We start from the raw sequence: 144179 nt of genomic DNA on the forward strand, positions 1-144179 counted from the left end.
GTCTCTCCCTTTTTTCCCCACCATCTTTCTTGCCTTCCCTTGTCTCAGCCGTGCAAATAGTCTCATTTGCAAACCTAAAAAAACAAGTGTGTGGATGAGGGGTGGGGGCTGAAGAGATGAACTACCAGCCAAAGAAGTTGTCCCCCCTTATAGCACATACACGTCCTCCGCCCTGCACCCTATCGTCTCGTTATCCTCCCCAGCTCATTTGAATAAATTAGCACCCCTTGGTGTATTTTGTGCATGCGCATGTGCTCGCATGCAAAAACACACACACGTGCACGCACATTCACACTCATGCAAACACTTAGCAATGCAAGCGCGGTACGGTAGGATGGCAGCCAGAATTCTATGTCCTGTGCTTTCCCGTCATGCAGACACATGGTCACGTACGCACACATCCTCTGATGTGCTGATACACTTTAACGCATCTGCTACAACAATCACGCATGCTCGGTTTAAGGCAAATACACTCCATTGGTTGGCAGCTTCCTATTAATGTACTGCAGCATGGTGGTGTGTGATTCATATTAGCCTAATGCAGAGGCTTGTTCACACAAAAAATGCATGCAGATCCAGTTATCCTGCTTTAGCACGCCCGTTAACTTTGACCATATTCTGAACTGCCTCTTAATGTAAACTGTAGTTTTGGTATTTTTAGATTCTATTTTCACTCTTCTAAAGGATAACTCCTTCAACTGACCCATCAACAAATGACCAAATGCAGCTTTTCCCTGATCCTCAAAACATAATTTAACCCCATCATTTGTTTTCCTGCAGTTCTGCTCATTTTGATCCCTGTGACCTTGCATCAGGCTTAAGCAGCAATACCATGTACCCCTTTCCCTTCTTAATTCTAGCCTTTCTAAGGTTTCATTGGGCTGAGGGGCTGTGCATTAATACTGGATACATTAACGCTAATATGATCCTAGCATGTAGTCAGGGCCTGAGGGGAGCTGTGATTGTCTGAACATTAACATTAACATCGACATTAACTCATCTGCCTCACTCTCTGTCTGCACCTTGCCCCTCCCTCAGCCTTCTCTGTTTCTCTTCCACCCTCCTCGCCCAAACTCTCTTCTTCTCTTTCTCTTAATACACTTGCTTCCCATTTTCTTCCCTATCTCCGGGCAGCGATGGAGGAGTGATGGAGATGAGTCACATTCTGCTGTGGTTTTTAGCGGTGTGGTGGCAGCCTGTCCTGGATCCTGTCCACAGTGACAGCCACTAGAGCTGTCAGGGAGCTGCTTGCTTTTTCTCTGGCCTGGCTGGCCCGCCTCAGCCTGTCAGTCTCCATGATGATCACTGGCTGACATACAGTATAACCTGCTTGGTGTTGTCAGGCCAGCTCACATCAGCCCCTTAACTAGCTTGCCACACTGCCTTTTGAAGTCCTGGCGGAGACTTGAAATGTTAGGATAGGGCAGATGGGTGAGACGTGTGTGCAAAAAGCTTAGTTGAAGTGTTAATGTGTTAGGTGCTGGTTTAGGACAGCAGGAGTATTGAGGCTCAGAATACATGATCCAGAGGCAGATCATGTTTTCTGAGGGCTGTCGGATTTCTCAACAAGCGAGCCCATCTCACTCACAGTGCACTCTAGGCTGTAAATGTTCAACTAGCGAAATGCATAAAGCTGAAAATGTACTCACATAAGGACATATCGGGATACACAGAATATGAAATAAAAGTGCCACTGTGCACTCTCAACAAAAATTCCTTCTTGTTGTGTGGTGTTTGTGTGTTCATATTTGTGGGTCTGTGTGTGAGAGAGAGACAGGTTGCGTGGGTGTGTGTTTCCACCTGTTACATAACAGAGAGTGGAGGCACAGTGTGCTTCCTTGCCTGCCACACTACAGCGGCTCTTCAGTGGGAGGGAGAGAGGCCACAGCTTTCCTCAGCTTCCACAAGTAGCACTGCTTTTGGTTAAGACACTCAGAACATCACATTGCACCACCGAGAGACACAGAAAGAGTGATGGCAGAGGTTAGAAGGGAGTTCTTCACGTCAAGTAGAAGGTGATTGATGTTAGATGAGTAGGACAACTGAGTGGACTCAAGTGGGGCCTCTGTGGTTGGTCTGAAATGGGTAAACAACAGTAAGCCAAGCTTGTGCTGACTAGTCAGGTGATGAAGTAAATCTTGTATGAGAATGCATATTGGTAGAATTTTTTAAGTATTAAATACATAATGGCCTAAAATTATTTCGAACATTTTTTTAAAGAATATCAACTAAAGAATGTGGTTCAAAACATGAATAACACTTATCAGTAAATCAGTCAGTGCATGTGACACTACATCAGCAGAGGATCCATTTAGTTGGACAACCAAATTTCTGACGCTGTATGTTTAGGTTGTGCTGAGCTTCAGTGTAAATTTATGCAAAACATGATTTTGTAACTGCAAAATGTCTTACACTGCTTTATCCTTTTTCATATCTGCTGGTGAAAGTAGTGTGAAGTCATAGTGTGCTGAACAATGGTAATCGTATTTTTGAAATGGGCTGCATTTATATAACATTTTTTAGCTTTCTTTGGAGCAAAAGATTGAGGGGCAGTGGTTGTGTTCAGTGTCTTTCCCAATGACACGTACTTTAACACACAGTGTGGAGGAGCCATGGATTGAACCAGCCACCTTCCCACGACCAGTGCAACCTCCTGAGACACAGTTGCTCAACTTGGTTATGGCATATGTATAACAATTCTGTTTTACTTGTGATTTTAATATGACAGAATACAACCCTGTTTTACAAAAAGTGTAGCTAAAATGTTAATTAAAAGTAGAAGTTAATCATTTACAAATCATTTAAACCCCGTGTTCAACTGAAAATTGGAAAGAGGTGACATCAAATGTTGAAACTAAGAACTTTCCTTTTTCTAAAAAACAGTTTTTGAATTTGAAGGTATCGATGTCTCATGAATAGTGAGGTTAAATCCAGAGTCTTTCACAAATACAGATGGTGAGGGGCACAATGCTCTGTGAATCACTGCCTGGGTAAATAGTTGAACAATTTAAGAACAACACATGTTAATATAAAATGGGAATGAATGCTGGCACTTCATCATTTCCATTACTTATCATAAAAATATTCAGATAATCCAGAGAAGTCACTGAATGCAAGCAGCAAGGCCAAAAACCAGTACTAAATGGACAAGAATTTTAGGCCTGTCAGAGACATAGAGACAGTGAAACAGTTTTGTATTTCTACAGTTATAATCTGTACCTTAAGACTAATTACTGCAATAACTTAAAGTTACTTTTGTGCAGTTTTTTGATGGCCAAAAAGTTGGTGTCTTTATAGTGTCTATGTTTGGTCAAATACAAAAGGAAATGAGATAAGATCTCAGAGTTAAAGATTTCACTTTACTTCAGTTAAACAAACAGTATTTAATACACATATAAACCATCACCTCTGTGATTCCATGTGGCTGGTTGATTTTCTCTGGGTCCTCTGGAATACCACAGTTTAAATACATGTGTATCTTTAAACTGCTATTTTATTGTTACAGTGTTACAGGGAAAAAGTAACAATAAATCACACACACACACACACACACACACACACACACACACACACACACACACACACACACACACACACACACACACACAAACATGGTATAGATAATAATCTCATGTGTAAAGGTGCCATGAATGTAGAGTGTTATATAAATGCTATTCATCCATCCAGGTTAAGACAATGCTAAACAAATTGGCTTCTTAATAAAAGAATCAGACAGCTGAACCGCTCTGACTGTAGCTGTTCAGCTGAAAACTGCTAAAAATATGAAAAGAAAATACCACAGAGGCCCCAAACTGTTGAGCAACCGAAGCCCTACATCAAGCAAGAATGTGAAAACATTTCACTTTCATAACTGCGTCAGATGGTCTCCTCAGTTAGAGATTGTTGTTGAAAGAAGAGGTGATGCAACACAGTGGTAAACATTCCCCGGTCACAACTTTTTTCACAACTTTTTTTTGCTACCATGCCATTTAAATGACTTGGTAAATACACCAGCTTAATAGCTGTAGTTAAGATGAAAGTATTGGACCCCTCTTTCAGAAACACCTGTTGTCATAAACCAGTAACACCAACTTCAAGTGCAGCTCCTCAGTGTGTCTGAGTGTTACAGTGAGAGAAAGGCGCATGTACACAGATTTGTTTTTTAATGAGATATCCATCAACGCTGTGGTGAGGTGTGGTGTAGAATAATATCAGTCTGCTGTTCAGTATCAAATGTGACTTCAGCGCCACCACTGTTGGTAGCTACATGCAGGTGCGCAGCGCACATCATTCCCACTTTCCTCTAGTAGGATATGGAGGCTGCAGCTTCTCTGTTCTCTTTTTCCTCCTCCGGGTGTGGAATTTGCGCTTGCCAATGGAGTTTTCTGTTTCCCCAATGCCACAACTGATCCTGTGGAGAATTTACTTTTACTTTCTAAGTGCACCAGTGTAACGACAAAAAAAGCGATTCATGGAAATTCTTAGGCTGATTTGCATGGGAAATCACGAGCATTTTCATTTCTATTTGAAGTCCCTTGCCTGAAAACCAAATTTGAATGACTTGTATGTCGGGGAATTTTGAAATTTGCACTTGGAGCTCCATCCCATCACCGGATTAAAGAATCTATTCAGTGCGCGTAATACAGCGGTGCCAGTGGTTTTCGTTTGGTCCCCATTTAGTACTTATGGCTCACCTCTCCACCACGGCGCATCATTAGGATACCGGGGGTGGGGCAACGGCAGCCTGTCCCGGTGAGGGGAGGAGAATACAGGGAACAGAGGCGGTACTTTCTCCGCTGCCTCTTTCTCGGCGCTGGAGAGTGTGGGACCAGGGCTGGAGAGACCGCCGGGGAGCATCAGCAGAACCAGTCCAGCACGGAGCCTCGCCTGGCCGACCGCTGCGCCGTGCACTCTTCTTGGGGACTGCACAAAATTCCTGTGAAATATAACTGCTTTTAATGGCATGTGGCTTGTAACTTTACTTCTGCTGTATTCTTTGCAAGAAGGTAGGCTTGAATTGTGTCTCTTCAAGTGTTGCTCATCTGCATGTTGCCCCCTTACCAGTGCAATGCTGAAGTTGTCTGTGCATGTTTGTTACGTTGTCCGGGTGATGAATTGTGCTGGACTAAACGAATTAACGTCTAAAACGAATGACTCAAACTCCAAAATTGCCGTTAGAGGAAGAATTGTAACTTTTTTTTATGTTTGGCGAAGATGCTTTCCTGAGCAGCCATGATTTTTGGAAGAGAACATGATGGCTGATTCATCGCACGTCCTCACTGTGATTATCTGATGATATTATTAAAATGATAAAAAAAATTTTGGTTCAATCGGAGAATAAAATCAACATGCCCTGCCGTCGGATGACAGTAAAGAAAAAGCACAAAGATCTCTGAAGTGAACACTGCCTTTCGTTGAGATGAGAAAGATAACGGCATTTGCATTTTGCATGATGAATATGTGGAGGTGTCGTGAATATGGAGGCTGTTGAATAGGAGGAGAGGCTGATAAGGATCTGCAGGCGCGCGCACGGATAAAGGGGCGACCTCGAGCGCTGCTGCTGGACACAGTTGTAGACTGTTTACTCGCAAAAGTCCAAGGAGGCAGAGGAGTTTAATATATTTACTGACTTTTTTTTTGCTGTCCCGTCGAAGCACAAATAAGATGATAGGGTGTGAGTTTGTGTGCGCGAGAATGCGCACACAAGGAGCTTAGGTGACATGGGAGCGGGGAAGAAGCGGGTCCCTAGAGGTTAAAGAATCTTTTTTCTCAGTTTTTCTTTTTGAATGAACACTGAACTATTGCATAAACATCGTTGTGTGCTGATTGGATGCGGGTGCGAGGCAACAAGGGTCAATACGTTTTATGATAGACGTGTGAACTGGGTATTGACCACTGGCCTTTAATTTGCAGATAATTTGCCCCAGTTGGATAATTAAAATACGATGCCATATCTTACCGTTTATTTTCTTTGGCAAAATATAGGAGTGTCAGCGTGTGCAGGCTCGGTTGTTATCACCCCTGGTCTAATTATTCATCCACCATTTTCTGTGGCACCAGATTTCACTGATTGGCTTCGCTCTAAATACTGCAGATACGAAGTAATGATTCATTTTTCCCTTTAAATTTAAAAAAAAAATCTTCTGTTGTTTGTCTACTAATTTCCAAACACTTCATGAAAGCCACACAATGAAATAATGTGTTTAGTGTTTATAGTAAATGTTCTTTCGTTCCTTTACGCACAGGTCTGTAACCGAATACACGTGATTCTAAACCATTTTAATCTCACAAATTAGAGAGAAGTTGCAAAAATGTCTTTATAACTGTGGGCAGTGCGCCTGTTTCATGCTCATGCCAGTCGCCATGATTGGCCTTGGCAGTGCCCTCTTTCAGGCTGCAGCTGCGGCGAGGGCTTCTGTGCTGTTTTTGTTATATGTAATTGGATTACAGGGTCTATTTCGATTATACAGACTGTACATCGCCCTGTCCCGTGACTGAACGAGATGTGAGTGTGTGCCTGTGTGTATGGTGGAGGGGAGGGGAGGAAGGGTTGGGGGCTGCAAACAGCCACTGGAGCGGAAAGAGTGCTTGAGATGGGAGAGATGTAGATAACGCGGTGGAAAACAAACTTCAATTTTTCCGTTGTTTTTCCTACGCCATGTTCCCATCGTTTTGCACGATCCAACAGTGATTTGTTGTTTTATGGGGTCGCTGAGTGTTTTATATATGTTTGATTTTTATAAAATAAGGGAAAGGGTAGGTCTATTATCATACATGCATATGCATTAGTACTGCGTATTTTGCTGGTTCGGCCGCGCCTCCTAGAATGACACACAATTTGTCTTTTTTATTTTTTATAAACATGATTATGAGGATTCGCTATGTGTTATGATATTTTGCGAGATGTTTAACTTTATCGTTTCTTTCTTTCATTAATTAAACATTCATTCAGTCACTCTTGGCTGTTGGTTTGGCGTCCCCCCCCCAGCACACCTGCACCCATGAGTGCGGAGAGCAGGGGGAGAGAACAGGGATAGACAGATAGATAGATGGATGGATGGATGGATGGGGGGACAGAGGCAGAAGAGGGAGGGGGAGTACAGCCATTCTTCTTTGTCATGATTTGGGAGGCTGCTTGTCATTTTATGGAAATAAGATTGAGACAAACACAGCTGAGGGCTGTGGGGGAATCTTCTGTCAGGCCTGACAGGCCATAATATGGCCCGGGAAACTGGAAAAGGGAAGCCATATTGCAATTAATACATTTAAAAAGAACTGTTAGAAATGGGGCACACGGTACAGAGTGGAATTCGAGGAATTTCGATCAGTATTTATACAATTTTCAAGGAAAACGCCATGTAGTGATCGACATGGACGCGGACTAAGCTCTTGCTATAATTATTTCATCAATTAACATCTTTCCGGTTTTATCCAGTTTTGGTCGACAGGCCTCCTGCAACACACACGTAAAATTAACCGTCTGCATCATGCTGTTCCTCCCACATAGCTACAAAACACGTTGACTTATATATTATTTCAGAACTTTATTTAAACGTGTGTGTTTCTCTTTCTTAACCTTGAGACTCGAATGCAGTGTGTCCCTATCTGCTTTGTGTCTGAGCGCTGTGATATTAAATGATGCCACACTTTTACTGTCTTTACATTCTGACTTGGTGTACGACATATAAAGAGTGTTTCGACACAAGTTAAGTATGGAGAGTAGTTTGGGTATCTCCTCTGGGTATCTGCTAGAGGATCACCTGTCAGTGTTCTCGCCTTCCTTTGGGACACCTTCATATTCTTGAGAGCGGCCTGACCCGCTGATGTGCGCACACCGCGGGGCTGTGTGCAAATTTGGAAACAAAACAGTCACCGACTACTGGAGAAGTGCTTGGAGGGGGAGCCCTGTAATTGCGGTATGAGTCAGACTCTGGTGGCTTCTCGGCTACACCCGCACGATGGACTCGGATGTATTGTTTCTGGACTGGAAAACTTAGCGGCTGATAGAAGTAAGATGCCATCTCTGGAGTTGTTTATTCTGTTTTAATTTATCGATTGATTTCTTCACACACACACACACACACACACACACACACACACACACACACACACACACACACACACACACACACACACACACACACACACACATATATATTACTCCAGAATCGTGGTAATGAAGGACATTCAAAGGTGACCTTCTCCTTTGGCACCCCTTCTGTTTTTTTTAAACCCCTCTAAACACAACATCAGAGGTTATTGCAGTCCGGCCCGACTGGATTTAATTATATGGCTGGAATTCACTTTCCAGTCTATCTGCGACGCACATGTCAAATATCACTTAAATTCTTCCAAGTCACACTTGAGAGCTCCGCGTCTAATTTTCCCGGCTCTGCCTACACAACTTTAAAGTGTTGTCGGAGACACACGGCTCAACAGTTTAAAGCTGTAGGACTGCGTGTCATATTTGGCTGGTTCACTGTCAAATGTCGCTCTGCTCACGTCCATCCGAACGAGCCATTCGGCCTCATATTCAGTCTGAACATTGTGCCATTTTGTGTACTTTGAAACACATGAACCTCGTCGACAAGTTGGTGCGAGGTCATAGTTTCAGCATTACCTGGGGTCTGGACTCCAATCCAAATGATTTCGGTGATCTTTGCTTTCTGTTAAGGATGATGAGGGTATTTTTTAAGTAAACAAGTCACACAGAGATCGACTTTGACGGCTTACACAGGTTGCTCAAAGTCGTGTCCGGTAGCCCGTTTCTCCCACAGAAAGCCATGTCTCATGTCTTAGGACATAAGTAAGCCCCAACCCCAAAATAGCAGTGAAACTACCACAGTCCATAGTAACAATCAACTCTCTTTCACTCCGCCTCTCTCTTGTGTTCTGCTTACTGACAACTTATGGTCCTGTGTCTGAGGGAGAGGAGAAAAAAACACATCACCACAACTCTGACACTCGCTTCAACAGCGGAAATCATCTTTTTGAAGTGTGAGATGTGAATTTTCAAACACCGAAATGGCTGCCTAATATTTCACTGACACTGCATAAGTTGTATGCAGGGCCTTTAACCCCCCACCCCCACCCTGCACCTCAGCGCGCGCGCGCGCGCGCACACACACACACACACACACACACACACACACACACACCACCTATATTCAATCCAGAATTTTTCTTTCTTTTATTAACTGCAATGTTTAATGAAACTATATGAGACACTGTTAATTTTCTGACTGCACACAAAACTATACTGACACATTGCCATGCAGCAATAATCTAAACGAGAGATATCTTAATCTAAACGAGACCCTCCTCTCCATCAAACACGATCGTGTCTTTTATGTTTTGCTTTTTGCATGCATTATCACTGCAAAGACTTGCTTTGGCTATTATTTGACCTGAATGGGTTTTGTGGGCCGTTATCTGTAGTGCTGCATGGATCGCAATATTGAAAATCTACTTGCAATTAAGAATGTATTTATGTGACTCTGCGTGTGTCTGTTTTATGGGGAGAAAGAGTTAAAGAGGGAGGGAGAAGGAGGAATTTATAGCCCTGTTTCTCTGTGCACGTGATGGTATGAATGTGTGTGTCTGAATAAATGTAGACGAGACAGAAAAGGCTGCATTATGCATAGCGGTTCACCATAGGCAATATTCTGGCTTCTCCAGCATACATATTCATACACCAGTTTTATATCAACTGCAAAAGCATGGAAGGAATGTGCAAAATGTATTTAAGTCTATTGCTGAGATGGACTGGAGTAAAAAAGAACCATCAAAAGAGATACATGGACAAAAAGAAAAGTAAGAATTTAAAAAGGGGGCAAAAGGAGAGAACAAATGAGGAAAATATTGAAGGGTTCATCCAGCAGGAAAGATTTTTCACCCAAAATCACTTTGACCTTCTTCATTGTAATCAGTGCATCGAGGCTTGAAGAAGAAAATCAAAATACTGTTCATGAATGAATGAGTGCTGCTTCCTGGCTCCTTATTCCTCTGCTTGGGAAAAAGAAAAAGAGAGCCTGGGGCAGTGAAAGGACTCAGATAACATCTGAGGTTAGATGTTACTCAAATAAAGAGGAAAAGCAAGATTGTTGCACCCCATGTTTTTATATGTCACTTTACACAAATTATTAACAGTTTGTTATAATATTTGATAGAAAGATATTCTTCTTTAGTTTTCCAGTAGTTGTCTGCATTTCATTGACATTTCATTGAAGCTTTGAATTGGAAGTTAGTATATAGTATGTCATGGATCGTGCAGTATAATGCAGCTAACTGCTATTTGTTTAGATCACATTAATTCCTGTAATTCCTGTCCAATTTGAACATCTCACCTGTCAGATATCCTAAAGAGGTCAAGTCTCCAGGGAAGACTTTACTATTGCCCAACAGCAAACAAGAGCTCTTCGCCATATGTCTAATGTATCTGTGTGATACCCATGACCAGTACAGAGTTACTTTTGATAAGTTTAAAGCAGACGCTTCATTTTGGCAGCTATTATGTGTATGTTTTTACTGTTCTGTACTAAGCTTTAAACCATTACTGCCATAAGACCCTTGGTTGCCACTATCATCTTGATGGTCTTTTCTGCTGGAGGCTGTCATTTTTGCAGTGAAGGCCTGGGCTTGCTTTCATGTGTTTTTGCACGTGCGCATGAATGTGTGTGAACTCAGTGACCTGGATTTATACCATAGAATAAAACAATTAGCCCGTTCATCCCATGCTACTAATTTTAAGAGGTTTCCCTCTAAATTTAAGTGAGTTGTTTAAAAAAAATTAAGCCACCTTTGTTGATTCATCATGATTTTGATTTTTTAAGGTTGGTTTATACTTGAACAGGATATCTTGTATCAAAGCTTCACTGCCTAGGGTTCAGGAAGCTCATAAGTGTTCATATACCAAATCTCAGAAGTTGGGAAGTTAATAAATGTCTTGAAAAGGAATAAATGCCTCTAAAGGGCTTCATTTCATGTGTTCATTTATTCATGCAGCACCTTTTTTGGAAATATTTACCTCTTTGACCCTTTAGAAATGATTCAAATACAGCAATCAAAGAAAACCACCACTATATGAGAGTATACCTGTTGGCAGTTTGGGTATCTATCTATCTATCTATCTATCTATCTATCTATCTATCTATCTATCTATCTATCTATCTATCTATCTATCTATCTATCTATCTATCTATCTATCTATCTATCTATCTATCTATCTATCTATCTATCTATCTATCTATCTATCTATCTATCTATCTATCTTTAGCTTCCCCAGATTAATTAAGTAATTAATAAGTAAAATTAATATACTGAACAGAAGGAAAGGTTATAGATTCCAACTCATATTGTATTCTATATCACCATCTTTGTGAAAGTCCAGCAAAGTTTTGGTGCTTAAAATAAAATAACCAATATTTGAAAGCAAAAGTAAATGGCAATAATATTAATAAAAACAACAACAACAAAACTAAAGAGCAAGAAAAAAATGAAATGAAATGAAGCAGGACACAAACTGTTTGTCTCCTTTGATTTTTTGTGATACGCACCAGTGCCACTGCTCTTATCTGGCATTGTTGCTTTCTTTCAGTCAGGACTGTTCTCTCTTGGTGCCCACTGCTGCCAATACCAAGTTATTGCAATGCCAAATGACACTTAGAATTATTATATTTAAAGCAACTTGAATACTAGAGTTTTTCCTGACTGCCACCAAGCTGTAATTTGTTGGTGTAGAGGTGAAGCTCAGTGAAACAGCTCTACTACAGGAGTCATAGGAGTTTAGAGACTTTATACAAACAGTGTTGACAAGGTTAGGCGTGGCATTTCAAAATGGAGGAATAGTCTTCTAGTCATTTAGATCTATTTTAGCCTTTACAAAAACTGTTTTACATGGCAGTCAATGTTCCAGCATCTTTTATTTGTTCTACACCTCATTTTTAGATCCAAATTCATTCACTCATCCTAATCTTTTCCATTTAGTGGCCAGCCTCATATGGCCTCTGTCTACAAGGCCACAAACCTAGAGTTATCTTTCACTGTTGATTTTTTTTTTTTGCAGGTACTATACAATGAATCTCACATTTGAGGATGTGTGAGTTTCTTGATTCTCAGAACAAGTTGTACTTGCTCTCTTGCTTTGCTGTGCATCAGAGCCTCACACTTCTTTTTCTTGGCTTTGGTTAGAGCCAGTTTTTTCTTTTCTGTGAAAGTAGAAATACACACTGTTGTATAAAATATTCAGTTTTCTTGCAATTTCCTGCATGGAATAGCCTTCATGTGTTCAAACAGATATATTCTGATAAGTTTAAGAAGAAAGCTATTTTTTAGGTGATATAAATTAGCCCAACAGTCTTTGCATTTTAGGGATTTTTGTATTAAATATTTAAACAGCAGTGACATTCCTAAGGACACTGCCTTTTAAATGAGAATATAAATATTTTGTAAACATTTCATGTGCACTGAAACTGGCTTGTTATCAGGAGTTTGGGAGACAGATCAAACCTTTGTTGTGAGTTTTTCATGGATAGTAGATTGTCCTGCTTAGTAAGCACCTGTTGTTGAAAAGTGGTGCTCTGTGGGGAGGAACTTTATAGCATGGGTTTCCATGGCTGAGTAGCTCCTGTAGAGATAATGTAAAGGTTCTTCAGTACTTTTGTCCACATAGTGTCCATATGCAACACATACTGTCAAACATTTCCACTAAAATCACTTCATCCCTGCAGCTATGAACTCAAATGCTGTTTGAGTTCATTTGGTAAGACTTTAAGATTAAAGACAACTATGCTACAATTGTGAAGTGCGAGGCGTGTAAGTAGAAAAGCACTGACACGCAAAGCAGGCTATGGTAAACTTAATGTGAGCTGAAGGACAACATTAATCTTATGATGGCAATAGTGAACAATTGCGTAATTATGAATACTTTTTAACCAATACTTAGTACTTTATCATGAAAATATTTTACTTCCAAATAGTGTCACCTGCTAATAGTTTTCTCCTTATTTTCCAAGTATGGCAGCACTTCTGTGTTTATCCCCAGAAATACATAGTGGTGCTCTCCGTGGTGCTGAAAGTGCAGATCAGTAAGCCTAGCAGCCTGTGAAAGTGATTGACATGGATTCAAACGGTAGCATGGATTGAACTTGACCTAAATTCAGATTTTTGAAGAGAGGATCTGCTCCAACAATGACTATCTCCTCTCTGCCGTGCTTGTACACACATACATTTACAGTCACACGCTCTGCACATGCACAAGTGATCGTAGATTTCTGCTGTTGGTTGAATTTGGCATCAAGAGCGGAGGCAGTCATTTAACATTAACCTTTCTCTATCCCTTTCACCTTACCACACACTGAGATGCACGCTCGGTCACTCAGTTGCATCCGAACACCTTTGCACCTGAGAACCTTTCCCCCAACCAGCCACCCATATCCTGTCTACAATATTGCGCTCCTGCCTGGCTCCCTTCCGCTTCACACCCACACACGCATGGAAAAGAGGGAAGTCGGACATCAGCCTCCCACAGCAGTGCGATTACAGAGTGGATAGACTATGTGTGTGTTAAATGTGAAAGGAGATTATGTGGGTTTAACTCTCTGTGTCTGGCATACAGATTTCAATCACGTAACATCGCCTTTCTTTAATGTGGCAGGAAAAGACAAGGTTTATGTCTTTTGAGGGGTATCTGGAGAGGGAAAAGGAATGATGGGAAACAGAAAGAAAAGGAGGAGTTATCGCTCAGATAAGAGAAAGGAAGGCAGGTAGATGCATTAGGTGGCAGGCAGCAGACAATTGAGAGTGAAAATCACCTTACGTCAGTTCAGGCTAATCCCTGCATTTTACTTTTGAGCCTTTTCTCATGTGACCCATCCTATTTATGTCATGTTATTAATGTCATTACATGTTACTATTTATACTAGACAGAAAAGATACAAAAATAGCCTTTATAACATCCCTTCCTTTTTTTTTCTTACCATGCATTCAGATGTTAAAAAAGCAGCTAGTCAGCCTTTGTGTTTCATTTTATAGCTGGCTGCTAATGATATCCATTGATATAGAGGATCTGTAAAAATTAGAGCCTAAGTGACATTGGATAGTGTCTTTATATCTCCATTGATAGCTAACACCCTATTTTCTCCCAGCACACAGAGAATTAAAGAGACAGGGCTAATCCAGGCATTGTTGACAAAATCCAGGAAAAGGGATTAATTAAGTATCATTGTCTGAGAAGAAAATACTCTGGCTTGGGGCATAGCGTCTTCCCCTGGCCTCCAGCCAAGCCGAGCTCAGCACTTCTATACACTCCTCTACACCCCTCTTCCCAGTTCCAACAAACACACAGAGAAACAGAGATCTTAAAGGATGCCTCATTGCTTTATAGCTGACGAGGGCGTTGTGCGAAAGAGGATATTTGGTGGTCTGCTTCCCCTTAGGAAAACTTAACTCTTCATCTGTGCCACAAAAGTATTGATATACAGCAAATTACTATGCTACCCAGCATAAATGCACACACATACACATATGCAGCACTTAGCTTTCACACCACAAATGTTTATACATTTTTCCCTCCAGAAAAGATAACAGTGGTGGCGGGGTCATCTTATGTAACCCATTTTTTTTCCTGTTGAGAGGCATGTTTCTAAAGGACTACCTGTTTACACATATTCGATTATAGATCTCAGAGGATTTCGTATTGGATGAGATTTATGTCTGCCTTTTGGCAGACAGTGAGGAAGTTTTTTGAGTTAAGGTGACCTAGGAGCCTGTAGATGCTTTCTTATAGGTTGAATGCAAATGCATGTAGGTTTATGTTTAATGTTTGACTGTATCACACTGATTTAGTTAACAGACCTGTAAAATATTGTAAATACATCTCTAGAATGCATTAGGCCTGAAAGAGTAACATGGATGTTCACGATGCACCTCTATCTATCTATCTATCTATCTATCTATCTATCTATCTATCTATCTATCTATCTATCTATCTATCTATCTATCTATCTATCTATCTATCTATCTATCTATCTATCTATCTATCTATCTATCTATCTATCTATCTATCTATCTATCTATCTGCTTAGTTTTTCATAATAATTGTAATTATAATTTTTTAAAGTCAAAGTTTAAGTTGCAAAGTGAACAAGTACAATTAATATACTATATATTTCATTATTAATGCACTGGCTGTCTGTTGCAGTTTATCATGCTATGCAACTTTATTCAGTCTCCTTGGTCCTTGATTGTGCACATTCTATATTGGGCGTGAATGTTGTCTCTATATCTGACACATATCAGCTATTTAACTCTGTCTCCCCTTCTCTCATCCTAACAGTCAACAGTGAGGATGTTGTCTCTACGCGGCTGTACTTTGTGAACGCCTCCCTGCAGCGGGTGACCTTCTCCAGCTCGGTGGGGGTGTCCCTGCCCTGCCCCGCGGGTGGCGCCCCCCATGCCGTCCTGCGCTGGTACCTGGCTGCCGGAGACGACATTTACGACGTGCCCCATATCCGCCACGTGCATGCCAACGGCACCCTCCAGCTCTACCCTTTCTCCCCCTCCGCCTATAACAGCATTATCCATGACAACGAATACTTCTGCACTGCTGAGAACCAAGCGGGCAAGATTCGAAGCCCCAGCATCCACATCAAAGCAGGTGAGGGCTTAAAACTGAATGGCCAGAAGGACACTTTAATTCAGGAATGTTACTATGTTTCTTACTTACCAAACCAGCAGACTATTACCTTTTTTCTTCTTTATATGTATTTAGAATATATTATTGATGTCAGTGTTATTGTATTTAAGGTCAGTTTTAAATGTACATTAAAAGTACTGGTCCACCTACATGTTACACATACAGCAGCTGCTCATGGAAAGTCATGCTACGAAGCTCCCAGTGTGCAGTTTTTGTACTGATGTTAATGCCAAAGAAGGTTTGGAGCTCTGCAGTTACTGAGTCAGTGGAGTGGTATCAGCTTTTACACACTATGGAACCTCAACACTTGGCAAACCTGATCTGTAACTTTACATGACCTTCGACCTCATGGCCAAGTGGCAGCTGTTTCTAAATGCTTCCACTTTGTGAAAATATCACTTTGTAGAATCATGCGATATCTAGGAGGGAAGAAATTTCACAAACTGACTTGTTGTAATGGTGACATGTTATTATAGTACCACATTTCAATTCAGTGAGCTCCTATTCAAAGATTAAGAGGTGCAACTTTTGTCATATCATGTATGTTCAGGGCAGGTGAACTAACTAACCTTACCTTTTCATGCTTTTCTGGCCCGGTAGTTGTTGCCGTTATTAAAACTAACATGGAGATAGAAGTATTTTGTGTCCACTGTTATGACCATGTTATGACCATCATAACAAAAAGACTTTTTCGTTCATTTCTAGACTGACTTTTTTTTTTAGCTTTACTATAGAAAGCCACTACTGGACTCTTTCAGTGATTGGATACATTTTCTGTAACAAAAAAAAAGAGAGGTAGCAAAACTTTTTCAGGTGAGGTACTTCAAGTTTTGAAAAACAAATTCTTGTGCCACCAAACTGGTCGAGTGCAGTGCGTTGGAATATGACAAGAAAACTGATCTTCATGTTTTAAATTTGTTGAGGGCCCATTGGAGACCACTAAGGTTATCAATAAAATAATATTATGTGGACATTCTGAAAATTTTCACTTCACTAAATACTCACCAAAAAATGTCCAAGTGCCAAGCTGGAGGCAGTTTTTTTTGGCACACATTGAAGTGATCACAAAAACAACATAGCCACAGCCAGCATCTGAAAATATGGTCACACAAACAGCCCACAGTCATATTGTCATTTTAAACCAAAAACTTTTCTCGGTGGGGCTTAAGTAGCTCCGAGTGCCCTGACACACATGCAGGCACAGAGACAGTTGGTTTGGTGACCTGTCCACACTCCCTGCCAAGGTCAAAGCTGGAGAGAGGTGCTGAACACACCGAGGAAAGGTGTTACTGATCTTTTAACACTTGCACGGTGACACACACACACACACACACACACACACACACACACACACACACACACACACACACACACACACCACAAAAAGTAAAAAACACATGCACATGACCTCATGTGATACACACTTTATACAATAGATATGCACGTTTGCATGTTAATGCGCATGTACACAAACACGGACCCACACATGCACGCGCACACACAAACAAACACATACCAACATGCACACCAGCCTGCGAATAGCTCGTGCCAGCAAGCCTCCTGTCTCCCAGTCTCTCCATCTGTCCATGAACTGGAAAGTCCCCTAACTACACACACACACAGGCTAACACAGACACACACACACACACACACACTGAAACACAGGCTCAGCCATTTTCCTCAAGCTGGCTCATGGTGTTTAGTCGCCAGCTCTTTGTAAGGGTGTTTGGCAGGAAAGATTTTGGAGTGAGCTAGACACATGAAAAGATGTGAAAAGAAATCCTGAAAAAAAAGTAGATTTTTAGGTCATGCTAATAGCCAGTGAGGCATTTTGACTGTGTTTATCAATTCTACCTGAAGAGAGAGTCAGCAGTTCCTTAGCACACACGTATACCAACAAAATCATTCTCCAAAATGCTGCTGGATCATCTTCCTCGCGACCACTAACACAAACACTCTCATATGTGGTCCCCAGAGGATGACAGTCCCTTCAGCGTGAGAGTGACCTTACAGCCAGTCTCTGTGCTGGGATGACCTTCCCTCCCAAATAATTACAACAATTAATCAATTAAATGCTGAGGCAACCACAACTCCACAGCTCCATAACCAGAGCTCACATGCATGTGTGTGCCTCATTACCCCTAGAGTTGTACACAACACACAGGCTCGGTTACACTCACACAAAATCCTGTAGTTGCCATGGGCGACAGAGGCGTGAGCGCTAGGGTGTGGCATGCCCTGTCTCAGGTGGTGCAGGAGAATGATGACAGCTGACAGCTCACAGTGTGACACCCCCCCCCCCCCCCCCTAAAAAAATTCTCTCCCACTTCCCCCTGCGTCATTCTCCCCCTCTCTCTCTCGCTTCACATCTTCACATCTCCCTTTCTCTCTTTATCCCTCCCCCTCTTTCTCACCCTTTTCTTTGCATGCTGATTGTGGTCCAATAATAGCTCAAGCACCTGTCTGGATAGCTCTACATTTATGAAAATCAGTATGTGGGCTGCTTGTTTTCCTGTATATGTTTTTGTTTGGGTATCTCATTTTGAAAAATCTAGTTTTCTCTGTGCATTTTTCACTCGAGTGTAACGCCAGTCTATTGCACGCAACTATTTTTGGTAAAACAGTTTGATACATTCTCATATCCAGAGGCAACTGAAAGGCTATTGATATACGTATGTTTAAACTGGAGTGTGCATGGCAACTTGAGTTTCATCTTCAGTTTGATCTGTACTTACTGGAGGGTTAGGCGCTTAACCCAGCGGTCGTAGGGGGAGATGCAGGGTACACCCTACCCAAGACAGAGAGATGCACATCCACACCGACAACCAATTTAGAATCACCAGTTAACTAAACAAAAATTTCAATATTATATTATAAATGGTATAATTTGTTGAATTCAACTCTGACCAAAAAAGAAAACCTTTTTTCATGACTGTACTGTATATCTATCTGTCTATCCGCCTAGCATTACCTTAGCTTCAGTTCAAAACTTAAAAATATCAAGGGACTTTCTCATAAAGCAAATTTAGCATTTTTCTCTGTCTGTTAATAAACAAAAGACCCAAAGGACATTTGAAGGATAGAAATTTAAAACAAAATTGCAAAAAAACATCTGAGAGTTTTGTTTTTTGCTCACATAACACATCTTTACAAAAACTTGGTATAATGATTTGGGTAGACCTGTTCGGTGAGCCCCACCCTATCTCCCCTTTGTTCCACCTAAAACACACAAACCTACGTAGGACAGGGCCAAGGCAGCAGGTGTTTAGATCTATTTCTTCTATCTGCCCTCCTCATATCTGTCTGAACCTGAACCTGATAGACTGCTTTTTTTCATCCTTTTCAATTCAATAATGCAACCCACATCCATTCATTTCTCTTGTATTTCATTATACTTCCCCGTTTCTATCCTTTCCCTTTGCTGTGTTTTTAATGCTCGCTTTATGAATAAGTAAATGCAGTATTTGGTTTCTCCGTCGTTAATTATTGAAGCGACAGTGATACAGGACTTGCCTCCCAGTGCGCCCAGTCGCCCAGACCCATGTTTTAACTTGTATCTAGGCAACCAGGCTGCATATAGTCAGGCATCAGTAACATCCTAATGATTCTGCTGCGCATGCGATGAGGGGGAGTGCAATTTACACACAAATCAGTTGGGGTACCATTTGCATCATGTCACAAGGCTTAAGAGGATGAATATGTAATGGTTTTTTTCCTCTCTGTCTTTCATATTTTCTAAGAGAAACGTGTGATAAATGACAATGCTATCACAACAGCTGCCTCTTAGTGGGGTCGGTTACATAGATGGGTCCAAGGGCATGTCGCCATACATGGCTTGATTGACAGATTTTAATGGGGTAACGAGTGGTTAAACAACACTTTCTTAAAAGGAATCAAGTGTAGGGCAAGGTGGGATCACTGACAGGAAGTACAAACCCGAGGTGACCTTGACTGGTTTAGCACCTCTGCTGTATTAAAATGTGACCACTGTCATCATCACGCCAAACATTTACAATCTGCCAAGCCGATTTTAAACACTCTATGAGAGGCTCAGTGGGCATTGGGGATTTTACTTGCTATTGACGAGAGGCAGCAGGGTCAGTCAGAGAGTAAATAAATGATTGAAAGAATTGGCTCGGCCACAACAGCCGAGGCCACTCTGTCGATCCAGGGTATCGATCTGAGGTAGATGGCTTCAGTGAAAAGCAAGGGCTGTTTAAATGAAAAACTGAGATTAGGACCTGATTGGAATTAATTGTGTTTTAGTTTTGATTTATTTACAAATTAAGCTTCAATTCACATTAGCCACCCGTGAGTTAGGTGACCAAGTGAGAAACAATAACCAGGCATAATTAAGGTCCAAAGTGGCATGGTAGTGCCATAATTGTCAGTGTCAAGGCTCAATAGCCAATATGCATCATCTGTTTTTGGCAGGATCATATATATGTCAAAAAGTGACATTTCCATGGTGTTGACACAGTCTGCCCCAGTCTTAACTCCTTAACAAGGCCCAAGGATTAGATGAACATGGATAAAGTAGGCTAGTGTGAAAGAAATAGACATGGTGAGACAAAGAATCAGGAAATTAAACATCGAACTTTAAGGTGAAAGACTCCCCACCGTTTGGACAAGGACACTGGCTTTGGTTCCAATGGGTTCCAGTGACAGTGGCGGCTGGCATAAAGCATTATTAATGACCAAGGAAACTGGCCTTCAGGCTAGGCGTTAATTATATCACTGGAGAGCTGGGGGAGAGCGAACACATAGGAGTGCAGGGCCACTCCCTCTGTTGTGTGTATGTGTGTTTTACATTGTTAAGTCATTACTGCCCTCATTTCTAAAGAGAGCCCGCATTGATAGATTGCTGGAAACACTCCCTAATATCAGCCTTTCTGAGACCCTTTCTGACTTCTGTAACTTTGTTTTTCTGTTCGTCTTATTCAAGTCAAATTGTGTCCAATGTGAATTGTCTGTGTTGAAAAATCTGGCAACATACCTTTAAACAAATGAGATGAAGATAGCAGCCAAGGCCACACAGTTCAGTTTATAAAACAGCTCTGTTTATTCGCTCGAGCTAGCATGTCCTTGAACTACCTGTCTGTCCTTCTTACCAGAATAATCCATTAATTTAATTTCACTTAATTTATTTAATGAAAATTTATGCTCTGATTCAGCATTTCACATTTTTCACCAATCAGGCTATTGCTACAGGCTAGTGTTTTCATCATTAAGCCTGTCTTAATCGCCACCATCCTTTCTGTACACTGGCACAGATTCACAGTTTAGTGCTCTGCATGCCATGTGCAGAGGGTGTGTTTTTGATGCCCTGGCGCCTGCATGTGACAGTTCCATCGGCTCTGTGCAACCCTCCACTCTTTGCCGTCTCATAGCATCTGTGGCGTTGTTCTTTAAAAGGCCAGCAGCAACTCGCTACGTATCCCCTTCAACACAGCTCCGAGTCGGTCCTCCTTACAATTGCCCCGTGATTTTTAAAGCTGTGGCTGAACAGTGAAAAACATGCTTAATGTGGCTGAACAGAGCACCAGACAAGGTTATTTACTCACCCTGCTTTAAGTATTTGTCGAACAGGACAGATGTCAGCTGTGAATTGTCAACATGTGAAAAAAGTATTTGAAAAAAATATTTGTGTTTTTTCGTTGTTGTTTGTTTTAGATGTATTACTATTTTTTATACCACTGCTTAAAATCAGGACTATCACTATATCCGAATGCCAATTCTTGATAATAATGACTAAAAAAATGATCCTTTAAGTTCAGTTAATGAATTCTGATTCTATAGAGAGCAACTATAAAGAATAATAGAGAATAAAGAATATTATAATAAAGAATTTCCACACATTTAAGATATATTTTAGGTTGTAATTTCCAATACCTAAAAGTATTCACCACCAGCATTGTTAGCTCAGTGTTCCACATTCCTTGTTACTTTTCTTAAAATGTATTCATTACCTTAATTAATCTCCAAAATAAGTAATTTGTTATATTATTTGTCGCGCATAATTACCTACAGTTCTATAAACTGAGGCAAAACAATATCCTAGTAAGGACAATCATACAATCTTACTTTTAGTGTTTACATTCAAAGTTGAAAACCATCTGAAAGCGACGTCCCCATGTTCATCACAGCAATTCTCCTGCAGGAACATGAACAGGTAAAAATACAGACTCCTGGATGTAGTTTGTACTTTTACTACTACATTCTTATTTTTTGGGCAATAAAAACCAACGCAATGCCTGAATCTCTACTTCTAAAGATGTAGACTTTGCCACCCTTTTCCTAAAAACTAAAATTCACCAGCTGGGCCAACGTCCTCATTTTAGGTTTGACAGCGTTTTAGTAGGTAAAGGTGAATGCTTGGACATGAATTGAGCTGCGGTTTGGGGAAGGCCTTGACTGGCGATGGCTCCCGGGCCTGGCAGATCCCCGTGCACTAAATAGAAGTGAAGAAGTTAAAGAATTGAAAACAAAGAGGGAGGGTGGGGCACGTAAACGAGAATAAACAGCTTGTAGAACTGGGGGAACCTAGATGACAACCGGAAGGAGCGTGTTTAGAGGTCCCACTCCTGAAATTCCGATACTCCAATTAGATGTGAGAAACATTGCAGTTAACTAAAATAAAAGTAAAAACTAGACTTTTGAAGACAAATGCAAATTAACTGAAATGATATTGTGAATTTGGAAAACCAAAATAGAAGTGAGTTTTAGTATCTGTTAGTCTGCTAAAAAAAATATTATTACAACATTCCCAATGAGACATTGATGGATGTGTTTATTGAAACTCTGGATGTTTACAAGATTACGAGGTAATGCTTTCAAAAACTTAAGTGTTTTTATTTTAATATTGATACTTATTTTCCTAAATCTTACCTCTGACATAAGCCCTTTATAAGATAATAATTAAAGAGACTAAACTAAATTAAACTAAACATCCATCCATCCATTTGCTTCCACTTATCCTTTTCAGGGTCGCGGGGGCTGCCGGAGCCTATCCCAGCTGTCATAGGGCTAAACATATTTTAAAAAATTACTTTGAATGAAATTAAATGGAATTAAAAATGAAAATAAAAATGAAAATAAGAATAAAAAACTAATTAGGAAATTAAAAAAACAACAACTATGGTTACTCTGGATTTCAGTACAAGTGCAGGAAGAAAAAGTCCTGTTTGGTGTTTTTATTGTTTCTGTTGATGCATCCTGTAGAGAACTGAAAGAACCTTTATAACAACATAATTGCAAATGTAATGTAATTACTGAATTTAATGCAATACAGTAACATGTTATTGAAAAGTGTAATGTGATTACAGTAGCACGTTACTGTGTAACATGTTACACTAAATACCAGTATGTACGGTAGACAGTAAAGAGAAACACAACAAATGATATTACAAATATATTTAATTTTATGAATTTAGTTCCTTAATTTAAAAGGAAGAATAAATGTTTTCAATGAAAATGTAACAGATTATTATCAGATTATCTTTACCTTGTGTTCTTACATTGTAATTACATATTGCCTTTACGTGTCTGAACTCTATTATAGAGTATCCCAATCTTTTTATGATTTGGCTGTATGGTAGCCCTCCTGTGGTACTTTGCTTGACTAAACATTATAAAGACTTTTGTGGGCTGTTGACAGCCTTTGTGGACTAAATTGTATATAAAAAGCTATTTGAGAGATGTAGATTTGATTAAATTAAAGCATAAAAGTAAACTATACCTCTCATATCACAGTTTGTGCAGACTCCCAATTTATGATATCAGCATTCATCTGTCATTTTTAAATATCAGTATTAATATCAGATTGAGGTTTATTAAACTGAAGTGTCCACTGTCACTCTCACCCAGTGTACATCTAGTGACTAATATCAACTCTTTTCTTCACATACCAGTGTTCAGGGAGCCCTACACAGTCCGTGTGGCCGACCAGCGCTCCATGCGGGGTAATGTTGCCGTGTTCAAGTGCCTCATCCCCTCAGCTGTCCAGGAGTATGTCAGCGTTGTTTCCTGGGAGAAAGACACCGTCGCCATTGTCCCTGGTAGGAGATTCAGCCACTCATAATCAATGATTCATCAAAAAGCCCAAACTAAGACTGCAGACAAAAGCTTCAGGTTCATTTTCCAAGTTCATGCTCACTCTGTTTGTGTCTGTGGTTAATAATGGAAAGCAAATGATCTAATCTCATTCCACTACATAAATGGAATATTTGCAGGTGGAGAAATAAGAATTTTCTCTGTTATTGCAAATGAAGTCCAAGCTTTAAATCCAGGGATGTTTTTTTGTTTGTTTGTTTGTTTGTTTGTTTTTTTAAATGTGGTTTGCTTTCAGAACGTAATGGACTTTCTTGTGATTGTTGATTTCTCTTTATCAATAATAATCAATCTATTTGTGTTTATTTGTGTTGCTGGTACTGGTCCCAGTGAGAGAAGATGACAGAATGCCTCATTCATTCAAAAATAAGGCTGATGAAATGGCCTTTGCCTGACACATTCCTGGCTGCTCAGTCACTGTCACTGCTGTGGTTCAGAGCTGTGTTCTGTGGATAAATCAGACATTAGCAGACATGTGCTATTTGTGTTTGTGTGAGAGAGAGAAAGTGAGAAAGCAAGAGAGAGAGAGAGAGAGAGAAAGAGGAGGACCGAGGGGTGTGTGTGGACTGGGGTGTGTGTGTGTGTCTAATTTGATGTTATCACAGTCACCTAAAAGAGAGCAGCAACACCTCTAGGGCTCTCTTATGTCTGGTGTTGTTCACTCTGTTTCATCTGATCCTCTAAACAAATCATTCACTGTCTAACTGAAGAGTGAAAATATCAGTATGGGCCTCCTGCGTGCTGCTACGCTTGTGCATTGGCACTCGTGTGTATCTACAGTATGTGTTCAGGCTTGTGTTGCAGTGTTAACATTTGCTCCATGGAGCAATGGCAAATTGCAGGGTGTCAGATGAGACTGTTTAGGTCAGATGATACGCATTGTTCTCTGCCCCTTATCTTGCTCTCTGATACAGACTGCCTGTTTCATCTCTCAACACTGTGTGTGAGTGTGTCTATAAAGGTGTCTGTGTATTTGTGTGCCTCTCTATATTGCTCTGTCCTTCACACAGGAGCACTCATTGATCCAGCACAACTATAGTAAGTGTGTGTGTGTGTGGCCTGAGGGGGGTTTCCAGTCTGGATCGATAAAGCTTGCTGGTGGATTCCCCTCTCTCTTGTCACGGATCCCTCAGTGTGAGAGTGGTGAGACCGGGCCAGTCTGTTTGACTCATAGCTCTGTGTGTGTGTTTGTGTGCGTGTGTGTGTGTGTATGTGTATTTGCTAAAGCCACTGTATCATGGCTGTGTGCAAGAGCTCAGTGGGAGTATGTTATTGATCGCGTGATGGACGCCTTTGGTAAAGCATGCACATATAGACAAGCAAAAGTATGCACACACACACACACACACACACACACACACACACACACACACACACACACACACACACACACACACACACACACACATTTGAATGAGCAGCTCTTTGAGCTTTCAGCTGTGACCAGTTCATGTTATCCATAATCTTTAAGAAACAAACTATACATTCCATTGATTCCATTTGAATGAATTATCACTGCACGAACTACAATAATCTGTTTCATTTTCAATAACTGAAACACAATTTTTAAGGTGAAATGATCAGTCAGGTTATCAGTTGTCACTATTTCAATGATCACCATCATAACTTTCAATCACATATTTGTTCTTCTTGGATTTTTCTTGTTCTTATTCTTTTAGATGATTATAAATGGTCACTTTTACATTTCCACACATATGAAGATGTCTAATAAGGCATCTTTAAACAAAATGGTTAATTGATTTTCCAATTGTTTACTAAGTAATATAATCCCGAAATATCTGAGCTGGCATTTCAAAATACTTGAGAGTATTTGTTTTCCCTTTTTCCTTCGCTTCCTTCTCTTCTCTACTTCTTCTCCTCTCAGTCCTGATGAATACGTTTTATTGGTGACACAGTGCATCTCTTCTTCTTTCTGTCCATCTTTGGCTTGATGCCTCCTCCTCAACCCTGGTACAGACTGGTGGCCCGTGTCAGCATCATAACCACACACACACACACACACACACACACACACACACACACACACACACACACAAACAGAGACACAGAGGATCCATGTGCGGGCCCCACCTACCCCACTTGCACTCCACCATACACCTCATCCATCTATCCATCCACTTCATCTATCAGCTCCTGGTAGCATGTACAGCTTTCAGTCTTTCGATAGCGCTCGAGATGCTCTAGTGGTTTGCCATTTATTAGGGACACTGTATGCCAAGGTATTGGCTTGACAGGATGATACATGTCAAACAGACGGCTGTGTTGGTCAATAAAGCTAAGTTTGAATGGGCTTTGATGAAGAGGCAGGAGGGTGTTTGCTGACAGCTGGCCTCACTGTGAGACGACCCTGCCTGGGTGTCATGTCACTATTTGACAGCCAAATCTGTTTGCGTTGAGGCCTGTTCGTGGAGCGATTTGTGGGGGAGTAGACAGATAGATAGACAGGCAGACAGTCAAACAGTGCGAAGCTTTGCGTGTTGACTGGCTATCGTGGATTTTACTCCCTTGTCATATTCCTCCCCTTCTCGTGCTACTTCTCTATCTAGCCATGCCTCTCCCTTTAATTGATGGTTTGCTGGTGTTGCTGTCGGTTAGAAAATTAACATTTGTTTGCTTGTCAGTTAGGGAACTGAAAGAGTATGCTCTGACAGCGATGTGTACGAAGGAACTTCATCCGTGTGTATGTGTGAGTGTTTGCGTGTCACTTTGTTAGTATCGCTCTCCTCCTCCAGTTGGAGCTTAAAACATTGTGAGTTTTATCTGGTCGCCATGGTAACGGGTGCAATCCGGCGGGCGGAATGAGGAAGGTGTGAGGATGCATCGCTGCCTGATTTTTATAAGTGCATCACCACGGTTCATCTCCACCATACTCACACATGTGCACGCACGCACACACATACAGAGGACATATCAGCATATGTAGCATCTTTCTTTCTTTATTTCCTGCATTGCAAACTGTATAGTCCATCATCCATGGTCTGGATTAGGATGATGAAGCACTGTGTGTGACTTGTCGGTGACACTATGTGCCTGTGTGATATATATATTATTATAATAAACCTGTTGGCCACTCTGTTAACAGGGACAACAGCCAATATCTAGGAGCTTCCAGTGTAGAAGGCAGATATTTGAGCCAACACTTCCTAATCCGTCCAGCAGAGTTTATGAATGCAGGTACATTAACAAAGCTGTGTAAATTTTGGTCTCTACCTGCATGCAATCAAACCCCGCTTAAAGATGATTGGTCGTTAGAGGTTCAGTTGCAAACACACCTTGGATACATATTATGCATGTATTGTTATCGAGAATAGCTAATAACTGACCTAAAACCGTACAGCAGAATTGTCAAGCATATGTCAGTTTACTTTAAGTATTTTGAAAATGCATGCCAAAGTTTTACACGTTTGCACTGTAAAAGCTTGGGTTTTATATGGTGTGATCATACTTTTCCTTTGAAAGATGATCAGTTTTTCTCCTGCCATCCTGTAACTATATGTATTTTCTCACTTGTGCATGTTTTCCTATAATCCCAGAATGTGTCCCTGATTTCTACATCAGGCTTGTGTCAGGGGCATAACACTTGTTGCAGCACTCGAAAGGGCCAAGGAAACAAAAATGCAATGTGCAGACTTGGATGTTAATTTTAATCTTAATTTTAATAAATGATTGCCATGGGTTTAATTGTATTTGTGGGAAAGGAAATGTCCAAAAGTAAGCAACACATTCAACAATATCATCAGCATCTGTGATTGGACCATGATGTAGACATAACCCCAAACTTCAGGATTTTATGTTTCTTATAGACCTGCTTTTTCTCTTTCTCACTTTCTGTTTTACCTCTGCCTCCTAGGGTTCTCTTACTGCTTGACTTGACATTTATTCCTCTCAAGTGCTTATCAGGCCCACTTGATCGCCTCTTGTTTTGCATCATTATTTTTCTTCACATTCTGCTGTTTTCAGTGTGTCTGCCCTCTTCCTTTACTAAAATACTGAAGTTAAAATAGAAATATCAAAGTTTGCCAAAAGACATTTACAGGAATGGTCTTTATTTTATGTAATAGCTACACATGAAGTCAGTGTAGTCTTTTTAATGTTCCTTTCTTTTGTGAGGCAGCTGAGTCAGTTCTGCAAACTGTACACACTTAGATATAATGTGCTTGCTTCATTAGAGCCAAAGAAACTACAGCTTATTTGAATTACACATTTACATACTGTGGTTGAATGAACTATTCAGGTGGCATCTGAGTAGCATGCTTCATTAAATGTTAATGAGAACATTGTGAGTCATATTACAGCATTAAACCAGGGTAAGGGATAAAGAGATTAACACACACAATTAAGTTGTTTTCGTTTATCTTAAACAATGTATGGCTTCTTAAAGAACAATCTTTATTCGTATGAGAAAGAAGACACTTGCAATGTTACAATATTTTTGAAAATTGTAATAGATTGAACAAGCAAATAGAGTCACAGAACAATACTAAGTGATTGATTAGTTGATATCGCGGGAGATAACAACAGAAAGCGTAAACATCGAGGGTGAAGAGGGTGTGGAAAAGTGTGACGTCTGTGTTTTTTTTGCATTGATTGAGGCTGTTTAATCCCCCTTCTCTTTCACACACACTGCCTCTCTCTCTGTGAAGTGTAGCGTCACCACAGCTGCAGTAGCTTCTGTCCCAGTCTCCATTTTGTAGCCACTCCGCAGAGGACCTGTACTCTTCCCACCCCTCTGTCTTTCCACTTTTAACTTTATCCCTCTCCCGCCCTTCTTTTCTAGAGGCACTTATTAGGAAATAGTGAAGTGACAAAGCATCGTCTTTTTTTCTTCCACTCCATCAGGCCTGAAAGTGAACAACAGATAGGCTGAAAAATGGCAGAATAGGCAGAAAAAGAGAGAGACAAAGTGGCACAAAAGCATGACATGTTAAATTATGCAGATGGGAAAGTGGGCATAGGATGCAGGGATGATGGAATGAGGTGGGTAGGTGTATGAGGACATATAAGGGGTTGGACAGATGGACAAAGAAAGAGGTGTGTGCGCTGAGATTTCCTGCTGTCCCCAGCACCCCAGGGAGGGAGAGAAGGCCAGAGGCTTTAAAGCCAGTGGGGCCTACCATTAAAGATGCATCTGACAAGTACTTAATGCTCCCCTACCTCCCCTCTCCCCTCCATTTCTCATTTTTCTTTAGACTTTCTTTACTTGTTCCTGTTAGTATCTAACCATTAACCATTACACACATGGTGCACATCTATGTGTGTTTGTCTTTAGAATGGTTACCATTCATACCTAGGGTAAAGGTGGGGGAAGAGGGCAGGCAGGGGGGTAACTGTGGAGGGGAAATGGGTGCTGTTTACTTATTGATGAGTATTTATGGGCTGTGTGTGTGTGTGTGTGTGTGTGTGTGTGTGTGTGTGTGTGTGTGTGTGTGTGTGTGTGTGTGTGTGTGTGTGTGTCCGATTCTGGCAGTGATGCATGTTAGGTTGGGTTATTTATTCAGCACTCGTGTTTGGATGTTTTACAGAGAGAACAGGTGCAGAGTGACTCTGAGCTTGCTCTGTTTGAGCGGACTTTGTGTGCGCATGTGTGTGTGCGTGCGTGTGTGTGCTAGCTGTGTCAGTGAGACAGACAGAAAGAGAGTCAGACACAGGGGCATTCACTGCTGTCCAGGCACTGATAGGGCCGCTGTGTTTGTCTTTGTGGATAACATGATTTGAATATTGAAAAGAAATTCTATTTTGTAGATTTCAGATAGATAGATATAGATATAGATAGATAGATAGATAGATAGATAGATAGATAGATAGATAGATAGATAGATAGATAGATAGATAGATAGATAGATAGATAGATAGATAGATAGATAGATAGATAGATAGATAGATAGATAGATAGATAGATAGATAGATAGATAGAAAGTACATGCTCAGGAACATGGATGTTCTGCATAGAGATTGAAATGGCGGGAGAGATGGAGGGAGGTTGAAGGAGGGAGAGAGGGAGGTAGGAAGTGAGAGAGGGTTGTGCACGAGGAGAATTTCAATGGCACTCCAATCATGCAGGCAGTCTCGTTAGCCCAGGGAACATTTGCATAGCGCTTCGGCGAATTCATTTGGCGTTACTCAGAGAAGATGGCTCCCTTTTTCTCTCAGCTAGTTAGTTATTCATTAAGCACAAGGTGTTCAGAAGCACATTCACGCGAATTTCTCATGCATCCGTGTGTGTGTGTGTGTGTGTTTTTGTGACCTGTTGACCGGTGTGCCTTTCATGTTACACTGTATGTTTCTTGTTATATAGGCTTTGTTGCAGATCTACCTCCCATGAGGTTTGCATATTTATGACTGACTGGATACGTGCCCTGGATCTTTCCACGTATATCCTTACAATACTGACTAGGTACATGCCAGCAGACAGAATTGCTGTCAGATATTGTGCCAATTGCAGAGCCAACGTCAGAGCATTACTCATCACCCACCGTGATCTCGCCAACAACTTCTTCCTCAAGTAGTGACGCCGGAGCTTTAAATTTTATATCGCTGCTGCCTTTCTCCTCCTCTTCCATCCCAAGAAGCTAATTAGGGGAAAAAAATTACATGATAGAGGTTCAGACAATTAGATTTTTACCTCAGATCATCACTAATGGGGAGCATAACTTGCCTAAAAAAGCATGTCACTTGTAAGATTGGTTAGGATTGTGTGTGTTTGTCAGGGGTGGGAGTATGGGTGGTGTCAATGAGGAAGCAGAGCCAGTAAGTGAAGATGACACACATAATGAAGAATGCAGTGGATGTGTTATTCTAATTATCCCACTGAGACCTCCTTGCGATCTAATGTTGTTTGACAGTGCACAAAAACCATGGTGAAGAGCTGCACTTGTATGCACATTTGTGTGTGTATGTGTGTGTGTGCTGGGTGTGTGTGTGTGTGTAAGTGCGTGCGTTGGAATCTGCAACCAGGAATTTGCAGTGACAGTGTTTGTCACATGTGCTTAAGCTGTAGGGTGAATTCACTTTGTGTGACCTTTGCTTAAGTTGGTCTGCTGCTCATTTTAAGTAGGCAAACACCATAGTTTGTGTTTGACACGAGTTACTTATTTCACCTTTATTTGAAAAAAGAGAACTGCATCATGTATTGGCTTCAAATGGTTGAACTGCACTCTTAAGTAGGTGAGAAAACATGAGCTGGAACTGTTTAAAGTTAGGAAAAAAAACTGTGCTGTGGGCCAATATTTATTGTTTTCTTCAAAAAATCAAATAGTGTATGATTGGTGAAACCATACAGAAGCATGTTTTAAGTAAACATTTCAAGCTATTATCTTAAAATTTCAACTAACTAAAATAACTTGAAATTTCAAGTAAGTCAAAATTTGGAGATAATAATTGAAAATTCAGGTTTTTCTTTTTTAATGGCCGAAATAAGCTTCCATAAACACCACCAGCTGATTAAACTAAAGGAAAAAAACGATTTGGAATTAATTGATTAATGGTTTAAGTCATTCTTGAGAAAAAATGAAAATACCACAAATTCCTAACAGGTTTTATAGAAGACGATTTGCTTCTTCTTTGCATCATTGTCGACTTTTAGAAGTTGAGATGTTGTGACAATTTTCTGCCATTTGTGGACCAATTGGTTAATGATAAAATGTGAGGCTTTATCATTATTGATCATTTTCAGTTCAGCCCTGCTGTGTACAGAGTGCAGTGTTGCCATTAAACACTGAAAATGTTTCATTCGGAGTCAAGAATATGATGACTTTGACGACTGTAATCGCAGCAGATAATGCTGAAGTTGAGTGTCGGCAGGTCGAAAAATGTGTCTAGTTGTTACATTTGTGTTAAAGAAAAGGCTACATAAGCAAAGGAAAAGAAAGAAAACAGAGCATTCCTATGTGCATCTGTAGTTGTAGACATGCATGTGTTTCTGTGTATTTGTGTTTTTAGTAGTGCGCTGGGGGCAGGGCAATATGAGAGATATCCTGTTCCAACACATCCCCGCTGGAGCTGACTTAATGACCCATGACCTGAAGATGTACATGCTAGGAGAAGAGAGAGGGAGGGTGCAAGGAGGCAGGGTAGCTGAAGAGGAAGAGGAGGAGGAGGAAAGCAGAGGGGTGTTGGACCGGGAACAAAATGGATGAAAATTAAAGCAAATAAAGCAGAAAAGAGATGAAAATGTGTTCTGCTTGATGCATTGCTCTCTATTTCTTTGTCCTTCCAGTCTCTTTCTCTCTCTGGAACACGTCTTGGTCTGACCAGCGTCGTGTCCATCTGCTTGAGGAGCTCCTCCTCTTACCTCTCTTTGTCTGCCTCTGGCACTCTTCTCACTTTTCTGGATCCACTTCTTTTCTTTGGGCTGAAAGATCACAGTTAATCAAAGTCAGGATGGCGACAGCCGACAGACCCATGACACGCAGCCCACAGTGGACACAAGCAGAGGCAGTAAGGGAGAGACAGAGTGCTTCAAAGTAAAAGGACAGCGAGATAGCCGTAGAATAAGAAGACAGGTGAAACAGGTTTGCACATTTGACCTGCACTTCCTTTTTTTTTAGTCCTTCTCAATTTTTATTTTACCCTTTCTGACACTTGCCATTTTTATTGGATTTCTGGACTTTCCCGCCCTTCCCACTCTTTCCCTCTAACCTCACATAACCTCTGTCATATCTGTTAAATTCAGATGTGCATCTGCCTGTGTGTGTGTAAGTACATGAGCGCATGTGTGTGAGCCCACTGATCTCCCTTGTCAGCAGTGCCATCTCTGTGTTTTATTAATAGCTAATCAATGAGCTCTCTGGGATCTATGAGATGGCCTGAGGACTCCCATAAGACATATGCCTCCGTATCAGCGCACACACATCAATAGCTCATAGAAGTCGGTGGAGTATAACACATTTAGAGTTGGTGTTGTTGTTGTTTTTTTGTCAATACCTTTTTTTTTTTTCAAGTTTTCGGTTCGTATTTTAATTTAGCTGCAGCAACAAAGTGGTGCAAGCAGCTCAGATCCATTATAGACCGATTCACATCTGCCCTTCATGTTTCCATATCTGGTTTGTTTGTGTCATAAATGCACTCTTTCTTTCTCACTTTCTGTTTTACCTCTGCCTCCTAGGGTTCTCTTACTGCTTGACTTGACATTTATTCCTCTCAAGCGCTTATCAGGCCCACTTGATCGCCTCTTGTTTTGCATCATTATTTTTCTTCACATTCTGCTATTTTCAGTGTGTCTGCCCTCTTCCTATTCTTCCCTCACCTACCTATTTTCTCTGCGCTCACTTTCTGTACCTTAGCTGTTGGTATTTTGAAAGTGCAGCCTGTTTTTTTTTTCTTCTTTCCATTTTGTTTTTTGTCTGTTTTGTTCATGTGCATAGCCATTGTTTTACGATGCCCAGGGCAATCTGGGTTTTTGTTCCTCTCACTCACTGGGGACATTGTTTGAAAACAGAAATGTGAGTTTCAAATGTCTTTGGAGGAATCCTCCAACTTTTTGCTTTTTCATTTATAAGCACCCAAACTAAATAAAGGATACTGCTATTAATAATCCAATTTTTGGTGTGGTCAACAAACAAAATTAAACATTTTGTTTTAAAAATCCACTTTTAAAAAAGTTAAAAATGCACCTTATTCAAATATAATGATTTATCCATAACATAAAGTCATTAAAACTTCTACTAAGTCCCCAAAACAGAACCCAGTCCTCCCCAGAATTCACCCCCAGTTAATGGGAATACACGATTGCAGTGTTGTGCAGATATTTGGAAATGTTTATGCGTTTCTTAGAAGTCATTCTGCTTAATTTGTCTTTACTGTAATGGGTGTATCTGATTTTTCAAACAAAACTCCTGAGTTTTATTGTGTTAAAGTGACAGAACAGAGACAAAGTTTAGGCTAAGCCTTAAGTTTCTGTTTTAGTGCTTTGGTTTACAAACTTGCATTCGCAGCACCATCTATAGTAGCAGCCCAGGTGTATTAGCAGCTCACGGCCGACACCATGCCCTTGTATTTCAGCCTACGCTATGCTGAAGTTGTGGACACTATCATATTTCATGCTTCATCTAGCCAACAATTGTGGTGCCAAAATGAATGTAGCCTCTTCTCATGTTTTATTTTTTGGCAAATTTTGCAATTTTGTGGTGTTTTGTGAGCAATGTTTTTCTCTTGGACAACAACTGTCTGAGCAGTCACTGAAACAGCTTTTGACTTGGCTTAGACTTTATGCCAAGTCAAAAGAACGTTCTCATCTGTTTTTCAATGCAGTGACACATTTTGTAGGTGGGAAATCACAACTCAAAATTGTGTCCTTTTCAACCTCCAGGTGTTCAATGCACAAAGCCAGAAGAAAAACCTTGCCGCCTCCAGGTTTGCTTTGTTGCGCATGAAGTAAAGTTAACAATGTTAAGCTAGTAGTGAGAGCTTGCATCAATTATGACAATACAGCCACAGTTTCAAGTGAGCTAAAGGACTAAATTAATTATCATTCAGCCGAACTCATACGTAGAGAAGCTCTACTTTATTTTTATTGTCCAAGATTCCATTATGTGGAATAACATCAGGACTTAGAAAGAGCATTACATTGAACTTTTTTTCTTTGAATTTTCCTAGACACTGGAAACTTTCACTTACCAGTTGTCACTGAATGCAGCACGGAGAAACACGCTGCCATAGTGAAGGCCATTTTTTAAAGGAAGCTTTCTTATAACCTGACTATATTTTGTCTTTCAATACTATTCCTATATCCAGCTGCCCTCTGACAAAGAATGTGTGTTTTGGTGTGTGAGAGAGCAAGAGAAAGAAGGCAATCTTTTTACATCTAAGCTTAGCTGACTAAGGCTCCCAGAAGACAAAGAAAGGGTGAGAGGAGTGCGGGAAGCGAGAGTATAGTGGAAAAAGAGAATGTAATTTGAATCTCATATACATTTCAGTTGAAAGTCATTTTAGCCTTGGTACATTCTCTCTGGAGTCAGTTTTACACACACACACACACACACACACACACACACACACACACACACACACACACACACACACACACACACACACACTTGTGGACAAAGCTCTTGTGTATGAGCACAGATTGACAGTTGAGTGCTCACACTACAGCTCATTCATCCTTGTTGACTACATCTCTGCAGCCAAGTTGAAAATGAATGATGTGTCAGATGCAGCCTCTCTACAAAATAAAACATATTGTTTTCTATTGTAGCTACAATTGCTTGCGTACAAATACAACATTACAGTTTTTTACAGACGCTAGGACACATTTCTCAATACTTAGGTCACTTTTGCAAAACTCCTCACACAGTGAGCACAACAGAAGTCTATGTGGGCTAAACTGAGGATCAGTTATCATTGTTTTGGCTCAAAATGCATTCAATGACTACATCTCTCAAATTTCATGAATTATTTTCTCACTCAGACACAACAACTGCCAAAAATCTTTGTACGTACAGGACATTTTGCATGTGCTTACATACTGTTTTCAAAACTGTTAAACTTATGGCCAAAACAATAACACAATGCAAAACTTAAAAAGACAGCAAAATGCAACAGCAATATTTTATTGAAACATATTTTAAATCTAAAAATGCAGTTTAACCAGCCACAGCTTATTCTCATTGTAGATGAACATCTACACAGGTGTTACTCCTTCAATTTTTCAACTCCTTCAATTCTGGCAGCCAGAAGATTATTTCCTAGGTGTATTGCCCTAGATGACATGAGATGTGATGTGGATGAGAACCTGTGGCCAAATGGAGAAGACCAAGTAGATTAGCATTACTATTGTATGTGTATCAGTGGATGGTGTGTATACAAATTCTTGTATTTTGGGATTACTTAGTGCAAAAAAAATAAAAATACATAAACAAATATTAACGAATTCTGCATGATGTCTGATTCATTCCAGTAACATATATTGAAATTATAAACAGAGATGTGTCCTTGTTTTACACAAGAAAACACTGTGTAATGCTACATGTTGTTAGTGTTTTTTAGGTCATTGTTTTGTGGGTGACAAAGTGTGTTTGTCGGCTGTCAACCTTTGCTAGTGTTCTGGAAGAATGAGTTTATTTGAGACCTGAATAAAGTGTTTTGGTAGTTGTAGTGCATTTTGAATGTGAAATGAACTGCTTTGCCAAGCTGACGGTCAGTTAGGAGGATTGTGTGAAGTGTTTTGCAAAAGTGACCTAAGTATTGGGAAATGTGTCCTAGCGGCTGTAAAAAACTGTAAAAGCTGGTAAAAAGAAAGAAAGGAAGGAAAACAACCTGTGGGCGACAAACTTGTTTTTGCGTTTACATTCCTCCAAAACATGTATCCTAAGAAAAACACAGCTGCTTTAAAACTGTGTTTGGTGTCCAAGTGAAAAACTTTAGAAGTTTGATTTTTTTAGTCTTTCTGGGCAGTGGTCTTAACTTTTTGGCCTTTTAAGAGTATATGTGCAATTTTGGAAAACCAGGAAGTTAATGACACTGTTGTGACTTAAACCTGCCAAGGCTACATATCAGGCGGTTCTTGCAATGTCAACACTGTAGAGAGAGATTTTGACTTAAGCACTCTCACTCGCCAATGGCATCCATCCCCAGCATCCCCCGATTTGCTTTGTGTGTGTGCATCTGTGTAAGCATGTCTCTTTTCCTCTGCATAAACAGTGTTCCCTTTTCCTGCAGGCTGACAAGTGAATGCCTTGTTTATTTCTGTTGACTGGAAAAAAGATGTCTATTGGTCCCTTATACCTACAATTCTTTCTCATTACCCATCTTTTTTTTTTTTTTTTTTGCAATTTTAGACTAACATAGGTGGGAATGATAGAGTAATCAGCTATAGGACAGATGAGAAAACAAAAAAAAAGAGTTTCATGTTTATTACACAGTTATTAACATTAACGTATCTTCATGCTGTGGCAGCTTATATAGACTGTAGTCATGTGGCACTATGGAATGTATGTTGAAAACAGTATATTCAGTTCTATCCGCCTGATACACTGACCTGATAAACTGATCCCCCAATTCATTTGGTATCACCCTAGAGGGTGTGGGTATAAGTGGAACTTGACATCACTTTACTGGGCATGCAATAAATTCTGTTCAGTTTTTTAAGTGCAGGATAATGTATAACATGCAAAAATGTGATTGCTGTTATTTTTAAAACACACATTTTTAAAACCACCATGTGCATACACAGTGTGTTTGCACAAGTAGTTAGGTGCAGATTAGCCAAGTAACTGCTGCTCTGATGCCTGGCATCCTGGATTCAGGTTAGTTTCTGTTGCTATGGAAACGGCATAAACTTTCATGTAACCTCAAGCTGTAGCTATCTAAAGGCATTTAATTAAGCCTATCTTTAGTTCACAATATCGGAATATTATTAAGCAGTTCTCTATTTATAATAATATTTAATTCACAATAACATCAATGTATAAACTGTGAAAGAGCATTGTGGAAGAGTAGCCTGGACACACTGACATAACTAATTAATAGTGGTTCAAAACCAATGTCAGAGCCCCAATTTTTCTGTAATTCAGACTGAACCAGAACAAGCATATTTTACCCACCACAAAAGATTTGAAAGAATTCTGCTTCATACAGAGAAGTACATTGCTGCATCGCGTTTTCTTCTGTTTCTTTTCAAGTGACCAATGAAGAAAATTTAATCTTCAGTAACAGTTTAAACATTTTCTCTCAAATGAATAAAATTAAAATGTAAAAGTTGGTTAAAAATACGCATTTGTATCAGGTTAAGTGACTCCTATCGAAGTGTCGTTGGAGATAACACCCTATCTGCAAAATAAAATCTTTATTGTGTTTTCCTAAGCCAGATAAAAAGGTTGCTAAACATAAGGTTGTTAATTGAGTCCTGCAGTCAATAAGTGCCTTGCCCCATTACCGCTGTTGCTGCTGTTTTCTTAGGACATAAATAAATGAAATACTTTATAGTACATCTTCATGTAAACCATAATTAAGAGGGTATTGATGCTTAAATGGATCAAGATATGGATGAATAGAAATAGTCAGTTGTGCTGCTGAAAATAGTTAGATTAGCTAGATTAGTGTAGTTATAACTAATTAAAAAAGTTATATTATTAATTTATATTAAAAAATTGGATGTCAACTGGGCATCATTTGCATCTAAAAAAATCTAAAATTTCTTTGTCCATCAACAGAAAATGACCCAATTTTTCAGTGTTAGCCATTATTTTAGTTTGACCTACTGTATGGAAGCCATCTACCTATTACGTGCATGTTGCACATGCTCAGTGTAGGAGGTGGGTGGGTAATTGTAACATCAGTTGATAACCTCTGAATATGACTGTATGTTTTCCTCTCCAGAAGTCGACAGCATGTAGCAGTATTCCACTAATAGGGAGAGTGGCTCTGCATATACGCAATGTGTTGCTGTGCAGGACAGAAGCATTCTGCCATGCTTAGAGTGTGTGTGTGTCTGTGTGCTGTGTGTGTCCTATCTGTGGGCTTGAATTTGTACATTTAAGTATGAATATGCATGGTTGTGCATCTGTGTACTTACGCTTTCGTCTGCTTTTTCTTCCGTGTGTGCACACTCAAAGTGTATGTGGGACAATAATTTTGGACTTTGGGGAGAGAAAGAAGATGAAATAGAGATACAGACTCAAGGAGAAATTGAGAGATAGGAAGAAGAGAGCTAAGAATAAGTGATGAAAGAAAGATGCAGGATAAAGGGAAAAAAAGAAGTTGCCAAGGAGAGATTGATAGAGAGAATAAAAGGCAGAGGAGTACTCTCCAGAGATATGCTGCACATGGGGACCAAAGACACTTTCTGCCACCATAAGCATGTTTAAATTTTGAACAGGCACTTAAGAGGGACAGCACAGAAATGCATATTTCTCAAAGAGGTTCGGAGCAGGCGCTTGTGGGTAAAGCAGTGATTTTTATGAAAGACAAAGAGGTGTTTAAAATAAGGGAGTGAGCAGAAAAGGGGAGAGTTAGAGTGGAAGAAGAGAGGGGAAAGAGAGATGCAGGCTTTCTTAATGGAGGTGTTTTTGCTTCACTAATTTTAAGGCCCATTTAACAGAGTGTGCTTCTTTCTACTCTCCCACTGCCTCTGCCTCGCTCACGCCCCATCCTTCCATCTCACCCTCTCCTCTCTTTCCCTACATCTTCAGTTAATTTAATGAAGGGTTACCCGATTGCTTTTAGCATTAATATTCCAATACCAAGTGATGTAAATAATGAATGCAACCTTCCCCTGTTCTGTCCCTCCATCTCTCTCACTCTCTGGATGATGTTGAGCCCCATCTGTCATCTCTGCGGTGGCACAGAGCACTCCCCAAGGATGAGAGGGAAAAGTGGGATAAGAGGGCAGGGCGAGAAAAGGAGGGAGGGGAGGGCGAAGGGTGAGAGATGGTGTGTCTAGATGGAGCATCGCTGAGATTTTGTGGTTGTGGTTTTGTTTCAGTATGAATAGAAGATTTGTTTTACACATTTGAATTTAGTATCACAGCTGATCACTACACTGTGGGCTTTAATGGTCTCCAACTACAGACCTGGATTCCAGGTCCAAGAGATTTCTGAGGGTTTTGGATTCATTTTCACATGCAGCACACAGTTGTTTCTTTAACTTACCCGATTTGGGGAATACCCAGTCTTTTATTTGAGAATAATTATTGCAGTTATAGTGGGATAGTTGATTTTTTCATAGGTAAAACTTACAGGAAACCTGACCAAAAAAATCTGATGCTTAAAGAAAAGTTCATATTTTGCAAAGACAGTTCTCTCTCAAGAGAGAACTTCAATGTGTTGAGCTCTCATTTTTGAGTCTCCTAAACATGCAGAGAAGTGTAGGAGGTACAAGGAACATGATGGGCAAGAGTTGTTAATTTTTCAGTGAATAGAGATGAAATTTAGGGGTAAAATAGTATTTATATTAGTGTGTATGTCAGTGATTTTTGTTCATTTACCCAAATAGGAAGAATTCCAATTGTACAGACGTTACCTGTAATCCAACAACAATGAATGTGCAACTGTGGCTGTGTTTTTGTGTTTGGTTTAGCCTGTGACTGATCTCACAGCTCACCAGGAACTACAGTTCTTCTCTGATATCCTCCACCTTCATTTCGTCTGATCTGCACATTTGTGAAAAAGACTCATAATGCCTCACCGTGAAATATGATCAAATTCCCACCCACCTAAATGTTTTCCTTTGACTTTGTATATCATATCACTGTTTCTCACATTTGAACGTTTTGCCGTTATTTAACCAGAAAGTGAAACTTATGAGATGAAGAGTTTCTTCCATCAGCAGCATTAACCTAGAATGTTTTTCTTTCTGATTTCACTTTAAGATAGACAAGCCTGGCCAATCCCTGTGATTAAGGTAAAAATAAAACAGTGACAGTGAGTCTGTTGATGACAAGTTCAATTTAATATGTGCATTATAATGTTAAACATTTCAGCACAAGGTCTAATGTATGCTAGGAAGCTTTTTAGTCACAAGAGAGGGTGAAGAAGAAGATACTGTGAAAAAAGGGAAGTTGGAGAGCTGGTGTCTGGTTTAGACTGCAGGCCTCTTGCAAACTAGTAATGAGTGGAGCTAATTAATTTAGACTCTGCCAACAGATGGCTAAAGCCACATGGCAGCCACTAAGGGAGGTACTCCTCTTTCCTCTCACTCTCTGTTTCTCTTTTCCTTTAACTGTCTCTGTCCATTTCTTGAGCCGCACTCATTGTTAGCCCCTATGCTTCATGTGTGTGTGTGTGTGTGTGTGCATGTATCTTCGAAGTTGTCACTGGCAGCCAGAGTATTTGATCGATCTTCACTGAGCAAAGGCCTCTGGAGTAGACATGGGAGCTTTCAGGCTATTAAGCAATTATACACTCTCAAGGTGGTCACCTCAACCTTTAACACAAAGAGAGAGAGAGGGTGAGAAAGTATTTTTCTAGGTATGCATTTGTTCCTGCAGGCAGAGGAGACTGGATGGAGGGATGAAGAAAAGGCAGATGGAGAAATGGTGGAAAATGATTTTGGTATTAATGGCTACATTTGTCTGCAGCTTCGCTTGCTCGTGTAAACACGACTCCAGCATCATATTGTGACCTCACCCCACTCATCTACCGCCACACACATACATACACAGCCACTTACCACTTAAATCTACTTCTCTCACAATACCACCACACACACACAGAAGCCACACTACAACCACTCTGGTGTTTCTGCAACTAAAGCCATTTCTGAGGAGTTTCCCTGAGTACCTAAGCGGGAAAACACATTAAAGTTTAACTCGTTGTGGAAATAAGGAGGAAGGAAAGGAATAAAGGGGACAGTATTGTCACACACGCTATTCTTCCCTCGCTACCCTCTCACTCTCTACGGTTCACTTTTCTTTTTCTTTGCTAAATCAGAAGGCTGAAGAATTCGAAAGGGATAAAGAGAGGAGACGATCAGGTATTGGGAAGAATATTGATATTCAGTAATAAGTCTGTCCCGCTATGATGCATTATTTTATTCCACATTTTACACAACTGAATCGGTGTTTAGCCACTCGAAAAGAACCTGCTGTCCACTGTATAGTTCTGAGAGAAATGTAAGTAGTAAAAATTACGTGTCTTTATTCCAACCCCTCCTTTCCAATAATGGATTTCCCCTTTTCTGCCGAACGACAAATGTCTCAGGGTGCAGAAACATAAACAGATAAAAAGTGAGGGAGGGAGCAGAAAGAAAAAAAGGGGGAGAGAGTAGAGGACAGATGGGGTAGCTGGCAAGCACGTGGCACACTTTGCATGGGAGTGTGTGTGTGTGTGTGAGAGAGAGAGCGAGAGACACAATAGTGGTAATTATCCTAGCCGTTGAGTGCACAGAGAGCTTGGCAGTATAGGGTCTGAATGGGGGGGTGGGGGGGGGGGGGGTGGAGGGAGAGAGGGATAGGCAGTCAAACAGTAATATAATCATAGTCCTTTGTGTGAGCGAGAGCAGAGGGCAGCTCAGTGTCAGCTGTTATTGAGTGCTTATCCCCTAACGGCCTCCCCTACACGCAAACACACGTACACAAATGCACACAATGTACAGCCATGCCGATGAAATCGCACTATTCATGCAGTGCTCAGCCACTTTCACACGTCGGTTCCCTGCAAATCCATCAGTCACAGCCGAACAATGTGCATTATTTAAGCCAAACATTATGGCTAATCTGACATGCAGTGAAGGGTTCCCCGTTGTTGCGACAGGTGACAATTTGAGTTGCTAATACAAAGCTTAATCACTATGGTAACTAGTGTTAATGCTTGAGTTGTCTTAACTACTGCACGCAACGCAAGCTTTGTTCATTCATCATCTGCTTCTCATTTACCTACTGTGCAGGAAATCTGCAATCCCTTCTGCTTTTGGAGAAAGTCAACATCTCTAATACTGTATGTGTGCACTTGTGCTGGTAACATGGGGGCATGTAATGCACATTTTATGGGCACTTCTCTTCGAATCCTTTACAATAGAGGAATCAATAATTGAAAAAGTAGTCAATTAAATCCCAAATAAGACACTTATACACAGCTGTAGTCTTAAAATAACAAAGATGTTAAAATAATGGGCTTGCGACAACATCAAGTTTTGTGTGTGTGTGTGTGTGTGGGGGGGGGGGGGGGGGGGGGGTAACAGCAGCAGTTAAACAGTGTGATATGGAAGCATGTTTAGGACTCATAAATAATTCTCTGGCCTGGTCTTGATCCTTCAGCCCAGAGGAAATCCCACAGCAGACTAGATAAAATGCGCAGGACACATCTTAGACTTGACCTTCTACTGTATCCTCACACAGACACACTGAAGCCTCCTTAGACATCTTTCTTTCAGCATGGCCTCTTTCTGTCTTTTGACCCTCACTTACTCTCTCTTTCTCTCTCTGTTCCAGCTCTGCGGGGATCGGCTTAGCTTCTGCACATCCTTGATGATAAATAAATGTTTCGCTTTGTCTCCACATCAATAATGCAGACTTACTTTAAGTGCTGCTTTGGGGGCTTATATTCTCCGTCTTTTTCCTCTGTTCTACCCTCTCCCTCACTTCTTTCCTCACCTCCATTCTTCCATCTGATAGAAGACAAGAGGCAGAGAGGGAAAACTTCGAAAAGCACTCAGAACCTCCTCCGGTCTTTCAAGGACTACCTGTGGCTTTGTGAGTGAAAAGCATGGGTTTACTAAAGCAACAGGAGAGAACCACAAAAAAGGAGATTAAAACAGATTTTGATTTATGAAAAATTATTATTATTGATTGAAAAGTGGGAGAAAAGGCAAATATTCATTCAAACCTGCTGTGTTTTGACTAAAAGAATCAGCTCAGCAGCTCTACTCAAACACAAAAAATATAAGGCTTTTTTTTGAAGTGTGCAGAGAAAAACATGATTTTTACAGATATAACATATTCCTAAGTTACAAGCCAAAAAGTTACATTATTGGGCTCCTGATTTAGTGATCTGCTGTCCTGCAGAAACACACTCAACTCTTTAGGTTGAGTTTTGCTTAAGCTAGATGGTTTCTGTAATGTGTGTGTGTGTGTGTGTGTGTGTGTGTGTGTTATGTACTGGGCTCAAGCAGCAACACAATCATCTGTGGCATAAGATTTTTTTTAAATCTTATCTTCAAAAGATGCAGCTCTAACTGTCATGTAGATCTGGCAATAGATTATAGAGTACTTTCTAGACTCATGACACAAGAAATGTTATACTTTATGCAAGGACCAGGCCGAGCTGATTTCACAGCCTGCCTGAAGTAACACTGTCTATGACTGTCTTCAACTTCTCATCATATGTTAACGATGTCCTTTTTGATGACCTACCTCACGTTACCTTGTCATTTATCCTATTATTAAACTTCTTATCTCTTCATTTGACCGAATATTTCCAGGGAATTTCTTTATTGGAAGATATTTGTAGCTGTTTCTTATCATACTGAAACCAGTACTGCAGCTTGTGCTAATTGTTGTACTCGTTTTAAGCTGTGTAAGAGCACACGTCTAAAGAGAGACTACACTTAATTAAGTTCCAATACAAGAAGAGAATTAGTCCATAGGAGTGAAGGCAGGTAATCAAAAGGAAAGAAAGGAGTGAAGGATTTCGCAGCATAAATTCATCACCTGATTAAAAAACCAGATAGTGCTTTGACACTGCAAAGACACATCTGCGTGATATGACTTGCATGCACGTGTGTACTTTATATCCATGTGCAAACATAAGCCCATATATGATTAAATAATAGAGAACCTTTTGGTTTATGGGAGGGCATAATCTCCCTTATTTCAACTATGACTATGACTGCTCACTGCAATCTAGGCTGCTTTCAAGTCTTATACTCCTAGTGCATGGAGAGTATCGAGATGTCATGGTGACTAACTACAGTGCAACCAGGTATCATTGCAAAACGTGTAATAGACACGCTGATCCACCGTAGGCATTTTACGCTTTGTCTCCCCAAAATGAATCGATTAAGCTAGGGGACTGATATGGATATACATGTAAATGTGTTAATAATTTCTGTTTAAACACTTTATCGTGATTATATTTTCATGTTGTCTTGAAAAACAAATCTCCCTCTGCTGTTACTGCAGATTACTGCAACTTCTGCATGCGTGCACATTTCACATTTTGGAGAGGCAAAGCGTGAAATGGACACCGTGGATCGGCGTGTCTGTTACACGCTTTGTCATGATCTATATCAGGTTGTACAGTGAGCTGCTATTGATATGTAAGTATCAGGTTACTACACTGAGCCCAATTTATGCCAGTTATAGTAAACCAATTAAAACACCAACACCTCCATAAGATTAGGGTTGAAAAAACTGAAGGAGATAAAATTATTGAGATTTGTTGATCTTAAATTGATAGTTACTGACCATTTGCTATTGGGTGTTGTTTCAAAAATCAAACCATAGGATATCCCTAAGCAAAAAATGGGCTTTAAAGGCAAGGAAACCCCAGGAGAGTGGTGTCTACAACAGGCTTTCATTGCTTAAGACAATTAAGACAATGAAGCCCATGTCTCATCACCATAAAGTCACTCAGAGCGTTGGGAGTGTTAAGGGGGGCGTAACAATAACATGGCACAAGGCACTCATTGCCTTATTAGCAACAGCCATAGCTGCTGTAACTATGCCTTTGGATATGTACTATACATACATACATTTTACTTCATCTAAACTGCAGGATAATACTGTACATAGACGTAGCCTGTAAATGTAACCTGACAGTAAAAAAACGCCTAAAAAAGTGTGTCAGTATTTGGTGAAACAAGCAGCAGTGTGTGTGTGTGTGTCATTGTAGCCTATGAGTTTCTGGGTAAGGAGCTGCTGTGTATCAGATGTGATGTGCAGTGTATGCTGTGTGTCACAGCAAAACAGCTGTTCTTGCACAGAGCCGTTGGGCACCTGTGTGTGTGCATGTGTGTGTGTGTGGGGGCAGACTGCCTCGTATCGCTGTCACTCACAGAGACAGAGAAAGACACTGATGTTGGTTCGCACTGACACTTATTTGACTCCACTGTCCTTAACTCTTACCCTGCTCCAGGCAGATATCTGCGTTCTTGTGTGTCGTACAGTCATATCACATCAAACCTTGGCACCCAAACACTGGCCTACAGCCCATTCCTCTGCTCCACAACATTTTTTGGCTCTCCCACCATATTTGCCCTCATTTTTTTCTTCTCTCCTATCCCTGTTTCATCAAAATACCTTACTAAATACTTACATTTAAAAGCTTTATGGTCATTTTATATTGATTTGTTTTGACATGAGTCACCTGGTGGGTTTAAGGCGTGGTTGGTCTTATCTGATTTCAGTATTGAATCCAGCACTCATTGGACTGTTTAGTCAAAAATAATTTTACTCCTGCACATGAAAAAACAAAAACAATATAAAATAAAATATATATAAACTGGCAATATAGATTGCACAATGGAGCAGAGCCACATATTGGACATGTTTAACTACATGCTTTTTATGTACTTTAAATTTTTTAATTAATTTTTTACTAGTATGTGAAAGAGGTCAAGTCAAGGAAACCCCGATCTCTTATAGAAGCAAAATAGATGATAATGACTTTGAACTAACAGAGGGCCAGTCGTCACCCTCTAAGTCAACAAAGGGTTTGATGCTTACCTGAGTTAGCAGAACATGGTTTTTGTCTTACAAAAAAAATGTGTTTTTGTTACAAAATACTGTCTCTGATGGGGCTGTACTCTGAATTCATAGGGTTAGGTCACAGCACACACACACACACACACACACACACACACACACACACACACACACACACACACACACACACACACACACACACACAGTCAGCAGTCATGTTCTGCCAGCACTTCTTGTAATCCCTCAGACAAATTACAGCGTCTTCTCCTCCTCTTCCTTTCTCCTCCTCCACCTCGCTCACTCTACTATCTCCTTCCAGCTGCAATTGGATTTGGATAAAGATGGCTTTTCCTTTTCTTCTCTATTCTTCCCTGCTTTGGCTAAAGAGGGATTTGCCCAGGGAGATTACACACAGACGCAGGCATACCTACGTGCATGTTCACAGACCACAGCGTGGAGACATTGTATTTGAGGAAAAACATCTTTGCTAACAAACAGCCCCCACCCCTCTACCTCTCACACCCACCCCGCCTGCACTATAGTGACAAGCTTCATAGCCAGAGGTCAACAACCTCTCTTGCCTTCTCTGTCTTTCACTGCTTCTCTCCCTCACAGTTGGTCTTTACGACTATTTAACTCCTTTGCACAACTTTTTCTATCGTTCCCGTCTGTTCTTTTACACACTATCCTTGCATTGTTCTCTGTACATCCTGCAGTCAATCTTCTACTTCATCTTATAATTTGTCTTCAGTGCTCTTCTTCAGGCAGAGGAATTGGCCTTACCACAGTGTAATGTTAACTCCGAGCCCCCCACAGACGACTGCTTTCTTAAAGTGCAGGGGCTGACTTCCTGGGGTTAACTGTTTGTTTGTGCTTTTGTGAGTTCTATTCTAGTTGTGCCATGTGATGAAGGAGACTGAATGAATGCGAATATCAGTAACCGGTAACTCAGCCATTTTTCAGGGCACAGAAGCACACAGTATTAGGCTATCATGACACACAGAAACAGAAAATATGCCCCCAGGGACTAATTTGTGTCTGTGTATGTGTACGTGTTGGAGTAGGGGGCTGGTGGTGCTGTGACTGAATAATTGAAGGGTGGAGGCAGCAGATGGTCTTTAACCCTGAACCCCAGACAAGACAACAATCAATATTTAAGCAGAAAAGAAACGATGCATTGTACACATGCACACACAGAGGCCCGCGTGCACTATATGTAAACTCAGTGACACTTTCTTATGAGAGACAGGGCATGGATGTCACTGTGCATGATATATAGAGTTTGCTTTTCTGCATGTAGCGAGGGAATACATATGTGTGTGTGTGTGTGTGGTGTACATCCAAGAGGTCAAGACTTTGTGTAAAATGTGTTTATTTTGCAAGTGATTTTTTTCCACATCAGAGTGTCAGGGTGTAGTTTTTGTGTAATTGTGGTGTGCTTTCAAAAACGTATGAAAGTTGTTGTGTACAGGCACCGTTTATATGCAGATGTGTCATGATAATATCGTCCATGTGCACAGAAAGGAGAAGCACATCATGTGTTTTGAATTGTACAGACATTTGGTAAAAACCACAGCCAACCCACCCACCCACACACACAACCACACACACTCACACACACACACACTTCTCTCTCTCTCTCTCTCTTGCTCTATCTCTCTCTCCTTCGCTCGGCCACCAGTAGTGGTAATGGGGAGGGACCTGTCAGCTCACTTAATGCAGCTAATGTTTGCCTGCGCCTAGGGACACAAGCACAGAGACACACACAGTCCTGACACACACAGCGCTCCACTCTCTCTCTCTGTCACCACTCTGTCACATTCCCTCTCTTCTGCCTCCATCCCCCCTCCTTCCCTCCCCGCATCCCTCTCATTCTCTCCCAGCTTCTTCTCCTCTCTTCACTGTGCTGCGCCCAGGCTCTTAATATTCTTCAGTCTTGCTTTTTCTCACAGCGTGAAGCTTTTTGGGCAACATTTATTATGATCGCATTCATCTTGCATATTACTCAGAAGCTCTTGTTATTCCAAATGACCAGTCTGTTTCGACGGCAGTGAGAGGGTTCTGTTTAAAACAACAAAAGTCACATTTTACGTTAAACATTGTGGCATTATCCTTTTTCTAAATGCCAGCAGAAAAAAAAATGTGATCATATGTCTTAATACTTGGTGACTGAGTGGCCCAAGGAGGCATGTGCTGTAGATTTTAGGCCTCGTTACTGAAATGTGTCATTTTTGTGGAGAAATATGTGACTTCCTCCATGAGCAATAAAATCCATCTTAAAAGTAATAGTATTTAGGCAGGCTAAATTCCAATTGCGGTCTCTTTTAGCATCCTGTCCTCTCCCTTTTCTTTACTTTGCACAGCAAATACAAAAATCTAGACGTTTTGACTGCAACACTTTACCTTAAGCTTGTAATACCACTATATTCATGCTCCTGTAACTGAACATAAACAAATACAAACCAGTGAAGAGTGCATGAAACAGCTACAAGGACAGGCTTAATAAAAACAAATGGCTTATAGAGACAAAAAATACTTCTGTGTTCTTTCTCTCTTTTCCCTTCACCCTTGTTGCTGCCTCACCCCATCTATTCCTCCCTATGCTCTGTCGCTCTGATGAATATCACCCAAGCAAATCAGAGATGCAGAGGAATCTCTCTCTCGCTCTCATTTCTCACCCTCTTTCCTCTCCCCTTATTTCTCCTTTCCTCTCCACCCTCCGTGTTTCTTCTGGTCTCCCTTCTTTCTCTCTCTCTCTCTTTTGACTTGATTTCCTTAACTACCTTCCTTTCCTCCCCCTTGCATATGTGGACCTCATTCTCTCTCATTATGATGATTTGAGGTTCAGCTTCAGTTGCTGGCCCATTAAAAAACAAACAACAGCAGCAAGCCTTGCCTTTCCTTATATTGCACTCAGCCTCATAAGATGGCCTCTGCTCTGCATACTGCATTATAAGCTCGACTACAAAAATTGCCCATCTGTGCTGTTCTCATACTCCAGTATAATATGTTTAAATATGGTCGTGCAGCAGAGATGGTGGTACACACACACATGCTGAATGACCTTGGCAAATGCCACCTCTTGCCAAACTGCCATATCTCAGTGCCAGCCCTTCATGAGGCCTCCCACTCTTTAGGGGGAGTGCTACATGGCTGCGCGGGGATTGGATGCTGGACTAAGGGGAAGAGAGGGGTTCTGTTGTAAAACACACATGTTGGTGTACGGACAGGGATCTGGAGATTTCTGGGGTGTTTCTCACAATCTTGCTCTGCTCTGTAAGACTGGGTCAATATGTACTTTTAATCAAAGTTCATCTGCTGATGTGCTTGGCCCGTCATTTACAGGAGAATTTCCCAACCATTACTGCAACCATTTCAAACACAAGCAGCTGTAATCTAAACCCATGTCAGCATAATATTTTGAGTGTGTTTGCGTTGTTGTATCCTGAGCTGGACTGAGGGAAAAAAAAACAATGTCATGATGTGATAGCACCTGTTAAATTGGTCTCAAGTGAGATTAGAGGGTCTGGTTTCAGAGATGATGGGATTTAACAGTATTTGTTTGAGTTGCAAGACAGGCTATATCAGCCAGACTGAGACACAGAGGATGGAAAGATAATGGACAGAGTGGAGAAACATATGAAGTTAAAACATGGAGGAATAAATTATAAAAATAGAAATAGATTTTTACTGTAGCAGGTTACAGGTTTACAGTTGTTTCATTTTTTTAAATTCATATTTAAAATGTTTGGTGTTCAGTGTGTGAACTTGTCTTTGGTTGAAAATGTTCAAACGTGATCACGGCCTCTTTTAGCCATGTGGACTTTTGCGTGACTACACTGTGTTGAAGTATTCAGTCATGCAATACAAACTCCACCTCAAGCTGTACCTTTCAGTTTGATAATAGAATCAAATGTAACCAGGCCTTGTGAACAGTGAAGTTTATGCCAAATTTAAACATGTTCCTTAATTCTGTGCATATATACAAAAATTAATCAGAATTCGTTTGATGGGTCTTTGTCCCTTGTGCTTCTCTTTTTTACCAAATATGGAGCAAACACCTAATTGCCATGAAGAACAATAAGTTAAATTCCCAATTAAAACAATCAGCAGTCAGTTATCTTCCAGTATCACGTAATTTCAGCTCGTCATAATCTCATTATTTGAGTCAGGATAAATGTTGCCCTTTCCCTGATTTTTCTTTGAAACTAAAGTATCTGTTTGTTTTTCAGAATAACATCCAGTACTAATCAGGCTTCATAAACATGCTGCTCAAGACCAATAATATGTTCTTAGAGTTGTTCATTCTTTTTATTCTTTTTATTCTTTTAAGATAGAATTTAAGGGTAAAGTGCTATAATAGACTACCCCAGTTTACACCTCACAGTGTAAAGAAAGCCTATTGATCCCCCTGACATTTGAGCAAATCAGAAGCTAAGGAAAATGTTTGTAAATGGCAAGGTTAGCAGATACATTCTTGGTCTTGTGTAGACATGAGAGCAGCAGCACATTGATTGTGCCAAATCTGTTACATTCAATAATCCCCAAACTCGAAGTCCTTAGCACTTCTAGGTTCTGTTTGAGACTGCAGAGGCCTCCAGGGTGGATTTGATTTCTGAGTCTTAATAGAGCATATTCAGAGTGACCGAATATGCTCTATCTGTCTAATCTTTCTCCTGCTTTAGATTTAGAAAGGCCACATTTGCTTGTCGAGCCCTGATTAGTGGGGGAACACAGAATCCATTCACGCTCACATCCACAGCTACGGCTAATTTAGAATAATCAGTTAGACGAACAGTAATACTGCTCACCACTGCACCACTGTGAAACCTGTTACATTAATCCCTTGTTTTGCACATTAAAGTCAGTTTACAGATATTTGTGAAAGCTTCTGCATTTATCAAAATGTGTTTTGCAAAGACTTGTACCTCTAAAGGGAGCTGTCATATGAGTCAGTGTCAGTTGGTGTTGAAGGGTACAAATTTGAATATGGAAAATTTGGGGGTGTGAACCAAGTAGACCTTAAATTTATTGCTAGTTTCTGAAATGGTTTCTGTTTATCCCTTAGGAAAACACTCAACCCTAACTCTGATTAGAGGTTTCTTCCTGTTCAAAGGAAATATTTCCTTCCCACTCTAAACGGCTGGTGCGCAGAGGGAAAATAGTTGCTTTTGTCTATACAATTATAAATTTTGGATCTTGTAGTGGCCAAAGATAACTGTTGTTATTGTTTTTTCATATTATCAATTGAAATGAATTGAACTGAATCTATAATTAAGCTGCTACTGCTTAAATTGCACAGGCACCTGGATTTGGAGCTTTTTTATATAGATCATCATGACTCTGTTATAGGAGTGTAAGCATAATTTTTGGGGTGTCCTCTTTTAATAAGATCCATATTTGTTCCCCATCCTACACCTTAATTGTCTTTATTTTACCTCTGTGTTGTTCTGTAAAGACCGTTCTATAGCTGTTTGCCACTTTCTGTACTTGCAGATGTGATTTAACCATAGCAAAGCCTCAGAGAAACCATCTTCTCACAGCGACTTTGGACTGTTTTCCTATTAAGTATGCTCATATCTAAAAATCATACCAGGAAATGCTGGATCAGCTGGCTAGCTGACTTCAGTGTGCGTGCAGGCTGTGTGCAGATGTGTGTCTGCACATACATGTTTTTACTTGCTTGCGTGTGTAGCTCTACATATACTGAGTGAGGAATGTTTGTGTGGCAAAGAGACAAAAGCATTCCCAAGGAAGAGATAGAGGGAGAGAAGGAAAGAGAACATCTTCATACATGAAAGCGGCAAGTGATGGAATCTTAACTGGACTCTCAATACTCCCTTTGAGCATCCTCCTCATCTTCATCCTTAATGTGATCTTTCTTTCATCTATTTCTCTTCTCTTTTCCCCAGTTTGTCTTTACTTTTTTGTTTGTTTCTTTCTCTCTCTCTTCATGTCCCCTCCCCCTTGCTGAGACAGTGACACTGGGCTTAAGTGGGACAGAGTGTAGGGGGGCATTGAGGCAGAAGAGACAGAGAGACAGTCATGAAGGGAGGGAGGCAGGAAGAACCGCTCCTGCTCTGCTGTGGCTGTGCCCTCACCCCACACCTTCCCCTAGTGCCGCTTCCTCCGAGAACGTACCTCGGGCACTCCTGGACCCTCAGGCCTCCTCGCGACATCTGGGGGACCCGCTTTTAGCATGTCACCACTACTCCACTCCAATCTGCAACATCTGTCTCTGCAGCTCTTTTGCCTCCTATCATCCTTTATGTCATTCTCCTGCTCTGGCTCCTCCTCCACATCCTCTTTTGGGTCTCTGTCACCAAGATGCCCAGCAACAGTGGTGAGGGAGCATCATCACGGTGGTACGGGCAAACGATGGGGGTTGGAGGCCATGGAAAGGCATGCCTAGGAGAAGGGCAGGCCATCTCTCTCCCTGCCTCCTTCCCTCCTTCCCCTCCCTCCCCCGTTCCTCATGCAAGGTGCACTCATCCGCACACAGGCCTTGCTCCCCGGTGACCCCCCTGCTCCCTGAGATTCAGTATGTGTCACTGCGCGCTTGCTTACACGCTGTGGCACTGTAGTACTCCCACTGAGGACAACATGGCTTTACAAAGGGCAAGGCTTTATTGATTTGTGTGAGAGAGTTTATCACATGTGTGTCAGCACACTCGCTGTTCTCCCCTTCTCATGTATACAGAGGGAACACTGCAGGCAGTACCGTATGTGTCCGGATACACATATGAATATACAGTACATTGTTGTTGAATTTACACAAGCACACAATGGAATCAAGTTCAATATCTAAACAGAAAGTCCAAGTGGTGCTTTCAGAGGATCCATGATCAGTCTTTTCCCTGTTTGCCTTGTCTTCCCTTTCATAATGTATGACAATCAAACAAAAGCGACCGGCGTGTGAAATTAGACCCTTCATGCACTGTCGTTTTTGTGTTTTCCACGGCAGAAATAAGGTCACGCTGTAGTAGAGTTTACTTTGCGCTGCTGTATGTGTGTTTATAATGCATTAGATATGCCCTGTTATCATTCTCATGACTGGTGAGCTTGTCTCAATCTATTATCTATGAGACTAAATAATTAAAGACAAAAGCAACACAAAGCACCACATGTTGACAAGTCTAGCGTATGTGTTTGCATGAGTGTCAGTGACCGAATTTAATCTAAGATAAATGCAGATGAAGTCTTTTTTGTGGTTGTGTGTGCTGTGTTTGCATGTGTGCTCTGACATGCAGAACCATCATTTTAAGAGGAAAAGACAATCTGAGAATATGACGATGGTTTTGTCTTAGTCTGACTTTTGCATTGCATTCCTTTATTGTTTCTCTTCATCCAGACATACGTAACTACTCCCATCTTGCTGCTTGAATATTTATGGCCATTCCAATTAAGGTTTCTTAACTGTGTTAGAGGCCTTTAACCATTGCAGAGGGTAGTCTGAGATAAAGATGTGGGGGTGGGCTGATGATAAAACAGATTCTCCTTCTCTGTTTCTTTCGGTTTGGATGAATGCATATTTTCATTTCCTTTATTTGTTTTTCCATCTTCCTTTCTCTTTTTCTATTTCTTTAGTCCCAAGCATGAGTTGTTCAGAGAGGGTGAGGGGTGTGTGGGCGTATGGGGTGTCACCTTCTAACAACAAATATAGAAAGAGAGTGAAACAGAGAGACAGCAGCAGGAAGAGAGAAGTATGGAGAAACCAAGGAAACAGATACTGTGAGAGGGAAAGACAAAGAAAACAGGAGACTTGGTGGTGGTGTTGGGGAGGGCAGCAGCTGGCATTTGACGGTGAAGCATGCTTTTTTAATGAGTGCATTAGTCCTCTGAATACCTATCCTCAGATCACTGCATCACATTGAACCTGGAAAACAGACTGAACAAAGGAAGAGAGGAGGATGCGAAGGTCAAGGCTTGGGGCTGAAAAACCAGAACACTTGTAGAGAGATAAGAATAGAGTAAATGTGTATCTGTGCTTCCTCTTCAATTATTCTGCTTCTAGTAACTGTGTGTGTCCTACACTCATGCAGAGTCAAAGAGGCAAACTCTATAAAAATTCACACAATTCTTCTTTAATAACCTTCTTCTGCTATTTTGACACAACCTCTCCCCAGTCTTTTTTTTCAGTTTTTGTCAATGATTGACTCAAAAAAAAGTGGCAGTAATATGTCGTCCTTGTAGGTCTTTCTATGTCTGGCTTGTTCTCATAGCACTTAACTATTACAGACTGCTTTGAATGTGAATAGAAAGGAAATAGGAGCAACCATCATTCATTTCATACTAGAGAGAGCAAAAGGGAGAAAGGGGTGGGGGGGCTCAGATAGGGAGAGAGCCTATTGTTGGTACGTGTAGATTTCCCTTTGTCAAACACATGCCAATTCTTAAGCCCCAACAGAAGAGAGGAGAATAGGAGAATGATAGCAGCAGAGAAAAAAGATGAAAGGAAAAAGGGCGGGTTGGAAGGCGGGAGTAGAACAGAGGGGAGGGGAGCAGTATTGATTTGACACTAAGGGAATCACACCACAGCGCTGTTCATTTTCATTTATCTGCCCTTGTAATGGGTGTGTTAATATGGCAGGTAGGGGAAGAGGGCAGGAGGGGATTTAGGAGGATGCAAGCATTTTATTAGAATTCAGTCTTTTTTATCCTTCCCCTCTGCTCACCAGAAAACCATCCTGCATACATGCACATGTGCACATACCACATGCATCTACAAACATGTCAGGGTGAAAAAAGTAACATTTTAATACTTCCCAAATACTTCCCTACAAGACACAAAAGGGAACATGTTTGCCTTGTATAAAAGCCCTCAGCTCAGTGTAAAAACAAGAAGTAAGTATTTTTAGCACAAAACATAAGCCAGAGCTGTTTATTACATGTGTGCCCTAATATTGGAAAACAACGGTCATAAATTTCTTAAATGAAGGTAATATTAAAACAAGACTATGTGCCATTATGTGTTATTATGTAAATATGTTTGTGTGAGAGATAACTAACTAATCTAAAAAGATACTGATACTGAAGGATGGCTGTTGGAGCCGACACATAATGCTTTTAAATGTGAGTGAAAGTGGGGTCAGGGTGGTAGTTACATGTTGGGTCTGAATGGATAAAATAATGCTTTATTTTGTGTTCATGGTTGTGCTTTCTTGTATGTCTAGCTCTACTTGAAATTTAGGTAGCAGGAGTGAGGACATTAGTAGAAAATATGGACAATTTTAGCGGCCTTTACTTTCACCCAGGCAGCACGGTGGAACAGTTTAAATCCACTGGCTAGCTGGAGCTTTTCTGTATGGAGTTCAGCATGCTATCTCTGTGCTTGCATGGGTTCTGTCTGGGTATTCTGGTTTCCTATTCTGAGTGCTTGTCTGTCTCTCTGTGTTTGTCCTGTGATCGACTGGCAGCCTGTCCAGGATGTACTCCGCCTCTTGCCCTGTGACAGCTAGGACAGACTCCAGCCCCCTGTGACTTTGAATTGGATAACTGGAGGAAAATGGATTGATTTACTTTCTAACCCAGCTTCTAAGAGCTGGCTGAGGGTTCTTGGTTTTAGAGTATAAATTTCAATTGGGTTGGGTTAAGTTATGGTTATTGCTAGGCGTAAGGGGCTAGGAAAAATATGTCATGTCAATAAGGGTTCTGTGTGTGTGCGTATGTGTGCTTGCGTGTGTGTGTGTGTGTGTGTGTGTGTGTGTGTGTGTGTGTGTGTGTGTGTGTGTGTGTGTGTGTGTGTGTGTGTACGTGTGTACAAGGAAGAAGCTTAGATACCGTATGAGCAGCTCAAATGAAATAGCTTTTAGTAGACCTTCCCAGTGCCTCCTTGAAATCAACCATAATGGGCCCTTGGTAATTATCAAATAAATTAGCCAGGGGAAAGAGTGGGAGAGCAGGAGGAGAAGGGGGAGGAAGAGGGAGGGATCAGGGCTGACTCCTTTCATTCTTTTTCATTCTCATAGCTGTCTTTGCCTGTTAAAACGCTTTACCTAAATTTATATAATTTTGTCAGACAGGCATCTTGGTGTAATTTAATACTTTTGTTATGCAAATACACGTTGGTTTTTATTGTAGTTTAGGGCATGTTTTCTTTCTTTATTATAGTGTTCATCAGCTGAGATGGATTGATAAATTAAGGATTAGCACGCCTCCAGTAGGATAACAGGTTAAAGAAACCATTGATTTTCAGCCTTTTTCTCCCCAAACCCATATTATTTAGGAGTTAAAAATACCTGACATTTCAACAAACCTATTAGAACTTGTAATATTTAAATAAATACGCATGTGTAGGGATGAAGTGTTGATTCTTAAATGGTACTTCTAATGTGGATGGGTGGTTAAAGAATCATGTGGTCATGAGATGAGTGTTTGGAGATGAACTGGGCAATATCAATGGACAGTGTTGTACACTATTATTTTATTGCTCAGAGACAGTATTCACTATAGGTAGGATTATCAAAGGAAAGCACACTGTTTGATTGTGACAATTTTGGGCTCTAGCAACAGAGCTGTCCATGGTGCTACTTCAGCTACTATTTGAGAGCATTGCAAAATGTAAGTATGCATTGTTCTGATCTGATATAGTGACTCGATATTTCTTCTTGAAGATACCATTTGCACTGACTTGTGTATAAATAAATTGGCTTTCTAGCTTGTTAAAAAGTCTCTACACACTGAAGGGTGCACAATGTGAGAAAACCCTATGTTAGCCTTAATCATAACCCATTTAAACATATTTTAGACAGACGTGCTTTGGCTTTACTCCATCGTAACACAAATATATAGTTCATAGTTTGCAAGAAACAGATACATGCGCTCATAAAATCATGGGCTTAATGGGAAGCCGAGGAGGCCTTTCACACAGGTGCAGTTTTAGCCTTTGCATGCTTTTGCACTCCTGTTTTACTATACTCGAGAATATTTACTTCTACACTTCTGCTTGTTTAGATGAATAAAGAACATCTTCTCCAAGTGAAGCAGTTGGGACTAAAGGGCATCAAACCAAATTAAATAACACACTGTCTCTTAATAGTGGTAATGGATTCACGGTAACAACACTGCACTGGCTTAGTAATATCTACATTTTGGAACATAAGAATTTTTTCACTCCAGTAATAATGTGTCTGCAAACCTGGATAGCTCCATAAGTTTTTTTTGACTAAAATATGGTTATATATTTTTGTGTCTGTACACTAATAGGGGGTTTGCATTCAAAAAAGATTATTTAAATCAATATATGATTGTGTGCAGAGTTTTACACTTCATATTGAATTAACCCTAGAGCCATTTTTATCTATAGTCCCCCATTTCCAGGCCCCAAAGTAGGCCAGTTATATGCCAATCATGTTCAAGTGAATGATGCCATCATCAGGCTGCAAAAGCAAAATAAACCAGTATACATTCATTTTAGCACTAATCAACTCTGGAACACCAATAAGACTGGAAAACCACAGAAACAACAAGTGGATGATCGCAGAATTATCTCCATTTCAAGAAAAACTCCTTCACATCATCTCACCAAGTCAAGAACATGCTCAAGGAAGCAGGCATATCACTGTCAAAGTCGACTGCATTTATGAATGCAAACACAGAGGACTTACAAGAAGGTGTAAACCGCTGGTTACACTCAGCAACAGGAAGGCGTGATTAGACTTTACCAGAAAACATCTAAAGGACTCTCTACAGTTTTGAAAAAAAGAAAAGAAGACAAGATTAACTTGTACAAGTTGTGCGACCACAACACATCATCTGTCAGATATAGAGGAGGCAATGTTATGGCGTTTATGGCAGCCTGTGGAACCAGGTCACCAGTGTTTATTGATCATGTGATTGCTGATAGAAGCAGCAGAATGACTTTTAAAGTGTACAAGGCAGTATACTCTGCTCAGATTCAGCCAAATGCTACAAAACTGATTCAACAGCGCAAAATGGATAATCATCCTAACCATAAGACAAAAGCAATCAAAGAATTTGTCATGGTAAAAAAAATAGGATACTCCTCTATGGACAAGTCAGACAGCTGATCTCAGCCCAACAGATGATGCTTTTCAGTTATTAAATAGAAAAAACTGGAAAAAGACTCAAAAGCAAATGGAGGCAGTCGCTTCAAAGGCCTAGCAGAGCATCACAAGTGAGGAAACACAGAATTTTGTGATGCTCATGGGTTCATTGAGTGCAAAAGATTTTCATGCAAGTGTTAAAAGCAATCTTTATATTTAAAATTATGCTAGTTTGTCCAGTTAATTTGTAGCCTCTGAAAATGGAGGACTGTATAAAAACATCTTTTTTAAAGCACACGCCTAAATCCCTGGCTGTGACAACACATACACACAAAGTAGACATCTTTCATTGTCACTGTAGCATATGTGACAGCTTATGTGTGTCTGAAAGAGAGATTGACCATTAAAAGTAGCATTGTAATGATGGAGGGTAGATGGAGACGAATTGAATGGAGGGAGTGGAAAAGAAAAGGAAGATAGAAACGAGAAGGTAAATCAGGAGGAGGTGAATAAATAAGGAATGTGTAGGTGTACTCCACTGTCTGTTCATTGCTGCAACACGCTGTAGTGAGGATACTCACCACAAACACACACTCACAGTTTGTTGAGTGCACTTTGCAAATGTGGATTGTAAGACAGTGGGAGTAAGAATAGTGTAGCTCGTTAGACAGATTGTGAGTGTCTCTCACTGTGTGTGTGTGTGTGTTAGTGTGTGTCTGTGAGCACATGCATTTGTGAGAAGTCCATTTGCGCAACTACTGGCCTGCATTGTACCAAATCTGCAATCCATTTAGCCCAAAATCTGAAAGGCAAACCTCGATGTTATGAGTGTTTTTGTTAACTAGTGCAGCCTAAAAAATAAAGTGACAGGATGCACAGAGAAATGTGGTGAACTCCTCTGTGGCCTATAGCCTAGACTTGTGAATCAATTACAGATCCATTCAGCAGTTCCTTTCCTCTCCTCTGATCTCGTTTGCCATCATTTAAATGGCTGATTTCGTTTTTACCTCTAATGAAGGGTACCGTGCACGCACACACACACACAAAGACACACACATAGACACACGTGCACACAAAACTCACATGAAACGCACACTTGCACGTCGCTGTGTGCTACCGCAGCGCCCCCTACCCAGCTGTTATCACGTGAGTGCACGGGCCCTAGCAACAGCGAGCGAGAGAGTGAACAAAAAAGAGAGATCCTGGCGAGAGCAGGGGACAGGGGAATGGGTAAAGAGAGGGAGAGAGAAAGAGATGAGAGGGAGGGGGGAGCTGTGGAGCATTAATAAGTGATGAGTCCAACAGTGTGAATTGCTGTTAGTTAGCATTGCTGCAGCGCCGCTTTCATTTGCATGGCAGCACCAAGAACAAACCCCTTTACTTACGCCATTTCCTCTCTCGCTCTGTATTTCTCCGAGTCACTTTTTTTTTCTTTTTCCTGAACCATTTTATCTGTTTCTATCTTTTCCTCATCTCCTTGGTCTAGTCAACATCTCAAAATATGTATATCTTTTCTTAGGTACTTTTTAATCTTTTTTTTTCATATCTGATCTGTTCGTCTCCTTCTCCGAGCCTCCCCTGTGGCTACAACATCACTACATTAACATTATCATTTTTTTCTTCACTGCTTTCCTTTTTTATGAGCTCTTATGCTACCGTTCCTTCCTCCTCTATTTGACAATAATTTGTTGAAAATGGCAGCCATATACTACTGGAATATATTTAGCATCACCTTTCCTACATCCCTTCATCTTCTGCCTCCAACTCCTCTCCCCTTTTCACTATATCTTAAAAAAAAGAGGAGTGTCCTCTCTCTAGGGGAACTTTGGGGAAGACAAGTGATGCTCCAGGGCTCCTTAATCCTTTTTTCATTGCCCCCCCTGTCTCAGCATCTCGTTATTTGCATGTATGTGTCTGCCTGTGGAATTTTTGGCATACGTGCGCATACGCTCACACAGAGATCTAGCAGCAGCTTCTGCACTTGGCTTGACTTGATGCCTCAGGCTGATCAGCTGAACTGATTCCATTACTTACAGACCCCCCTGAAAGAGAGGAGCACAGACTAAGAGGGAAAAAGGCAGAGACAGAAAGAGGTGGAGGGCAGAGGGGAAATGAGTGGAAGAGAGACTGGGGATGGAGAATAGATGCCATGCAGAAGGCAGAAAAAGGGAAAAAAGAGCAAAAAAAGGGAAGAAAAGGTTGGAAAACAAGGAGGAAGTGAGAGGATTTTGCACCTCCCTTGGGTGTAGGATAGACCTCAAAATTCTCATCCAGCTTCCTACAGTAAAATAAATAAATAAAATACAGACACAGAAGCACATACAAACACACACTCAAAAACAACATCAACAAACTCCTGGAGGCGAAGGCAGACTAGACGAGAATTGATCTCCTCTCCCACAAGGAGAGGCTTGCAAGGAGGGAGAGAGAGAACGGGAGATGGAGAAAGATGTAGAAGAATTGTTTTTACCCATGTATGGCTCTCAGGCCTGTAGGCCCCTCATCCTTCTCACTCTCACTCCCTCCTGTGTCACTCCCAGCGGCATGTTTCTCTTTATCTCCCTATCTCTCCCTCCATCAATCTCCATCTGCCGTCTTCCTCCCTGTAGGTCCAGACCCTTCCGCTACTCCACTGCCTCTCGCCGTCGCTGCCTGTTTTAGGTGTGTCACATCTCCAAAGACAGCAGGGAAGCAGAGAGTGGCTAGAAATTAAATATCAGTAGTGAAAGAAGAGGAAGAGTGGTAGAAAGCTTTGGTCAGTGCAGTCAAGGGGAAAATAGAGCATGTTTTTTTTTACATTTTCTGTTTTTATCTTAATTTTACACACTGGATACGCATTTAAATCACAGCATTGAAGGACCAAATGTCAGCCATGATCACCATGTATATAAAAAAAATCTTTTTTAATGCTACCAGCTACAATGACCATGACTGGAAGGCAGTTGAAAAGGAAAGAAGATATGTGCATGCAGGTTGGCTTGAAAAAGCATATTAATAATAAGATGCATAGTGAATGATAACTTTCAGTTTTTATACCATGTCCGCTTTTAATCTGGTATACCACTGCAGCCCTACTTATGGAAAATGCTACAGCTGGACATCTAAGGGGATTAAAAGGTAAATTAGGCTTCTCAAAAAAGCCATCTGTTAGCATCCTGTATATGTCCTTGAGGTTTTTTCTGTTTAAAGTCACTTCAGGTTTTGAAGGTTTTTTTGTTTTTCTAAATAGTTTTTAAAACATAGAAAATGTCTGCATATTAATAAGAATAGAAAATACTGTTCATCATTACTGCTAAAACAATCTATAGTTAGTTTATGATTTTTTTCTATGTTAATTTCTAATTATTATTTTGGTTTGGTGAAATTTGATGTTTAATAATAATAATAATAATAATAATAATAATAATAATAATAATAATAATAATAATAATGGATTGCATTTATATAGCGCTTTTCGAGACCCTCAAAGCACTTTACAATTCCACTATTCATTCACTCTCACATTCACACACTGGTGGAGGCAAGCTACAGTTGTAGCCACAGCTTTAATGTAACATTTAATGATATTTATTAATTTACAGAATAAATTAATCGGTTACACAGAAAAAAAAATGATGCAGGATGAATTCTTTTCCTTGGATCCTTATGCAGTTTGAACAAGAGAGAAAAAAACACAAGATAAGAACAGAGTATAGAAAAATAGTGAGAAGGCTGGCATAAGTTTCCTTCACAGTCAGCAGTGACAAGCTCCTTTTCATTAAGGTCCCCTGCATCACTTTCCTTTCCTCCATTCTTAGCCATTTCTTACTCTACCCACCACTCTTCCCTCCCATCACCCCCCTCTGGTCTGTCTTCCTCTCTCCAGGCATGTTGTGACAGGGTGTAGCAGTGTGTTATACAGGGTTCTACTCACCAAGTGCATATTATCCTGTAAGGCTTAATACCTAGGTTGGAACAAAAGGGCAGGCTTGGAAATTATAGCTTACGTCGCTTAGCACTCAGCACAACAGTCTGACTCACATGAAAACACGCGTGTGTGAACTTCATATATCCATGCAGATGCACAAGATGACACTGCCGTGTGTATGCATATTCAGAACTCTGACAGCTTAGTCACAGACACACAAAGATTTTGTAATGCCTCTTTCACGATTAGTTCAAATGCATTAAATCCTGTTTTAGAATTAACTGCCTTAAATAAATCACTCAATTTATGCCTGGTATTGACAAACAATCTGTAATTGGATGACAGTGTATAAGGCCCCAGACACACAGGCAAGTAGTCCTGGAAGTTGCTGTCAGTTGCTAGGTGAAATTGTTTGCAAAGACTGCTGCTGTGCACCTACTTGCATTTGCAGCAGTCTTTATTGTAGCAGATTGCTTTGATCGAGTGTTTTTGGGCAAGGCAGCATCTTGCATGAAAACTAAGGGCGGCCATAGTGATATGCTAGTAAGCATCAGGGAATACACCTTACCTACTGACCAGAGGTTGGAGAGGGTCACTGACACGTCTCTAGATATGTGAGACTGAGGCCTAAAGAAGAAAAAGTCTTTGTAAAAGGAATTTGTTCTATGTAAAAAACACAAAGTGCTCTGAGTTGTAATGGAAGGTACTGTGATCAGATTTCATCCAGGTGAATATAGCTCATCAAATAATGAATAAATACACCAAACAAGTTAAAACGTCATCTGAGTCTTCTTGTAGACTTCAACAACTCTAACAAAATGTTTGTTGACAAGTCTGTGAGCCGTGTTTAACTTATGTTTTTAAACTGTGTTAACAATCAAGATAACAAAAAAGAATTGATGGACAATTGCAAACAGGCCCCATGGACTGTATTTATTACCAAAGATTAATGCCAAGGTGTGACTGTGGTGAAGAAGTACAGCCGCGACTCTCCGCCATATCTCAGTCTTGTTAGTGTGTGTGTGGCAGAAAGCCAGGTCAGTCTTCTCTGTTTTATAAATCTCCTTTGGATGGACTTGTGCAGCCATAAAATGCATTGATTTTGTTGCACACATTGTGGTAGGAGACACACACACTCACACACACATAGACAGATACAAAGCTGGTTATTGATACTTAATACACAGTAAACATATGCATATACGTATTATACACAGTTTTTCACCATTTGCCAGCCACAATAAAGGAATAAAAATGTAAACAAATAATCATTTAAATCATCTTGTCAATAAAATGATTATTAGCTATGTTCCTGATTAAAACTTTACAATTTAAGTGTTTAAAAAACAAACAGTAGCAATAAAGTTTTAACACTACATTAGCTGTTTTCCATAAACCAATTGATTTGCTTGCACCCTAAAAGTTTCTAAAAAAACCCCCTAAAAAACAATAATAATGCTGTGCTACGACTAGGCGCTGACCTATTGCTTGGAGCATGTGTGTGTGTGTGAGTGAGTAAGAGTGTTTTTTGTGCTTGGCACATATTTCTAGTATTCAACTATTCAATGCACCTGCATTTTACTAAAGCTCTCTCTTGTCAACACTGCAAAGAGATATTGAAACATCGTGTACGGCAAACAACAGTCACCATGTTCTTACACTCACATACACTCTCACACACACAGACACTTGCACAAATGCACGCACACACACTGTAATAGCATTCACATAACCAAACAATCTGCAATCTACTACAAACTCTGAAGTGCACACTGTCTAAAATAACCCTTTGGGGGGAACAGAATACAAAAAGACTCAGAGAAGCGGAAAGAATGAAACACTGAAATACACTCTCCTCATCTCCTTTCCTTCCTTCTCTTTTTCTTCTCTCTCACATACACACATGTGCAGATACTCTGTCTATTGACATGCAGATAAATCACAGCCAGTCCAAGCAGTCACTGATGTGACATGAAAATGACGCTAATCTGCTGTTACCATAACACGCACCGACACATCAATTATTAACGCTTACAATAACTCCCCACTCTCTTTTCTCTTTCTTGTTCCTCTCAAATGTCTTTTTCCCGTTGTGTACATCTCACTAAAAGAACGGGACAGAGTCAGTTAAAAGCACCCATGTGTTCGGGTCTTTTGATGACATGTATATTATAGAAGTGCTTTTTATCTTCCAAAAACTGTGATTTTTTTCCTTACAAATATGCTCAGTGTTGGTGAAGCTAGTAGCCCCAACTCTTCAGCAGCGCACATATGCTATATGAACAAAAGCTCTGGGCCACCTACCCTTAACACCTACAGGAGCTGCTCAGCCATTAAAACCCTTGGCATGAAGCTGCTAGTGCAAAGTTTTTAATGCTGATGTTAATGCCAGAGCAGGTTTGGATCTCTGCAGTTATTGATTTGGTGACTTTTAAATACTTTGTCTACACTGTAATTGAATGCAGCCTGACACTTTGAAGTGCTTCCTAAACACTTCCACTTTACAATAATACCACTCACAGTTGATCATGGAAAATCTAGGGTGGAAAACCGACTTGTTTGGACTGTGGCATCCTATTACAGTGCCACACTCAAATTCAGTGAGCTCTTTGGAACAACCCGTTCCTTCACAAAAACGTTTTTAAAGATAGACTGCTGTGCAGTGGCAATGGGACTGAAAACATCGACTTCAAAGACTAAGAGTTGGGATCCGATACTTGTCCATATAGTGCTTATAGGGTTACCTTTGTGAATCTTGAGAACTTATACATGTGTAATTAAATGATCAAATGGAAAACATGCTGTTATTATTTAGCCCTACGAAAGATAAAACAGGACATACATAAACAGCATGTATGTTTTTTTGACCCGCTCCTGTTCTGCTCTCCTCTACAGGCAATCGATTCTTCCTGACCTCATTTGGCGCGCTGTACATCTCAGAAGTGCAGAAGGAAGATGCCCTTTCCACCTACCGCTGCATCACAAAGCACAAGTACAGTGGAGAGACTCGTCAGAGCAACGGAGCCAGGCTCTCTGTTTTGGGTAAGCAACAATTTACTCTATGAAAAAGAGACTTGTGTTTAAGTTTTAGTTTTTGAGATTTTTGGTGTTTGAAATCAATAAAACCTTTTTGTGACCTTTATAACCTACAGACCCTACGGAGTCCACCCCGTCAGTGCTGGACAGTTTCCAGTCCAGTGAGGTGCAGGTGGGGCATAATGTGGAGCTGCCCTGCATCGCCTCTGGATATCCAAACCCGACCATCCGTTGGCTAAAGGATGGTCGACCATTACCAGCAGACTCGCGCTGGACACGGCGCATCACTGGTCTCACCATTTCAGACTTGAGACTCGAGGATAGCGGCAACTACATCTGTGAGGTCACCAACAGCTTTGGCTCCAAAGAGGTGACGGGTCACCTCAACGTGATAGGTGGGTAAATTTTTAATTTGCCTCTCCTGTCCTCCAGTGTTCCCCTCAAATAGCAACTGAGTGCAATAGGCAGAAGTAGTAAATGTGACATCAGGACACAAACCGCAATAGAGACATCTTTTAAGCTCTGTCGGTTCTGCCGTGGCCACCCTCGTCTAGGTCGAGCATGAGCTTGATATTTAAGGATGGCTTGCTCCCCCACTGTGTTCTCAAACCGCAGTGAAGCGTCTCCACAGTGACAGAGAACAGTGGTCATGCAGGCCTGTCGCTCCATTTTCCGATGGGTGTGTGAGAGAAAGGAGAAGGTTATGGAATATATACAATAACATTAATGTTAATATAAGAGATGTTAAAAGGTGACACACATAGAAGACACAGAACACTTAGAGGAGGTTATGGAGTTGGTAAAGATAAGAGATGAAATTTGAGGGTGGCTTGAGACGAGTTAGTGGACGCTGAGTACACTGGCCACAGGGCACATCATTGCACAGCCTACAAACCTCAAGTGACAGGGCATGCAAGGTGGGACACACACACACAAATTTGGACAAGCATACAGTATATACACTCAGTGCCCATGAAGAAAGTCTTACACATTCATTGTCACAGAGACACACATGCTCACACACATTCAGCAGCCTCCAGCACCTAACACCAGCTGCTTTATTGCTCACTGACATTTTCTCCCCTTTTCGTCTTTCTGTCTCGGTTTTCCTCGCTGCTTAGAGCGTGCGCGCACACACAAACACAAAAAGTCAGAAAAAATAATATACATACAGAAAGCACAGACTTATTATACCAACATGTTATTTGTGTTGAACAGCACAGAATAGCTCAATAAAAATTGCTCTTGCGCAACAATGCAAATAATACACTTTTTAGTGCCCGAGGGACACGCACCAGTTTTTGTACCTTCAATATTTGGGTAGCAACTGGCTTCTGTGCTTGCTTGCTGCTTACCGCTTCATCCCTTTTTATTTTTTAATTTACTTTGTCTTGCCTGTTCCTTCTACCACCTTTAGAGCCACTGCGGGTTACCTTGTCTCCCAAAAATCTGAAGACAGGGATCAGCAGTACAGTCATCCTCTCCTGTGCTGTTCAAGGTTCTCCTCACTATATGGTGTCCTGGTACCGCAACACAGAACCTGTTTTGCCTGATCAGCACTTTTCCATCCAGGGTGCTCACAATGAGACGCTGTTCATTTCTGCTGCACAAAAAAGACACTCGGGTGCTTACCAGTGCTTTGCCACACGCAAAGGCCAGACTGCCCAGGACTTCTCCATCATTCTCCTAGAAGGTATGGAAAATTATGCTTCTAATATTTGTAAGAAATTGTCTATGTCTATTACTCAAAACTGTTCACATATAGAAAAGGAAAAAATAATAAACAACAAACAGCTTTTTGTTGATTACTATTATGCATATACTGTTACAGTGGTCTATACTCATATTAACCCTCTGAAGTCTAAGCAGTCATTGTTGACCATCCCAGCCCAACCACAACCATACTTAATCCTAGGAAATCGGAATATATCATTTTAGTTTTTATCAAATCGCTCTCTTACAGAAAGTCAAAGAAAGTAATCATTCCAACTTAAGCATGAAGACATATCCATATTTTTCCCAAACAAGTCTACTTTGCCTTCCTCCATAAATGTTGGAGTAACCAGCTAATCATCTCAACGTAGAGTACTGCACAAAGTCCTGAGCTACTCCTTATTTCCCTATATTTTCCTTACAAGGAGCCCGACTTGAAATTTTTATTTTTTTGTAAGTGGTCTTGAGCAACAGTTGTTCAAGATTTGTTTGCTGCGTTTTCATCCATATTCAGACCAGTTCTTGTACCTGGCCATTTTCAGAAGAATGTGTTTTGTATGTTTGGGTTAAGCCATTTTCCGCTGAGCAGGTCTGCAGATGTCCGTCAGCACACAGAGCAGAGATCTGAGCAAGAGCAACGCCAACAACTGAGTGAGAGGACTGTTATTGTGTGTATATGGATAATAGCAAACACTGAAATACATTTCTTGCCCAAGCAATGAATTTTGTTGGCTCAAATTAAGCGTTTCTTTGCTCAAAATAATTGTATCCTCAAAATGCAACATTTGCACTTGCAAAAATTTTTTATGTGCGCTCAGAATAGAGGCTCAAAAATAACAGCATAGAAAAAGTGTCATATTTTTGTATGGTGTGCAATGTGAAACTGGACTGAAAGTGGGTTATAAAAGAAGAAGTGGCAGGCTCAGAAAACTGTTTACAGCAGATGAACAAGACTTGAAAACCATGTTCTTATGAAATAAGAAAAAAAAATCCAGCAAAGACATGACATAGGACCTGAGAGATGCATCTGGCCCTTTAGTTGATCCATATACTTTTTGCCAAAGCCTCATCAGAAATGGTCTCAGTGGAAAGGTGGCTGTCAAGAAGCTGTTCTTAAGGGAGGGAGACAGGGAGAAAAGGCTGAGGTATTCCACAAGAACTGGACTAAAAAGCAGTGGCAACAGGTCTTATGGAGGGATTAATCCAAGTTTGACATTTCTGTTAAAGTTATTTTCCAAATTTATTTGATGAAATCAGAAAAGAGGTACCAGGTACCAGCCATTTGTGAAACACGGTGGAGGATTTATGGTGTGGAGTTGCATTTTCAGCCAGTGGTGTTGGGCATCTTGTCAAATTGATGAAATTATGAATGCAGAAAAGTGCCATCAGAATTTGATCCGCCATGCAATATCATCTGGAAGGTGTCTTGATTTTTCTGCACTGATCCCAAACAAGCTGCTAATGCAATAAAATGTCTGAATAGAAAAACACAGAGTGGAACACTTTCAGTCGTGGATTGGCCTCCCCAGAGCTCAGACCTCAACATTACTGACCCAGAGAATGGGTGACAGAATGGGCTTGCCTAAGAGAGTTCATGCTGTGTTGAGGAGTAAAGGTGGTCATATCAGATGTTGACTCTGTTGTTCTTGTATACACTGTGTTTCCACTGCCCCCCACCCCTTTCCCGTTTTCCTAGCAAAATATAATGGCACAATATTTTTACAAGTAGTATATGTGAGCCAACAGCACAGGCTTCATTCTGCTCTAAAGACTTTGTTGCTCTGTCAGCGAAAGAGGAACTTGTTAATAGGGTCATCTCAGGGACACACCTCTGGCTACAAACACAGAAGCCCCGCCTACCTGCTGTTCAAATTCTCTTTGCTAGGGGCAAATCAGAAGAGAGTGGGCTTAAAGATTGAACTCGGGAAATTAGCTTAGAGAGGAGCAAAAGTAACATTTTTCCTCCAAATTCACACTTCACATCTCTTGTGATTGTTTCCAGATGGCACACCCCGTATTGTTGCCTCCTTCAGTGAGAGGGTGGTTGTCCCGGGTGAACCGTTTTCCCTGATGTGTGCTGCCAAAGGAGCGCCTCCACCCACCATCACTTGGACCTTGGATGACGAGCCTGTGGCCAGAGATCTGTCGCGTGTCAGAGCCAGTCAGTACACCCTGTCTGACGGCAGCACCGTGAGCCACGTGAACGTCAGCAACCCACAGATTCGTGATGGTGGAGTGTATCGGTGCGCCGCACGAAACTCAGCCGGTAGTGCTGAGTACCAAGCGCGCATAAACGTAAGAGGTGCCTGTCTACTTTTCAATATCAGTCATACGGAGGCTTCTCATAGCCTGACCCCTACCCCACCCTCTCCTGTACCCTTCTATATCTCTCCCTCTTTCTCTGTATGTGTTTTGCTTCCTCGTATATATGTATATTTTCAAAATTTCCTTTTTTCCTTTTTTAAATTTATTTATTTTTGGTTGTTTGTCCATCTTTCTATCTACACATTAATCTTACAAGGGAGTGTATTTTTTCTTCACTAGCCCTTATACTCTGTCTCGTTCTGTCTTCTTTGCTGTGCAGTTTGGGTCCTCCAGCTGCATATGTGCTGGTGTAAACTCATGCATAGATAAGACAAATACACCAAGTCATCCATCAAGTTTATCTAATTATATTCACATCAATATGTACACACATATGCATGCTTGCAGGGAGATAGAATATTCAAATGGAAACTTTCCAGCTTTATACTGTGAGTTGTTAATGGAGAGGACGTGACATTAAGGTAATCTGAGACTTGAACGAAGAAACCTAAGAAGGCACAGAAAGACAGAGATGTAGGTGAGGCAGAGTACTTGAAATGGGAGAAGAATAAGAGAAGGGGAGTGGCAATGTATGTTGAGGGAGTGATGGTAAACTCTGGTGACAGGACAGGTGATGTCACTGTCGTCTGAGATAACAAGAATGAGGAGTGACACCACTGAACAGGGCTGTATCACTGTCTCCATCTCTCTCTCTCTCACACACACACACTCTCTCTGCTTTCATTGTCCATTGGTGAGATGTGTAGTTGTGACATGTGAGTCTGCCCGAAGCAGACATGCCAGAACGATCATTGGAGTGAGAATGAGCCCCGCTGCCAGAGAGTTTCAAGCCCACATGCAACACAAACTGACACAAATACAGCCACGACGCGTACATGGACACAGACATTCAGAAATGAAACAGCAGCACAGCGCTATGCTTATCCACTCACTCAAATGTGATACGCCCAACTTATCTCATTCAGCGAGGGACCCACAGCAAGCATTCTGAGCCACACAGACATAGTTGAGCACACGCGTGTCACACAAACACGGTATCTGTGTTTGTGTGTGATGGTGTTGCTGAATAATACATCTTTGACTCGTCAGAGCTGCGACTTCAAAGGTTGGCACATACTGCGAAAGGGAGGGGAGAGAGACAGAGGGAAGTGAGAGGTAGGGGGACGGGAAGGAGAGACAAAAACAAAGATACAAGACGAACAGTGGCGAGGAGGTCAACAAAGAAGTGACAGATGATTGAGTGATAGCTCACAGTGTCTTCCAATGATGCTAAACAGAAACACATTTTGTGTCGGCCTGACTGCCTGTCTACCTGTCTACCTGTCCTCAGCCTTTCTCTGCCTCTTGGCAAGACTTTATACTGAGGTAGTTGAGCTTTTTACTAGTTGCTTGTTGTGGTCACTATTGGACCACAACATTTTAATAACAAGTTTGTCATAATTTAGAACTGTGGAAAAGATAAAGCGCATTTCAGACACTGACACAAACAAGGGAGGGTTTTTACACCCAAAGATTTGCTTTGAAACCGTCAGAATTGGTTGGTCAGCATGAATGAAAACTCTGTTATTACTGGGCATGTAAAAGTGCTATCTTCTCACAAAATGAAGTACAGAATAAAGTCAAGTGTCATTTTAGCAGGGGGTTTTTTCCCATTGGTTTCACCCACTCACTTTCCCTTTCTCTGTATTTCACGCTCTCTTTTTAGAGATGTCATGCAGTCAATTATATTAGATCCCGGTGTGTTTAAATGTCAGTAGCATTAAATAAAATTATCATCTCTAGCCCAGTCTGACCTGTAAACAACAACATGAACGTTGGTGTTTTCTTCTTCTAGTTTCCGTTTGCTCCTAAAAGAAACAGTGCAAATTATCAAAAGTAGAAAGACATGAGCCACTTTTATCCAATTTATGCCCCGCCTAAACCTGAAAAAAAAATGTAGTTCATGTTTATAAGGTTATTTTAGTAAACGTCTTAGTATATGTAATCTCCATAAACCTAAAAAAATTCCTTAAGATCCCACATCGGTGAGAAATGAGGTTAATATATTTTCCAGAGAAAACATCTGAGGGTGGGTGAGAAACTGTTTCCACCAGAAAAGAAACTTAACACTAAGGCAGGCCATTTTAACCTCTCTTTCTCCCTCTCCTCTGCAAGCTTCTCTCCTCTTCTGTCCACTAGCCTTCCCCTACCACCCTCCCCGTTATTCCTAAAATTCCCGTGACCTGCTTCTGACACCGTCAATTAATACACTTCTTTTTTCCTCCTCTCTTCTTTTTGATCAACCCATCTCTCTTTCTGTTTTTCCATTTCTCTCCCCATTTGCTTGCTCTCTCCATCAGGTCCTCCAAGGATTCGGCCAATGAAGAATATCACCGCCGTAGCAGGAAGAAACACTTTCATAAACTGCCGTGTGATTGGGTACCCTTATTACTCAATAAACTGGTACAAGGAGGGACTTCTACTGCCTGACAACCATCGCCAGGTAGAGTTAGTGCTCTCCATTTCTGCTCCAAAATAAATGAATAACATGAATAAAAATATATCTTGGTATTGGTTTTTCATACAGCACTATAAAGCATTTAATCTATACACATATTTCTCACTGTGTGTATAGATTATCCGTAAGAGGCTTGTGTTCTTGTCGTTTAACAGCTGTTATTTAGAAATATTGTATATTTACTGTAAAAAAAAAACATAATGAATCTCATAACTTAGAATAACATAGCTGGACAAAATTACAAAAATGTATATGTATATATATTAAAATTGTTAATTTATTTTTAGACAGTGTGGCTCTGCATAGAGCAGGTGATCTTCATACATCCATTTTATAATGAAAGCTTAAGCAAGTGTTTAACCATAAAAAGGGATTTTGCTGTCTGAAACACTGACTTAATGATCAGTGGCATCGCTGTTACTTTTTATTGTATGATACAGGCCTGTTACATTACACTGTTTTGGTCCTATTTGATTTAGTAGTGTACAGAAAAAAAACCTGTATGGAATCTTGAAAATCCTTAAAAATTGGAAATAAATTAATTTGCAAAGCAAGTATGTCTCATATGTATGAGCATCCTCTTATTTAACTTCAATACTGCTGATGTCTGTCCAGGTGGTGTATGAGAACGGGACTCTAAAGCTCAGCGATGTTCAGAAAGGGATGGACGAGGGGGCCTATGTCTGTAGCGTGCTCATCCAACCGCAGCTCTTTATCACACAGACTGTTTATGTTACTGTCAAAGGTAAGTCACAGAGGTCACAGCTTTGAAACAGTAGCTGCTGGTCGGTATCTGTTTTTGGGTAGCTGCATACAGTAGAGGCATTATGACATGAGAATGCACATAATCTTCTCTCAGTGATGTAAATTCTGTAAAGGGAAAAGAGATGAATATGCTACAAGCAAAATTATATAGAACCAGAATTTATAGTAATCTGACTTTGTTTTACTGTGTCAAAAAAAAAAGAAATTATGAATGCTAATGAGAGTGATTGTAAGAGACATGTTGGGGAGCAAAACTGGTTAAGAGCAAGATGGTGTGAGTGAAGCAGAGGGAGAAGACAGAACAATGCTGTATGCATTGCCTCTAATAACCCCTGATTAAGGGGCGGAGTGGCCTAGTGTGAGCTCTCAACCACTCAGCAATTACATAGAGCAGGAGAGCTATTATATACGATTTGTGTGTGTGCATATCATACTCATGCATATATATATATAAAATGTGTGTGTGTCTGTGTGTGTGTGAGAGAGATGACTATGAGTGTGTATTCTGCATGTCACCTTGTATGTTTGTCTCTGCTCTCAGCTGCAACAGAACAATGTGTTTGTTTTAGGATGTTGTCGAGTATAAGCGTGCAGTGTGTGTGTGTGTGTGTGTGTGTGTGTGTGTGTGTGTGTGTGTGTCTGTTTGACATTGGCATGATGTGTGAAATTTGTGTGGCTCAGTGGTCTGTGCATACTTGCACATGTGAGTATACAGGCACATTTGCGTGCATGCATACGTTTGCCGGGTTTAGGTATGTGCTTGTATGAATGTGTGCTTGTCATGTCTTTGATTTAATTAGATGAATTTTAACGAGGCCCAGATTAAATCCCCCAGATGTCTCAGCTGTAGTCCCCCCCCACCTCCACCAACAACAACCTCTACTTCATCCCCCACTCCAAACCACCACCATCACCTCTGCCGGTATCCATGGTAACACTCTTCTTCCCCCTGTGGATGGGGCTCTAATTAGAGCAGCTATTATGGGCTGGTTTTAGCAGGGCAGGGTAGGGTGGAGTGGAGGGGTTGGTAGGGGGCACAGGCGGCTGCAGAGTGGGTAGTGGGCTAGTAGGCCGGGCTGCAGAAGCTTTTGGGAGTGAAGGCTTAGATGAAAGACTCAAGAAATCATGTTTTTGATCTCTCGCAGTCTCACAGTCAGTTGGACCACTAGTTTACCAATCAGACTGTCAGCTGAAAATGATAGATTCTGAACCATGCCCAGTCTAACACAGTCTTTTTTATCTCTTTACTGTTTTTCTCATTTCACCTCTTCTCCCTTTGCACCACTCACTCTCCCACTCCATGTCCTCGAGATGCCCCTGAATCTTCAAAACTGTCTGTCTGCCCATATCCTCTCTATGCCTTCACATCTGACTCGGTCTCTCTTCTCTATACTTCATTTATTCATATCTGCCTAAAATCTGTGTCTTCACCTTTTACTCACCCTGCTCATTTAAACAGCCCTCTAACTGTTTTCATTCATTTTTTTCTTTATTTCCATTCTCTCTTTGCCTTAGACTGACTTCTCTCTATATACCCTTTATTTCACCCCGCTGCCTGTCCTTGCCTTTTTATGTACCTTTGCCTTTTCCATTTTCCACTCTCTTTCATCCAATCGTTCTATCTCTTTTACTTATCTTCTTTTATTTCATTTCACTATTTCTCCCATTTGTCTCTGCATATCTATTCACCCTCCCACTATTCCTTGGACCTTGTATTTCTCTTATTGGTTTTGGTTATTTTTTGGACTCTTTCATCCAATGTCTCTGTCTTTTCTACCTGTCTCAGTTCCTCCACTGATCCAGCCATTTGACTTTCCTCCGACTTCCATCGGTAAATTGATGTACATTGCCTGCGTGGTGTCGTCTGGGGACATGCCCATACGCATCACATGGCGCAAGGACGGCCAGGAGATCGTGCCCTCTTCGGGCATTACTATTGACACGAAGGAGTTCATGAGCTCCCTCCAGATATCGAAGGTGTCGCTCAAGCACAATGGCAACTACACCTGCATTGCCAGCAATGATGCTGCCACTGTCAGCACAGAGAGGCAGCTCACGGTTACAGGTAAGAAAAGAAAGAGCACAAAAGAGAGAATATGAAAGAGATATTTAGAAAGGGATGAAGGACAAATGGAGGAAAAAGGAGCACTTTGGAGATTTGGTATTCCACTTGAATAAAGATGGAGGACCTGGATGATAGAAATAAAAATGGTCAAAAATCAAACAGCAGAAGTGATTTTGCACTGGATCCTTAACTTCTAATTTTGATATTCCAATACCTTTTTGGTTTAATGCCAAATTTTTCAAAACACAACACAACACAAAAAAGATAAGATTTTTAAAGTATTACAGGACATCTCCACATCCCTCAAATAACATTTGATTTTTCTCTCTTTAATTATCAGCACATTAACACTCGAAGAAAGGGTTATTTTTTGCGAAGTCTATGTCACCTCAGACAAAGCCTTTTTTTGAACAACTTGAAATATTAAGGTAAAAAGTGTAACCTGCACGATGAGAGGATGCAGGGATACTTTTAAACGGTGACTGAATAGTTTGATGAGTTTAAAATGTATATGAATTACATTCCATGGCCTTTGCAGTCTCATTTCAGTTGATTAACTTGTTAAACAGTGCTCTCCATCATCATCAACTATCAAAATTTCAACTGAGGATAACTCTTAGTATATGTTGTTTTTTTTTAATTCATACTCATCTCCATTTCCTCACTAAACATTAGAGGTTATTGAAATAATAACAGAAATATGAATCTCGTGTTTAATATTCTCCAGTGCCTCCTCGGTTTGTGGTGCAGCCCAATAACCAGGATGGGATCTATGGGAAGTCAGCTATCCTGAACTGTTCTGTTGATGGATACCCTCCTCCTAAGGTCATGTGGAAGCATGCCAAAGGTGCATTAGGTACATGAGTTTTATACGATCCTAAATTCTTTATTTATGTACTGTGATGTGCCTCCGTCAGCTGTTCTCTGCACATTGTCATATCTATTCTGTGCAAAGTAAAATGCATATGCCGGCAGTTAACTACATCATAATCTCATGTTCCTTTGCTCACTCTCTCTCTGTCCAGCGGGTATTGGGAACCCACAGCAGTACCACCCTGTGCCTCTGACGGGCCGTATTCAGATCATGAATAATGGCTCTTTACTTATCAGACATGTCCTGGAAGAGGATCGGGGCTTCTACCTCTGTCAGGCCTCCAACGGCGTGGGCTCAGACATCAGCAAAAGCATGGTCCTCACAGTTAAGAGTGAGTATACAAACTTGCACTGGTTAATGTAGCAGGGTATGACTTCTTCGCTACGCAGACGACTGCAGTGAGGCCATCTGGGATGCTCCAGCACTCCCTCTTTATCGGTCCTCATCCACATGCACTCACTAACCGTGTCAAACCAATGAGCCAGCTCGCAACACTCTCTCTTTGGGCTCAACCGTACGCGCACATACATGCACCATCGTAGACTCGAAGAGCAAAGGTGACTGTGGACATAAGTGAAAAAACATGAGGTATAGAATGAAAAAAAAGTGTGTGTGTGTATCTGCGGTAGACATTGACAAAGCAAGCAACTCAGCGATTGATCTTTTGACTCTCGGGATCTGTCTACAGACGATCAAAATGACTTTGAGCTTAACCATTATCTGTAATCAATCTCTTCAACCTGCCCTCGACGTCAGTAACTCCCTATGTAATGCAATGTGAAACTCCACATGGAGAATGTGTATGCAAACACACACAGACACATTGACTGTCAGTATCTAGTAGAGCGTTATATGATGCCAATATATTTTTTACTATGCAGTACACTGACCTTGACCAAAAATCTGTAATCACGACAGAGATGTCAAGGCTTAATATTCTGGCACCCTTTGACACTTGTACACGCAGACACATATAACAAGCTGCACATAAATCTATCTACTAGTTTCATCATGTTTTTCTATCACAGGGTTGCCCCTCTCCCTCTCTCTCCCTTTCACTTTCTCTCTCCCCTTCTGGTGTTAGTGTTATTGATTGAACCGTTCCTCTCCTCTGCCTCCCTCAATTCTGTCTGTTTCACTCAGCGGAGAGGGAGGAAAAGAGGAAAAGAGGGAGGGTGAGATGAATAAGTGATGAAAACAAAACAGCAGAAGCCTCCTCAGATCGATATTTTGTGTGTGTAAATGAGTGCGTGTGCCCGTGTGTCTGTTGGGGAGAGAAGATTGAGTGTGTAAAGGGATTTTGTGTATAGAGTGTACACGAAAGGTAGAGTGTATCGTTTTTGCCTCTTCATTCACCTAGACCCCAGTGTTAACTATTGGGGAATGAGGAAGGAGGTTTATTGACTTTACCTCATTGACCACAGCTCTTCATTACTTTACTGCAATGGAACTTGGCTACTCTGAACTCCACCTTTTTCAACTGCCAGTTATCCCACCTTTCTCCTCTCTGCTATTTCCCTTCTTTCTGCTTTTCCACTTAAACCCTGCTTATTATCCACTTACTCTTTCTTTTCCTTCCTCCCTCTCCCCTCTTTTATCTGCTTCTGTCATCTGACATCCCTCTCATCAATCTGTTTACTGTTACCATTTCTGCCTGCTTCACCCCATTTATTCTTGCCTTCTCTTCATCTCACACTCCATTTCCCGTCTCCTTCCAGTCCCAGCAATGATCACCAGTCACCCCAACACCACCATGGCTAAGAAGGGTCACTTGAAGGAGTTGAACTGCACAGCCAGGGGAGAATGGCCCATCATCATCCGCTGGGAAAGGGGTGACACCGTCATCGACCCCGATCGCAACCCCCGATACTCCATTACCACCAGTCCCAATGAAAAGACTGATGAGGTGCTGTCAACACTCAAGGTAAAAAAAAAAAAAGACTTATATATAGTAGAAGATCTAGATCATTTCTGATGAAATGAGACATTAATGTCTCACCGACTCTTATTCAGTTGACAGATGCATGAGCTTTAAATCTTTTCTTTTGATTTACTTTTTCACACCCAGACTACTACCCTGAATTTTTCAACATATTACCCGACAGCATTGTACGTGTGAACACTAATGACAGACTTCATTTAGACATTAAACGGTCTTTGTCCTCCTAGCTCCCTGCCATAAAATTAGCAGTTAACCGATCAGAAGGTGCAACTTCAGACACAGTCCAAAACAGAAAATCACACGGTGATTTGCCAGAGATTCCAGAGTTCACGTGTGAAAACAGCTGTAACTTTCACCACGCAAAGCAAACTATTTGGTACAGTGTCAACTTTTGTACCTTCCTTGTCTGTGCTTCATAGCGTTAAGATTAGAAAGAAGATAGCAAAACCAGTTTGTGTGTTTGGGGTTGTTAGAAATTCAAATTGTGCTGGCCACAAATTTAGCAAACAGTTAGAGAGATTAATTTATTATTAAATTAATGCATCAGAATACAAGATTAGATATACTTTATTATCCCAGATTCAAAACAGAAATTCTAATTCTCAATATCTCTATGTCTTAATTTTCCTCTAACATACCGTGGCAGTCATAGCAGCCACGGGTTGTCTCCTAATTCATTTAAAACGGAAATTCTGCACTGGCCAGGCTCAAATGAAAGCACGGAGCTTCTTTAGCCTGCTGATGCCATGTTTTTCAGATATTAACAAAAGGTAATGGAGGGAGACGTATAAATGAGGAGCAACTTTGTGTTCACTGAATTCAGAGAGTGTCACAACCTCAGCGATGATCAAGTGTTTTGTATGTTTTGTCGGTGTATGTGTACCTCACACACCAACCAAATGTTTTTTAGGCAAAAACTAATTCTTGGCACTCAAACTGCAGTGGGTGCCGAGTGTACAGGTGTCTGTTACACCTTTCAGTGAGGTGAACAGAGTCGCCTAAATACCAAACAAAACATGGTCAAGCAAAAACTTTCACCGAGGCGCTTCTTCATCACAAAGCTTTGCACAATTTGTCTATGCAGACATAGAGTTGTTTCTCTCGTTGACATTTTTTTCTTTGTGCCTTTCTCACTTGAGCTCAAGCCAGCAGAGCGTGAGGATTCAGTCTTCTTCTCTTGTCATGCCATCAACTCTTACGGAGAGGGACGAGGCCTTATCCAGCTCACTGTGCAAGGTAAGCGTCCATGTGCAAAAGCATGTACTGTACCATCCTCACTTTAATACCATAAAAGCTACAAAACTACGCTCTTCTTTCTTCACCTTTGAACTTGTCTTTCATGTGGTCCTTTTTTCCCTCCTTTTTCTTGCCTCCTTTTGTTCACTTTGTCTAATTTTAAACCTCAGAGCCTCCAGACCCTCCAGAGCTAGAGGTGCGAGAAGTGAAAGATCGTAGCATGAATCTCAGGTGGACACAGAGATTTGATGGGAACAGCGTAATTACATCATACGATATCGAATACAAGAACAAAACAGGTGAGTAAAAGTCAAGTCGGTGATTTATTTTATTAAAGTATTGCAAAAGACCCTAAAAGTAGCAGTATATTCTACACTGAAAATTGCTAGGTTGTTTGTGCTTGTTTTATTTGAGCCTCTTTATTTGAAGCTATTTTAAACTGAATGCCAATAGCATTCCCAACTTCCCATGTCCATCCAAAGTGTTGAAGTAGTAAAATGTGTTATTTTTTCCTGTTTTGTCAGATTCCTGGGAACTAAAGCATGCCACCCGAAATATCTCTCCAACCAACAACCAGGCCAACATAGTGGATCTTCATCCTGCATCTGTCTACAGTATCCGCATGTACTCCTACAATGCTATAGGCAAAAGCGAGGCTAGTAAGGAACTCACTATCAGCACAGAGGAAGCACGTAAGTCTTTTGACAGCACTGCTTTCTACTCGCGTGAATGTAGGCAAATATTTTATTTTTTGCTTGTTGTATGAGCAATTAGCGTTTGAATCTGTTATGACTCTGACATCTGTCCTTGACTAATCATTTTGAATGCTAGTCTCAATAAAACTGAAAGAAACCTCTTTTGATCTAAATATTCAAGAAAAAGTACGAAACGTGGAAATGTTAATGTTGCATAATGTTTTTCTGACATTAGTGCAATGCCTCCACTCAGTCCCATTGTCTCTCTTGTTATAGAGCCTGATGGTCCTCCAATGGATGTCATCCTGCAGCCTGTGACATCTCAGAGTATCAGGGTCACATGGAAGGTAATGCATTTCAAGGATCTGTCTCCTGACCAGCTTTGCCTTATATTATTTTATCATTATTTCTTCAGATTAACTTATTTTTCATCTTAATGTATGTGTGGAGGTGTCAATGTCATTACACAATCTAGCAATATGAATATTGATTCTAATGTGAGAACATTTTTTCAAATGGAAACCTTTAGGCTCCAAGGAAGGAGCTGCAGAACGGTGTCATCCGCGGTTACCAAATCGGTTACAGAGAAAATGGCCCAGGTAGTAATGGGCAGTACAGCATCGTGGAGATGAAGGCCACTGGAGACAGTGAGGTCTACACACTGGACAACCTGAAGAAGTTTGCCCAGTATGGGGTGGTTGTCCAAGCTTTCAACAGAGCAGGCACAGGACCTTCCAGCTCAGAGATCAATGCTACAACACTAGAAGACGGTGAGCAATACACAACTGTGTCAACATACGTGTAAAGGGATTGTAGGACAGTCTGTAGGACTGTATAATAAGGTAAATGTTGGCTACCTTTATGACCTGTAGCAATATTGGAACAAATAAAACAAATAAGTGCAAATGTGCAGTGGAAAAGGACAAAGTCAGTCATATGAAATATCAGCCTCTGCACTATTTCTCATGCCATTGTACTTTTTGCTTTTGCAGTCTGGTCTCTTTCAAATCATGCCATGCTGTATAACCTCAAATTACTACATTCGCTCTGTTGCCTCAGCAAGAATGAATATTGGCTGTTGAAATTCCAATCCCTTATAAATACCATCTACACAGATAACCTCTGTGATTCATGTAAAGTGAGTGTAGACAGAGTGTATATACTGCAATACGTCCCGATCATTATTGGGTAGAAGAGTTAATGCTGAATGGATGAATGACTAAAACACAAAAAGCACTTAGAGAGCAAAACCCTCTTCTTAGGCTGGAAAGTGTTGCACAAGATTCATAGTTTACCAAACAAACACATTAGAGATTTGTTGATACTTTTGGGGGGGAAACAACTGATGACAAAAATTGACCAACAAAAAGACAAAAATGTGCAACACGAGCTTAAAAGCAGTTTGGGAAAGATGGAAGAGGCTGGTGTAGTAAACTGATGGCGCAATCACAATAGAGCAATGAATCCTTGTCCTTGTTTATTGTCCTGTGATTGAATTTGATCCATTTAGCTTTTCAACCTGACATTCAAGGGCTAAACTTTATATTGCAAGGGCAGACACCTTCTTAAAAAAATTCTTTTATCATTTATTTATGTTTTTTTTTTTTATATTAAGCATTGGTTTCTATGCCGACTGTATTGACTTTTGGCTGCTGATAAAACAAATGAAAGTCACGACAAGTTGACAGTTGTTATACTCATAATTAGCATTATGGCAGTCACTATTTAGGTAGGCAAATCATATCCTGCTATATCATCTTTTTGACCATAATTAAAAAAAGTTAAACACCACATCAAATTAAATTAAGATATGCAATTAAGATCAAACTGTTTACTGACAACATACAAGGTGAAGTATTATAATTTTCTTATAGACATCTATACGGACTTCTTTTCGCTTTTATCCATTCGAAAGAATTAAGGTTGATGCATTGCCTCCAGTTTTTGGACTAGGCGGCTGCATCTGTCGCACTTCTTGTGTTCTCATTTGTCTTTTCTCACTCTTTGTTTCTTTAGCATTGGGCAGTTCATCTTCATGCTAAATGCAGACAGCCATCTTTGTTACATACTATCTCTCTCAATCTCCGTTTATCTACATTTGCATGTTTGTACCACGTACAAACAAACACACATACACCAATCACATACACATTCGTCCTTCCAGTGAACAGTTGGCTTAGCCTCATTGGTCTAGAAGAGACAGAGCCCTCCAGTTCTTTCCTGTGGCTGTCACCGTGGCGACAGTGATATTGATGGCCATTATGATAATAGTGATAACAACAAGCATACTAAAAATAATTATAATTAGCTTGTCTCTCTGTTTGTCTCTCTCTCTTTCCCTGTGCTAGCTTCCTGCTGTAATTATCCACAGCTGAGCGCATTGTCTCCCTGATCCCTCTTTTCATCTTTTTCTGCCCTTCCCTTGCTCCCCTTGCTTTTAACTCTCTTCCTCCCTTCTTCCTCTGCCCATCACCCGCGTGTCCTCCTCCCTATAGCCCGAGTTCATCATTGTTATTTTCCCCAAATTAATGCAGTCATTTATGTAAGGTTTATTTTGTTCATTTGTTTTGTTTTTTTATTTTAAAATATCTGTATAAGCAAGCCCTATTAGAGACACCCATTTGAACCCACTAACCTTCTTGATCACATTTTTAGTCTTATTTTGCTTCTGGTAAAGGTGGGAATGGGGTTGTGTTTGGTTGCATTCTCATTATTTGGATATGGAAGCTAAAGTTTTTATTCATGCAAAACCATGTTTTAGTTTTCTGATCCTCCTTTCTCCTTTCCCTCCAGTCCTCCATCCTCCTCCCTCCTCCTTTCTCTTCACCAGCTGCAGAGAAATTCCCTGGTGGACTTGGCCCAATCCTTCTCTTTCATTACACTGTCTTTCAGTCAGCACTCTTCCTCTCTTCCTGCGCTTCCTTCTCTCACAAGTTGACTTCTGTTCATCTTCAACAGTGGTCTTTATTCAAAGCCTGAATGACTCGTGGTCAGTGGTAGCCAATAGAAAGGACACCTGGACTGGCAGAGACAGAGGGAGGCTTGTACAGAGAAAGAGAAATGGTCCTATACATCAGGCTTGACACATGGCATGGCCTTTCATCTATCACCTGTTTACTCACTTTAAGTTTGATATGGAAATGTATTTTAGAGTTTCAGGAAGGTCTGTTAATAGATTTATTAATAAACTAACTACCAAAGTCATATCTTTATTTAAAAATAATCTGCACAATGTTTAACTTCAGGCTGCAGATACCCCTGAAAACTCAATATCCATATAACCTCAATGAACTTTACAAATCTAATGGCGACACTGGTTTTTCAAAATAGTTGAACTGAAAAATATATGAAATATATTTTTCAAAACATAAAAAAAAATTCCCCGCTCGCCCCTGCGGGCAGTCAATCCTTCATCTTGGGTCCTCTACCAGAGGCCTGGGAGCTTGAGGGTCCTGTGCAGTATCTTAGCTGTTCCTAGGACTGCACTCTTCTGGACAGAGAGCTCCGATGTTGTTCCTGGGATCTGCTGGAGCCACTCGCCTAGCTTGGGAGTCACCGCACCTAGTGCTCCGATTACCACTGGGACCACTGTTACCTTCAGCCTCCACAACTTCTCGAGCTCTTCTCTGAGCCCTTGATATTTCTTGAGCTTCTTGTGTTCCTTCTTTCTGATGTTTCTGTCATTCTTGACCGCTACATCAATTACTACGGCCATCTTCTTCTGTTTCTCTACCAACACTATGTCCGGTTGGTTAGCCACCACCATTTTGTCCGTCTGTATCTGGAAGTCCCACAGGATCTTAGCTCGGTCATTCTCCACCACCCTTGGGGGCATCTCCCATTTTGACCTCGGGACTTCCAGGTTATACTTGGCACAGATGTTCCTGTACACTATGCCGGCCACTTGGTTATGGCGCTCCATGTATGCCCTGCCTGCTAGCATCTTGCACCCTGCTGTTATGAAACATATATATGTATGTATGTATGTATGTATGTATGTATATATATATATATATATATATATATATATATATATATATATATATATATATATATATATATATATATATATATATATATATATATATATATATACATATATATATATATACACACACACACAAGTTCAAAAATCTACATCTCCATTAGCTTTCTTAAGTTCATTGAGCACTGTGGCATTTGGACAGAAAGCATGGAATGAAAATAAGTTAAGCAATATGATTTTTTCAGGGAAAAAAGTGTTTATTCATGCTGTTACAGTGGCCTTTATTTAAGTCAAACTCAACTTGGTTTATGGTTACTCCATAAAATAAAATGTGAAATTTGTGTTGTGAAGGACATGAATTATTTTTCAGTTTCTGAACTGGGACATGACAACAAAAGTTTTAGAACCGCTCCCCTAATGTAATCCAGTTCCACAGCATGGAAAGAAATCTATCTTCTAATGATAAACCACATATTTAAGAGTAAATAATTCCTGGATTTTCCGCATTTTATCTTTGTAGTGCAATCAGTCAAATTAGTTGTTTTTCCAACATTCAATGATCAGACCTTCATTACTGAAAAGGTGCACTACATATTTAAATACCTGACGATTCACAGCTTGGATAACTCATCTGACCTTTTGTCCTCTGTCTTTGTCTTTAGTACCCAGTCAGCCTCCTCAGAATGTGCGAGCCATTTCTGTAACATCTGACGAAGCAGTTATCACATGGGCTGAGCCTCCAAGACTGACACTTCACGGTGTATTGAAGGGATATCGTGTTGTTTTTTGGGCTGTTTTCCCAGACGGAGGTGTGTTGAGTTTGTCTTGTTATATCCAGGTTAAATTGCGATCACTAAATGTCTCAGGTTTGCATTCTAATCTTCTCTCTGTCCTATTGTCTAACAGAGTGGGGTGAAATGCAGAACATCACAACCACCAAAGAGCAAGTGGAGCTGAGAGGCCTTGAAAAGTTTACTAACTACAGCATCCAAGTGCTGGCCTACACCCAGGCTGGGGATGGCGTCCGGAGCAACGTCCTTTATATCCAAACCCGTGAGGACTGTGAGTCTGTATTTTACTAGCTCTGACCAAACAGATAAACTAAGTGAAGAACTGACCTCCAGTCAGGAGGAGTCATTTACTTTCCTCACATCTTTGGGGCAGGTTTAAGGTTTTTTGTTTCTTTTTCTTGGTTTAGGCAGCAATGTGGGAGGCAGAGAGCCAGCGGGGGTAGAGGGGGTCTTTGTAAGGCTGAGGTTGCTGATTAAAACCTCTTTGTGCTCTGATGTGCCATTACCAGTGCTAATGAGAATTAAGAAGCCAAAAAGTGTGTGTGTGGTTAAGGACCCTAAGGGTGTCAGTCTGTGCATGCGGGTATCTGGAGGTGTGTGTGTGTGGAGATGGGTTGGGGGTTAAGTCTGTCTGTTTGCAGGTGTATATGGCTTTGTGTTGGCGTGCATGCACGAGTGCATGTGTGTGTACATGCGCTATTGTTTGTGTGCAAGTCTACCCTGGCACCCAGCACAAGGAGAGGGATTAATTCTTTGTGGCTTAGAGAGAATTAATTTTGTGCTTACACTGGCGGTGCTGTGGATTACATCCGTATCCGCCTCTCCTCCACCTCCCTGGGGCCAGGCAGAGGAGAAGGCAGGCGTCTGGAGATGAAGAAAATGAGGGAGAGAGGGAGTGCAGGAAAGAGAGGGGAGCAGATGATTCTAAGATGTGTCGTTTCAGAAAAGGCCTTTATTCTCCTTTCACCACCATATCTCCATTTTATGAGCTGGCCCCACTGCAATTGCTATTCAAATATGTCTATTGTGTTAGTCTTTGTGTGTGCGTGTGTGAGAGTGTGCGTGTTTATCAGGGGCAAACTGAGTGTGTCTTTTTTCCCTGATGCGGGTTGACACTGTGTCCAGGGGCAACCTCTTCACAAACGCTCAGCGTTTTCTGTATTTTCCCTTTGCCCTCGGTTCTGGCCGCAGCACATGGAAAAGTGTTTGCTGTGCAATTGTGCAAACAGCCAGTTCTCAGTCTGTCGTTCTCTGCCTCTGTCTCTTACATGAATAAACATAGAAGACAGCAAGCATAAGAATATTGAAGACCGGGATTAATTTTTCAGCCTTATATCTAGGGGACCACAGTATTTGGCTCTTTGAATGTGTGGTTACATGTCTTCATTTGTGGGTTTTATGTTAAAAATACTATTTTGGTATAAATTCCAATGTTGTCAAGTTCTCTCAGGATTTTCTGACCTTTGACTCTAAATGAACTCATATCTCTTAATAATATTTAAGTATTGCACAAATACCTCTCATATTAATAAATCCTAATGTCATATTCTGCTGGTGCTCGGCCAAATACAAATTTCCATCAAAAACAGCCTAATTTCTGGACATCACTGAGTAAGGGAGTTGTTGGTCATATCATACATTGTTGTTATAGATCATGCATTTTTAAATTTTTTGCTCAGTATGAGCCTTAAATGGTGACAGTAAAGAGAGAATAATCATTTTCTCTTTATGGAACTTAAGGCATATTGTCTGTTCTAAATGTATGTAAAGCTACAGGTGTCACTAGTGTCCAAATGAAGACTTTCTCATAAGATGTTGTTTATAATGAAGTGAGGTCTTAAATTAATTAATTCACCAGTAGTTTCATACTTAGTGGGGCTGATGAGGAGAAATCTTTATTTGGGAAGAGGTTGAGGACTACAGTCATGCAGCATAAGGCCTTTTTAGGGCTTTATAAATGATAATAAAGAACCAATAGATTTTTAGAATGTATAATAATACACTACTATATGCAGGCCAGTATGCATATAGAGCAGCTGGTATACCGCTAGTCATGTTCTTAACATCATTATCTGTGCTCTATTAAATGGCAGAAAATACTGAAATATTCCTTTTGTATTTTCCCATAAGCCAGGCTATTGATCACTGGAGTTCTCTCTCTAATATTGTAGGGTTTTACCTAATAATATTAACAAGCGCTTCGAGATAGCTGTTATTATGATGTGTAAAAGAAAGTTGAATTGAATTTCTGACTGCTTGTTTTGTCAACCTAATAGTCTAAAACCCAAAGATGTTCAATTTACTGCAAATAATAAAGATGAAAGGGAAAACTACTTCCCGTTTACTGTAACCACATTGAAATATAAGTGGTTCACATTTTACTCAGCCCTCCATTTCTTTCTTTTTAGACCCTGGACCCCCAGCTGGCATCAAAGCTGTGCCCTCCTCTGCCAGCAGTGTCGTAGTGTCGTGGTTGCCCCCTCACAAGCCAAATGGAATCATCCGCAAGTACACCATTTACTGCTCCAGCCCCGGGTCAGGCCAACCGGTAAGTTACAAGAGGGGCGCAGAGAGTTTCACGATAAACAAATGAATTAAAGTGGAAAAGTGAAGGGGACAAGACCCTATTTTCTATGCAGAAAATAGCTTCTGTTAAACATTTTATATGTTGCTGAGATAAAACTCATTTGACTTAATTACAGCATTTGCGTGTGTGTGTGTGTGTGTGTGTGTGTGTGTGTGTGTGTGTGTGTGTGTGTGTGTGTGTGTGTGTGTGTTGGGGTGTGTTTTTGTGTGTGGTCTAGTGCTGCAGTCTCAGCGAGATACGTGTGTGAAATGAGCTCTCCTCATTCTGCAGTGTGTGTGCGTGCAAACTCACCCTCCAGCCTCATTTACATATCTGCGTCTCATCACGTTGCCAGGACAACCTCATCTGTTCATCAACGAGGGCAGAAAACAAGCCAAGAGCAAATACACACTCTAGCTTAGACGCACACACACACACACACACACACACACATACGCACACAGAAACGCACTCATAAATGTATTACATGAGCGATATAGAGGTACATACATATATGCAACTCATGTTTCTATAACAGTGTGAATTTAAAGCAAGAAATATAACCTGCTTGCAATCTTGAACACACACACGCATGCATACACATGTACTATATAAATGTTCCCTTTGAGAAATTTACATCTTTTCCTTAATGTCCTTCATTCATAAATCACTCACACGTTATCTCTATCTATCTATCTATCTATCTATCTATCTATCTATCTATCTATCTATCTATCTATCTATCTATCTATCTATCTATCTATCTATCTATCTCTTTCTGAAGCCCCCATGCAGAGTTCGGCATGATTACTATGTAAATGAGTGCGACTGGAGAGAAGGAAGGAGGGATGGGGGGGTCAGACACACCGCGCGGGGAGTACTTTTGTTCCTCTTTTCATTATCTCGCTCTATCGTTCCCCGGATCACCGCTATTTCCATGCCGGAGGAATATTTTAATATCCGTTACAGCAACACACACTCTGTCACTCTTCCCTCCCTCCCTTCCTCCTAGCATCTACCCACCCACCCATACATCCATCCCACCCTCTATCTATCCATCTCTCCATCCATGCTTCAGCTTGCAGTGGAGAGTATAGAGACAAATGTGCAGAAGAAGATATTGATGCGTATGTGAGAGTAGGGCGGGGGGCTAAAACAATGTAAAATAGAAGGGAGGGGGGGGGGGGTATATTGGTGGATAGATGCAGGAAAAAGCAAGGAGTGGGCCCACAGATGACAGACAAATGTAAAGATAAAGAAATGAAGAACAGTGATGGCATCGGGGGTGCACAGAAGGATGGTGCAGTGGGGTGAAGAATAGTCGGAGAGAAAAATAGAGAGAGCGTCACAGGCAAGAGGAATGGATGATGAACAGGGAACATAGTGAAGTAATAAAAAGCTCAGTGGATTCCTTCATGGCAACCTGCTCATAAATGTGAAAAACAACATGAATACTGGAATCTGTTTGCACAGAATAAACCGTTCTGCAGACAACAACCCAGCAGGCTAGGACAGAGCTCAGTAACGCTGCAGTGTCTTCGCAGGTTTTACTGGTCTGGCACATTCGCTGACTGTTCATGCTATCTGACACTTGTATCGCAGTCTTCATTTCATCCGTGTATGTGTGCCTGTCAGTCACAAATGTAAGACGGTGTCAAGCTTGGGTGTAGTAAAATATGATTTAGAGGGTGCCGAGTGAATGTTAGGTGCTGCCTTACAGTGCAGTGTATGTGTGTGTGTTGAATTTTTGATTTTTGATTGTTTCTTTCTTTCTTTTTTTTTTTCCATACTATTTATTACTTGAGGCCAGCAGCACAGCAACAGCCAGAGTTGCAGGTGTGTGTATATATAGCTGACTGCTGGGATACCTGAGGAGTAGGTGAAGAGTAGGAGTTGAGGAAATACAGGTATAATTGGTGGGTAGGTGAATAGCGATTGGCAGGCAGTAAAAATGAAAGATTCTGTGTGTGTGTGTGTGTGTGTGTGTGTGTGTGTGTGTGTGTGTGTGTGTGTGTGTGTGTGTGTTAAGGGGACAGTGATGCGTATATGTCTAGACAGGAGACACATGGCTGGGTTAAACACACTGCAATTACACATCCACCTCCAGGTCATGTATGCGGCTCTATGTGTGTGTGTGTGTGTGTGTGTGCCTGTGTTTCAGTACATTCATGCATATGTATTGGTGTGTATTCATACTGCTTGTGGGTAACCATTCCTCTTCCTCTGTCTGTTTGTGTTACTTTCCTCTCCTCTCCTCTCCATCACTGCTGATGCCTGCAGTAGATAGGCCTCATTAGTGTATGACTGTTCATGATATCTCTGACTGACTCATTTGTCTGTCCCCTATTGTCTTCCTCTCTCATATCTCTGTTTGCCCTCCCCGAGGAGAACGGAGAAGGCGAGGGAGTGGGATTCACTCCCCCAATCCAACCCTCTCGCCTCTCTCTCCTCAAGCATCGCTTGCCTTCCTTCCCTCCCTCCCTCCAGCGTCATCCTTTCATACCGTTTTGCCTTACCACATTATGATAAGCCTCAGAACCTCTCTAACTTTTAGCCCATCTTAGTCTCTGTTTTACTGATACAAAATGAGGAAGAAAATAATTGGTTCACGTTAAAATGATGTTCACTCAGTTCATCACATCACTCCAGCCTCTCCAAACAATCTTGTATTTGGAATCCCCAAAATTTTATCTTATGCTACCTTGAATATACTTAAAATTTTCGGAGAAATGCTATAAAACATTTTCTTTTTAATTTTGAAAAGGTACCGTTAAAGTGCTACATGTTTCCAAACCAATCCAGACTCTTTTTATTGTAATTGCCCATTTTGTCTCATTGTGCACTTTTTTGGACTTCAAACGACTTTAATTCTTCATAGAGTCAAAAAGGTGCTGGAAACATTCCTCAGAGATTTTGGTGCGTATTGACATAATCACACAGTTGCTGCAGATTTGTCAGCTGCACATCTATGATGTGAATCTCCTGTTCTATCGCTTCCCATAAGTGCTCTATTGGATTGAGATCTGGTGACTGTGGAGGCCAGTCGAGTACAGTGAAACCAGTTTGAGATTATCTGAGCTTTGTGACATGGCACTCTATCCTGCTGGAAGCAGCCATCAGATGATGGGTACACGATGGTCATAAAGGGATGGACACGGTCAACCACAACACTCAGCTAGACTGTGTTGTTAAACGGTACTCAGTTGGTACAAAAGGATAAAAAGTGTGCAAAGAAAATAGCCCGCACCATTACACCATCGCCTTTCCAGTAGATCAGCAGTTTCTGAAATCATCAGACCAGCTTGTCTGGCACCAACAACCATATAACTTTCAGAGTCCCCATTCTGATGCTCACTTTTGAATTTCAGGAGGTCTTCTTGACCATGTCTACATATCTAAATGCATTAAGTTGTGCCATTGGCTGATTAGATAATTGCAGTAAGAGGTAGTCGAACAGTTTTAATCAAGTGAAATGATTTTTCGGACATTATCAAGTTTGTTCTTCCAAATCAACAATGTCTCTTCTCATTTCATTTTTCTCTAGCTCCCAAGTGAGTATGAAGCTAATCCAGAGCTGCTGTTTTATCGAATCACACACCTCAACCACCGCCAGCAGTACCTGATCTGGGCTGCAGCCGTCACCACTGCAGGCCGAGGTAACTTCAGCGAAAAGGTCACTGTGGAGCCAGCTGCCAAAGGTGAGTCCCTCGATATGAAAGGGAGACCCATGATTAGTGGAAGTGCCCACTGTTGATAAAAGACCCTCAAAATTTAAGTTTGATAATTTTATCGAGGTTCAATGCTAAATTTGTGAAGTAATCTTTTGACCGACTTTTGTTTGGTGGAAGAAACAAACAGTGCCCTCTTTTTCCTGTTTATTTTCCCCTGCTTCTGTCCTCTCTCTCAGGAACTATTAGGATACATCCGCTGTTAGAGTGGTGCTGCTCTACAAACCACTCGTTTTCTCTCCGACTATTCTTCACCCCACTGCACCACTCATGAACTAAAAATAAGCATTTTTAAAGGATGTTTTGCTTTACATGCCCCATCATCTTCTTACTGCATTACGTTTGCTATACAATGGAGGAAATAATTATTTGCTCCCCTGCTGAATTTATAAGTTTGCTCACTTACAAAGAAATGAACAGTCTCTAATTTTTATGCAAGTTTTGTTTTAATGAAGAGAGACAAAAAAATCCAGGACAAATGCACATTACATGAAAGTTATACACTGATTTGTCTATAAATTTGTATATATATAAATAAGTAATTGATCCCAGACCCAGCCACACAGACTGGCAAGCCAATCTGTGTGAGCCCGATCTTGCCTCATGGGGTGAGAATAATCATGAGAAAACTACACAGCAGAAGCTTGTTAGTGATCTAAAGGCATTTTGGGACTGCAGTCACCAAGAATACCATTGGTAACACACTACGCCATAAAGGACTGTAATCTTGCTGCACATGTCATGTGTTTTTATTTGATAGTAGATGTGATGTAATTATTCCCAATATTATATTTTCTACTCCACAGCCCCTACTTTCGTTCTTTATTTCTGTGTTACTGCTCGCTTTGACGTTACAGAGGTGCACGATTAATTTTAGAGTTCAGAGGGCACCAGATAAACTGCTCTCATCCAGGGAAATGATAAGAGGGGAGCAACAGAGGTGGGCAGCAGGTGGAGGAAAAAAGAGCTGAGCTAACTAATATAGAAGACAATAGAGAGGCAAAGTGTTTAAGAAAATGAAAATGGCAGTTAAATCAATAGGCTTTGGATTAAAGGCCAGGTTGAATAAAGGCGTAAGAATGAATAGAGTGCCTTTTCTTTATCTGTTCATTCCTTTGACTTGGATGCAAAGGTTTGTTAATGTGTGCTCATATTGGAGTGTGCTGCTGATCGGCAGCTGTAATAGACAGTGTCCTCCAGGCTTGCTCACTCAATACTTCATTCAACCTTAACATAAGTGCACCAGAGCACCCTAGCATTAAGACGCCAAGCTTGGGAAAGAAAGCGAGACAGAGAGGGTAGGGGAGTGACAGAGAATAAGAGGGTTATGTGCCTGAATGGAAAGACTTTTTTTTTCATATCCCCTCTTCTCATTCTTTGTATTCTTTATATATATATATATATATATATATATATATATATATATATATATATATGTTCTATTTTTTTCCAGCCAGTGTAACAAATTCTAATGTGAATTATAGGGAGTACACATTTCCTCTCAGTTAATTGTGCTTATTAAAAGAATTCTAGCAAGAAGATAAATCAATGTATGCACATGCATTAACACTGGGATGTATTGGTTCAAAACCAAGTGATTGTTAATTGGATTTGAAAATTATTTGACAACAGCAAATCATCCGATTGGTGCATATTAATTAGTCTATTGCTCAGCTGGTCTTATGGGCTGCTTGAGTGTTAATGCAATTAGCTCTAAAGGTCTTTTTATTAAATTTCTCTGCCTCTATACACCTTTCACTTTTTTCCTTTCCTGCACCAGCCCCAGCTAAAATCCTCTCATTTGGCGGTACCGTGACCACTCCCTGGATGAAAGAGGTGCGACTGCCCTGTAGCTCAGTAGGAGAACCTACACCTACCATAAAATGGACCAAAGACAGGTGAGAATCCACACTAGAAATACTGAAGCAGAGTGTTCTTGCTGCTGTAATTCCTCTGAGAATTGATTACAGACAATTAAGTGCACATGCTAAGGTAATGTGCAGACAGTGTACCTCACTTCTTGCCAATTTCATTTGGGATAGCCTCCAGCTTCATTGCAGTCCTGGTTGGATGAGCCATTAAAAATTATTATGAAAACCTTCAGACTAGAAACTATGCAAAACACCAAGTCAGATCCTAACTTACATCTTAACACAAGTGATCCACCTTAACCAGGAGTGGGCAATTAATTTTCTCCAGGGGCCACGAGAGAAGCTGGGACTGTTGTGGAGGGCCCACCAGTATGGTTATAATGAGATAAAGTTAATATTGAACAGAACTAAGTTTGTCTTATTGCTGCAGCTTTCTACAAAAGTCCCAGTTTCTCTTGTATCCCCTTGGAGTCCATCCTCATGAGTAAAACTAAGACAAAAGAACATATAACGATATAGCAAAAATTAATAAATCATTAACATTGTTAATCAGAGAAATAGATTAGAATTAATTCAATTTTATTAATCTTTTATTATATTAAATAATTTTTATGACCATAGGTGTTTCAAAGTGGCTGCTGATACTTAATTAACCCTAATAATAGACTGAAGGTCCTCTTATCAGTGTCTCTTTCTCTTCAATAGTGAGGACACAGCCATACCAGTTTCTCTAGATGGGCAGCGTCTCATTTTGGCTAATGGGACTCTGGTGCTGCGCTCTGTCAAAGCTGAGGATTCTGGTTACTACACCTGCACAGCCACAAACACACTTGGCTTTGACACTATTATAGTCAACCTTTTGGTGCAAGGTAAGCGAATGGCTATAATGACACACTAGCAAACTTTTTTTACGTAATAAACATTAAGATTTGCCAAAATGAATACATAACTCATCAAAAGTATGTCTTTGATAATATAAGTCATGGTATTATAAGATTCTGTGCCTCGTCCTCAGTACCTCCAGACCAGCCACGTCTAACCGTCTCTACCACCTCCACCTCCTCCATCACTCTGGCTTGGATACCAGGAGACAATGGCGGCAGCTCTATAAGAGGTGCGTAATTTTTCGGAGGAAAGCCGTATATCTGTCTCTCCTCTTGTGTACTCACATTACTTTCCTCTTGTCTATAGCTGACATGTTTGTCGTGCCTCAGCTTGTCTCCTGCCTGGCATTATTGGTAGTGTCTCTATTGACCTATTAGTTTATTGAATGGTGTCTTGGTTTTATGTTTCCCTGTTAATTGTGTGTCTGTTTGATTAGCTGATTATTGATGAGCTGTATGTGAAGATGGCCACAGTGTGCGTGACTGGGTCTCTCCCTTTGGTCAGGCTGTGGCAGTTTAACTTATTACTGCTCTATATGACACACTCAAGCACCATATATGGTTTTGGTAAAGCCGCTATTCTACCTTATGTGATTACAGAATAAATGACAATGAAAACAAACAAATAAAACCAGAGAAATTTCAGTAGATGACATTTAGTAATAGCTTCTTGCAATCAGCACATGAAGGCCTCCAAAACTGAATAGAATATACTCCTTTTGGAAACCGTGCTGCCAGGATGACCCAAGAAAGACTTGCGTGCATGCATTATGCAAAACTGAAACAGGATATAATGCATAAACTTAAACAGCCTCTACTGGATGTGCAGCTTAGTATTCAAATAGGGATGTGCCAGTATTTGCATACAGCATCTAGTCTTATGTGTCCATAAATCTTTTCTGTAGAACTTGTGTGATAGCCTGAAGTCCCGTCGCTAAATCCACCGGCTCATTGTCAGCAATAGTTCCTTGTCACGCACCTGTTTTGCAGTATCACTGCCCTGATGTCTGTATATGATTCCCTTTCAGAAAAAACATGCTAGTGTGCACTAATAAAGCCATTTTCAGCTGGTAATGAGGACTTTTTTCCAGTTTGTGTAAAAATAAAATAATTTCTAAATAGACAAATCGCCAAATGTTGCAGACTGGTCCCATACACTGAGAATCTTATATTATGTACAACAGCAGTCAGTCATAGTGTTCTTCCAGCCTGTTGTTGTGCTGTTCTGTACTGTTCACTGTGCTATCTTCTGTTATGTTCTGCTGTGTCCTCTTCTGTTCTGTGACAGACCGAGGGTGACTATAAAACTTACAGACACTGCTCGATCTGCATGTTAACCCTTTTTAACGTTTTGGACTCCATCGCACCATCTGTTAGAAAAAGAGAGAGAGTAAGGAAATGAAGATGGTACAAAGAGTACAAGGAAACACTCAGAGTGAGACAGTCATATATGCGTAATCATATACAGGCAGAAGGAAAGACAGAGGATTAGATGGAAGGTGTCTCAGAGTGGGAGGGAGTTGGCTCTTCAAGGCAGCTGATTATAAAAACAGTCACCATATTGCATGCCCTCATTTGCATAGATGCTCAGTCAGCGCCATCCCAGTCTTGGGGTTTGTAGGTAACTAATGGCGGCATAGACAGAGAGCAGCTACACCATCCTCCAATTGAGGCTTAACTGGACAAGGGAAGTGCAATCATACATTGCCATCTAGTGGCCAGGAGTGGTACCAATGTCTGAAAGTTCAGTAGACTTTATATTAGTGAGGGATTTGCATCAAACTGAGAAAAAACTATTTTGTGCATGTCTCATTTCTTATGCAGGTTTTGTTCTGCAGTACTCTGTAGACAACACAGAGGAATGGAAAGATGTTTTCATCAGTTCTAGCGAGCGCTCTTTCAAATTGGACAACCTGCGCTGTGGGACCTGGTACAAAGTCAAGCTGGCTGCCAAGAACAGCGTTGGTGCTGGACGTATCAGTGAGATCATTGAGGCAAAGACTCACGGGCGAGGTGAGAAGCTGGCAGAAAAGGACTTTAAACAATATATACAGCAGACAAGTAAAAAAAAATATTTTTACACAATGGAATTATTTTTGAAAAGGGGTTCTAGATAACACTCAGAAAATACAGCAGGTCACATGTGAGGAGGTCAACAAAAAACGTCAACTGAAAGTGTTTAATGCACCTTTAAATGTATCTTTTCCGCAATCTCAAAATTTGAATTGACTTTTGAAAAATGTGAATGAATAGATGATATACGAATAGATCATGTGTTTTATTACAGGAGGGTTATTTTCTTTCATCTATGCTTCAGTCTATTCAAATGATATCAAATTAGTTTCAATATTAAATATCAGAATTAAAACATTTGATACATTTAATGCTTTTTCATTTACAAATGGCTCCAAAGCAAGGTTACGTGTCATTAGTAAGGCTTTAAATTAATGTACACTGCTCTCAAAATGCAGTGGGAAAGGTTTGTTTTATGGACAGTGATATGACTGACCAGCGGGATGTTTATGCTGTCATTAAACTTCTTATAGTGCAGTCCAGTTTCAAATTTGGTAGTCATTACTAAATGCATATTTAACCTCTCAGAGATTATGCAAACATATTACATACAATACTAAACTTTGCTGCTTCAGTTTTTGCTGTAACTGCATCAATATATTATTTAGTTTATTTAACTGAATGTTGTGTGCAGGCTGCTGATGACCTGTGTTAACCATATTACCTGTGAAATGCCATTCCAAATATTGTTTTAATATTCTGAGCATATTCTGCATCAAACCGTTGCTGCCTTTACAGAACCCCAGTTCAACAAAGACCAGCCTGTCTTCACCCACATTAACTCCAGCCATGCTCGCCTCAACTTGCAAGGCTGGGCCAGTGGAGGCTGTCCGATCACAGCTGTCACGCTAGAATTTAGACCGAAAGGTGAGTGGTTCCTTTTTCATTTTTCAGTTTTTGGTAATATTGGAGATGTCCTGATATAAATTCAATGGAAAAGTGACCAAACTTAGACACATATATTATTTTTTCTTGAAAAAACGTGATCGTAATTAAGAGTCGTGTGCACTCGTGCAGGCACTTGGACATGGCAGAACGTGCGCACCAACGCCACCACAGATGTGTTCCTGGCAGAGCTGCGTGAGGCCACCTGGTATGAGTTAAAGATGAAAGCTTGTAACAGTGCTGGCTGTGGTAACCAGAGCTCCCAGTTTGCCACTCTAGACTATGATGGCAGTGAGTACAAGATGATCTTCATTTGCCATTTACTTTGGATAAATGGCATTGTTTTAATGAGAAATCCATTAAAATGGGTACCTTATGATATTGTCTTATGAAAGCACATTAAACTGATCTCTACAGGCACAATACCGCCAATTAAATCCCCTCTGGAGAAGAACGACGATGTCAAGAAGCTGTTTTCTATTGGCTGTCCTGTGATCTTGGTCACACTTGGTGTTGCGTTGCTCTTCATCATTCGCAAGAAACGCAAAGAAAAGAGACTAAAGAGACTGAGAGGTGAGAGAAGAAATAAGAAGAGAGGAGATAAGTGGTGAAAATGAGAGAGAATATTACATTCAGCCTGCAGAGCATTTATTCTAAGAATACTTGTTTGTCAAAAAAAAATGAAAAATTAATTATATCCTCTGTTCTCGTTAGATGCCAAAAGCTTAGCAGAGATGCTGATCAGGTAAGACTGGAATGTATTCTCAGCAAATTAAGCTTGAAATATTATTAAGCGTAACCTAAAATCCACTCAAAAATCAACTTTCTTTCCCATTTTCTTCAAACTATGCATGTTTGTGTGTGCTCGTCTTGTATCTATGAATTAGTAAAAACAACCGCAGTTTCGACACCCCGGTTAAAGGGCCTCCTCAGGGCCCACGGCTGCACATCGACATCCCCAGAGTGCAGCTGCTAATTGAGGACAAAGAAGGCATCAAGCAAATCGGTGAGAGGAAGAGAGAGAAAGAGAGACTTGTCGCATATGTTCACACAACTATGCCGAGGACCGAATCGATGACCGTTACATGAAATGCGGTGTTAGGCTAATTGTTATTTTGTTGACACACAATATTTCTGCCTGTCATAGGTGAGGACAAGGCCACTATCCCTGTGACAGACACAGAGTTTAACCAAACTGGGAACCCTCAGAGCTTTTGCACTGGTGTGTCAGTCCATCATCCTGCCCTCATCCAGAACACTGGCCCTTTGATTGACATGTCTGACATCCGGCCAGGAACCAGTATGTGCTTTTACTCCTCACTCTCCATTATATCATTAAATGTTTAACCTTGAATATGTTCATTAAATGCAACATTTCTGCTCAGTTCAATTGAGTTAATAGTATTATTTTTTCATGAATGATTCAAATGTTCTCTGGACCAAAATATGAAGACCAATCTTTCTTATTTTTAAATTCTTGTTGATTTATTCCGGCTGTGAACATCCAACCCTTCTTATTTCTTCATCCATTTACCATCAGATCCAGTGTCAAGGAAGAGTGTTAAGTCAGCCCACAGCATCAGGAACCGCTACTCTAGTCAGTGGACTCTGACCAAGTGCCAGGCCTCTACGCCAGCCCGTACTCTCACCTCAGACTGGCGCACAGTTGGCTCCCAGCATGGCATCACTGTCACAGAGAGTGACAGCTACAGTGCCAGCCTCTCGCAGGACACAGGTTAGTACATGGGTGAAATGACACTTACAGCCATTAGCATGTACATACAATTAAGGCTATTTATCTGCAGGAAGCAAATGTGATTTTGCAGTAGGCTATGAAAGGGGCTTGCCTTCATTTCCTTTCCTTATTTTTTTGAACAGATAAAGGGCGCAACAGCATGGTGTCAACAGAGAGTGCCTCCTCCACCTACGAGGAGCTGGCAAGAGCATATGAGCATGCCAAGCTGGAGGAACACCTGCAACATGCTAAATTTGAGATTACAGAGTGCTTTATTTCTGACAGCTCATCTGATCAGATGACTACAGGTACCAACGACAATGCAGACAGCATGACGTCCATGAGCACACCGTCAGAGCCCGGCATCTGCCGTTTTACTGCCTCGCCACCTAAACCCCAAGACTATGACCGTGGCAAGAATGTAGCTGTTCCCATTCCGCATCGCGCCAAGAGTGAGTTGTCACCTCTAAGCATGATTCTTTTTTGTCTGTTAGGATTTTTAATATGAAAACAAATTTAAAAAGTATGGCCAAAGGCTTAAAATTGTATTGTGAAAATCAGACTTCATGTAAGTAAATGTTTTCTGTAAATAACTCAAACAAACTGTAGATAGTATGCATGTATTCTGATTATTAGATGAGTTTATAGCAATTATTGTGGTGCACAGTATACTATCCATTATATCCTATAAGCTTGTGCAGTGATGATAAATTTTACTTTTCCCTTCCAGGTGACTACTGCAACCTACCCCTCTACATGAAGTCAGACCCCTTTTTTCGAAAGCAGGCAGAGCGTCATGACCCGTGTCCAGTGGTCCCACCACGTGAAGCCTCTATTCGTGGCCTGGCCCAACGTGCATACCACACCCAGGGCCGTCATGTGACTATGGACTCTGCAAAACAGCAGGCCCTAACCATGGGCCACTCTGGTCTGTCCAATCTCACATCCTCTGGGGCTTCCTCGGGAGGGGCAACAGGAGGCGGTGGTTGTGGCAGTGGGAGTGGAGGGGCATCTGCTAGCTCTAGCAGCTCCACACTTCCCCAGAGAACTCTCACAATGCCTGGCTCCTCTGCTGCAGGAGCCCAGAGTGCAGCGGCAGCTGCTGCTTCTGCTGCGGCTTCTGGGGCATCATCATCCTCCGGTGGAGGTGGGGCAGTAGGGGCCACAGGAGGGACCCCTGGAGGTGCATCTTCATCTTCCTCCAAGATGGGAGGATCCAGAGACTCTCTCCTGGAGAGCAGCTCCTCGGGCTTAGGCAGACTACAGAAGCAAAGGGATGGAGGGGCGGGGGCCTACTCCAAGTCCTACACACTGGTGTAGCCTGTCATCACTGCGGCCTGTCACTGTAACTCTTCATTGAATGCTGGTCAAGCCATCGCTTGCCTAGAGCCTCTATGAAAAATTGGGGTGAGAAACATACAGATGCACAGCTTACCTGTCAGTGCCTGTGCTGTGCCAGGCTGCAGGGGGCTGGTTGGGTTCCCACTGACAATATTATATGATGGGGTCAGAGTTGGGTCTCCACAGCACAGGGGTTTGCCTTTCTTTCTGCCTGATTGCTTTCTGTTATTATTGTGTCATTTTTATCTCTTACTTCATCACCCTGGGAAACACCTTTGCCAAAACATAGATGATTTATTCACATTTGTTAACTCTATATTTTGATTTTCTGGCAAAGACACAGTACTTATGCACAAAATGCTTTCCACGTGCACTGTCTTGTTTTCTGGATCAAGACAGCTGTAGAATGAACCAGGTTGCTTGAGTTTCAGAGAGATGTGTATTAAGATTTTTAGGTTTTTAAAAATGTTGCTTTTTTGGCCTCTGATGGAAAGGAGCTCATATCACAGCATTGTGCCATGGCAGGATGCTTTATTGTATGCATTAACCACCAACCTTGGTGTTACACTGGCTCTGAAAGATTACTCCATCGTGGATTCGTACATTAGAGGCAATGGATGGACCGTCGTCTCAATATCAGATTTGAGACAAAGGGATTTTCATATACATGCAATGGATGATACAGCATAGTGGTCTTAATTGATGCTTTTCTAAACAGACTCAAAGCAGAGAAGATGGGAAAAAAATTCAAGCATCATAAAGTGCAAGATGAATCCAACCTTTTTCTTTTAAATCAGTTTTCTGTTTATTTTCAGATGATGGAAATATAATCTCATGTGCACTAAGAGAAAATTAGAATGGATCCAAGTAACAGAAACCTTCAACAGCCTGTGTGCGTGCGTGTGTGTGTGTGTGTGTGCGCGCGTGCAAGCGTGTTTGCGCGGGTGTATATGTGTGTATATAAATGTATGCATGTGGCAGGCACACCAACGATGGACCTTTTTAAAATCAGTCTGTATGCTGACCTCTTGGGCAGACATCTGTGTCAAAACTGACAAATGTTCATTTTGTACCTGTGAAAGGGGATAATGGGTCGATGCTGATGATGTAACGCAACGACCCTAATTTGGTCCAGCATTTTGAACTTTGTTTTGGATTGACGACATGGCTTAGGAAATGAAAAACACAGGAAAAGAAGTGGGTTCAGAAGAGAGCTATTACAGATTATAAGAACTAGGTCCCTCTTTTTCTCTTAAACTTCCTCAAGAAGGAAGCGACCATTATATGATTCATCATGGCGCCACAATATCCATTATGTTTTTTGTTTTAAGCCATTTTACCTGTGCCCTTTTCCTCCCTTTCTGTCCTTTCCCACTTTCACCTTTACCCACCCGGTCCATCATCATATCCATACAGTGTCACTGTGATCTACTGCTAGCTTACTGGCAGGTCAAAGAGACAGACTGACTGAGAGAAGAGGTCTAATATGCACAGACGGGCAGAAATGCTATTTGATGTGTAGTGTCAGCTTGAATGAGAAGCAAGTCGCAGCAGATTTATGGAGATTTATGAAGAAAAATCATATTTGCATAATCTTGAATTTATAAACAGACAGTAATGTTTAAGAGTATAATCAGAGGGATCGAGCGTCAATATAATGTGAAGTAGCAGAGAGATTTTTCTTCAAAAATAAGTGGTCTTTGAAACTAAAAGGAGTATTTTCAAGTCCCTCCACCTTGCTGAAATTATTTTTAGCTTTATGCATGGTACTGTATCTTTTTTTTATTATTACTATTAGTTCTTCTCCCAAAGCTTAATCCCATAACAAAGATCGTTCCAAAAAAAAAAGAAGAGTTGCTCCACATGTTTTTCAGTGGTCGAACATAACATCAGGGCTCTCGCAATAGAAAAAAGAAAAAGATATATGTTTGTTTTCAAAAGTATGTACATATATATTTCTATTCAAATATATAGCAAATATATGAATATTGAAAAAAATGCAGAGAAATATAAAAGCCGTTCTAATTGAAAATATATATAAAAGATCACAAGACAATCGCTCAGAGTGAAAAAAATTGCCAGAAGAGAAGAAGGAAAAAGAAGAGGGAAGTTTAAACGGGTAGCACAACCATGGGCAGAAGATCTTAGAGCGAAAGGAAGTTGTGTGAAAGAAAATTAAGTGGTGAAACTAAGGTTTGAACCCCTTGTGATTTTGTAAATGTTCAAAGCTGTACCGCCTGTGCAGCAGGTAGCAGCTGAAAGGACAAGCACAGTAAAGTCAAATTATAGTGTGAGATTGTGTCGCTGGTTAACTGTGGTTTATGGCTCAGTGCAGAAAGTGTGGTGTTGAAAAAGAAAACAGTATAACGAGGACAGTCTATACAGTGAGAATCTTGTATTATGTTGTATTGTACCTTCTGAAGGTGTGTTCACAAACTCAATGCCATTACCTATAATTATAATTAATGACAACAAACAACCAACAAGTATTTCTGTTTCCTATCTGTGTCACAGCAAGTCATTCCCAAACTCCAGGAGTGCAGTCCAATGAGCATACCACACAGTGGTGTTTAAAAACTGCTTCTAAATGTATCCATGCTCCCTTTCGTTTGAAAACTAGCCGGGAGAGATATGTATTTTTGCTTTTTGTTGCTAATGGTTACGATGCCTTTTCTTTTAGCTTTTACATTTCAAGTTATGCAAATACTTGTCTTCAGAAAAACAAGAGTTTGGGAATGGGGCAGGCCTGCTTTCACAACCAGGGGCTTCCTTACTCCAGTTGTATGGATATTGGTTGGAATGATGAAATAAAGTTCTGTCCAACCTGCTTTCCCCAGTTCTTCAGTGAAGTTGCTTCTACCGTATAACACCGATCCTCTGTCAGTTTGCTTAAAGTAAATGTAATGTCTGTCTTTAAAGAAAATTCCACCCTCCAAACATTTCCAGAATTCTAGTAGGCCATAAATGTCCATGTAACATTTTGCCATTACATATAATATGCGTTTTAACATTTAGCTTATTTTGATACTTTATAGCAGATGGTTTTTTTAATTTTTTTGTCCACCCAAACATATGAACACTGAATTGCTTTCAATGCATTTTACAAAGCATACTCACATAGTAAGGAAAATGTTAATCATACTCAAATTTCCATTTTAATATTAATGATAATACATCAGTTTTAGAAGTTTATGTACCAAATAGCGAGTATAGAAAAGATAAAATCACTAACATTTATTAAGGGAAAAAAACAATCCACTGGATAAAGTGGTCCTCATATTTTATTCTTATTTCTCTTATTATATTTGGACAGCTTTTCAGCTTACGAAACATCTGGGGTGGATTTTTCCTTAAAATACAACAACATACTTTCAAACTGACTTTGCCTGTGTTTGTAAGGCCAACTTCACACGTTCCACTTCCCCAACGTTTTCCCCATCTGCCAATCAATCAGAACCCCGTCTCCACCCCCACCGTTCCCCGTTGTCCACTTATACAGCTTATGTTTTACTCCATAATAGAAGACTTGTGTACATAGGAAAGTGTTTTGTATAAATGAGTACTATTTTCGACATCTTCACTAGAAACCAGGGCACAATGTAAACTTTGAACTGAAGCTATTGTAATGAAACAGAAGAGGACTTAACGGCAAGACTATAAAATTATACAGACACCGCTTTATCTTGATTTATGGACCAGTTAAAACGTGTCAGAGTGGACCATGCATAATTAAAAAAATATATTGTTTTCTTCTTTTACAGGGCATTTGGTTGAGTTGTCTCCTTTTTTTTTTTTTTTTTTTGTTGATTTTTTAATATTATTGTAATTTAGTTTGTTTTTACTTTGTCACAAAATTTAGAGTTTGCTTTTTTAAAAATCATTAATAAATTATTAATCCACATTTGTGGGGAGGGGAGCAGCATTGCATGTACTGAAAATTTTGCTGGTTATAAAAGAAAAAGGAAAATGGTGAATTGACCAATTTAAAAGGGGATTACTGAAACCATTTTCAAAATTTAGAGGTTGTTCCTTAAACTTTTATGGGGAAACATTGCTTCAATTTGCAATTGCTTGCGTTTAACTCTACATTTTCTTTTCTATGAAAACAAAACAAAAATGGGAAAAAAAGAGTACTCAACACCTTGTGCAATAAAGCTATCTTTTTATAAACTGTGATGATATTGTTTATTGGCGACTTGCTGTTGAATGTTGAATCTTAACTTTTTCTTCTGTTTAATGAAAAATCATAAGAAGTGTGAATTTTTCAGCCATGGGGACATGTGTTGTGGATAGAGGAGGTTAAAAGCCAAATTTAACCTTTGCAAAGCCCCAAGACGTGTGAAAAAGGTCAAATGGGAACCAAGCCTGGAGAAATCTGTGCTCTTTTGCCTCATCTCAAACTAGTAGTAGAAACTTTACTGTAAATTGTAAACTGTCTTTAACTCTCCAGAGAACCAAGGAGTTTAAAATGAGGTGAAAAGTAAATTTTTTTTATTATAGACAAAATATAGCCTATAAAACTTGACATTTTTTTAAGACTGCCCAAATTGTTTAATCATCTTGCTTCACTTTTTTCAGCTAACTTTATTTAAAAAAAAATAAACACAGCAAGGTACTATGATTGGCTTTTATGTTGCTCTGAACAAGTAATTATTAATATTTGGAATATTTTGCACTTCCCCAGTAATTACTTTCATGATATCTAAGTGTACTTAAATGCTTATTTTCGTCAGCATCTCCATACAGCCACTTTAAACTATATGGAGTCATGCATGTTAGCTTTTACAGCTAGTACTGCACTTTGTGTAGTGCTTAAAAAAATTACAAGGTATACCTTATACCTTACCCAATGTAAGATTTATGCCACACAATTAAAATCTGATCATTAAAAATTATTTTCTTTTAAATTATGTAATCATTAATCCTCCAGTATGCTCATGCTCTTTAATCAAAATGATATTTTTGATACTGAAATATAATTTTTGTTCTTATCTATGAATTGTCATATTTAATCTTAAATAAAAATATGATTAAAAATATAGTCAATTACATTATTATTTTTTTATTAAGATGCTTAATTTCTGACTCCTAAAGTGAGCAGGCTCAAATTTGGATATAAAAACATAAATTCTGTTTGTTTGCCTAATAAATAACAATATCATTTTTTATATAAGTTTTTCAACAAGTTTTTGACAGATTTGAAACATTTTAGTGTTTTCATGTTAATAAGAAATGTAAGCACCATCCAACCAGAAGGATTTATTCAGAGTTGTCTCTCTGGTAGAAAACTGACCTATAGGTTTCATACCTGGGAAACTGACCAGCCTAATATTCAGCATTGTCACTGATTCCTTCATGTTTTATTTATGTTATTGCACTTCCACATTTGTGGAGATATTTGATTTCTCAATGTCGATGATGCTGTATGTTGATCGAATGCTGATTGGCCAGAGCAGAGAAGGGATTGACAAAACAAAACAAAAAAAACACAAAGATAAACAATACAGTATGAAAAGCACAGACCGTAGATACTTTTCATTGTTTTTAACACTTGGTTTCACTTCAGCTTTTTGCATGTTATAACTTACAGCTCCTCTCCACAACTTGCTGATGGACCGACAAGAGCACAAGCAAGAGTCGAAAGACGAGCTAAACCACATATTTTTGACATTGCCCCAATCTCACAACAGACTCTCTCTGCGGGTAGATGGGCAGTGCAATGCACTTCCGCCTTAAAGCCAAAATTTCTCGTGGAGACACACAGAAACCGCGTACAATCACATCTCATGAGCAGAAAAGCAATCACACTAAGGTTAAGTTCACCTCAGGGCAGCCATGCTGACAGAAGCTCATCACATTAGTGTCTGCTTTCATTGACTTAAACTAGCTCTTTGACAACAACTTAGCCTTTTGCCTTTTGTGGCACATTTTTCTACAAGTGCTATTTACACCAAAAGAAAGCTCCTGTTTTGCTCCTGTTTCTCATTGAAAGTGAACATGTTTTATGTTGTTTTTGAGAGTTGTTAGTGGTGTTGACAGGATTTGGTTTCCAGGTGCTTTAGCCATTATCCAATACCGATGAATACCAGAATAACCTACCTGTCTTTCCACAGAAGAATTGGCGATTCCTCTGCTTCTCTATCAGGATTTCCTCTTCTTCTAATGTGGGACTCAGGTTTGACTGCACATCGACCCTTCACACCATCTTTTGATATAAATTGGTTGCATTAACATACGTTCCGGCTCTATTGTTGTGTCAGATCATACATCTTCAACACAATCAGAAGTGGACTGGCCAACTGGCAGCATCGCTGGCCTGAAGATCACTTTGACCTGAAGTGAACATTCAGTTTGATGAATTTAAACATTTTCACATTACTACATATAATAACTGTTGATAACTTTAATTGTGTTTTGCAAACTTTTACAATATTTTAAAACCTTTAAAAACATCAAATTAAATAAGCACCTTAAAATTCATACAACTTGTGAGGCAAAAATTCCTCTAAACACTAGAGGGCAGTGAAACAACATAATCTGATGATGAGTTTATTGAAATGGACTGGGGGGTTTTTTTTCTTAAGAGACATCAGTGTTTTTCCACACATTTATATACAGGAAACAACAGTCATATATAAATTAGAGAATCACACTCACTCACGCACTCTTAAAATCACATCAATCATCACAGCACAGCAAATCTGTTCATTCAGAATTACAGAATATTCACATTTATTGTTCACATAGAAATTAAAATATGGTTTTATAAGCATTGTGTGAGATGTAGGCTGCTGTATGTTAATCTGGATTACTAATCTTGGGACCTCTACTAAGTTTAAATGTATGTATATTTGAATATAAGTGTTCATATGAATTTAATCATGACATCACAGCATTCATCTAGCCTTTGATGAAATCACATGAAATCACAGCTTGCTTGCTATTGTCTCTCAGACTTGCTGGAGTAGTAAGACTCTCCTGGTCCATCTACTTGCCGTTCTTGTGTTTCTTCTGCTGGAATTTCCTGAAATGGTTCTGGATGGTAGAGGCGGCCTTCTCAACTTCAACAGGGCTGAGCGGAGTAACAGCAGGCGCTGTGCATGTCCCGTTACTGGCATTGGAGTCTGAACACGACAGGACACAGGGAATAGCCAGGAAAGTAGAGGAAATAGCCATGTAGAGAAACTCTGTAGCAATGATTGAGTTCAAGCACATTTTATATATTAGCCTTTATTGAAGCAGGCTATTTTTCTGAAAAAAAATCTTTTAAAATTGGATTTCATAGTTATTCAGAACAACTTTTCCAGGGCCACTCATCAGAATAATAGCCTGCATTTAAAATATTTACCTACAAATGTTACTTACTCTTTCTATACACGCCTATGCTGTTTCTCCTGAGGCCATCATACTGTAAATGAAACAGAACAGCCTTGTGTTATAAAACTCTTAATAGATGTGCAGGCACACACAGGAAGGAGAGTAAGTATTGGTTTAGTGCACAAGATGTAACACATACAGATTATGTGTAAGAATAATCAGTAGTGCCATCTTCTCTGGCTGACATTCAGAGTTAAACATATGCAAAACTACTAAAATACTAAACTGCAATGTATGTTCCACACTTAAGGAACTAATGGCCAAAGTACATGTGTGTCTATGACTGTGCTTTCTTTCTATATACAGTCACAGTAATGACCTCAAACACAAATCCCCTTGATTGGGATTATAGCTCAAACAGAGCAGCGGCAGGGAATCCAGAGTCTGAGGACCAGCTTATCATGCCTACCTGCCAATTTGACTGTGTGTTTCATGCCTATGTTCAGTCTCATGTGTTGGCTTTATAACCCTGTCTATGAGGTCTGCTCCCTCGTTTCACCAGACAAGCTAAGGTAAATTTAAACTGTAGCCAGTCTAAGCACATAAGGGTATAGAGCTGCTTGTTGAGTATGACTGTTGCACCTTTTCATTTAAGTACTTGAGCTCACATTAAGCACTCCAGCTATTTATCCTCGATACATTTGTAAGTTTCAGTTGTATAGAGGTTTTAGACAGAAGTAACCTTAGAAAAGGTACAAGAAAAATACAAGCCTGTCAACCAAAATTTCACTTTTACAAAAAGATGTGCGCACTTTCAACTTGGGCTGAAATATGCTCCTTTATTCGGGGATACATATTGAAACCTTCAGGAGACATCAGATGTGAACTGTGAAGATGTAGAGGCAACTTTATTTTTAAAAATATATTATTTTGCTGCTACTTTCTGAGTATAGAGGCAAACCATCTCTGCCTTTTTAAGACACATTCCTCTGCTTCTATGTCCTGTGCTTCTGGACTTTCTTTCTACTAATTACCAAAGAATAAGAAAAGATCATTTATGAGTATTGATGATTAAAAAAATACTACTACTATTAATGTACATGAGATCATAATAATCTTATGATGATATTTATACAGGCTAGAAATACTAAGAATAGAGGATGTAGTTTTACCCAACAGTTTTCTCATACAGAGAATGAAGCTATATGAACAGAACTGATGTGGTTTTTAATGTAAATTATGATCTGCAGTATCGATCTTGCTATAACTAACCTCATCTGCTTTGCTGCTCCTCCGGCTGAGAGACACTGAGTGAACCTGCCAAGGCAAAGGCTGAGACACCACATAAGGCAAAGGATCCTGTTCCCGCGTAAATCGCGCCCCTATCTGTAAATAAAAAGACGTTTTGCTTAGACATATGAATATGGGTCAAAGGTCAACAACTGGCTCGGCTCTAAATGTGAACACTGAATAACGAGAAAACAGAGAACAATGACAGGGCAGCATTTACCAGTTGGCTCTAACATAACTTGCCTGAATACATCTGGAAGCTGTAAATATAAATGTGGTTTACACTAACCAGCTGTTGCAGCACGATCCACATGTACATTCTTATTTTATAAAGCTATTGTCAATGCCATTTACCTACAAACACTTACTATACTATAGCTGATATCCTCCATAAATGAAAAAAAAGGCATCTTACTTTGTGCTAATAATCAACGTCATCATTCTTGTTGTTCTGATCTGTACAGTAGAGTGCTACCATTATAATCACCTTACCGTTTCTACCACTTTGACCACCATATACATAGCTGTTAGCATGGTTATCAACATCTTGATCGCTATTCCTTTAGGACCTTCTTCGTTTACAGTTGCTGTCTTCAGTTCTGTTGAACAAAAATAAAAATCCACACAGGCACAGGTCTGAGCAATCAGGAAGAAACGCACTCAATTCACTGTCTCAGTCTCTGACACATAAGGGTAAGACTGCTAAAGAGCTTTGCAGGACAGAAATAGAGAAGCAGTAATCTTTTCCTATGCACAACACTTATCCCTCAGGTGTGCATTGCACCTTTCCAGTAGCAGACATGCATTTATTTATCAATAAAGAAAAAGGCTATTGATAATTTAGGATGCATACAATTTAATTTAGCCTCTAGTTAAGTGTGTAGCAATCTTATTAATAAGCCGAACAACAACAACGTAATACTGAGACATACTAGAGTTACCTCCTAATGAGGTATTTTTTAAAGAAAGGTTTATACTTTATAGCAAATTGCTTTAATAAATGTTATGAAATTGTGTTAAACAAAAAAAATAAAAAGATCATATCTGACCTTCTTGGGATGAATCCCCTTCCTGGTATTTGTCCTATTTACATGATTATAATGTTCTTATGTAGGTAATCTTTTAATGAATGCTTAATACATTGTAGAACGAAGAGCAATAATAAAATTAAGCAATCAATCAGTTAGATTGGTAATCAAAACCTATTATTATTATTATTATTGTTTTTTGGGTTGTTGTTTTTTGTTGCCTGTCCCATTTGGATCTTTAGCCATCAGAATTGTTGTCTGAAGGCCAAGAAAGATGCCAAGCAGATTTACTTTATTGACTTGCAAGTCATTCATTCAGCTGCAACTTTAATCCAGAATCCTGCACAGTGTTACTAACAAGTTCGGTAAATATATGAAATGCCTGGTTTTACTTACTTGCTATCAAGATCAAGTTGATCAGTTGTGCTTTTATTGTAAAAACAACAAACCTAAACAATCTTTTAAAAATGGGAAAAAAAATATTAAACTCAAAATGCTGATCGCCTCCATCCTCTACTGATTGTTACACTGTTTGTACATCAGGCAGAGATTTCTGATAGGACACTAAAATTCAGAAACTGTGGTTTTCTACGAATAAACGGATGCATCAGTATGCCAGTTATGCGGTTATCTTAAAGAGATAGACCTATCTGTGAGATCACACATGACTAAGGTCTGTGTGCGTCACTGTCTGGAGTGTCGCCTCTAACCCCTGAAGGCCAGTGATAATCCTTTAGGCATGTGTCTGTGAATACATTTCACCTGGCCCTGCACTGTGAAGGACACTGCTGTTATCAAGATCAAGTGTCAACCTTGTCGTGTAAAGAATTTTTATATCACTAATCACTATCTGCCCTTTGTTTACACTTGGCGACGTGTCGCATGAGCCTGAATGAAAACGAATATTCAGTTTTTGTAGTAGTGGAATTACATAAAGGTGCAGGAATGTGTTATCACTGTGTATTATCACTGAACAGACGGGCATAAGAGCGCTCCTGACACTGACAAACTGGTTACACATCACATCTACAGGACAGAGGCAGTCGTGTGAAGAGAAATTGGTAAGAAAATTAGGATTTCTCGCAACTTTAACAAAAGACTTCTTTATATTTCCTGCTTTAAGAGGGATTACATATTAAAAAAGAATACTTACTGCACGAAGAGCAATAAAGGAAGAAGAGCAGCTTTACAAAACTGGATCTAGGCTGTTGAAAATAGCAAGAGTGCAGCTGAAGAGCAGCAACTACATCCAAAATGTATTTCATAGCTTCCTCTTCTCTTACTTTTTTCTCTGATGAGAGCTTACAGCTGATTCAGCATTCAAAGAATCAGAATGAATGTGTAAATCAGTGATGAGTTAACATATTGCTAAATGCTCTGTCGAGTGACAACTCTTTAAAAATCTGTATTTACTTACCCATGTGTAACTGACATATATATCTCATATGTAAATCACAAACTTAGTAACAGATGATTACATGCTTATATAATAATTCATTATTAATTGTTCTTGGTAATCGATTATTAGTCTTAGCAGTCACTTGGTATATGTTATGTAGCAGGCTATACTATATTACCTTAGTTTGTTATTAATCTTATATCACCATTATTCTGCTGCCATTCAAGCTCTCAGATGTGCAAGGTAGCTCAAACTTGAACTGATCGAAATCTAAAGAGTTATGAGCTTAATGCTGTAAGCTTTTTACAATAATCTCGCAGTGAAGAGCTATGAGCAGTATGCTTTATCTTCCTGACACTGTACAGATTTGTCTGAGGCGAAGCCATTATATCAGTTCATCACATTTGGCAAGGATCAGATTTTATCATAGTAAAATGAAAAAATGAAACAGGGAAGAGAGTCTTGCTTCAGTGAAGCATTTCAGGGAGATAGAAATCATGACAAACCACATTCATTCTGATCAAAATGATCCATCTTTTGAGATTTTCCCTCGTATTGTTGCTAGGACAACAAAGCTTTTTACAATGCCTATTCGTGTGGTATTTGCGGTATTAGACCATATAGATGTTGCATTGCAGGTTACATACCAGTAATGATTTTTGCTGTTATTGTTTGTTGCTTGTTTTGCTCACAGGGTTCCAGCCAATACCAATACGTGGTGATGTGGTGAACCATTGAAGAAAAACTCATTTAAAAGAGAGCAGAGAGCAGCCTCATCAGTTTCAATCATGTCGCTCAAGCGTCATAAAAGACTGAGCAGCAAGAAGAAAAGTATGTTTCCTTTTTGTTCTTCTGTTTTGTTTGTCTGGGGTTTGTGCATCATTATCATGCGTTTCATTCTGAACATTGTTTTTCATACTTACAATACTTGAACATGCTGTGGGTATTGTGTAGCTATATTGAAAGTCAGTGAGTGAGCACAATCGCCAAAGAAATGCCTATGTTCTACAAAGACTTTTTTTTGTAACTACACTACTGAACTCAGTCACGTGTCATTCGCTGACATGATGTCAGGTCCCCCTTGAAAATTAGATTTAAATCTCATTGAGATTTTTACCTGGTTAAACAAAGGACTAGTTTCTTTGTATTTTGATTGGAAAATGGCAAACGGGTGCAATGATTTATTAAAAAATATGCACACTTACATGGAAAAGCAGCATATAAGGTAAAAATAGACTTTGTACACTTCTGATTAGTTTGAAAGTCAATGTTCGGAATGACTGCCTTTAGTGTTCAAAAACAGCTTGAACTCTCTTAGGCAAGTGTTTTTGTAATTTTTTGAAGAAGTCATCAGGAATAGATCTCCAGGATTCCTGCCCTCCAGTTTCTTCAGTTTTCTTTTATGTACATCATGCTGAGATATGACAAGTGTTGAGTTATTATAGCATGTTGGGAATTACCTTGTTGGTACAAAAATAACATTTATGCCTGCCAATATTTTAGTTTCAGGTAAAATATTGGAACAGATGATTATCATTTTGTAAACATTCTCCTAGTAACAAAATGTCTAAAGATATCATGAAATTGAATCTTTGCTAAGTTGTCTGTTATGTATAAAACAGCACTTGAATTAGTTGCTCTTTTATGCTTGAATGATTCATAGGTCATTGTTAAGTGGCTAACACACAAACAAATCATTCCTTTGAAAATGGTAAAGGACAAGGACAGGACTGAAAATAAGTGGAAAAGCAGTCAATGTCCAAAGAAAACCCTTGAAGTACCTTCAGAAAGCCTGGACAAGTATTGCTCAAGACAGCTTAAAAAATTTAAGTGTGGTTTCTTGGAAGAAAATGTAAAGAAACGAAGGATGACACAAGACTTTTGCCCAATACTGTGCATAATCTTGTGTTTTGATGTAAATAACCAGAGCCCTCTTGAGTAAAATTTAAATTAATAAGAATGCATACCTCTTATTACAATTATTATGAGTCCCACAAACAGACATAAAAGTATTAGTACAGTCTGATAACCTTTGGTAACCACATTTGGTGACCTAAAATAGTATGGGGCTACAATGATTTTGGAGATACTGTTGCAAAAAACTCATGGCTCAAGAGTTGGCAGTTCGTCCTGTAATCGGAAGGTTGCTGGTTCGAGCCCTAGCTTGGACAGTTTCGGTCGTTGTGTCCTTGGGCAAGACACTTCACCTACCGCCTACTGGTGTTGGCCAGAGGGGCCGATGGCGCGATATGGCAGCCTCGCTTCTGTCAGTCTGCCCCAGGGCAGCTGTGGCTACAACTGTAGCTGCCTCCACCAGTGTGTGAATGTGAGAGTGAATGAATAGTGGAATTGTAAAGCGCTTTGAGGGTCTCGAAAAGCGCTATATAAATGCGAAAAATAATAATAATAATAATAATAATAATAATAAAAAACTGTTATTGAACCCTCATTTTTTCTCAGTTGCCAAAGTTAAATGGTGCTCATAACAAACATAATAATTTGAAAAAGAATCTGTCAAGTTTTATCTTCAGAGGTATGATTAAAAGCTGTCTTACATTAACGTGAGTTCTGACTGTTGCAGGAAGGCTCCTATTGTTCAGACTTTGCAAACAATATGAGCTCAAATTTACTGGGTAGGAGTTAATGTGCTATTATAAAAAGCACAGCATTTTTTTTCCAATATGTTTAGTTAATAATGATAATTGGCTTTTTGTTTGCAAGTGTAAATTCTGATGTTAATTGCACCAAGGGATGCCCAGTTTACGGATAACACTGTTTTTCTGTTTTCAAGCTCAAATGAAATGAAAAGTGAGATTGAAGGATAATGTTCTTTTCCTGTTAAAAGAAAAGAAAACAATAAAAATAAATGTAAAGAACTTAAAATTAAATAGAAATAAAAGCAAAAAAGAAGAGCATTTGCACAGTACTTGAAATTTTTGTGTAATTGGACTAGTTTTTTGTAGCTATTTTCTGTCTTACTTATTTTATCAAAGTCTGTGTCACACTTAAATGGATAAAGCTGTGTTTTTGGGTTGTTTTTTTTAAACTAGAATCTCCAAAGGATAATCTCCAGGCAGAGGTTCTGCATGAGCTCAGCTTGGAGGCCTACCAGGCTATACCACTGGATGTCTCATCAATGCTAGACATTATTACTTGGACTCTGGGGAACCAATCTCCTCTAGAACCCTCTGATCTACCAAAAGCTTTCCTCCAGTCCCTTTGGCTGCTCAGGAAAGATGCCCGGACTCCTTGGTGTGAGTCTCTTCATAATCTTGTTACAAACGATGACAACAATTCTACCGGGAAGGTGCTCAGTAGTTTTAAAGGAGATAGCCAGGGTGCCATCAACCCGCTTGATCTAATCACAGCTGTCTATATGTCTGCTAGTACTTTCCTTCAGCAAGAGATCTCCAAACGGATGATGCAGTGCCAATTTTCTATACCACTGGTCCTTCCAAACAAAGATCCGGAAGAGCCTAGTTGCTTCCTTCTTTGGCCTTTAAGAGGGATTGTGGGCCAGTGGAGATCTCACCCCCTAAATAAATACAGGCGAATCCAAGAGGGGGATTTGGCAACCACATGCATGCCATTAGTTTCATTTGTCAGGCTTGGTTGTTGCAGTGTGTCCAAGTCACAGGTGCTAAACCATATGTTACGTGGAGTCACATCTTCCTGTCAGACATTTCTCCACAGGGGGATGGAAGGAGGGCAGCTGCCCAAAAGGCTTTCGGGTGGCCTGGTAGAAATTGGATGGCATCTACCCACTGGAGATAGCACCAAAGATGTCTTCCCAGTCCCTTTGGTCTTCTCCAACCTGCGGGGTGATGCCAGTGCGCATGAGAAATGCCTTACCTTTTTATGCAAGGCATCTTCAGCTATAGTTGTTTTCTGTGGAAATCTTAAGGAGAAGGAAAAACTACTTCTTGCTTCCTGTAAGGATACCAACAGCAAACTAATACTCATTGACCTTTTAGACACTGAGAGAAATGGGAGCAGAGTTGTTGGTTTTGTTGATGAGAACCTTGAAAAGTACATGGGGCTTCCCGAAGAATCTGTGATTCAGGGCAGAGGTCTGAGTGAGGATGCACTGGCTAGTAAGCTATGTGATACTCTAAAACATCTGCTACCAGACAGACTGAAACTTATTACGCTTGAGGAAGCAGCACAATTTGCGGCGGATATAGGCCTAAATGTGGACGAAGGACCCATTTGTCAAAAAGCCATGGCCTCAGTGGAGGAAGTGTTGAAGGGTTTAGATGAGGGGTCTGATGAATATAGGCGTAAACAGCTTCCTCTGCAGGGGCCTTTGTGGAGCAAATTAGCAGAGCTAGAAAAAGCAGAGAGTAAGCAGAGAAAAGAAAGAACAGAAATTGACCCCCAGCTACAAAAAGAAAAGAATGACATTATGGCTGAGTTGAGGAGCTACAAAATGACCCCAGCTATGAAGATCTTTACAGATGCTCTCTTTACCAAAGATAAAGTGAAGAGAGCTTACTTTCTTAGCTGGCTCACTCTAAGACTTAAGAAAACTACAAAACAAAACAAGACGAAAGATCTGCTCACAAATCTACAGACAGTAAAGAAAGAAAGCATGCTGGTAGATTTGGATAAGCTTGAACAAAGAGTCAAAGACACCCCTGGAGACACTGGTTCAATATTTCAAGAGGGAACAGAAATACAATCTGCAGGTCTAAATTTGCAACTTTCTGAGCAACAGTCTGAAGGAAGCCATCAACTGAAGGTCTCAGAATCCAAAGAAAAGACCACAGAACCACTGTCACAACAGACAGACCATCAACATGACGCAAACATGGCGCAGGAGATATCCATCACTTTAAATGAAAAAGAAAATGAATTAAATTCGGCCTCTGAAGACCAAAGCTGTCTTTTAGAGTCAGGAGAAAATAGCACGTTGCGCTTCAAAGAGAAAAAACCAAATGAATCAGAGCTAACACTCACTACGGACAATTCAACTTCTGGCACGCAACAAATGAGCCTTGATGATTGTGCTGATCCCTCTTATGAACCTGATACATGCGCATTAGGTCCTGAGCACTTTCTGCGTGAGATAGGGCTAATCTTTGAGCTAGCATACATCAGCCCCAGCAGCGGAAGCCAAAATGTGTTACGTCTCCCTAGCTTAGCTACAGATCTTCTTCTTTATGGGATTCCACTTGAACTAATGGATGGAGATGCCTCAAATATCCCCATCCAGTGGCTGGGCTGTGTCTTTGGAGAGCTCAAACGTCGCCTACCACAAGAACAGTGTAGGACAAGAGTGCTGACAAATCTTGGCGACTATAATGCAAGGAATGCAGAGATTCTTTCTGCATTATTTGGAGTGAAATTCCCTGAATGGAAGAAACAAACTTCAAGAGGGGTGTACATGGCTGCCCTGTGTCTTCCTGAAAACCTCAGAAAGGACATGAAGTGTGATGTTTTGTTGCTAATTGAGGTCAGAGGTCTCTGCTCAGTCTCACTGGACAGCAAAAGAAATATACTGGGCAATGACAATGAAATGGCTACCTTTGCAACAGGACTGAGTGACTTTTTAATGCACAGCATGTCTTCACACCCTGGTTCTGATTTTGAAACAAACCTCAGTGTCAGAGTCAATGCTCTCCTGCGAATCAAAGAATATGGCTCCATGCCATTTTGCCAATTCTTTGTCCAGAACGAAAACGTAAATAGCAAATTACAAGCGTCACAATTAAGGTACGTTTCTCAGGTGCTTTTGCAAACTAGCAATATTGATAAAGATGGAAAGACCACAAGCTGCACAGTCTCTGTCAAAGGACCATGGAACAAAATGTCCCTCTCTGAACCAGTTGATACAGATTATAGTGGGGATGTTTTAAAGTTTAAAGAAATCCTTTTTGAAGCATTGAAGAGGAGTGCCGCTAAGGCAGAAGCCCCAGTTTTGCCTGAATTTATGAGGCGTTTGTGTTCTGTTTGGGATGCGATCAAAGAGGAATCATTCTCCATTGGTCTCCAAAACACTGATATAGCTTTGGCATTTTCTTTGTTGTGCACAGAATTTTTCTACTGGGAAAACAATTTACTGGACAACATGAAAAGTTGGCTAACGGGTGCAACAAAAAAAAACTTTACCACAAAGGGAGAAGCTTTGGATGCATCTATTCAAAATGACCTTCTCAGTGAGTTAAAGAAGGAAGCCAGTGAGGAAGTCAAAGCAGAGGTGAACAAACTCAGGTCAATAGCAGAGACATATGTGATGAAAGAGGAAACTCTCAAAATGAGATCTGACAAATTCATGCCAATCCTAATGAGCAATATTGACAACCTACAGGACAGAGTAACTGAAGAGATAACAGAAAGGTTGGAGGCAGTCTATGAGAGCCATTACTCTTCCACACAGCTTAAAAAATTTAAAGCATTACTGGGAGAAGAGCAAGAATCCAAGGTAGATGCACTAGTAGAAAAAAGCAAGACAACAAAAATTCTTCTGCAAGATGCAGAGATAGAGGATGAATTTGAGGCTGTGTGGGATAAGATATTGTCCAACTTTGAATTCAGGCCTTCAGAAACAGAAGATATAACTCCAAGAGTAGAAGATATTCTGAGACAGAATCTAATCAGCCGTGGCCTCCAGAAACACATGAAAAAGCTTGAAATGATTGGCCAGAACCAGAACTCTGACTTCCAAGTTTGCGATGAGCATTTTGGATACCGCAGCAGATTAAAGCAAATGTTTGAAGACAACAACAAACAACACAAGGTAGAAGCTCAGCAGGTAGCAAACAATATCATAGAGGAATGCAAACAGTATATAGCAGATAAGTGTAACAAACCAGCAGATTTCTCTGACGGTTACATTACAGAGCTGTTACAAAATGTTGAAAAATCTTTAAATGAAAAATCTGTGGAAACTAGATCAGCTTTTGAAGTGGATCTAAAAGTATATCTCTGTAATGCTTCTTGCCAAGACTTTCAAAACCTGCATAACCGCTATGCCAAAGACGCAGAACTTTTGACATGTATCACTAAAAGAAAAGGTATGGACTTGGCCGAGTTTATCTATGACTTCAGGAAAAGAGACCAGTGTCAAAGGATGGCCCAAGCATTCATCTCCATGGTCATCAAGCCCACAGTCTTGGATTACATCAACAGACCCCTGGGGATATCTATTGCAGAGGAGATCCAAAGGAAAGCTCAGCAGTATCACTCCTCACAGGCCTTCCACCAAAGCTTGCTGGAAGAGATGATTAAAGAAGATCAATTTGAAGTCTTCCTGGAATATCTGCTCTTCTATGACAACTTCAGACTCAGGAAGATCCAGGAAACAGTGACAGCTCACCTCACTGAATCAACCAACCTGGGACAATGGAGGCATCAGAGACTCTGTGAGATTGTAGGAAAAATTGAAGAAGCAGTGAACGAATCCACAGAAGGTATCAGTGGAGTCCTGAATGATACAAAGCCACTGCTGGAGAGAGTGTGTCTCACTTTAGAGAAAGGGGATGTTAATGTGATCAGGACCTGTCTGACTGGACCCCTGTTTAGCATCACTGTAGAATGGAACCGTTTTGCTAAATGTTTACTGGAGTCAGTGGCTGCAATGCAGATGGACCTTGATCAAGAGTTCTCCAAAAATGTGGATACTACCCAATTTCTTAACTGTCTTCCAGTTCAGCCCCAAGACTACCTCTTCAAAAAAGTGAAAGGCTGTGACAAGCAATGTCCTCTCTGCAGAGCCCCGTGTGAGGAGGAGGATATGGGGCATGAGGGTCACAATGCCTTGCTCCATCGACCTAAAGGCATGCAGCCTTATGCCTCTAGTTCTGTATCCTGCATCAGTTGCCCTGAAAGCATGAGCGAGGACAAGGACACACATGATACATCCACAACAAGCAGTGTTCTCCATTCACTTTACCCAGACTGGAGCTTCTCTCCTGACAACACAAATAGCTCAAAGGCCAGTGATTACTGGAGGTACTGTGTGACTTAAACACTCTTTATTGTAGAAATGACAGTATTAGATTAAATTTAATTTATTAAATGAACAAATTCTTTGTTACAGGTATGTGCTGGTGAAGTTCAATGAGAGGTTTGCACAGGAGTTTAAACGAGAGCCGACAAAGATTCCTGAGGAATGGAGGAAAATCACTCAGGAACAGGCCTTAAACAGTCTGAAGGAGGTGTTCCTCACCAGAACGAGTGTTTAAAATACTGCATTCAGTTCAGCTAAGAAAGAACATTTGTTCATATGTGAAAAACCATAATTCAACCATGGAATTTAGATCCTGGGTTTTAAGGTTTCCCACCTGATTTGAAATAGATGCAGAAGAAGGACTGCTCTGTGCTGAATGTTATTTATTGTTTTTAACAGGTTCAACTCAATATTACTTTAAAAAAAAATACACTTTGAAATATATATATAATATTGTAAATAGCATTTCTGTATAAACATTATAACAACAGGAAAACACTTTTTAATTTTTTTTTCATTATTTTGAAAAGGAAGCACATTATTAATGTACTTTTATAACGTATAAAATCATCAACATAAATCAAATATATTTTCCATTATTACTTTTTTTATCCTATATTTTGAAGTATAAAAATAATATGCAGATATGTCAATTATGATGTCACACCACAGTGAAGCGTAACTGACAAAAGTCTAACTTGTGAAATGACATGTAAAATTAAACTAAAAATTAAAAACAATTAATGTCTCTTTGGTAGCACCTGCTGATATTTGCTCAATTTGGTCATGTGCATCCCATAAGTAGATTCCTCCATCTGAATTTTAAAATATTTTGTCACCTGGTAAAGTGTTAGCAGGTGAAAGTTTACAAGCACTATATCTCAAAGGCTGCATACACTATCTCTTTGTCTGGAAGCACATGGAGAAGCTCTAATGACACTAATGTTTGCAACTTCCTTCTTGGCTATTCAAGAAAAAATGTGTAGTACACACCCTACTGTTTATCAGTAACATGAATCACAAGGGGAAAATTGTATGGAGAGATAAGTGAAATGGTGAGATCCACAAGAGGGCAATATAGGATGGAGGAATCCAATCTGAGATTTAAACAATTTTCACAATGTTTTGGTTCAAACTTTAAAACCTGGGAATCCAACAACATATTTCATTCTTAATTTTACATACCTGCTTCATATTCTCCTCAATACATTGTAAAGAATGTGTGGTGATGACCACTACAGTCTGGGATTTGAAGTGGGCTGTCTGTAACAGCTTTCCTGCACCTTCAGCTAAATCAGATAGAAAGGTTAATGCATGATATTGTTAATGTATATACACCCTCAAGCCATGTTTTTTTTTCTCCTCGTTCCTGCGATGCATTCAAGGCGCAGACATAATGCAAGTAACTAGCCCTGCAGAAGATGAGCAACCAAACAGACAATTCTTTCTGCACAGTTTGTCACAAAAAGTGTCTGCTAGTTAGCTAAATGCACCGTATTTCTCAGGGAGAGTGAGATGGACTCTGAGAGATGGAGAAAGGTGTAAGATTGGGATAGTAGCGGGAGATTAGAGATTATTTTTAATAACACTGACTGCTCAGCAAGTGACATTTGCTAAACTAGAAATTTAGGAATTGTGTCCTAAATCATTTCACACAATTTTTCTGTTAATCAAACAGGAGGAAAGTACTGTGGGCATAGTAAGCAGTTTGGGACAGTAAAGTGCAATTTAACTGGCTAGTTTGCAATGTTGCAGTCAAGTTCCCAGTGATTCACTATATACTGGACTCCATAGCAGACATGTTTATGGTCAGTGTTAGGTTACATCAAGGGTAGCAGACACCAATTTATATTTAAGGTGATGATGCTGATGAGTTTCATGCACCTACAGCTTTTATACTAACGCCATAGTGTCTAAGGGTTGTAAATCAGCTATACAGCCCATGAAACATCTGCTTATATCTTGCTGAATTCTGGCTGATCCCACAAATACCAGTGAATAACAGAGTAGCAGCACATGTTAGCTAATCATAGCCTCACAAAATAAATTATTGTGTGACTTATTTATAAGTGATTCTTTTCACCTGATTTTGGGGTTCCCCCACCTGGCACCCACTTTAAACTGTGCCTATAGCCATATGAAAAAGAAAAAAAAAGCTAAGTACACCTTTGCTACTTCCATAGGTATTAATTGGGTAAGTAGCAGTCGGGTGCCTACCTGGCCGATCGATTAAGCCTTCTGTTTGGTGTCTTGTCAAACCCAGAAGGAACTAAACAAAACCAGGATTTAAAATTTCCCCTAGATGTGCCTTATCTAGCATGATCCAAATGGATAAAGGGACAACATCTGAGGAGGCTGAGATAATAGAAAAGGTAATAAAGGAGAATCCAAATCAGACACATAAATAATTAGGCACATATAGTAAATGGTAACAAGCCCGAGGGAATTGCAAATAATTTGGTGGTGGGGGGGGGGGGGGGGGGGGGGGGGTGGAGTTGTGTGTGAAGCTTTTTTTTCTCCATATATATTTCAGCAATACAGATCTGCAGCGAGGGCGAGTTTGAAGAGAGAGAGAGAAAGCAGACCTCACTGTGGCTTACAGATTTATATCTTACATCATCCAAACAGTGCTGAAAATTCTTAGTGGAAGCTTGCTTTAGCCATTTTAAATCCCTGTTTGCACATACACACATAAACAGGAAAAGGGAGGTACACACAAACATCCAGAGATGATGGAGTGAAAACTGAGCATACACTAAGGACTACAAAGCAACCCATCTTATTTTCCAATCTGCAATTTATTTGTGTTAAAGGAATAAGGTTGTGTAATGCTGTTTCACTTAATTCTTACAAACTACCTGTTAAGTCATTTGTGTTATATGCTTTTAAAGTATAATGGCTAGTAGCAAGGTGCATAATCTAGGGCTTATTAACAATACTGTTGTTCTTGTTAACACTTGCAAAAGCTTTGATGTGGAACTTAGAGTTATCTCAATTGCCACACTGACACCTCAAATAGGTTAAGAAGTGACATCGATATGAGGCCTCTCATGGTGTTGATGGGGCTGACAGATTTTCACCCTTGACTTTGTTGCAAATAGCTGTCTGACAACTGTGACCGCAAACTGCCTGTGACACACAGGTTTTAACCTTTTTAGTCAACAGTGAACAGACTAACTGATGACAGAACAGTGTCTACCAACCTGAGAATAGCAATGACAAAAGTAGCAGCCAGCTGATTTTTTACACTAAACTGAAAATAAATGAAAACAAATGTGGCCTGAAAAATTGTCACCGCCATTACACAAAGCATTGTAGCAGTATGCCAAATCTGTGTATTTCTGTCATGGATAGCCATGTAAAGCAAGCAGGATAGGACCTAAACAGGGTTTCACTGGTAAAAATAAATTCAAACTCAGCCTTAGTGATGGAACAGAGAAATTACAAGCTAAACTGGAACTTACAGGAAACTAAACACACAGCCATGAGGGAGATCACAACACTGGACAAAGGGAAACAGAGGCCTTGAATACACAAGGGCTGTATCCCAATTCAGGGTCTACAGCCTTAAAGGCCGCATTTTAAGGCCGATTACGTCACAGTGGCACGCCGAAGGCTGTCCCAATTCAAAGGCTGCTCGAAATGCGGCCCTCAAATGCGTCCTTCATTTCCCTGAATTTTAAGGCTGTGGCAGTGTAGACTTCGTGGCCCAACATATCCCACAATTCATAGCGCGGCAGTCGGTGTGGATAATTTTGCCGCAGACGGCAGAAGCGGAGCGGCCGAAGAGTAAACTGTGAAAAGTAAGTACTAAATATTATGTCACTTATTTATGTGCAAATGTTTAATAATGAGGAACATTAAAACATTACTGTTGGCCACATGTCGGCAAACTTATTTGCTATTAGCGATGTTTGTACGTTCAGCTTTTACTTGCTTTCAAAGCCTTTAAAATATAATAATACAATAGTCGACCTTAATCTTACAGAGAATGTGATGATTTTGTGGATAATTAAAGTCAGTCATATATCCACAAACACAACAAGCTGAAAGTCAGTGATGCTGCTCGGTTTGTAGTCCTGAATATCACGGCACAAGCAGGATTCACTGCACTGTTAATGTTAGCTATGTTATATTGCTGCCTCTGTCCGGTGGTGTCGAGCCAAACGGACTTTAACGTGCGTTTGAACGAGCTGATGGTTCACTCGTTAAGCTGAAAGAAAGATGCTTTAATCGCAGGAGTCACGCATGTGTCCACTGCACCATCTGGGAACTCTTCTTGTTTAGCACTCGTAATAACACAAACACTAAATCCTCCTGTTTTGTAGCAGTGTATACACCTGAGACTGTCACCTGTCTGTCTGTCTGTCCTGCACTCTCTCTCTGTTTCTTTCTCTCTGATTGTGGAATAAAAGTATGAACGTTACAAGTAACGCGTTACTGCCCATCTCTGGTAATAACTAATAATGATTAATATAATAACTATAATATTGGCCATCTCATATTTACACTGACTTTAGTCTCATGAACAACATTAACTATTTGTTTTTTACTAGCTAATCTTAAATGACTGTTCAGTACAGATATGAAGCCCAACAATCATGTTTTACAGTCCTGTGGTCACAGCCTCAGATACTTATTAAATCACACAAAGCTCGTGTAGAAACAAACAAACAAATGAACAAAACATGTTTTCCTTCATTTCTGTCAACCACACGTTTCCAGCTATCATGGTTGCTAGGCAACCTGGGCAGTGCAACGGAGGCTAGACCGTCCCATTTCACAAGCCTCACACTTCCGGCCTTAGCGGTCTTTGAGTATGCGGCCCTTGAGGACCGTTGAGGCTGCGTACTTTAAGGCTGCAGACCCTGAATTGGGATACAGCCAAGGAATGATGAGGGAACAGGAAGTACACAGGCAACACAGCTGAGACAAATTAGACAGACTTGACAGGGGAAGTAGAACTAAACACACTGAACATGGAACATAAGACTTTCACAATAAAACAGGAAAAATATGGAACACAAAGCTGATACATGCACTTGACACAGGAGTGGAAGAAAGGCAGACAAGAGAGGGAGCACATGACAGACATGATGGGCTGGGGAAACATGGATAAACATGGTACAAGGAAGGGAACATGGGAACAGAAAAGGGAAACAAGACACAAGAACACACAGAGAAACTCAAGACAGACTAACCTAAAGACTGCTAATGAAACTAAAACATAAACCATAATAATATAAAATGACAGCAAAACACAAACACTCTGAATACTCCGAAGCATCCAAAATTTGTGCATGTTCTAAAGGTCAAACGAAGGTCAAAGCACAATTAAAATATCTGCAGTCTCACATTATTTTAAATGCAATAATGATGGCCAGCTTGTTGCACTTACAAAGCAATAAGGCACTACAAGGCAGTTCCAGCGTCAGTCAAAAATGGCCAGTGTGATAAGGCATTAGCTTTGTGTCCTTGTAAATGAGAGCTCCCATCCAGCTACTGCCATCCCAGATAAGAGTAAACAGCAGCAAATAGTGCCTGAGCTAACAAAAGCAACAGTTCTCAAACACAATCCAACTATGATATTCTCATTTGTCCTTGCAGGTCGCTGCTCATTCTGTCCCCAAGCCTCCAGCATTGACTTGTTTTAAGACAAAATCAGCAGGAGGCAACATTAATTTATAGGCAGTGGGCTATCAGTAATAATAATGATGGGCAAACAGTCCTATTTGGTGCAGTCTAACAAACCACAAGAGTTATGTGTTAAAATCTCTTTCCCTGATGCATATCTGTAGTGCTTCTTCAGTGGAGTGTGAATACAGACATACAGAGTTCAGAACCGAGACAGGTCATGAAAGACAATTTTATCTGCCATGACTGTTTGTTACAAAACGTGTCCTCAAGGGGAACTGAATCGAAATTAGACTGTCCGTGACATTTAGCAAGGCAGACATGCTTCACTGCTACACCCTCGAAACATCGTACTTCAGCGGCAAGGTAGCTGTAAATGTGAAAATCAGCATTTATCTCTTGAGCAGGGATCTCATTTTTCTATGAAATGCTGCTTTACCTATGTGTTTCCCACGTTTCAACAAATTTTCCAAAATCATGATATTTAGTTTAAAAATACACCTACAAATTATGTAAAACAACACATTAAAAGAGATTCTCAACCATGGTCAGCTTTTATACTCGGGGACCACTGTCACATTTCAAATGTTTGAGAAGGAAGTTTAATTGAAAAGTGATTTCACCATCAATCTTCCCAAGTGGCTTTATTTAAATAATTGCGTGAAGCCCAGTCTAACACACTGCAGTTCAACAGCACTTTTTAAACTTCCACAAAGAGCTTCACAATGTCTTTCTCTTTCAGCACACACACATTTCACACAGACACCATTATCAACCAAGTTGTCATGCGAGGCACACACACTTCCTGGTGGGGACAATTTGGTGTCAATTTAGTGTCTCCCTGTAGCACACTTTGTCATGAGTAAAGTACAGGGAGTACAAAGTGCTAAACATAAACCCATCAGACAAAACAACTACAAGGAAACCACCACAGTACTTAACAAAACACAGCAGCAATTCAAAGAAACATACCCCCCCCCCAAAAAAAAAAAAAATTGTTATACCACAAGAACACAAAACATAACAACAAAAAAAACAACTTTTGGAAAGTTCTCAGTGGTGAACGACCACTTCCTGTCTCATGACACAATCCCACAGTCGCATATGCACAGTACTCGGCTGACTTCCTCTTAAACTAAAGGAAAGTTTTTTAGTGTCTTACGTTGAAAATAGGGCAGAATGGTTAGCACATTCTTTTCTTTCATCCTCTCATAATTAGCTTATATGATACACAAATGAAAACAACGGGAAGTGACATCAGCCCGTCCAATCACAGGAATATGTCCTCTTTATTTCTGCAAAGCGCAGCGTCATGTTAGGAAAAATGTTCAGTTTTATATTTGAGTGCATTTAAGTCTTTTTTTCCCTTCGCCCTTGTTGTGCTTTCACTTTTGTATTTTTTTTTATCCATTAGGTTACCTGAAGTAATGCTATTTTGTTTTGTTGTCGTGTTTTCTGTGCTTTCTTTCTCCTAAATAATGTCAGAGTTCCTCCACAGTTCCTACTGAAAAGAAGACTTTACTTTGAGAAGTTCAAATCTGTTCCAGTGTCACTACAGATGTAACATTAACAGATGCATTCATATTAAGAGTATACTGTTCAGGGCAATAACTACATTTCAATTTTATACAAATTGCAAATCCCGGGATTATATTACAGCTTGTATTTAAGAAAGTTTAGATGTACATTTTCTCACTTACACTTTTCTAGGCTATACAGTGCAATCTGAGTACTTTCCCCTACTTACTATTGCAAGGTTAAATCTTGTTAATATATGATTGATTCAGCAATATCTTAACTGGTGTTCAGTATACTGATACTTCAACTACATTCATATTGGGATAGTGATTTAAGTATTTTCTTTTGCCATTTCTGTGTAGTTAACTTCCAAAATAAAACCATTTTGAGCCATAAAAGAAAAATAATGATTATTGCTTTCCTACTGTAATTGCACTCCCATTTTCTTTCTTCCTGACCACTGCGCAAGCATGCTGAGTCAATGCATTCATCAGCCCGCCAATGTCACATACTTGACCTTTTTGTAGGGAAGTGCAAGGACAACTTCATCGAGAATAAACCTCGATGAATAAATGAATAAATCTCTGCTAAAGAAATAAAGACAGTGGACATACTTGAGCAAATACATGACACTTATTTTACCGATGCATGAATTGTTGTATTAATATTATTCATCTATTCATTTTCTTAACCTCTCAGCCAATACAAGGTTGGACTAGACTGGCACATAAGCCACCTGACATTGCACTATAGGCAGGTTACACCATAGGCAGGTCATCAATGGATCACGTGCTCAACCATCTCCATCTACTTCATTTACGGCAAAGTGACTGAATTACTTTGAACAAATCAATTAACAACATTTAAAATTAACAACATTGTCTATCTTTTTTCACAGAGCTGAGAAGCAGAAAACATTATTATAATTAGACAAATCCACATGTCCTAAAGCTAAACTTGTTATATAGGCTAGCAAAGTTTACTGTATACACACAATGAATTTTACATGTGTATACAATCCTTGACACATCAATATGGCTCTACAACAAAGTAATTTCACACACAGGCAATCTTTCAATTACACAGACGGCTGGGACACACCGATAACAAGGTTAAATAAATGTGTGCTTATGTCCTCAGAGCCTGAATGCTGAAAGCTTATTCATATATCAGTGGAGAACAGAAGCATCTATAATTACTTAGTCTAAGGAACCAGAGCAGTATATTATAAAGCCATGCATGACCACATATGAAAGATGTTACGTTTAGGAGCTGGCAAACCAAAACTGTCAAACTTTTTAAGAACTAAATGTTTGGCATTTTATCAGCCAAACTTGCATTTATCTTTTTGTGATGCTCTATGTTTATTTTTCCCCTTTCTGTTTCTTTGCAAGCTTTCAGAGCTGTGGCTCAGACCAAACAAGCAGGGATTGTTTCTTACCAACACCTTCAAAAAGACCTGTTGCATAAAGTCCCTCTGAAATATAGCAATCCATATCTACGGCTTTCCCTTATATGTCTCCTTTTACTCTGCTATTTTTTTTTATCTTTTATAGTGAGACCTCTCAATAGGTTTGTCAGAATAGTTTGTTCTACTGAGTGCCCCATCTGGTATTGAATTGATGCCCTCAATTGATGTAGTGAGAAATGGTCAGTACTCAAGTGTTAGATACTCATCACACACCCAACAATAGCGATAAAGAGCTGCTTTTAAAAGAGAAATATAGAGTGAGCGTGTTTAAGAGTGAGAGAGAGCAGGAAATGAAGGAAGAGAAAAGGCAGCAAATGATTACTTGATGTTTTTTATGTTGATGTGTCAGCAGGTAGTTCTCTGAGGTGACATTGCATCACAAAAGGCAAAAGCAAGATGAATTGGTAATTGAGTGACAGCACATGACTTTAGAAGTATTAATACTTTTAATCTTTTAATTTTGTTTAGGGTCAATTTGGCATAAAAAACAATAGACGGATGAATTTATGATTGTTTGGCAAACTGTGCAGAAGCAGCAAGTATATGTGAGCTTACATCAAACTCAGTTGCTTATCTGGTTATACTGAATATATAGAATTGCAGCTGGACACCGAGTCTTCTTCATTTCCCTGAAGACCAAACAGTAAATATCGCGCCCCCCCCCCCCCCCCCCCCCCTTTTTTTTTTTTTTTACACTGGTGCTAATTTTCTTTCTTGTTCCCTTTTAGGTGTCGGAGTTTCTGTCAGCAATCAAGGCTTTTATAGAGCACATAAAGCAGAAAGAATAGGCTGTCCTCACCCCTGAGGCTAAATAAAAACTTGCTACACACGTCTTCACAGCATGTTGCAAGGGATACATTTGTGCGTGCAAAGTGTGCACATGCGAAGTGAGTGTGGAGCCAGACACAATAAAGGAAAATACATGGGAGGGGGCACTTCTTTTTCTAAGGATTTGAGGGAGATAGGTTATGTAGGTCCCTTTTACTCTCTCCCTCTTTCTGTCACTCTCACTCAGACTGAGTGAGAAACACCATCTCTCTGCCTGACTCTTCATACCAGTGTGGGCTTCTGTGTAGGTTGCAATACGACATTTGTTACTAGAGATTTAAGAGCTGTGGCAAGAAAGAAAAGGCGTGAAGCAGGGGGGGAAAAAGGGTAACGGTGATAGCTAGAAAATAACCTAATTTGCTCAAGTGAAGAGATACCACACAGGGATTTTCTAAGTGCCTCCAATTTGCACAGGTAAGATGTTTTATCTCTATCCTCTCTCTTGTTGCATGCACTGACATTTACAAATACAGATTCACACAAGTAAAGAAACGGACAAAAACATATAGTGTTTTTTTTTTTTACTAATGTTTATAGAAATGTTTATTTTTTATTATATTTATTTTTGATTGTTTTTAATTAAGGAGTGCGTATAAATATAATGTGTCTTAGTCTTATTTGCTAAAAAGCAGAACTTCTAATTCTAATAGTTGTTTGCTGTCATTTAATTTTTTTTTAGATTTTATTAGCATATATATTTTATAAATATCTTCATGAAGCAGTCATCACAGAGGGAACATACTGGACAAAGTCATAGGAACTCTCTGTGAAAAGGGGCTCAAATGCTGTACTAACGTAGTCACTTAATAACGCTGTCATTAAAGTGGGTTCCTTTAGGATGATCGGCAATTAAGACCATTGGTCAGGTTTGAACGAAGTCTGGCAAACAGTGTTTATAGGGGAGAATGAGGCAAATTAAAAAGCATAGAGGGAAGGCATCTGTGACAAGGCGCATCAGTGCTTATTAGTCCTGAAAGCCAGCCATCAAATCTGAATCATTATTGTATAATCTGGTATATTTTTCATCACGCGCACTATTTCTGCAGGCTGTGGGGTACTTGGTGTATTTCATACTTCTGACTGCATACACATGTTAGAACAACGTGTCTGTGCTCTATTTAGTAATCATTTAAGGGTGTTCAGGTGCAAACTAGAAATGTTTCCATTTTATAAAATACAGGAGTTTTGATGACATTTCTATGAATTTACTTATGACGTTATTATTACTTATTGATTTTACATCAAGGGATTTTTACAAAACAAAGATAGAAATTATCCACATAACACAAAAACACACAGTCCAGGGTCTCATATTGAATGTACTCGTGCAAAACACCAATAAAGATTTAGAGCCAACTATAATTTTAAACTGCTACGGAATCAAACTCATTTCTCTTGGGCATGACAAATTTACGATGATGATAACTTGCAGAAATACAATTACAAACTTTCTGGATAAAACACACAAAAAATAGGTATGTGTATATCTTTAACAATAGAATACAAGATATGTCATTTATGGTCAATCAAAGTAAAAAACTGAAGGTATTAAATTAGAGATGCACCCACTTACCAAACATCGACATCTTCCAATACATGCTGATTGCTGTGCAGCAAGTGTCATCGTCGTGGGTGAAGAGGTAAAAAATGTACTGTACTGAATTTTTCAGTGATGTGACTTCATTTTTGTGTTGCTTGTTTTGGGAATCCAGCTCACACTACTGAATTTGTATTCATTCAAGTTTGCATAATGCTCGTATGTATCCAGAGCAAAACAGAGGAATTAATTTTTTGCAACAAAAAAACGAATGAAATAATAAAAAATTAGATGAAAAAAAAAACATCATCAGCACTGGCGTTCTCTAAACATGAGCGTAGGCACATAAATTCACAATCTGTGGGGAAAAAAATCTGGTACTCCATGGCATCTGCAGCACTTTGCATCTCTGTGCATGTCTAATTGAATAGAGATGCAGAGTGGTTGGTGCACACTGCCACAATTACCTAGCCAAATACTGAACAGTATTAGATTTTTAGGTTAAAACACACGCATGTGCGCACACACACGATCGCAAACAAGACCACAAAATCAGGAACTAAAATTCTTCTTGCGTGAATGTGGAAACAGCCAATATGAGCCTGGATAAAGAATTTCACAATGTGTGGATTTTGGAAAAATAAAAAATGCTGAGTTGAACACTACTACGTGATCGCAAACAAGACCACAAAATTGGGAAATTAAACTGCTGAAAGTCCTTGCATGGATGTGGCAATAGAATAGCCAGATAGGGAGAATCTGTTTTGTTGGCTATAACATGCTCTAAATGCTTTCTTCTAAAAAGATCTTCTTAACTGGAAAGAAATGGTTACGTCTTTTAGTTTTAATTCATCATACCCATAGGTAAGTGTAAATTTTTCTGCCCCTTGCAATCACTGAATGTTTATATGTGTGTGTCTGGACAAGTCTTAAGTTGTTCCTAGACAGAGCCAATACTATTAGGCAGGCTCTGACCTCTCTTAATTAAAGGGTCAGAAGGTCATAAACATTTAGGAGTCAATCATTAGCCCTGCAGACTAAGAAAGACAGTAATGCTGCTGTTTATAATTCCACTGTTACTGTCTTGAGGATGTTTTAAGATAGGATCTAGCTTAGACTTTCGCAACAGCACCAGTTCACACAGAGCGTCTTGTGTGTAGAGACAAAAATATGCCATCCAAAGTTGTTAGGCCAGCAGTCGCTGAGGGGTCTGCACTGGAATCATCAACAGGCAATAATGTCGTCCAGGAGCAAGCCTACATTCTTAATTCAAATAATGAGGGACACCATTAAGCTACCTCATCAGAATTTCATAGACTGAACCTTGACCTCATTTGTGTCTCATATTTGTCCAACCTCTGCCTCTTTTTCTCTCAGGATGCCTCAGCAGCCTCAGAATGACAGAAATACAAGAGTTTTATCAGTTTTGGGTTAGGAAATGTCAGTAGAGTCAGAGAGGCCACAAAAAGGTCAACGTAAAGAAAAATAAGGACAAGACAGCAGACAAACTGGGGTGCGAGAGAGTCTAAAGGAGTTGCTCTTCCTGTTTTGCATTTTGAGGGTTCTCAATTCCCATCACGCTTCACAAATTAGCTGCAGGGTCTGGATGGCTTCCACAAAGGCCATGGCAACAGTGTTACTAGGCAAGGGTAGATTTCTTTCAAGCTGTCAGATAAGGTAGATAGAGTGAGGCCAGATGGGATGAGAAAACATATTCCTGCTCTTGATTATTGGCACGTGCAGAACAAATTTGTAAATGTAACACAGAGCGGTCTGCCAGCGAGTCTAGCAAGCTCCAAAGTGGCGAATGCTGCTAAGCAAGTGATGGTACTAACAGGTTCTGAATTTAACATGGAAAATTGTCAAACATGCTGAGTGAGCTGACTGATTCACTAGAGTGGATCTTTCTACTAACGATTGTATCAACAGTCTGAAACATTTGTTCTCTGTGCGAAGGGACAGATAGCTCAGATGTGCTCCCACCTTTCAGAGCTCGGCCTTAATTAAAATACTGATATTTTATTGTGTTCTTTATTCTTTATACAAAAGCCTGAGAGGCAGATTCCATCTTGAGGATCTTAGCATTCTACAGCAGCTTCGCCATGGGCTTAATTTCAGCCTGACTGGGATCATGACCCTTTGAAAAATTGTCAGACAGGATTTAATATCAGTGGCTAAAAGTGACTCATAAATTGTGATTTCTTTTGGCTGTGATGGTGAATCTTTTACTTATTGATGTGTGTGCACTGCAGAAATAAGAATTTTTGCAAAATTTTTTAAAGCTGGTACAAGTAATGCATGCTCTGGAAAGGTCACACATGTCAGCCTATAATCTTCTGCTCATATTGAATTGGTCTGACACCTACTGACTGGAAAGCATCAACCCATTCAGCTGCACAAACTGCACTGCAAAAACTAGCATTTGATGTTTGCTTCTGGGGATGTCAGTGCTACTAGTCTGGATTGCCATGAATTTTGTACTCCAATTTTAAATTTTCCTTTTGTGTCACCATCATGTTTAGGAAGTCTCTCCAAAACTATTGGATGGGCTGCCACTGAACTTGAGATGAATGTCTTTCGGTGGATGAAGTGAATTCTATTTTTAAGTTGCTCCTGATTGCATTGCTCCATTCACTTTCTCACTCACTCATCTCGCTGTGAGTGGTCAGCAAGTCTTAAGTGTTCTTTAAGTGCAAGTCCATAACATGCCTCACAAATTTGCATTACGTTATGTGTGAACACAGAGTTAGGAAAGGAGCAATAGATAAAAGTATGCTAAATGCTAAATGTTTTACCCCCATATATACTGTTTAAATGCAGTTGCTGCAGACTACAGTAAGAATAAAAAACTGAAAAATGCATTATTCATAGATTACTGAGTAGAATTCAGCTACCAGATGTTTAAACTTCCGTCTTGTTCAGGGAAAACCTTAAGTTTATCCAGGCACCTTCCTGGAAAACAAATAAAATGTATGACACATAAATATTTGAGTTAGTGTTCTGAATGGTAATGTGTTTCCCTGTACACAGAAGGAGGCTGATGCTTTGTTTTTGTTCCTCTGTGAAAGCTCTGTCCTGACTGGTGTGCATTGTCTCCTGGAACACTTTGCACTCAGTATCCACAGCAAACAATTAAGTTGGAACTGGGCATGTTGTTTTTGTTAGTAGATGAAGACCAGTCTATTACAAGTCATGATCTGCTTAAAAAAAAACTTAAGGGAACAATTGACTCATATGTCACATTTTAAAGAAAGAAATAGTCAAGTTGAAAATCTTTACTGATAAAAGACAATGTAATTTATTGAGAGCAATAAGATGTCACTGGAAATACAAAATCATCAACCTTTTGAGAGCAAGATTCAAAATCAGCCCAAAAAAGCTAACACCAAACCTCTGATCCTCTGCTTAGTAATGTTTCGTTTCATCTGAGCTCGCTGGGTCCTCTGGTATTTAATTTAATTTGGCATAATGTGCTTTCTTTTGATCAACATAGTACACAGTACTCTGTAATTGTTCCTCAAAAGCTCATGTTGCAATGGAGGCCTCAGATTCTCTCTCTGCTATGTTAAGCCTTTACTGCACATTTTCTCCCATTCGCAAGATCACAATATGCATTAGATCTCCCCAGTACAAGTGCCTTTTGCCAAACCCACAATGCTCTGACATGAGGACTATGTCAAAAGGTGAAAGAACTGTACTCTAGCTCCTTTGATCACAGTATGTAAGTTTTACTCTTGCTGTAGACCTTTGGATATTTTTGGATGCAATGTCATAATCTGCTTTCATTTGTTGTTGCCACTTTAGAGGATATTGCAGTTGAGAGTTACACTCTTCCGCATCATTAATCGCAAAAAATAAGATCAACTGGCAGATGGTGATTTGTATCATAAAGCAAATAAAAGGGAGAGTACTCAGGCGCTTCACTGGTTGTGCAGTTATGGGTGTGTACGACTTTGTTTACATAGCCACTGCAATTTCCCTTTTTTCCTTATAAAAAGTCCAGGGCATTGATAGCAAGATCCAATTAAATCTTTCTGTTGCGTTCCACTCTGAGTGAAAAGAAGTTGTTTGTTAATTTGCAATGCTTTAATCTTTCTGCACCTGCCCGAATAGCTGGTTCTCAAATTCTTCACCATCTAGTCTTTTTTTTTAGCAGGAAAGCCAAAGGATAAAGAAAAAAGGGAGAACATATCAATTATAAATCCTTGTATGGTTTCCACCCAGACATCTTCAGGTGGGGGACATGGGATATGGCAGGGTCCTGAAACTGCACTTGCAAGAACTCAGTCTGTGTTATTTTTATATCTGGCTCGCTTTGTGCAGTTATCTCTTGAATGTGTAGGCTAATAGCTGTAATAGCTGAGATCAAGTCCAAGTGCTTTTGAGTCTAAACTGCACTAAGTATGGAACCTAATACTTCAGGGGAGCACTGTTCTTTACATGGACAGCCCATACTCACAGATTTACAGGACAGGAAGTCTGCATCTGTACAGAATGTCAGAGTTCTGTTAAAATCACACAGCTCGGTCAACCAGTGATGCCCTGTGACTTCAGTTTAGCTGTGCTCAACACATAAGTGACAGAGTTATTATCACTGCCTCTAAACTGTCTGTAACGGCCCATGTGAGTGCTAGAAATACCAGATGGCAATAGCTGTAATGGAAAAAAGGCTGCTGGTCCTATACAAGTTCAAGGGAAAATAGCCTCCTTTCTTGACCTCTGTAATTGCGCTGCCGCCAAATTCATAGTCTTAGTCTGTTTTTCTTTTCACACTGAATAAAAATATAATTGATTTTGTAAATTTTGGTCATTCAATGTTACAAATGGGAGAATTAGCCGTAGCATTGTCCACTAGTTCTTTGGCTAAGCCTTCAAAATCACGAGTCATTTTTCTGTTTCATTCAATATCTCCTCATAGACACTAATAGTGGTCTATGTACTCTGTACATACTCACTATTACTGGAACTGGAATCTCATCAGCCCTATTATTTTAGCCTTTGGATCATAAAGTTTAAGGTTAGTCTTGATACACACTGATAAGGGGATTTCTCACCCACTGGCAGCTTTCATATCCAGCAACTCTTCTTTACAAACAAGGCATTTTCAGCTCTACCATTTGTGTTTCGTGTAAGGCTTGTATGATTTAGACAGTCGTTCCCTTTGTTTTGTGACTGGGGATTTTTTAATACTCCTTCTCTCACTTTGTGGGGACTTACATGAGTGCTGGGGGAGCTAAGCTTTGGTTTTGGGTCATTTTGGGACTTTTTTGCTTTTTTTTTTGAGGTCATGACATGTCCCTTATTCATAAAGTCTTTCAGCTACCCGGCAGGTTCTGTATCCTTCTCTGCACCTTTTTACCTAGTGTACATCACCACCAAATATGATCAATTTGTTCCTGCTGACAGACCTCCTTAAAGGCACCTTAGTTTTCTTTGGATTTTCTCTCACACTGGATATTTGCAACAGTGATCTGTAAACTCCCTGACTGCAATATTACCTTCCTCTTTTTTGTAAATACCCAGTTTTATTTAGTTAGTTATCTAAACAGGTTTCATTAGAAAATTATTTTCTTTTTACTCTGTGCCATATTTTCAAACTTGCTCTGTACGTAGTTCTTTGTATGTGGCTTTAATCTTTAGAGCCCTCTCACTTTCATTGTACAAAGCAACAGTAATCCAGCACTACTGCTCTCATTCTGCAGCTCCACCCTCATCTCAGCCCTGACATCATCATTTGACAAGCTTGCCGTGATGGAGTGGAGGTCCTGGCTTTGAACTAAGTCGTTACACTACTTACTTGGTCCATGCACACATTAGTCAGTTGTTGCCATCTGCGCTGTCGGTAAAGCTGCACAGACTCTCTTTAACTCCCACACCTTGCTCTGTCTACTTCACTCGCTTCTTCTGCAGAATTGGCAGTAATGTGTCGTTGACAGCTTATTTTGGCCCCTCACGGCAACTAAAATAATGTGTAAACAGAATAATAAATAAACAAATAAAGCTTTATACGAAAAAGTACATTGGCAGATATTTGGGCGTAAAAGAAAACACACTTTACAGTTGCCACACATGTGGTGTAAGGTTTACCACGGTGTCTCCAGATTCTTTTATAGCTGTGTTCAGTGTGGACCTGCTCCCATCTGTGGGGCATCAGAGGTGCCAGTTCTGGTGTTCTCTGGCAAATGGCTCTGCCATTCAGACTGTATGGTGCTGGACTATCACACTAAAGGATGATGGGCCTTCATGCCACCCTAACGGAGTCTAATTTTGGTAAGAAGCATCCACAAGAGCAGCCTACTGGAGGTCATTTTGTAGGTCTCTGGCAATATTTGCTCTCTTCCTCGCTGTACAAAGAAAGAGCTATTATTATAAAGGAGGAGGCCTCTGATCGGGTATCATGCTTTACAGATGGCTGTAGACACTCACTGTTGACCTCCCCTGACCTCCTTCCTGCATACCAAAAACAATCTGAACCAATAATTTTAAATTTGTATTCAACCTATAAGACCTGTTACCACTGACTTTCACTCTAATTCTTTTTAAATTTCGTATACTTCAGCCTTTTCTCCCTGTTTCCCTTCTTCAAGAATGGCTTCTTAAAAGCCACAGGTGCTCTGAGACCATTTCTGATGAGGCTTTGGTGAACAGTAGATGGCTCAATTAAAAGGCTAGATGCATGTCTCAAGTCCTGTGTTAGATTCTTTGATGGATTTTTCCAGTTTCTTCATGAAATAAATTTAATTTACTGTTCATTTGCTCTTTGGCAGTCTCCTTGTTTGTGCAATAATATTCTTTTACACATGTCAAACTGTGTTTTTATTTATAAAATCAAAGAAACAAAAAGAAACTGAAACAAATTGTGTTTTAGCAGTAACAAAGGGCGTAAAGATATAATTAAAAATTGGCTCATGCGAACCCAGCCCAATTTTTACTCTTTAAGTGTGCGCGTGTGTGTGTGTGTGTGTGTGTGTGTGTGTGTGTGTGTGGGGGGGGGGGGGGGGGGGGGGGGATATATGTGTGTATTCACATCATTTATGTTAATGAGAGTGTGGGGAGTGAGTTGGAGGGTGGGGTTGGCTGCTTTTAACTATGTAAAGCACTTTGTGCTACATTTTTTTGTATGAAAAGTGCTTTATAAATAAAGACTGATTGATTGATTGATTGATTGATTGATTGATTGATTGATTGATTGATTGATTGATTGATTGATTGATTGATTGATTGATAAGTTTTCATTATGTGTAGAGACAACACTAGTTCCCTTGTTTGGTTAGGCCTTTTTTATGTAATGTTTGAATCATTCAAAGATCAGTGTTAAGTGGCTTAACACACACAAAAAAACATTCCTCTATAAATGAACAGGTATAAGAACTGGACTGAGAAAAAAATAGCCAATGTAAAAACAAAAAAAACAAAAACAGAAAAAAACAAATTGCTGAAAGACCTTCAGAAATCTTGGAAAACAACTGATCAAGACCATTTTTTAAAAAATACAAGAGTTTCAGGTTGCTTGGAAGCAAAATATAAAGAAATAAGGGAAGACTTTTGCACAGTACTGTCCATTCATGTACTTCCTCATTCTTAGGAAAATGCAAGCCCCAAGGCAAGGTCGGGTCTAAAATTAGTTAGCAACAATGTGACACTACTGTGTTGAGTAAACTGTCAGACATAAAAAAAAAAAAAAAACACTTGCTAGCATTCACTCCAGTAATTATCTCCACGATTAACCTCCTAAGACCCGAACTCTTCCATGGCATGCATTTTTAATTTCTCTTTGATATTTGGGCATGTTGGGACCTGATGAATGTAAAAACAAAAAATTTCCAGATTTGGTTTTTTTTACCTGTTTTTTGTTTCTGAGAAAAATTTGATCCACATATGAGGACATATGTTTAAAATTTCGATAGAACGGTGGCAGCATGATGTCCTTGTAAGTGGATATCCCTCCCTTGTAGAGCAGAATTTATTATTTTGGTCTAGACATCCCAAAATGTGATGTCCACATATGTGGACGCCTGGTCCTAGGATGTTAAGATTTGTCATGAATGCATACACACATACACAGAATCCCAAGGTGAAAAGACCGTTAAGCACAGTTGTAATACCCAGTATTATATATGTTATTATTACCCTGAATGATGATCATACCTTGAGTGACATATTCCTGAAACCAGTCCCGAGATGTCTGGGCATGTCCGTGCACCCTGTTGTGTAGTAAATTGTTATTAGATTAAAAACACCCTCATATTACCACTCATCTATCCATAACAATCACAGATTAATGATTTATCTAAGACATAAAATTCATGCAAAATAAAGTTTTAGAGGTGTACATAGTCATTTCTTCTTTATGATCTTTTTGGTCTGTGGATAATCCGCTTCTAATAACTGCATTTGGGCTAGCGGTGCCTAGAACTGGGAGTTGTCAGTTATTCTAAGGGAAAGGAAGGCGTATAATATTCTAGTGCATGATACATTACATTGAAAAAAAATCCAAGGTGATGGAAAAAAAAGTGGATCACTGGATAACTCAGTAAATCTTTTAAATCATTTCTCAAAAGAAGCCATTTATTCTCAAACCTCATACACAAGAAAGTAACTTAGACATTATTCATTTCTTCCTATAACAGTTTCAGAAGAATTATGCAGGTGAGTTTTTAGTATCCTGATTCATGCACAAAATAAATCAAACCTCTGCACTGGCATGAAGATCATGAACTATGAGTCTGATGACATATTTGCTAAGGTGAATCAGATCCACCATTTTTAACTGCTGTCACAGATAAGCACCTTCGTGGCACTTAGAACTAAGAGATAATATACAGGAGTACACATTAGATCAAGATCCATCACTAACAGGTGACTTTTGGATCAAAACAACATATTAGTCAATGTGGTGAAATGAGAAGCTGAAAAGCCACAAGACATAGCTCATTCACATTAAAGACTCAGTATGCAACAAGGTCATCTAGCTTACTAACATGCAGAGTACAGATATCTACATTCTGTGTTCAGGGTTACGTGGGATTCTCCACGATTTGTTTTTAGAACTGAACAAACCTCTTGGATGAGAAGTGAAACATCTTCACAAATGTAAAGGAGTCCTGGTGCCTTTTTTCAGCCTCAATATACTTTCAAGGAAGAGAGTGATACAACAGAGCTGTGGTTGTACTGTAAAGTTATAAAGGAACCAACGTTTGTTATGGTTTTAGTCAACTTTCCAAACATAATTGAGTTAATGTGCCATTATCAGAATGGGAAGTTGCATTTTACATATGCAGCTAGCAACCTTGAAAACCTGCATTGAAAAAACTCTCTATGAACACTATTTATATTACACATACTTCACCACTGGAGAAATTGTTCCTATAAATTTGCTGCAAACATAAAGTTATTTAGGTTAATGAATTTTTACCCACTATAATTGAATTCTGTCACTTCAGCGTTATTATGTTGTCAGTCTACTGGATCCCTGAAGACTACAAAAATCAATGGCTGATTTTCCATGCAGTATTTATTGGATAACTGTTGATGGTGTCTTTTTTAAGGCTGGCGTGCAGAGACATGGATGTCTTCATGGACAAGGATTTCAGTATGACTGGCAACACAAGTCATGAAACATCACGAGCAAGAATAGAAGGAAACAAAGACCAAGGACTCAACCACAGCGACCCCTTGGACATGTTCATAGGCATAGAGCTCCTTCAGCGATACAAGCCTCTCTTCCTGCCTCTGTACTGCCTTGTAGTGGTAGTAGCTGTTGTTGGAAACTCCTTCCTTTTGGCTTGCATCCTGGCTGACAAGAAACTCCACAATGCCACCAACTTTTTCATCGGTAACTTAGCAGCAGGTGACCTGTTGATGTGTTTGACTTGTGTTCCGCTGACAGTGTCTTACGCCTTCGACAGCCATGGCTGGGCTTTTGGAAGACCTTTCTGCCATTTGGTTCCCTTGCTGCAGTGTGCCACAGTCTTTGCATCAGTGCTTTCACTTACTGCTATTGCTGTGGACCGCTATATTGTTGTAGGTAAGGGACTTGACATTACCATTACTGATTAGCAGTAATTTACTGTACGTTCAAAAGTTAACCTTACTATATTCCAAAATGTGTTTTCTGTAATGCGAAATGCAAATTGACCACACACAGATTTAGTCTCCTGATACTGAGATGACCAAGCTAAAATAATTAGAGACTTCTCTAATTTTTACACACTTCTATACATGGCCACTTTAATTTCGGTATGAAATAACATCCTTATTGTTTTTACCTAATATATACTATATCTGTATTTTTTCCTTGTCTCAGCTCATCCAGTACGGAGGAGGATTTCTGTGTGGGGTTGCGGTGCAGTGACTTTGGGTGTCTGGCTTTTATCTTTGGCCCTGGCCGCACCTCCATCGTACTACACAGACTACCTGGACCTGCGGCCCACGGGCATTGACCTGGTAGTGTGTGAAGAATTCTGGCCAAATAGTGGCAATCTGCGGCTTCTCTACTCTTGCTTCATTTTAATAACCTCGTATATGATCCCACTGCTGTCAGTTAGCGTATCCTACTGTGCCATTACTATCAGTTTGAAGCGCTATTCAGTGCCTGGGGAGCCATCAAACAGTCAGCAGCGCTGGAGCCAAAGGAGGAAGAAGACGTTCTCTCTGCTGGTGGCCTCAGTGCTGGCCTTTGCCCTGTGTTGGCTGCCTCTCCAGGTGATTCAAGACATTGATGAATTCTAACCATTACTCCATTAATCCTTATCTATAGGCATTAGACAAAGAAAGTAACATTTTTCTATATGTATCTGTTCGAAACTCATAACCTCAATAGCAGCAAAATGATGCAAAACTGCAGGTTTAACTACTATTAGGATGATTCAATTTTATGCATCATTAACTATGGAAACCCAACATCAGATATTTGTGTCCACAAAGCCAATATTATGTCCACAATGAGCCATGTAAAAGGCTAACAGATTAGGATTTCATTGTCACATTATTGAACTGGAAGGAAAAGTTGACACTGCAATATGGCTGCAAACACTCAGAGCCTTGTTTCACTAAAAGCACTTTGCGTGCACTGCTTAAATGCAGATCGTAAGTGTTGGTAGAGTCGCATTTCTAAAGTCAATGTTGCATGCAAATTGATAAATTCGTGGCTTCTGCAAGGCTCCTTCATGACTTAGGAGAAGGGTATTTGTCATGGCTAGTGAAACGTGTCCAAATGAGTCAAAAGTGAAATGATCTGGTTTTATAAATTGCAGTTGGCATGTTGCAAATCCTGCTGCTAAACACTGAAACTTAACTTGTGACGTGGAATGATTTAGTATTAGCGTTCAACCAAATCTAATTATGCTGGCAAATTTCACATTTCTGAAATCCATTACCACAGTTCAAGCTGCCTTCTAATTTGTGATTTTCTAGGCAGAAAGAGAGGAGCAGCTTGGTCAGACTTTTTCAAAAATGTTCCTAATAGTTTAAGAAGTCAGTGCTGATTCGATGCAATAACAACTTTTTCCATTGTGTTTTGTAGGTGCTGAACCTGTTGCTGGACTTGGACCCGGACTTCCATATTATGGGCAAGCGCTACATAAATGTCTTACAAGTATGTTGCCACTTAGTGGCTATGAGTTCTGCATGTTACAACCCTTTCATTTATGCCTCACTGCACAGCAAGGTGCGAATGCACCTCAAAGGTTATCTCTGTCCTTGCCATAACCACCAGAGAAGGATGGTGGAGAGATCCAGTTGAACCCACAATGCGACTGTAGCAGCTCTTGATATGCAGAGCCCATTCTTATCCGCAAGCTAGCACCTGCACCCCAGCATGAGCGTTAATGTCTGAGACATCCAGGAGAATACAATGAGGCTGTTCAAAATTTATTTAAACCATTTTCTTCATGCTTTACCAGCATGTTGTGACGTCATGGCATTTAGTCCTTTCTTGTAGCATCTCCAAAGGTAGTAGCTAAAAAAAAAACAACTAAAAAAAAACACTGCTTACAAAGAAATCCAATGATGGTAAAGAAAAAGAAGACCAGTGAAGAGTCCACTGGGATCCCTGTGTTGTGCTTAGATGGCAGTGCTGCAGAGGCTACGCAGACGCTGCAGCTTTGAAAAGGCCAGCGGGGGTATAAACAGTATTCAGCTGTAGCAGACTTATGCTTGAGCTTGAGATCATGGGTGTTAACTCTGGTTACATGGACCGGTTTGCTTAAACATTAAACACTTGACTTCAGGGAGCTGACCGTACAGTGAACTCCTCAAACCAGACGTGGATCAGGAAAATACTAATGATGGTTTTATGTTGTCCACAGAACTGAATGTCATTCAATTATTTACATATATTATTGGATAACAAATTGCTGGCTATTTTTAGGTTTATTAAACGTAATTAGGTGGTACAGTCTAAGTGTGTTGTATGTGTAAATAAATATATATTTGTGTTTTTGCATACATGCTGTATGCAGTCTCTTCATTTTCTGCAGGTCAAAACCACAGTATATGCAATAATGATAAAAATGCATCTTACTGTATATGACACCTTGCAGCAGTATTGGAAATCGTCTTCAATTACATCTTATCAATACCAAATTAATAAAGGATTTACTTGAGTGAGAGCTCATAGTTAAATGTTAAGTGCTCTGGCTCTACCTGACAAAAGAGACTGGCACAATAATTAATTATTAGATAATTAAAGCACAGACAAAAACAATAACTGTAAAGCATTACTCTGCTGATGCCGTTCTCATTGACTTGCCATCAAGTATGATTAATGCTTTCATAGGCTGGGTATGAAGACTCACCAGAGGACATGCTAATGTGCTCTAAATTGCAAGCAAGCAGAATTAATTTTTTTCATTCGGTTAATTAGAAAGCTAAAATTTTCATTGATGCTAATTTCTGTCTATGTAGATCTGTCTAGAGCTCTCTATTTGGACAGATAAATGAATGAATGAATAGATAGATAGATAGATAGATAGATAGATAGAGTGCATCAAATGCAATAATGCAGGGTAAAATGTCCATCAACAAATCTAATCAGCCCATTCAAAAATAGCAAACACCATTTGTTCAAACATATCCAGTGAACCTTTAGTGCAAACTAATGAGCCACCGCTCCCCAGCTAATGCTCGCTGATGCCAACTGTCACCTTTTAACAATCAAATTACTTTGCTGTCTGTTGCTTGGCAGCTTGGTTGGCTTTTCTCTCTAAGTAAACCTTGAGACTGCATTCACCCCTACTCAATTGGATTTTTGTCCTGATGCTTTTTTCTGAAAGGGTTTAAAATAGTTATTGTTGTTAAAAGTGATTTTGTTTGTTTGTTTGCTTGTTTGTATTTTTTTTAACTGAATTTCATCTCTTTCCGCCAAATGCCCTATTGCTACACATAATAGACACTTGCAGATCCCACCCCCACTCTGTGTGTTGATGGCAGCAATGTTCCTTACCTGAATGTATTTATGTCATTGTCAATGTAAACTTTGGTTATATAGATGATAAGACAGTACTTCATCAGATGTGGACATGGGTTTCCCCACTAAAAATCTATTATTTTAATGAGTGTTCCACAACAAAAGAATATTAAAAAATATACCCTTGCCAACCATAAAGATACCTTCATGACGTACCAGTGTGAAAGTGTGAATAGTATGAGTCATTTCAAGTATTCTCTTGTAAACTGTAAATTATGCTGGTAAGCTATGAGTGTGCAAAAGCTGCTAACATTTCCACTTTATTTATCTGTGACTAAGTCAATGAAGAAAAAAAGACACTGAACTGTGGCTTTATATGTTCATTTCATTTACTGAACAACCATGCATGTGCAAGCAGAGTAATGGGTGCAAAACCAGGTCTTATGTATTTAAGCCAATTTCAAAAATTCCATGTTTTGGTTGTTGTGTTTTGCTATTGTTGAATTTTTAAAAAATGACAATTTCTGTGCCATTTCTCACAACTATGTACTTCAACATGTTGTACATTATAAAATAACAGCCTGAAATGCGGTGAAGTGAACTATGGTAAGACTCATTGGATGATGTTTGTTTGTTCATAGAATCAATACATTAGAACTGACAGTAATATTAATTTGTGTTTAAGAAGACACACACACACACACACACACACACACACACACACATTTGACCATAGTTTTCAGACCCTAAGGCGCACCGAGTTATAAGGCGCATTAAGCGAAACAAAACAGTCAGATAAGTCAAACTTTACTCAACTTATTCTTCTTGTTTCCTCCACTTCCGTACCATTAATTCATTAATGTTGAATTCTCTCGCAGCTGCTCTATTCCTATGTTGTTGCAGTATATTAATGACTAACCTCGTATTGTGGATGGATTATCTCAGTTGTTCTCCTGACTGAAATTTGGTCCGATTACAGCATCCTCCCATGAGATTGCATTTTTCCATAACCATCGGGAACCCTCACGTTAACTTTTATCGAGTGGAAAAAAGTTAGCGTTCATCTTCCAGTTTCACTGTTTATGTTATGCTAACATAGCTGTGTCGCTATTGATCACGTAGCACATCATTATGTACCAGTTAACCCAACTTCAGTAACCCTAAAAAAGTCACTGCTGTTTAGTTTTCTGTATTCATTTATGTTGGAAGTGATAGTAGAGCTGTACGTTTTAATTTTTTCAGAAATCTCTCAGTCAGAACAAGGCATATCATGTTTAGGTGGAAACTAGCGAGCTAACTTCCTGCTAACTTCTAACTCCGTTAAATTTAAAAAAATCTGTTTTCATGAAGGCCTGGATGTTAAACGTAATTGTTACACCTGGTAAAGCAGCTACACTAATCATTTTATTAAAGATGAAAGAATTTAGACAGTTTGTAACTCTCAGTGATGCCGCACTGTTCGTTTGACTTTGGGACCTGAAAAGGACGGAGTTTTGGACCCAGGTTACTCCGCGAGGCTCCTGACTACTGCAGCCGTAATGCTCCAAGAATCCATTAAGCGGTGCGGCTTCATAGCTTACCAAAGTTGTACTAAAACATTTTTTGACAGATTTTTGAGCCCGTGTACCACATAAAATTGGTTCGAGGTCGTCAATAAGCACAACCAGAATTCATACATAAGGTGTTCCAGTTTATAAGACACAGTATCAATTTTTGAGAAAATTAAAGGATTTTAAGAGCGCCTTACAGTGCGGAAAATATGGTAAAAGTGTGTATTTTTTAGTAAGTATAGTTAGTCATTAAAAAATTTGCATTTTTTGTATGACTATTTTTATACTTACTGCAAAAGACTCCTGTGAAAAACTAAGTATATCCCATGATTCAATATCTTGCAGAACCTCATTTGCAGCAACTTGAAGTGAAGTTTAATAAATTTCTTAAATTTGCATGTGCTTTTTCCTGTCCCTTTTTCACAT

General features: G+C 40.0%; 5 protein-coding genes across 7 annotated transcripts; 4 read left to right on the forward strand and 1 right to left on the reverse strand.

The window, feature by feature from the left end:
* The first annotated feature begins 4755 nt into the window (after positions 1 to 4755).
* On the forward strand, positions 4756 to 102601 carry dscaml1 (Down syndrome cell adhesion molecule like 1). Of its 2 annotated transcripts, XM_004543683.3 has the most exons (35): positions 4756 to 5006; positions 15335 to 15655; positions 23605 to 23751; positions 64711 to 64857; positions 64968 to 65246; positions 66269 to 66544; positions 68567 to 68866; positions 71229 to 71371; positions 72002 to 72131; positions 73938 to 74216; positions 74944 to 75072; positions 75242 to 75421; positions 76809 to 77014; positions 78172 to 78268; positions 78439 to 78567; positions 78793 to 78960; positions 79240 to 79310; positions 79493 to 79733; positions 83611 to 83757; positions 83855 to 84010; positions 86148 to 86287; positions 89850 to 90003; positions 91814 to 91931; positions 92610 to 92773; positions 92920 to 93018; positions 94613 to 94801; positions 95600 to 95728; positions 95879 to 96037; positions 96164 to 96319; positions 96461 to 96491; positions 96634 to 96752; positions 96894 to 97046; positions 97287 to 97481; positions 97625 to 97933; positions 98212 to 102601. In XM_004543683.3, the coding sequence occupies exons 1-35, from the start codon at positions 4964 to 4966 to the stop codon at positions 98799 to 98801; spliced, it is 6294 nt and encodes a 2097-aa protein (XP_004543740.1). In that variant the 5' UTR covers positions 4756 to 4963; the 3' UTR covers positions 98802 to 102601. The 2 variants fall into 2 exon arrangements, 1 of the variants encoding a protein (XP_004543740.1); XR_013092959.1 differs by lacking the exons at positions 73938 to 74216; positions 74944 to 75072; positions 75242 to 75421; ... (21 more) ...; positions 97625 to 97933; positions 98212 to 102601 and having other exon boundaries at positions 68567 to 68859; positions 72002 to 72118.
* A 2609-nt stretch (positions 102602 to 105210) lies between these two features.
* On the reverse strand, positions 105211 to 108131 carry LOC143412467 (uncharacterized). 2 transcript variants are annotated; one of them, XM_076873220.1, is made up of 4 exons: positions 107922 to 108131; positions 107412 to 107525; positions 106188 to 106230; positions 105211 to 106009 (listed from the first exon to the last, which is right to left on the reverse strand). In XM_076873220.1, the coding sequence occupies exons 1-4, from the start codon at positions 107973 to 107975 to the stop codon at positions 105810 to 105812; spliced, it is 411 nt and encodes a 136-aa protein (XP_076729335.1). In that variant the 5' UTR covers positions 107976 to 108131; the 3' UTR covers positions 105211 to 105809. The 2 variants fall into 2 exon arrangements, with proteins under 2 accessions (XP_076729335.1, XP_076729336.1); XM_076873221.1 differs by having other exon boundaries at positions 105211 to 105946; positions 107922 to 108128.
* Positions 108132 to 110644: 2513 nt separating this feature from the next.
* On the forward strand, positions 110645 to 114203 carry LOC143421982 (up-regulator of cell proliferation-like). The gene is made up of 3 exons (XM_076892034.1): positions 110645 to 110687; positions 112907 to 114106; positions 114157 to 114203. Exons 1-3 carry the CDS (start codon positions 110645 to 110647, stop codon positions 114201 to 114203), a joined length of 1290 nt encoding a protein of 429 aa, XP_076748149.1.
* gvin1l2 (GTPase, very large interferon inducible 1-like 2) lies at positions 114151 to 118292 on the forward strand. The gene is made up of 2 exons (XM_004543682.3): positions 114151 to 117809; positions 117898 to 118292. Exons 1-2 carry the CDS (start codon positions 114262 to 114264, stop codon positions 118040 to 118042), a joined length of 3693 nt encoding a protein of 1230 aa, XP_004543739.3. The 5' UTR covers positions 114151 to 114261; the 3' UTR covers positions 118043 to 118292.
* A 9209-nt stretch (positions 118293 to 127501) lies between these two features.
* LOC101476091 (prolactin-releasing peptide receptor) lies at positions 127502 to 141240 on the forward strand. The gene is made up of 4 exons (XM_004544062.3): positions 127502 to 127672; positions 138344 to 138822; positions 139102 to 139499; positions 140320 to 141240. Exons 2-4 carry the CDS (start codon positions 138360 to 138362, stop codon positions 140536 to 140538), a joined length of 1080 nt encoding a protein of 359 aa, XP_004544119.1. The 5' UTR covers positions 127502 to 127672; positions 138344 to 138359; the 3' UTR covers positions 140539 to 141240.
* The last annotated feature ends 2939 nt before the right edge of the window (positions 141241 to 144179 follow it).

Source organism: Maylandia zebra, linkage group LG14 (assembly GCF_041146795.1).
Source record: "Maylandia zebra isolate NMK-2024a linkage group LG14, Mzebra_GT3a, whole genome shotgun sequence".
Lineage (NCBI taxonomy): Eukaryota > Metazoa > Chordata > Actinopteri > Cichliformes > Cichlidae > Maylandia > Maylandia zebra.

Bases quoted from the DNA above. Each gene is read 5' to 3' on its own strand.
- dscaml1 (XM_004543683.3), top strand. From the start codon at position 4,964: ATGTGGCTTGTAACTTTACTTCTGCTGTATTCTTTGCAAGAAG. The intron at 72,132-73,937 runs GTAAGTCACAGA...TACCTGTCTCAG, and splicing joins TGTTTATGTTACTGTCAAAG to TTCCTCCACTGATCCAGCCA. The intron at 97,934-98,211 runs GTGAGTTGTCAC...TTTCCCTTCCAG, and splicing joins CATTCCGCATCGCGCCAAGA to GTGACTACTGCAACCTACCC.
- gvin1l2 (XM_004543682.3), top strand. From the start codon at position 114,262: ATGGCTGAGTTGAGGAGCTACAAAATGACCCCAGCTATGAAGATCTTT. The intron at 117,810-117,897 runs GTACTGTGTGAC...TCTTTGTTACAG, and splicing joins AAGGCCAGTGATTACTGGAG to GTATGTGCTGGTGAAGTTCA.
- LOC101476091 (XM_004544062.3), top strand. From the start codon at position 138,360: ATGGATGTCTTCATGGACAAGGATTTCAGTATGACTGGCAACACAAGT. The intron at 138,823-139,101 runs GTAAGGGACTTG...TCCTTGTCTCAG, and splicing joins GGACCGCTATATTGTTGTAG to CTCATCCAGTACGGAGGAGG. The intron at 139,500-140,319 runs GTGATTCAAGAC...TGTGTTTTGTAG, and splicing joins TGTGTTGGCTGCCTCTCCAG to GTGCTGAACCTGTTGCTGGA.
- LOC143421982 (XM_076892034.1), top strand. From the start codon at position 110,645: ATGTCGCTCAAGCGTCATAAAAGACTGAGCAGCAAGAAGAAAA. The intron at 110,688-112,906 runs GTATGTTTCCTT...TTTTTAAACTAG, and splicing joins ACTGAGCAGCAAGAAGAAAA to AATCTCCAAAGGATAATCTC. The intron at 114,107-114,156 runs GTTTAGATGAGG...CTTCCTCTGCAG, and splicing joins AGTGGAGGAAGTGTTGAAGG to GGGCCTTTGTGGAGCAAATT.
- LOC143412467 (XM_076873220.1), bottom strand. From the start codon at position 107,975: ATGTTGATAACCATGCTAACAGCTATGTATATGGTGGTCAAAGTGGTA. The intron at 107,526-107,921 runs GTAAGGTGATTA...TTTTATTTACAG, and splicing joins TGGTCAAAGTGGTAGAAACG to ATAGGGGCGCGATTTACGCG. The intron at 106,010-106,187 runs GTAAGTAACATT...TCATTGCTACAG, and splicing joins CATAGGCGTGTATAGAAAGA to AGTTTCTCTACATGGCTATT.